This window comes from Bipolaris oryzae (assembly GCF_000523455.1).
Source record: "Bipolaris oryzae ATCC 44560 unplaced genomic scaffold scaffold_100, whole genome shotgun sequence".
NCBI classification, from domain to species: Eukaryota; Fungi; Ascomycota; class Dothideomycetes; order Pleosporales; family Pleosporaceae; genus Bipolaris; species Bipolaris oryzae.
This window is the reverse complement of record NW_006911376.1, coordinates 1-103,982: the sequence shown is the minus strand read 5'-3', so window position 1 is coordinate 103,982 and position 103,982 is coordinate 1. Positions and strand designations below refer to the sequence as shown.

The 103,982-nt window shown below is 51.2% G+C and overlaps 43 protein-coding genes across 43 annotated transcripts; 21 read left to right on the top strand and 22 right to left on the bottom strand.

Moving 5' to 3' along the window:
* Positions 1-1,265: 1,265 nt before the first annotated feature.
* On the bottom strand, positions 1,266-3,662 carry COCMIDRAFT_99850 (uncharacterized protein; the record flags this gene model as incomplete). The annotated part of the gene is made up of 1 exon (XM_007691481.1): positions 1,266-3,662. One exon carries the CDS (start codon positions 3,660-3,662, stop codon positions 1,266-1,268), a length of 2,397 nt encoding a protein of 798 aa, XP_007689671.1.
* A 906-nt stretch (positions 3,663-4,568) lies between these two features.
* On the bottom strand, positions 4,569-5,403 carry COCMIDRAFT_99739 (uncharacterized protein; the record flags this gene model as incomplete). Its single annotated transcript, XM_007691480.1, has 3 exons — positions 4,569-4,952; positions 5,061-5,207; positions 5,344-5,403. Coding segments are annotated over 3 exons (591 nt in total), but the record flags the coding sequence as incomplete, so codon positions are not given.
* A 467-nt stretch (positions 5,404-5,870) lies between these two features.
* COCMIDRAFT_99848 (uncharacterized protein) lies at positions 5,871-6,569 on the bottom strand (the record flags this gene model as incomplete). Its single annotated transcript, XM_007691479.1, has 2 exons — positions 5,871-6,372; positions 6,442-6,569. 2 exons carry the CDS (start codon positions 6,567-6,569, stop codon positions 5,871-5,873), a joined length of 630 nt encoding a protein of 209 aa, XP_007689669.1.
* A 981-nt stretch (positions 6,570-7,550) lies between these two features.
* Positions 7,551-10,355, bottom strand: COCMIDRAFT_99827 (uncharacterized protein; the record flags this gene model as incomplete). The annotated part of the gene is made up of 3 exons (XM_007691478.1): positions 7,551-8,137; positions 8,186-8,451; positions 8,500-10,355. 3 exons carry the CDS (start codon positions 10,353-10,355, stop codon positions 7,551-7,553), a joined length of 2,709 nt encoding a protein of 902 aa, XP_007689668.1.
* Positions 10,356-13,449: 3,094 nt separating this feature from the next.
* Positions 13,450-13,811, top strand: COCMIDRAFT_38281 (uncharacterized protein; the record flags this gene model as incomplete). The annotated part of the gene is made up of 2 exons (XM_007691452.1): positions 13,450-13,607; positions 13,658-13,811. 2 exons carry the CDS (start codon positions 13,450-13,452, stop codon positions 13,809-13,811), a joined length of 312 nt encoding a protein of 103 aa, XP_007689642.1.
* A 3,680-nt stretch (positions 13,812-17,491) lies between these two features.
* Positions 17,492-18,106, top strand: COCMIDRAFT_99752 (uncharacterized protein; the record flags this gene model as incomplete). The annotated part of the gene is made up of 3 exons (XM_007691477.1): positions 17,492-17,533; positions 17,589-17,852; positions 17,906-18,106. 3 exons carry the CDS (start codon positions 17,492-17,494, stop codon positions 18,104-18,106), a joined length of 507 nt encoding a protein of 168 aa, XP_007689667.1.
* Positions 18,107-19,437: 1,331 nt separating this feature from the next.
* COCMIDRAFT_6784 (uncharacterized protein) lies at positions 19,438-23,065 on the bottom strand (the record flags this gene model as incomplete). The annotated part of the gene is made up of 3 exons (XM_007691443.1): positions 19,438-22,707; positions 22,772-22,841; positions 22,893-23,065. The coding sequence occupies 3 exons, from the start codon at positions 23,063-23,065 to the stop codon at positions 19,438-19,440; spliced, it is 3,513 nt and encodes a 1,170-aa protein (XP_007689633.1).
* Positions 23,066-24,528: 1,463 nt separating this feature from the next.
* Positions 24,529-26,008, top strand: COCMIDRAFT_99784 (uncharacterized protein; the record flags this gene model as incomplete). Its single annotated transcript, XM_007691476.1, has 5 exons — positions 24,529-24,675; positions 24,728-25,043; positions 25,092-25,352; positions 25,465-25,525; positions 25,546-26,008. The coding sequence occupies 5 exons, from the start codon at positions 24,529-24,531 to the stop codon at positions 26,006-26,008; spliced, it is 1,248 nt and encodes a 415-aa protein (XP_007689666.1).
* Positions 26,009-26,388: 380 nt separating this feature from the next.
* Positions 26,389-26,976, top strand: COCMIDRAFT_99745 (uncharacterized protein; the record flags this gene model as incomplete). Its single annotated transcript, XM_007691475.1, has 1 exon — positions 26,389-26,976. The coding sequence occupies one exon, from the start codon at positions 26,389-26,391 to the stop codon at positions 26,974-26,976; it is 588 nt and encodes a 195-aa protein (XP_007689665.1).
* Positions 26,977-27,363: 387 nt separating this feature from the next.
* Positions 27,364-29,133, bottom strand: COCMIDRAFT_99755 (uncharacterized protein; the record flags this gene model as incomplete). The annotated part of the gene is made up of 1 exon (XM_007691474.1): positions 27,364-29,133. The coding sequence occupies one exon, from the start codon at positions 29,131-29,133 to the stop codon at positions 27,364-27,366; it is 1,770 nt and encodes a 589-aa protein (XP_007689664.1).
* COCMIDRAFT_99839 (uncharacterized protein) lies at positions 29,126-29,572 on the bottom strand (the record flags this gene model as incomplete). The annotated part of the gene is made up of 1 exon (XM_007691473.1): positions 29,126-29,572. One exon carries the CDS (start codon positions 29,570-29,572, stop codon positions 29,126-29,128), a length of 447 nt encoding a protein of 148 aa, XP_007689663.1.
* A 564-nt stretch (positions 29,573-30,136) lies between these two features.
* Positions 30,137-30,295, top strand: COCMIDRAFT_99737 (uncharacterized protein; the record flags this gene model as incomplete). The annotated part of the gene is made up of 1 exon (XM_007691472.1): positions 30,137-30,295. A coding segment is annotated over one exon (159 nt), but the record flags the coding sequence as incomplete, so codon positions are not given.
* Positions 30,296-31,566: 1,271 nt separating this feature from the next.
* COCMIDRAFT_38275 (uncharacterized protein) lies at positions 31,567-32,202 on the top strand (the record flags this gene model as incomplete). Its single annotated transcript, XM_007691451.1, has 1 exon — positions 31,567-32,202. One exon carries the CDS (start codon positions 31,567-31,569, stop codon positions 32,200-32,202), a length of 636 nt encoding a protein of 211 aa, XP_007689641.1.
* A 1,980-nt stretch (positions 32,203-34,182) lies between these two features.
* Positions 34,183-34,856, bottom strand: COCMIDRAFT_99820 (uncharacterized protein; the record flags this gene model as incomplete). The annotated part of the gene is made up of 2 exons (XM_007691471.1): positions 34,183-34,662; positions 34,797-34,856. The coding sequence occupies 2 exons, from the start codon at positions 34,854-34,856 to the stop codon at positions 34,183-34,185; spliced, it is 540 nt and encodes a 179-aa protein (XP_007689661.1).
* A 651-nt stretch (positions 34,857-35,507) lies between these two features.
* COCMIDRAFT_99789 (uncharacterized protein) lies at positions 35,508-36,435 on the bottom strand (the record flags this gene model as incomplete). The annotated part of the gene is made up of 4 exons (XM_007691470.1): positions 35,508-35,670; positions 35,736-35,926; positions 35,982-36,328; positions 36,387-36,435. The coding sequence occupies 4 exons, from the start codon at positions 36,433-36,435 to the stop codon at positions 35,508-35,510; spliced, it is 750 nt and encodes a 249-aa protein (XP_007689660.1).
* A 1,483-nt stretch (positions 36,436-37,918) lies between these two features.
* On the bottom strand, positions 37,919-39,175 carry COCMIDRAFT_6777 (uncharacterized protein; the record flags this gene model as incomplete). Its single annotated transcript, XM_007691442.1, has 2 exons — positions 37,919-38,482; positions 38,534-39,175. The coding sequence occupies 2 exons, from the start codon at positions 39,173-39,175 to the stop codon at positions 37,919-37,921; spliced, it is 1,206 nt and encodes a 401-aa protein (XP_007689632.1).
* Positions 39,176-39,892: 717 nt separating this feature from the next.
* Positions 39,893-45,265, top strand: COCMIDRAFT_6776 (uncharacterized protein; the record flags this gene model as incomplete). The annotated part of the gene is made up of 3 exons (XM_007691441.1): positions 39,893-40,240; positions 40,412-44,026; positions 44,075-45,265. The coding sequence occupies 3 exons, from the start codon at positions 39,893-39,895 to the stop codon at positions 45,263-45,265; spliced, it is 5,154 nt and encodes a 1,717-aa protein (XP_007689631.1).
* A 1,307-nt stretch (positions 45,266-46,572) lies between these two features.
* On the top strand, positions 46,573-48,611 carry COCMIDRAFT_99779 (uncharacterized protein; the record flags this gene model as incomplete). The annotated part of the gene is made up of 4 exons (XM_007691469.1): positions 46,573-46,659; positions 46,717-46,896; positions 46,944-47,235; positions 47,290-48,611. 4 exons carry the CDS (start codon positions 46,573-46,575, stop codon positions 48,609-48,611), a joined length of 1,881 nt encoding a protein of 626 aa, XP_007689659.1.
* Positions 48,612-48,821: 210 nt separating this feature from the next.
* On the bottom strand, positions 48,822-49,845 carry COCMIDRAFT_99801 (uncharacterized protein; the record flags this gene model as incomplete). The annotated part of the gene is made up of 2 exons (XM_007691468.1): positions 48,822-49,579; positions 49,632-49,845. The coding sequence occupies 2 exons, from the start codon at positions 49,843-49,845 to the stop codon at positions 48,822-48,824; spliced, it is 972 nt and encodes a 323-aa protein (XP_007689658.1).
* Positions 49,846-50,105: 260 nt separating this feature from the next.
* Positions 50,106-50,737, bottom strand: COCMIDRAFT_99797 (uncharacterized protein; the record flags this gene model as incomplete). The annotated part of the gene is made up of 2 exons (XM_007691467.1): positions 50,106-50,320; positions 50,392-50,737. The coding sequence occupies 2 exons, from the start codon at positions 50,735-50,737 to the stop codon at positions 50,106-50,108; spliced, it is 561 nt and encodes a 186-aa protein (XP_007689657.1).
* A 308-nt stretch (positions 50,738-51,045) lies between these two features.
* On the bottom strand, positions 51,046-51,483 carry COCMIDRAFT_6773 (uncharacterized protein; the record flags this gene model as incomplete). Its single annotated transcript, XM_007691440.1, has 3 exons — positions 51,046-51,132; positions 51,192-51,271; positions 51,348-51,483. 3 exons carry the CDS (start codon positions 51,481-51,483, stop codon positions 51,046-51,048), a joined length of 303 nt encoding a protein of 100 aa, XP_007689630.1.
* Positions 51,484-51,835: 352 nt separating this feature from the next.
* On the top strand, positions 51,836-54,602 carry COCMIDRAFT_99805 (uncharacterized protein; the record flags this gene model as incomplete). The annotated part of the gene is made up of 2 exons (XM_007691466.1): positions 51,836-52,223; positions 52,276-54,602. The coding sequence occupies 2 exons, from the start codon at positions 51,836-51,838 to the stop codon at positions 54,600-54,602; spliced, it is 2,715 nt and encodes a 904-aa protein (XP_007689656.1).
* Positions 54,603-55,607: 1,005 nt separating this feature from the next.
* Positions 55,608-57,107, bottom strand: COCMIDRAFT_99757 (uncharacterized protein; the record flags this gene model as incomplete). Its single annotated transcript, XM_007691465.1, has 2 exons — positions 55,608-56,738; positions 56,793-57,107. The coding sequence occupies 2 exons, from the start codon at positions 57,105-57,107 to the stop codon at positions 55,608-55,610; spliced, it is 1,446 nt and encodes a 481-aa protein (XP_007689655.1).
* Positions 57,108-58,025: 918 nt separating this feature from the next.
* Positions 58,026-59,650, bottom strand: COCMIDRAFT_99749 (uncharacterized protein; the record flags this gene model as incomplete). Its single annotated transcript, XM_007691464.1, has 2 exons — positions 58,026-58,143; positions 58,197-59,650. 2 exons carry the CDS (start codon positions 59,648-59,650, stop codon positions 58,026-58,028), a joined length of 1,572 nt encoding a protein of 523 aa, XP_007689654.1.
* A 605-nt stretch (positions 59,651-60,255) lies between these two features.
* Positions 60,256-61,062, top strand: COCMIDRAFT_99783 (uncharacterized protein; the record flags this gene model as incomplete). Its single annotated transcript, XM_007691463.1, has 3 exons — positions 60,256-60,385; positions 60,444-60,909; positions 60,966-61,062. The coding sequence occupies 3 exons, from the start codon at positions 60,256-60,258 to the stop codon at positions 61,060-61,062; spliced, it is 693 nt and encodes a 230-aa protein (XP_007689653.1).
* Positions 61,063-61,538: 476 nt separating this feature from the next.
* On the bottom strand, positions 61,539-64,871 carry COCMIDRAFT_27734 (uncharacterized protein; the record flags this gene model as incomplete). Its single annotated transcript, XM_007691448.1, has 1 exon — positions 61,539-64,871. The coding sequence occupies one exon, from the start codon at positions 64,869-64,871 to the stop codon at positions 61,539-61,541; it is 3,333 nt and encodes a 1,110-aa protein (XP_007689638.1).
* Positions 64,872-65,343: 472 nt separating this feature from the next.
* COCMIDRAFT_27733 (uncharacterized protein) lies at positions 65,344-67,449 on the top strand (the record flags this gene model as incomplete). The annotated part of the gene is made up of 1 exon (XM_007691447.1): positions 65,344-67,449. One exon carries the CDS (start codon positions 65,344-65,346, stop codon positions 67,447-67,449), a length of 2,106 nt encoding a protein of 701 aa, XP_007689637.1.
* Positions 67,450-69,054: 1,605 nt separating this feature from the next.
* COCMIDRAFT_53827 (uncharacterized protein) lies at positions 69,055-70,434 on the top strand (the record flags this gene model as incomplete). The annotated part of the gene is made up of 1 exon (XM_007691462.2): positions 69,055-70,434. A coding segment is annotated over one exon (1,380 nt), but the record flags the coding sequence as incomplete, so codon positions are not given.
* Positions 70,435-72,437: 2,003 nt separating this feature from the next.
* COCMIDRAFT_27731 (uncharacterized protein) lies at positions 72,438-75,112 on the bottom strand (the record flags this gene model as incomplete). The annotated part of the gene is made up of 3 exons (XM_007691446.1): positions 72,438-72,779; positions 72,831-74,878; positions 74,932-75,112. The coding sequence occupies 3 exons, from the start codon at positions 75,110-75,112 to the stop codon at positions 72,438-72,440; spliced, it is 2,571 nt and encodes an 856-aa protein (XP_007689636.1).
* A 332-nt stretch (positions 75,113-75,444) lies between these two features.
* On the top strand, positions 75,445-75,882 carry COCMIDRAFT_38260 (uncharacterized protein; the record flags this gene model as incomplete). The annotated part of the gene is made up of 1 exon (XM_007691450.1): positions 75,445-75,882. The coding sequence occupies one exon, from the start codon at positions 75,445-75,447 to the stop codon at positions 75,880-75,882; it is 438 nt and encodes a 145-aa protein (XP_007689640.1).
* A 975-nt stretch (positions 75,883-76,857) lies between these two features.
* On the top strand, positions 76,858-78,255 carry COCMIDRAFT_99836 (uncharacterized protein; the record flags this gene model as incomplete). The annotated part of the gene is made up of 1 exon (XM_007691461.1): positions 76,858-78,255. A coding segment is annotated over one exon (1,398 nt), but the record flags the coding sequence as incomplete, so codon positions are not given.
* Positions 78,256-79,957: 1,702 nt separating this feature from the next.
* Positions 79,958-80,206, bottom strand: COCMIDRAFT_99763 (uncharacterized protein; the record flags this gene model as incomplete). The annotated part of the gene is made up of 1 exon (XM_007691460.1): positions 79,958-80,206. The coding sequence occupies one exon, from the start codon at positions 80,204-80,206 to the stop codon at positions 79,958-79,960; it is 249 nt and encodes an 82-aa protein (XP_007689650.1).
* An 86-nt stretch (positions 80,207-80,292) lies between these two features.
* Positions 80,293-81,135, top strand: COCMIDRAFT_27729 (uncharacterized protein; the record flags this gene model as incomplete). The annotated part of the gene is made up of 2 exons (XM_007691445.1): positions 80,293-80,400; positions 80,776-81,135. The coding sequence occupies 2 exons, from the start codon at positions 80,293-80,295 to the stop codon at positions 81,133-81,135; spliced, it is 468 nt and encodes a 155-aa protein (XP_007689635.1).
* Positions 81,136-82,224: 1,089 nt separating this feature from the next.
* COCMIDRAFT_99829 (uncharacterized protein) lies at positions 82,225-83,301 on the top strand (the record flags this gene model as incomplete). Its single annotated transcript, XM_007691459.1, has 1 exon — positions 82,225-83,301. The coding sequence occupies one exon, from the start codon at positions 82,225-82,227 to the stop codon at positions 83,299-83,301; it is 1,077 nt and encodes a 358-aa protein (XP_007689649.1).
* Positions 83,302-85,906: 2,605 nt separating this feature from the next.
* COCMIDRAFT_6762 (uncharacterized protein) lies at positions 85,907-87,481 on the bottom strand (the record flags this gene model as incomplete). The annotated part of the gene is made up of 2 exons (XM_007691439.1): positions 85,907-87,247; positions 87,368-87,481. The coding sequence occupies 2 exons, from the start codon at positions 87,479-87,481 to the stop codon at positions 85,907-85,909; spliced, it is 1,455 nt and encodes a 484-aa protein (XP_007689629.1).
* An 892-nt stretch (positions 87,482-88,373) lies between these two features.
* On the top strand, positions 88,374-89,610 carry COCMIDRAFT_99803 (uncharacterized protein; the record flags this gene model as incomplete). The annotated part of the gene is made up of 3 exons (XM_007691458.1): positions 88,374-88,913; positions 88,962-89,047; positions 89,097-89,610. The coding sequence occupies 3 exons, from the start codon at positions 88,374-88,376 to the stop codon at positions 89,608-89,610; spliced, it is 1,140 nt and encodes a 379-aa protein (XP_007689648.1).
* Positions 89,611-91,147: 1,537 nt separating this feature from the next.
* COCMIDRAFT_99744 (uncharacterized protein) lies at positions 91,148-91,459 on the top strand (the record flags this gene model as incomplete). Its single annotated transcript, XM_007691457.1, has 1 exon — positions 91,148-91,459. A coding segment is annotated over one exon (312 nt), but the record flags the coding sequence as incomplete, so codon positions are not given.
* Positions 91,460-91,774: 315 nt separating this feature from the next.
* COCMIDRAFT_99842 (uncharacterized protein) lies at positions 91,775-92,886 on the bottom strand (the record flags this gene model as incomplete). The annotated part of the gene is made up of 2 exons (XM_007691456.1): positions 91,775-92,318; positions 92,375-92,886. 2 exons carry the CDS (start codon positions 92,884-92,886, stop codon positions 91,775-91,777), a joined length of 1,056 nt encoding a protein of 351 aa, XP_007689646.1.
* A 3,330-nt stretch (positions 92,887-96,216) lies between these two features.
* COCMIDRAFT_99819 (uncharacterized protein) lies at positions 96,217-97,252 on the top strand (the record flags this gene model as incomplete). The annotated part of the gene is made up of 6 exons (XM_007691455.1): positions 96,217-96,412; positions 96,462-96,657; positions 96,723-96,779; positions 96,838-96,868; positions 96,928-97,021; positions 97,086-97,252. 6 exons carry the CDS (start codon positions 96,217-96,219, stop codon positions 97,250-97,252), a joined length of 741 nt encoding a protein of 246 aa, XP_007689645.1.
* Positions 97,253-97,571: 319 nt separating this feature from the next.
* Positions 97,572-98,648, bottom strand: COCMIDRAFT_27723 (uncharacterized protein; the record flags this gene model as incomplete). The annotated part of the gene is made up of 5 exons (XM_007691444.1): positions 97,572-97,796; positions 97,843-97,862; positions 97,920-98,034; positions 98,090-98,316; positions 98,387-98,648. 5 exons carry the CDS (start codon positions 98,646-98,648, stop codon positions 97,572-97,574), a joined length of 849 nt encoding a protein of 282 aa, XP_007689634.1.
* A 1,347-nt stretch (positions 98,649-99,995) lies between these two features.
* COCMIDRAFT_99741 (uncharacterized protein) lies at positions 99,996-100,978 on the top strand (the record flags this gene model as incomplete). Its single annotated transcript, XM_007691454.1, has 4 exons — positions 99,996-100,230; positions 100,287-100,536; positions 100,596-100,696; positions 100,752-100,978. The coding sequence occupies 4 exons, from the start codon at positions 99,996-99,998 to the stop codon at positions 100,976-100,978; spliced, it is 813 nt and encodes a 270-aa protein (XP_007689644.1).
* A 203-nt stretch (positions 100,979-101,181) lies between these two features.
* COCMIDRAFT_38252 (uncharacterized protein) lies at positions 101,182-101,922 on the bottom strand (the record flags this gene model as incomplete). The annotated part of the gene is made up of 2 exons (XM_007691449.1): positions 101,182-101,383; positions 101,438-101,922. 2 exons carry the CDS (start codon positions 101,920-101,922, stop codon positions 101,182-101,184), a joined length of 687 nt encoding a protein of 228 aa, XP_007689639.1.
* Positions 101,923-102,179: 257 nt separating this feature from the next.
* On the top strand, positions 102,180-102,962 carry COCMIDRAFT_99764 (uncharacterized protein; the record flags this gene model as incomplete). Its single annotated transcript, XM_007691453.1, has 1 exon — positions 102,180-102,962. The coding sequence occupies one exon, from the start codon at positions 102,180-102,182 to the stop codon at positions 102,960-102,962; it is 783 nt and encodes a 260-aa protein (XP_007689643.1).
* Positions 102,963-103,982: the final 1,020 nt, after the last annotated feature.

Sequence of the window (103,982 nt, the reverse complement as noted above, 5' to 3'; positions counted from 1 at the left end):
GGACTTCTTCCTAAAACTTGGGAGCTGATTGGCCGATTGCGGCACACAGGGATTTGCGCCACGGAGGGATGGACGTTACGCCAGAAACTCATTTCTCGACTGTTTCGTCGTGGCCATCTTACGTCACGCGCCCATGGTGAACGCGCGGACGTCTCCACCGACCGGTGCATTGGCAATGGCATCATCTCTCCCTCCCTCTCTCGAGAACTTAATTTTTTTGGTAGACCAAAATGTAGTCCCAAGTACGGCAGGCCAAGCGCTGACCAAAGGCTTATTTGGATGATAAGGCAATCCAGAGGGAAGGTCGTAATAACTCGAGCCTGGAAGTGAGATCGCAAGATGTACCGTGCCAGAGTGTCCCCCGCTTGGCTGTAGGTCCCTCGGTGAAAGTCAACATCTGCAATCGTCATCTGAGGCAAGATTGCGTCGGTAGCTCATTTACCCTTGTGGACATCCGTCAATGGGATCAGCAAACTGTGTCGGTTGAAACATAAATGATCATCTGCTAAGAAAGGGGAAAATAGTGGGACCATGTTTCCCCCCACCCATCATACGCGTATAACTCTTCCCTTTCTCAGCGTTCTGCCCCCCAAGCCAGTTGTCAAACTCTGGCTGCCTGAGGTTTCGCAGCTACAACACAAGGGTGTGGCATTGAGCAAAAGTGGTGCGTGTTCTAGACACGCAACGGTTTGAGGTAAATGCAACGTCCTATCCTGGCCGCGCTAGCTCAGAAACGACTATTTCCTCCCACCACTCAAAGCCACAAATACTGTCACCGCGTTACACTTGTAAGCAGCCCTTGATCAATAGTAGTCGTAGACATATCGTGTGTTCTATCTATTCGATGTGTATACTAATTAGACATTGCTCATGCGTGCCATTCAACCATCATTTCAATCATTCCCAGCTTCAACCAGGGGGGTATTCATAATGCCGAGCCTCGAGACAAGAGAAAACGCCATCGCTACCCAAGACCATAATACTTCTTCTTTCTCAACAAAAGCGGCTGGTATTTTGAGACGCCCTTGCTATTCAAACCCTCCATGCCTCTGTCAAGTCTGGTAGGACTGCGCATCCTCATTCCCAACATCGAACCAGATATCCAACGCTGCCTGTCCATTCGCGCAGCGATATGCGTCTCATCAACAATCAACATTTCCAACCTTTCTTTTACACCTCGGACGCTGCTCTGGCGCGTATTCCTTCCATTTCTAGACATACGTCAGCACACCTGCAAACCCAAAGCAAGCGACGGCGCGCTGATCTTAAGCCTGAAGGGTTTGGTACAACTTCAAGGCCTTTGTGCGCACATCTGCGCACTGTTGCAGCGCAACAATGTGCCGTTCCTGTGCCACCTTCCATGTCTCCATGACGCTCTCGTCTTCTTCCATCTTAGCCAGGTAGCTCACAAAGCCGACCTTCTTGGTCGTCTCCCCACGGTTGCGAATGAAGTGATCGTCTAGATCCTCCATCTCCACGCTCCGTGCAGCAAAGTGCCCAGTGAGAACTTTGCAATAGTTCCGGTACGATTTGACATAAGAGCCCATGCGTTCAAAGTAGTTATCAATCGAGGCCAAATCTAACTTGGCTGGGACAGGAGGCGCCTGGGGTATTTCAGGGTACTTGAGACTCTTTGCGGCATTCGCCTTTATGGGATGCGAGTTGGATGCCTCAGAAGAAAAGGGCAGTGCGTCTCCAACAGATGCCATTCCGCCAAGTCCATTCTTCTGGGGCTCGACGAGCGGTTTAATGAAATCTGGACCGAGACCATTCAGCCCCTCAGCAGGTGGCTTCGCAGTGGTAGTAGAAGGTGATGCAGTGCTAGAGCCGTTCGGTGTGGTACCTGGCAGAGTTGTGTTCAGCTTTGGCACCGTAGGCCCGGTTGTTGCGCCCTTCTTATCTGACGACGGTGGCCCAGAGTCAATATCCATTGCGTCTGCATCACCATTCGTTGGCTCTTCAGCAAAAGCCTGGTACTTGGGCCGCGATGAATCTGACTGGCTTTGTGCCTTGGAGGCTCCGTTTTGCTGCACAGACGCCTTTCGCGGCGCCTTTGGCCGTTTTGTAGTTTCTGAAGGCCGACGTGGCGAGGTTTCCTTGGTGTCGTTGTACACCCAATGCGGATCTTTGAATGTCTCTTGCCAGTCCTGAGGACTGAATTTTGCAGCGTGAGGAGCTACTGGAGGCTGAGCAAAGTTGAGACCAGGTGGTGGCCCAGGAGGCGGAGGAGGGATTGGGTGGGTTGGTGCAAATGGGTTGGATTGAGCAGCAAATGGATTCCGATCTGTCGCGTTGCGCTGTGAAGCTCTGCCGCGCGTGGGAGAGGTTCGGCCTTTCCCGCTAGCACCTTTTGGTATGTCAGGAGCAAAGTAACTATTACTGCCTTCAAACTTGCCATGCCAGTCCGAAGGCGAGAATTTCATATTGATGCTCTCTTCACTCCTACTCTTAAAAGTGTTTGGCATATGGCTCGTAGCCCCATTACTCTGTCGTTTTGAATCAGGTGTCATGAAGCCACTCTGAGCCCAAGTTGGCGGAGGGGGTCTTGAATGTTGCGGCACAGGTGGAGCGTCGTGGTGCTTATGGTTCTTTGTGAAAACCTCCGGTTCGGAGTCTGAGTCGCTCGAGTCGGGGTAGCCGTGTGCAAATGGCTTGTTGGCAGTTCCGTTTGCAGCTTTTGCTTTTGTTTTTGCTTGTGCCTTGCGACCAGAATCTGAGTATGCGCCTGCATCTTGTGACGAGCTCGCCCTGTGGGTGTAGGTCGGTGAATTGCGCACACTAGCCGATCTACCTATACCTTCAAACACGGATGTTCGCTCTCCCCCGACGTGAGAGTAGTACGGGGTGCGAACGCGGTTAGCTTCTGAGTACGGGACGTTGTCGGCCTGGCTTTCCTTGGGAGGTGTGGTAGAGTGAGGCGGCGTTGGTGCTGGGCGAGCATAGTTCCTATACGCCGATCGCGCCTGTCCCTCGTCGACACCAGGCACCGAAGGGTCGAATCCCTGCTTGGAAGAAGGCGCTCTTGTGCTTTGACTTCGGCCAAAGGGAGTGCCGTTGGGATTGTTTGGAGGATTGGGGTATGCGCTACTGTGGGCATTATTGCTTTGTTGTCGAGCCTCCTCGCTCCGCGGTTGCTTCATCTTCTGCCATGCTGTAAATACATTTGCCCGGGCTTCTGCATCTCTGGGCCTTGGGTCTGGCTTTTGCGCGGTTGGAGGCGGACGGAAGTTCTTGTTTGTAAACCTGTCTGCGCCCGTAGTGTAAGAGTTTTGGTGTTGAGGTGGTGGGGGACGCTGTGCCTGTGGTCTCGGGGGAGGGGCGCGATAGTAGGACCCATTTGGGGTAGTCGTCGTGTACGTGTTGCGCTGGGCGGGGGGTGGCCTTGCTCTCGGCGTGTTGGGCGTGTTTGCGGAGGCAGAGGCATTCCGGTACTTCCTCCTCTCTGCATCGTACTTTGCTCGTTGGGTGGGATCACATAGTATCTCATGTGCAGCCTGGATTTCCTGAAACCGGACAACGAATTCAGCTTCGCGCCCAGGATTACGGTCCGGGTGGTACTGCAGCGCAAGCGTTCGGAAAGCCTTGCGTATCTCGTTTTCGGTGGCGGTAGCAGAGACCTTCAGGTCGGCATAGTAGTTTCGTGTGGGATCGGCTTTGACCATGGCTGCGGCAACGGTTGTCTTGCGAAGGAGAGGGAGAGGGTTTGAGGACGCTGGATATGCGTGTGTGTGTATGCCGGTGCGGTTACTGGGCAGTCTGCAGAGACTTTGCGCTTCACAGCCTCGTATAGGTGCCGGGCAGTGCTGCTCAGATGATGTTGGTTGGCCGCGCGCGTGAACGTCGGAACATTGTGTATAACCAGGTGAAGCTTTGCCGCAGCAGGAATGTTAGCACAATCACCTCGTCAGCCGTACGTGTCGTCAGTGGTGCAGAGCAGGCGCAAATGTTATCTGCGTCGATTGGAGCCTGGGCCGCTTGTTGCGTTGGCGTCGAGGTACTGCAGGCGTTGCGGGTTGGGCTGAGATGTTTTGGCTGCGAGGGGCCCACGGCAACGCTTGCTTCAGCCTACAGGCATCCCCGGTGCAATCCTGAAAGCGCCCCCAAAAACAACGGCATCAACGATGTACTATACAAACCACAGAAGCAAAATCGCAACAAACACACATGCCGCATTCCCCGTTTCTGCTCTCATCGCAACACGTCTGACGTCGTTGCTGCAGCTAGCTCATCGGCCCGTCAGCTATCCAAGAAGAAGAAGCCATGCATGTCACTCTGACCTTGCCCAGCCAAGAACCACCTGCATCTGTCAAGCAAATTTCGTCAGACGCAATCCATCTCTCTTTACGACGACTACAGCACGCACGTGACTTCACAATCATGGTATCTGGCTCTACGTTTGTCCGTCGTAAACTTCATGAATCCATGGTATTTAATTTTTGAAAGTCCTGCCAGCCTTGATGCTGTTCGGAAGCTACATAGCCCAGGACACCCTATTCCATTCACGCCAGCCCATACGCTTGAAACAATCGACCAGACGTCCCACCAAGCACACCACGCGCTCAGCACATTTAGCGGTAGCGCCAGAGAGAGAGGGTGTTGTTCCTCTTCCAGGTCTTCCTCCTGCCGGCAGTGGTGTGGTTGAACTTGTGTCCACGGCCAAGACCACGGCTCTTCTTGCCAGTGGCAGTGAGTCCACGGCTCTCGCGGTGCTTGTGGACGGGCTTGACGATCCAGTTGATGCGAGGGTCGCGGCGGATGGCCTTGTGCTGGGGGTCGACGCAGATGACCTCGTAGTACTTGTAGGTCGAGTCCTGGTTGATCCAGTAGGAGTTGAGGACGCGGAGGTTAGCGCAGCGGCGGCCGACACGCTCCTCAGCAGTCGACTTGAGAGAGCGCTGGTACTTGAGCTGGTTGATACCCTGGTTGGTGGGCTTGCCTGTTGGTTTATTAGTCTGTTGCTCTGCCTGAAAAATCTGACGCTCGAAGCATACCGTAGGTGGCACCCCTAGAAGAAAATGTTAGCTATGCACTTTTGTCCAACACATCGCTGCCAATTGCACGTACTTGGGAGCGGGCCTCTTGCGACCTCCACGGCGGACGCGGATGCGGTAGATAACGTAGCCTTGCTTGGCCTTGTATCCGAGGCGGCGGGCCTTGTCGGGACGCGAGGGGCGGCTGGCGCGGTGGATGACCTTAAGTTGGCGAAGCTATCGATGCACTCTCAGCAAAGTTCAACGAGTACACCAATTTGAGACGGGCAGTCTCGGGGAATTGTGTTCATACCTCCCAGCACTGTCAAATGTTAGCAGAGTTCATTTTCCAAGCTCAATCGTCTGTACGTACGCGGACGCGCATCAAGAAGCGCATCATATCCGACTGCTTCTTCTTCTGAAGTTCTTCGACATCTACTGCGCATTAGCTGCGAGCGTGAAATTGCCAGGTTCGGCGTGTGCTTACACTTGAGGGCACCCATCTGTCACAATGTCAGTATACAGCCTGCAAAAAAATCAACAATAGCATGCCGACGTACCTTGACTGTTGGTTAGTAGATTGTCGACGCTGTCGTGCTGGAGGTGCTGTAAAAGACGGAACACCGATATTTCGCGTAATGTGTGGGGTGGTCAGTGCGCACCCGCTAGTCCTATCGCGTCTGGCGGTGGTGAACTATTGCTGGGACAGAATGGCAGAATGCCGAGAAAATCATGGCTACATTTTATTGTGGAGCGAACTGGGTTCGCAACAAGCTATACACAGTACAAGATATACATTGTAACCTTATTCTTGGTTTAATATCAAGTTTTGCAGCCGGAGAACTCTCAAGACTTAGCAGTAGCCTCTTGCGTGACCTTGCTGTCATGTGTCAAGTGCACTCAGCGGCCTTGGTTCATCGGAAGCCCTTTGGTCATGCGCTTGGCTCCCCTTTCCGCATACCTCAGACTCTCCAGCAACTCACCAGTCAGCTGCACCTTCCCACCTACGTTCATGTCCACGTCTCCATCTTCATCAGTCAGTCCCTTCGCATCACCGATTGCTACCTTAGCTCCTAAAACCTTCCTCACATTCTTCATTGCCACTCTTGCTCCCAGTTTGAGCTGGTTTTCTCTTTCTTCGATATCCCGTTTCCATGTATCTGCAATAGGATGCGCTTGGTCTTCTCGCAGCTTCGAGATCATGTCATCTAGTCGCTTGTATTCGTTGACCAAACTCTGAGAGGCACTGAGCACATCGGTAATGCATGTGTACACAGCGTTGCTTGCGATGTTCGTACCCGCAAAGGTCGGCATATCGTGTTGTGTGCGACGGTTTGGGGTTTTAAGACCCTCGATTATCATGGAAGCCAGCTCGCCATCATGGCGTCTCTGCCCCATTTCACTGTAGACACCATCAGACTTTCTCTTTGGTTGTTCAGCTTCTTCATATCGTCTCCTGGGTGGTTCTCACATCCGTCTGCTCAACCGTACAATTTCTTCCTTGTACTTGTTCCGGTCGGCCGCTATTGTTGCACGGAGCTGATCAAGACTCTTTTTGTCACATTGTGGCTTTTTGAGGAGAATACTGATAGCAAGCATCTGTCTCTAATCATTGTCAGCTGCTGGGTGTTGAGAAAGACAGCATGATCACCAACTGGCTTCCGGTCTTATTGAATTCCTCATCTTTCCCGAGGTCTGTGGACTGCCAGTCCTCCCCAGCATTTTTAGCAAGTGGTTGAGTATGTTGTTGGTGCGCCATATTTGAGGTCGTGAGTCAGTGTACAGCTGTCGCAGTGGGGTGGAGAGAGTAGGTGAGACAATAGACTGAAGGGAAGGTGCAACTCAACACAATTTACTAGTAATACGCAAGAGTGTACGTCATAGTATTCGACACATGAAATGCAGGAACTGAGTGAATAGCTGTATGTCAAATTGCCTTGCTGACGACACACTTTGTAGGCTTCTACTTACGGTTTGTCTACCGGGAGACATGCATCTTGACAACCCTGGGTACTAGAACACAGCCATTCACAAAACAAATTGGGGGCATAGAACTGGTGCAGAAAGCTTTTTTATTTTCGCCCTATTGGCATTTGTTGACAAAGACATGCATGGGGTAATATCTGACTAGCCAGTTTTCCGTAAAGGATGTAACTTGTAAAGAGCCGCCAGTGGGGGAAAGAAGGGACATTAAGGGAGATTTTTGGAAGGAAATTTCAATGGTACGCAGAAGAGAAGAAGAAAAAAAGAAGAAGAAGAGGAAAGTCGCAAACATGATTGCCACGTTTCCTGATAGTTGGTACGGCCGTTGCCATCATTTCTGGGGCAGTGAACAGTATGAACCGATGTAATATCCATCATGAAAAAGCCGTATGCGCCTAAATGATCCCTAAAGCATGGTGCTGAAAGAAAGCACAGTCTGGAAGAATTCCTCAAACTGTGGTCGAAAATGATTTTGTCGCACATTCGATCAATCAGGAGAAGAAATGTAGCATATCGTAGAGACAGCTACAAGATCAGAGTTGATAGATTAGCTTGAACCTTGGAGAGGCCTTGGGGCTGCCACATCTGCGAGCGGACCTAGTTGCCGAGAGACATGTGCTGCATGGCATTCATCAAACCAGGGTCATAGTCGTTGTTCTGGTGAGCTGCAGTAGTCGTCGTGTGCGCACCGCTGCCCGCATAAGCGCCAGATGTGCCGTTGACTTGTGGTCCAGAAGTACCATAGTAACCACCAGTGTTTGACTGGCTGCTTCCCGAGGTGTAAGGAACACTGCCACCATAGGTTGTAGGCACGTGGGGAACAAATGACTGTCCGGAATTTGACGTGTAGTTGCGCGAGGCAGCATATCCGGCCGTAGTCGTAGTTGGGACGTAGTTTCCACCGTAAGACGAAGGGTAAGTTGTCGGCGGATAGTAGCCAGCGGCTCCATAGGTCATCTGGCTGCCACTCGCACTCACGTTGGGATAGTAGTTTCGGTACATGTGGGGCGCCATCTGCTGGCCGTGAGGTGCCATCTGCTGATTGTGAGGCGCCATCTGCTGGCCATGAGCCCATGGCTGCATGTTGTACTGAGCCTGGGCGGGATATGCAGGGATCTGGTGCGAGAAAGCGTGGAAGCCCTCATCGTAGTTACCATATGTGCCATGGTTACGAGCTTGACCTACTCACAATTAGCAAGTTGACAGGTTGACGGAAGAGGTGATAGACTTACCATACTGCTGGGCAGGACGATTGGTGTTGGAGCCGAATCCAGGACCAACAGAAAGCGGGGCATTTGTGTTAGAAGTGATGATCGCTCCAGGGCCAATGGCAGAGGGTGGCGGGATCTGAGACATGCCTGCCGGGTTGACTACAGATGCTGGGTTGACTGCTGACATCCAGATGCGGACCTTGTACTGTTTGAACAAGTCTGTGACAAGCTCGTTGAAGTTGACGTACGACTCAGCGTAGTAGAAGTAGGTGAGCTTGTGGTAATCACTAAGGTATGTTAGTAAGTGAAGCCCACATGAGCATATTAGCACTTACGCTTGGTACTCAGCGTCCAAGATTTCCATCGGCAACTTGTGGTCAGCGGCCTTCTGTGCTCCGAGGCGCTTGGCCTTGGCCTCGCCACCTTCTTTCTCACGCAAACCCATGATCTCATGCTGTTGAGCCAGACGCTTAATAAGCTTTGGCTTAATGACCTCTGGCTCTCCCTGACCTGCCAGTCCAGTGCGGCTCATAGGGTTCGGAAATCCGTTAGCACGCGCGAGGGCACCAAGCATTCCAGAATCGTTCTGGGTGCCGGCTAGAGAATACTGAGAGAACATGACAAGCCAGCGGAAGTGCTCGTCGTTCGCCTCGGCCTTCAGCTTCTTAGCTTCCTCCATAGTCACATCAGCGTGAGTGACTTGGCCCAGATCGCAGCCACGGTCGCCCTCGACAATGACCAAATCACCACGGCGAACCTCAAGACCGGTGTTGTCATATACGTAGTAGATATCGGCACGAGAACACTTGAACGTGACAACGTACAGGCGACGGTTAGAACGTCCAAGGATGTTGGGCACAGCATACGGATTGCCAGCAGACATTGCGGTGTTGGGCACAATCGGATCCGGATGAGCTGCCGAGATAGCCGAGGAGTTGATGGCACGAGACGCAGGGCCGTAGCCAGTGAAGTAGGCTGCAGCATCAAACGGTTCGTTATCTTCGTTGGGAGAAGTCTGTCGGGGGGACATATACTCCTCCTCTTCCTCCTGTGTGTTGCTCAAAGTTGAAAGTGGCATCGTCGAGTTGTAGCTTCCATAGTGCGCAAACGAGTGGCGACGACCAAGGGGGTCAGCCTCACCGGGCGAGATGTTGCCGGTCGCCCACTGCGGCTTCTGGGGACTATCAACAATCTCAACCTCGTGATCTCGCTTGAGGACTGAGACATGCTCGCTGAAACGACGAGTGAGTCCGGGAGCAGGGACATTCAGGGCCGGGTCGACGTCTTCTAGCTCCTCGATAGCATACTCAGCTGCGTTGTTGTACCCGCTGTTACGTAAGCCAGCAGTAGTCTTACGGCGCTGCTGCTGCAGTTGAAGGACTGGCGAACCGGTGGAGGTGGCTCGGTTACGAGCGCGTGCATTCTCCATGGCGGCTTGCTTCAGCAAAGCTTGCTTCTGCTCTCGCTCCCAGTATCCGACAGGCAAACGCACACCGTGCTCTGAACCGTTGGATGACTCGATGTCGTCAACGTCGTCTTCGCGCAGCTGCGAAAGACCGACGGCAGACTCACCAAGGAGACTTGGCTTGGAAGGCCGGTGACGGAGGCTTGAACTGGGGGGCTGGCGTGAGAAGCGGCCTACAGGGTGATGCTCGATATCGCCTTGGCCTATGCTATAGGATTGCGATCGGACCGCCTTACGGAATGGGTTTGGGGCCTGTTGGTTGAGGAGAAATCCAATGCCGTCGTCGGCCTCGTGCGTGGTGGTGGGAGAAGCAAGAGGCTTCTCGCCAGGCGGGTACGCAGAGGTAGGCGAGGGGGCGACCTCCTTCAGGCGACTGTTTGAACTCGAGGTGAAGCTAGGCGTATTCCAAGGGAATGCCGAAGTGCTAGGGCGCGTCTGCTGCGGCAGCTCGAGCGATGGCGTTGTCGGTAGCGATCCTGCAAATGACACTGATGGCAACGAGTATTTGCGGTTCGGCTGGATGTCTTGGAGCCAACCAGAAGAGGGGCGTCGTACTGCAGGGTACGCGCCAGGGGCCTGACGAACGACAGGAGCCACGTGCTCACGATCATCATCACTGGATGCCAAGACATCACTGTCCGGCGTTGGACGGCGCAGCTGCAACTTGGACTTGTCGAGGGCGGAACCACCAACGGCCAAGCCGCCTTTGTATGTGTTGGAACTCATGTTGATTCGTCTTTGTCTTGGATACATTAGCTACTGTCGAAAGCTTATATGACTGGCATGGACGTACCTTGAGATCTAAGGGGTGAATGAATGGGGACTAGGTGGCTGTCTAGTTGCACAATCTCTTTCAAGGAAAATGCACTTAGTAAACCGTATAAGTGCTGTGCCTTGTGGCAGGATGTGTAAGAGAATGTGCCGTCTAGGGTAGCGGGAGTGTCTAGAAGACCGTAGCTGTCTGTCAAGGCAAGTGCCTTTGGCTGTCAGTACAAGTATCCAAAAGACAAAGCAGCAATGCTAGAGCAACAAAAGGTGAGATAGATGAAGCTGGGAGTGGATAGGACATGGCATGGGGCACATACCTGGAGCGTGGATGTCAAAAATGTAAGTTCTAGATGTATACGGTGGACAAGTTGGACGACCACGCCACGTGTATAGCAGCTAGTAGGGTTCTTGACACTAGCAAAAGTGCAAACTCTTGAAGCAGAAGCTGTCAAAGCTTCGTGATAGTCTATGAGTGTATGTCAGTGTGACCCGCCGTGAGAAATGGAAGATGACTATGACAGCCAGCAGCAGTATCAGGAGCAGCTCGTGAACTAGGGCGAGGGTACAGATGTGATGCCGACTTACCTGGCGTGGTAGGCAACAACTATGTCTGTTGCAATGGAGTCTAGCGGGGTAGCTTGATGCTGCCTTGCCGCTGCTCTACAAGAGCTGAGTGGCGCGGAAGCGTGGTAGAAAGGGATGATGGTGCAAGCGTGATACACCGCAGAAGCAAGAAGAGGATGGGTTGAAGGTAGTAGAGGTAAGGTCAATGGTAAGAGAGGTGGGGTAGGAAAGTGGATAGAAGGTGAGTAAGAAGGAGGAAAAGGCAGGGGGGTCCGTGGGCCAGCGCTATTTTATTGTGCTCAGGTGGCTCGACCGTCGCCCAGAGACGTTTGTAGGGAAAGGCCGATGGAGATGCTCGCTGCAGGAGCCTCTTGCAATAATGGCTTTAGAGATTACTGTTATCAATGGTTGTCTTAGTAGTGCTCAGGGTGCCCAAAAGCTTAAACAGTGATAGGAGACAAGAAAAAGATGAGCAAATGACTGCGTTGCTCTGATTGATTCGCCTCCTAACAACAAGAGTGTGCTGCTGTCCGTGGTGACGATCCTGAAAGGAAACTTGCCCACGACACCTCGAGCGTCATCAAGACACTGGTGCAAACACCTTCTCATCTTCCAGGCGAGCATCCCAATATCTCTTTCGAGATAGAAAAGAACCCGTGGTGCATGCGAACATGTGCACAGCGGCTGATAGAGCTCGTGTTGACTTCTCATCCGCTGCCCCATCTCCGCCAACACCGCAAGGCCTTACTCCCACCCTCCCCACACCGCAGCCGCAACGGCACCACAAAAAAAAAGAACGCACACCGAGACGAGAAAGAAGAAATGATTGAAGGAATGATTGAGGAAGACGGAAGGAAGTAAAACGAGATGGAGTTTGCTTACCTAGTTAACAGGATTGTCTAGGAAAATTACGCGGTGCCGAGCTCGATGCCCAAAGCAGATCTATGAGAAGAAAGAGCGGTATATCCTGTTTGGAGGCATCAGCAACGTGAGATTCCATACGCATATAAGACGGCAGAGCGCGTGCAGAGCAGCAGCGGGGTCTGGCCAGGCCAGGCCAGGCCATTAGACAGGGCCACAGCATGCTCAGGATGGTGGGTGATGCGGCTGCTGCTACTACAGCACAAAGAAGACATACCGGGCAAGCTCTATCCCACAATAACTCTAATAAAACAAACCGATCTGGAAGTTAACTATAACCAGATGTCAGCTTTCCAACAAGACCGTGTTGCGGCAGCCCGTCGGGGCCCAGGGTGCGAGTTGTAACAACATACCTCAAAACGTACGCAAACCAAGCGCCAAATTCTTGAACCAGTCTATCCCTAGTCTTTCTTGTTGAAGATGTCGAACACGAACACGATACACTATGGCATCAATTGTTGCATGGGATCATACGTGCCTAGGATCGGCGAGAGGGCTTCGGGTCCTTAGGTGGGGAAGCGCCACGCTGCTAAACCCAGGCTATCCCGCAATTTCCAGGACCGCAGTCTGTAGAGTAAGAGGGATGTGCAACTACTAGAGCAGGCACATGTCGCCCCGTGTCCCGGACGACTGAGAAAGAGGTTATGTTATGGAAGAAGGCGGACGGCTTTGGACAAGAGGCCAGAAGTGATGGCAACAGCGTCTCGTCTTGGCGATTGTTCGAAACGTTGGGGAGAAGACACACACCCTTCCGTTCCGCGCGCGCCTGGTCAGATCAGGGGGGGGAGGGGCCACACACGGTCAGCACAGGCGCGACAGGCTTGCTGCGAGGTCAGTAGAAGGATGAGAGGACAGCTGCCAGTTGGACACGATGGACAACAGATGGAAGCAAGACCGTCATTACGGGGAAATCAGCGGAAGCGTAGAGACACGCAGACATGCAACGCCTTTGAGGCTTCTGCAGCTCACACGCCCGGCCAAGGGTCAGGGGCTTCTGTAGGGTCGTTGCGCAGGAAAATGCGGAGACGGCCAGGCCAACTAGGGCCTAGCCGTGCGTGCTTCAGGCGAACGGGTGCAAATTGTTGTGCTGTTGGGGGGGTAGCGACGCCCGCCGGACAGGGCCTGATGGATCAAATCATCTGTCCTGTCAACCCCTCTTGTTCAGCATCAACCCTTCGACAAGACGCCTGCATCGCCTCGCGTCAAGCCCAGCGAGCCTCCTCCATCGTCGCCCTAGAGCTGCTGATCCACTATGCGCCTCCAGGGGTCACGTCGACGAGCCCCTCATTTGATCCGTCTGGACTCGGTCGGGCCCGTCGGAACACATCCATCCTGATCCCATTTCCTCTCGCAGAGGCTCCATGCCTGTCGCACGCCATTCTGCTTCGCTGCAAGCGCCATTACTCACCCACGACACTATCGCCGATGGCGAGACCTTGGGTAGCACTACCGTCTCTTTCAGCCCTAGAGTCCAACTGAGTCACGCGCCCCTACGCCTTCGACGACAATCTGGACAACCAAGCTCTTTAGCTGCTTGACGCATCCGCGGCATGCCCCGCTCGATGCGATGATCCTGTGGGCGCTTCTGTGCAGCTCCTCGACGCCCTCCTATTCGCCCTCGTGTTTGATGTACGTATCACAGTCGACGGCTGCACGGCGAGCGTTCCTGGAACTAGTCGCGAACGATGCTGCCAACGCTGCTCGACAGTCTGCAAAACCGACAGGGTGCTCCAATGCCCGCGGTGCTGGCTGTTGCCGGGCACACGCAATAATAGTACGACGCCTGTCGGACGGGTTCCCTTTTGTCGGCGTTGCATATTGGCTGCTGCCAACCCCGCATTTTGCTGCATGGCATTGGCGTTTTCAAGAACAGCCAAGCTCCATGAGCTACCCCAGTCAACGATGCGCCCGCTCTTCAAATGGCCGTGATCCCACCAGAGCCCCTCTCCTGGGCCGAGTCAGAAGACATGCCTCGATCATCGTCGGTTGTGCCGCAGAAGTTTGTTCCAAAGCTTGTGACTGATGCCGTCAACTACGTAACCGCGCGTAATGAATGTCTCGTGAGGAGCCTGCAAACTCATTGGGAGCAAGTGGTTTGGTTCTGATATGTGGGCGCCCTCCTCTATACGCCGGTCAGGGCTTCCGGCCCGATTTGTAACATCCCTCCCGATGACAGTCAGACGGCCATGTATACCTGTTGCTGGCCTATAGCCGATCCTGATCAGTCCAGCCTTTTCGGCTTCCAAGGCTATGGACCTCGATGTGTCTACCCGAGACGCGTTCGCTGGGCGTTCGGTACCTTTTGCCACGCGTGGAGTGCATGTGACTGATGCAAAGAATGCTTCCAATTGCCGTCCCTGTCAAGCCTCGAACCATTCTGTACTGCCGTTTTCTTTTGGGACACGTTGACCGTTAGCTAGTCTGTCGCGGGCTGAGACTTGACACAAACCTTGTCTGCAACCGCATCGGGCCAGGTTCGAGGCTGCCGACGAGCCATGGTGGCCCAACAACCGTCGATCCACTACGACAAAGACGGTGGCCTTTTGCACCTTCAACAATGGCATTGTTGCAGAGGGGGGCTGTAGGCGGGTATCACATGCTACCTCTTGTATCCCTTGTCAAGGATTTCCGGATCTCAGTTGTCGCTATCCCTAAGCAAAATGGTCTCTTGTGTTCAAGATGGTATCTTCCACGACGGTGTCCTTGGCAGTACTAAACGGGTTTGTGTGATCCTTGCGTACTGACGGCTATCTGGAAGGCGGTGATTGCTGGTTGATGCCCCACCCATGCAGTAAGCAGTGCCAGGAGAGGACGTCGGAGCGGTGCTTGGGCTTATCTTTGTTTTTGAAGGTGAGTCTGTTTACGTGTGGATTGCTCAGTCGTGTAGCTATACGCTGTATGAGTGGCTCTGAGAAGTCTGCTAACTGCCCGTGGAGATTGCAATGGTCGAGATCAGCAAAATTGACCTCAGAGGATAAGAGAAAGAGCAAGGATCAGCAGCTTCATCTAAGGATAAGAAGGACCTTGACCTTTAGGAAAAGGTTCTGGTGGTTGTGTTGTGCGTGAAGTTTGGGAGGCGGGGTGGGTTTGCAGTCGGGGCTCGAGCTATCATCACCGGGACTGGATCGCCGTACGGGGTGTCAAAACCTCTTTGTGATTGCCACGAACTCGAGGATGTATGGGTGTGGGGTGCATGTAATGGCCTCTACCTCTTTCTGACAATGTAGAGTTGGAAGGGGTAGGGGTTGGAAGCGTGGGTGATTGAGGGTTCTCCGTTCGTCACGGCAAGCGCTTTGGTCAGTTGCTAGGCAGGTAAAGCGGGAGATTATCAAAATCATCGAAGCCATCGAGGCCACCAAGCGGGTACTGCTGCGAGCATTGGGGTGCATATGGGTAACACAGTCACTACGAGTTTGACATGCAAGACCGACGCTCTTTGAATGTCTTGGCATGTCACAGGTTCCTCTCGGGTCTGCATTGGAACTGCTGGATTCTCTACTGCCCATGCACCGACTTTGCTCAGCTGCTTCAGGCCCTTTGATTGTCTGTGCGCAGTTATTTTGACTTGAACTGCATTGACTCCTTTGTTCATTGCCTTCCCATCATCCAAGATTATACAGTAAGAGAAAGCTTGCCTCAACTAACTGCATGCATGAGAGCGCCTCTTAGGTTCGCTCCTGGTTAAAACTATCAACAATTTCAACCGTCCTGGCCACCTCGACGATCGAGTCAACCGGCAGAGTCTGTCCTCTATACGCGGATAGCAACCCGCCCGTGTGAGTGGGATGATGTCGCTCCCCGACTCAGCGGTATACAAGCTTAATGACGGTAGCAACGATTTTATGAGGGCATTTGCACGCGTTTGCCTACGTGTCGCCGAGCTTTCGGTATGTGCAGATGATAGACTGATATCAAGCTTGCCTCGAGACACCAGGGTGATGTCGGACCGCACATTCAATTATCCTCGAAGCCGGCGACGGACGAATCAAAAATCCGGGTCGTAGCACACTGTCAAGCCGGAGACCAAAATGTGGGCAACAAAGAAATTTACACACAATGTACAAAGTGTGGATTGGCAACGTTTTACAACGGGTCACATAGGCAAAGGTGGGTGGATGATGGTATCACCTTTTGGTTCTACGACAACTGGACTTGAACAGGATGGAGCATCAGGCAATACAAGACTCGAGCCGGACAATAAAAGGTAAGGCAACAAGATGGTGTATCTTGGTCAAGGAAACGACGCAAGGTTATTTTGGTCATGATTGGGGGCCAGACAAGGGCTCATGGACAAACAAGTCAGTCATGACGCACTTCCAACGGTAGTGGAAATATAGCCCGACAGGATTGCACTCTCTTGAAGCCTGTTTAGTGGCACAAGGGAGTGCGGACAGGACTGCTTTATCGCAGTCTGTCCAGACATGTCGAAGATGAACAGTTCACGCCACCCTCGGGCTCCAGAGCGGCGACGGGTGTGTGGACAAGCAGCCTTTAAAAGTCGCCTAGACCTAGACTCTTGTCTTTGCAATACAGATACGGGCTGTACATAGCTTGGTAAATGAGACAGATTTTTCTTGTTGAGGGTTGAATTGTGGGTGGTGTTTGAGGATCTGCTATAGGACGAGAGAATCATTGGGTATGTTTAGACAATGCGAATGGTGGAGGTCATGACAACAAGCGCCAGGCTCTGTGATAGGCCTGGCCGGGCTGATAGGGCGGGGCCATGAAACAATGCGCCCGGGTCTGACATGTCGACAGCGGAAATACCGGCAGTCAGCGAAAGTGTAACCGGCCAGGCATGCGTCTCTTTTTGTTTTGTTTTGTTTTTTATCATATACACAGGTCCAGTCGGCAATGGGCATTTCAAAGCGGTTTTTGATGGGCAAGATGCAGAGACAGCGCATCTGTGCGTAAGGATGACGATCATGTCGATCCGGGGAACACTGGACAGGAACTATGACAGCAAGAGAGATGGGATTGGGGCGGCCGGGGGTCTGGACACAAGCACATGTCATAGATGAAGAAGTTTACGTCGGAGAGTGCAGTAGCTCTCCCTCGGAGGAACAGGTCGGGCGGCGGTGCAGTCATGCAGTGGCTGATGGGCCAAGTCGAGCATCCCTGGCCACACGTGCATCCTCACCACTTCTGTTGCGCAGCAACGCTGACATTGCCCGCCCAACGCCTGATAAAAGATACTTGTAGGCCACAGTTCCGCCCTCTGGCCCTCTGGCATTCTGGGAATCCACTTCTCGCTTTGTTCGACAGCATCCACACCCAGACCCTCTGGTGCAGCCCTGCAGCAGCATCGTTTTGTGATCGACGGCTTTAGTGAGCGCCAACTGTGTAAGTACCGATGTTTCCGGAAAAGGCTGCGTCGGAAGGACCCTGAGGTGACGTAGGGGTCTGCCATGACGCTGCAGGGCCGCCTCCCGCTGACTGCGATACATATTTCCTCAGCCCACCACCGTCCACCGAGAAAAATAAACCACTTCTCTCAACCCAATCCTCGCTCGCCCTACTCTCTGCACCCCAGCTGCGTCCTGCATCTCCCCCACATCTGCCCTTTTTTTTACCAACACTTACCTACACATACACATATACCAGCAAAAATGGTGTCAAGGGCATTGTCCATGGGCCTCCGCGCCTGGCAGGTATGTACACGCATTGTTGCTACCAAAAAAACCCCCCCTTATTAACACCGTGTAGTTGATCTGCGCCGTCATCATCACTGCATTGATGGGTAACAACATTGCACGTGCCACGGCCGGAACCCACTCAATCATCAACTACTCCCTCTTCGTCGGCGTCTGGTGGCTGCTCACCCTCCTCTACTTCCTGCCCACGTCCTTCATCGAAAGGTTCAGTATTCCCGTTGTGGATATCGCTCTCGATGCCCTCAGTGTCATCTTTGGCTTCTGCGCCGCCGTCGCACTGCCCTCGTACATTGGTGCCCACAGCTGCTCCAACTCCGTAAGTATCCTTTGTGCCCATTTCACTCGAGAGCTCAGTCTAACCCTGCTCAGGCATACACACACTCCAACAGCGTCCTCAACAGCTCGCCAAACACTGAGCAAAACTGCCGTCAAGCCCAGGCCACCACCGCCTTCCTCTGGTTCGGATGGGCCGCCTTTGTCGCCACCCTCGCCTTCAACCTCATGAACGGCCGTGGCAGCGGTGCCAACCTCCGTAGCACCCGCCGTGGTCCCGCCATGAGCCAGGTCTAGAATGCCTGCAGAATGTATTCGGACGCCTCTTGGAACACGCCATCAGACACCATCAGCGTCTGAACTTCAACCACAGTCGCTGAGTCGCACTCTGACTCTTGTATGATATGATACGATGACGGATACAACATCGCACTGGATGCTGATGTTGGTTAGGGGATGGGTTTTATGAATTAAATGGGGGTTTTATGGATACCAGTATACACATGACTTTTTACTTACCAGCGGGCGTGTTTGACAATATTATCATTTTTCTAAGCGACCGTAGTTACACATGACTTTCCATAGCTAATATATAGTTTCACTGATACTTATCACTATTCTTCGTTTCAAATTGTTGTTTTCAATGTCTGCAAACCCATTTTAAACTGTTGATATATAAAACACTTTCCCACGTGTGATTTAATCATTACCTCAAATCTTGTGATATCCCAAAGAAAAAATCCGATGCATGGGTATGGAAGAAAAAGGAATTACTTGCATCTTACACTTGTCGAAAATCATCAAAACCACCATGATCGCCAACCCAGGTTGAAAACCAAGTAATTTCCACTTTACTCATTCTCACAATTACACACACACACATGTCGATGAATGCATTGCTTTGCTAAAAAAAAAATCTTCGAGATCGCATACATATCCCATGCACGTTCCATACTATCCAATGATATCCCCTATGCACTCCACCAAACACCAAACAAACCCAATATTCACTCTCACCATCATGCAAGATATCTACATCCACTGCTTTTTTTTAAAAAAAAAAGGAACAAGAAGAAGAAAAAAAGAACGAGAGCCAAGATGAATAAACGGCAAAAAAAAGAAGGAGAAGAAGAAGAAGAAGAAGAAGCATGTTCGTTCATTCCATGATATACTACTCGAATAAGAACGGGGTCAAAAAAGAAAAAAAGGTGTAAATAGGAACAAGTAATAAGTCGCACTCGTTCCTTCAGAAAAGAAGAAGAAGAAGTAAAAGTGAAGCCAGAGGAAACCTTTCCCAGAAAAACCCCCAAAAAAACGCCGCGAGTAGGATACTTCTTCATGCATAACGGAACCCTTTGCCCCCCCCCCCCACCCCCGCGTTTCATGGCCATATGCAAAAACAAACATGCAATGCTTTCACTCCCCCCCCCTCCCCGAATAAAAGCTTCAAATAAAAAAAAAGGGCAAGGGGGGCGGGCATGCTGATATAATAAAAAAACACAAGACAGAATGCAACAATCGGGCTCAAGAATAGTCAAAGGCAGAGAAGAAAGAGCTAGACAACCATTCATCATGCATCCTTTTCTCTCAGCCACCTTTTGGTCTTCAGTCGTAAAATAGCCTCCACATCAACGAGAAGATCCAGCTTGCTTGGGAAGCGGCGATGGGTTATACGTCCATCCACCATCCCGCACAAGCCGCTCTCTCGCCTCGCGTTCCTTGCGCTTCTCCTCGGCAGTCACCTCGTCATTGGCCCAGTACGCACTGCTCGTCCGCTCGCGGAACCGCTTGTGTCGCTCCTTGTTGGGGAATACCTTCTCCATCTCCAACGGCGCAATCGGTCCAAAAATGTGCTCGGGGTCCATGAGCTGCTGGTTGCTGAGCATCTCACGTAGATTAGGCGTGTTGACCCAGCTTGGTGGCTCGAATTCGTTGTCAGAGTCTTCGTCTTCAGAGTCCGTCATGATCTCAGGAAGCTTGATGTCTTCCCCGTTGGGATATTGTATTTGTGGTGCCTGAGACTGTGATTGGTGTGCAGGCTCTGCAAAAGGAATCTTGCCCTTGGCAAACTGTGCGTGAGCTGGTGTAATCGGGTTCAGGTTCTTTGCTTGTTGCGAAGGACGTTTGGCCGGACGGTGGAGAGTTTCATCGCCCTCACCAGGGAACTGTCGCTTAGGGGGCGGCTTAGCTGGGTTGACCGGGGGGATGTTGATGCGATTGGCATCCTGCACCGTCTGCATCCGTGATACAGGTCGTGCAGCACCAAGGTCAGACCGTGGAGGTTGAGATGCTGGAGCCTTGGGCTTCTCAACAGTCTGCGGTTGAGGTCGGGCTGCTCGAGGAGCTGGCGCTTTAGCGAGAGGCTGTACTGTTTTTGACGAAGGTCCAGACTTGGTAGATAGAGCTGAAGCTGGTCGTGTTGTTCCGGCTGGTGTTTGCCTCCCTGTAGCGGTGGACTTACCAGCAGTTTGAGGTGCTGCAGATATAGGCCTGGCAGCTGCCGTAGCTGGACGGGGAGCCGGTGGAGGTGCTTGGCCGTAGTGACTACTCTTGAGGTTGACCATGATCTTCTGTGGCGCCTTTGCCTTGGGAATAGCGTCCTTGCTTGTCGGTTTCGCCAGTTTCCTGGGTTCTCGGAGAGGCGCCTTGGCCGGCTTGGTAGTCGGTAGCAAGCTCTTTGGTGGCGGTGGCGGTGGCATATCTTCTGCCGAGTCGACGTCTTCTCTCGAAGTTGCCGTGTTGGATCGGGGGATACCAGGACGAAGAATCGGTTGTTGTGTGGCTGGTTGGGCAGATTGAGTCGCCTGTGATGGAGTCTTGATGTTAGCCGTGGCTGTTGGCAGCCTGAGACTTGATTGAGACGACATGGCGGTTGGCGTCTTCGCACCCATAGCCCGGGCTTTCTGAGCATGTGCGGCTGCCTTGCTCTGTTCCTTCTCACGCATCTGCTTGAGCTTATCCTCTGTGCGCTGCTGCTTGGCCTCTCGAACCTCCTTCTCTCTCGTCTCCTTCTCCTTCTGCTTCTCCCGTTCAGTGGAGCTGCGAGTGCGTCGGCCATCACCCTTGGAGGGACTGCTGCCACTTTTGCTAGAGTTGTCAGAGTCCTTGGAGGGCGATCGCATGTGATCGAAAATGGAAATTGGCCTCTCGGCACGCCTGGGACTACTGAATGCATCGTCTGATGAATCATGCGAGGGCAACTTGGGTCTTGCCGGGCTCTCCTTGAGCGTATCCATCTTCGCTTGAGCGCTTGTAGCAGTTGATCCAATTAGCTTATCCTTTGCTGCCCGGAACGCCGAGTATAGCTTCGACTTTGAGGCGCTCAGAGGTGCGTCCATGTATCGCCTGTTAGTGGGAGAGCCAATAGGGGTGGTTGATTCAGCATCCGCAGTGAGATCTGGATTTGAAGCCGAGATAAGGCTTGCAGGTACAGGCCGGAGGGGAGACGGGCGGGCCTCGACCGTGTGATTTTTGCCAAAGGCAGGTCTAACTGATTTAGGCGCAGGTGCCGTCGTGCGAACTGGTGATATCCAATCATCGTCATCGTCTTCTTCTTCCTGTGTGGGTTCTGGTGGTGGGAGGGTTGGGTATGATAGTTGGGAAGGTTGTGTGGATGCAGCCTCCTCGTTTGGTTGCGTCGGGAATCCCTGTGACTGTGAAGGCTGTGAAGCAATGTTCTGGCTGATCCGCGAAGGGGCTTCATTCTGTTGCTTGAGCATGTTGATGCGCTCGAACAAACGCTGAGTGGAAGTCTTGTTGTGAGCCTTGGTAGACTCGGATTCTTCTTTGGGAACTTCTGGGCGCTCCGCGTCAACGTCCATGTCATCGTCCTCGTGATCATGATGCATCTCAGCAGGGTAAGCAATTTGTGATCCTCCCAGACTCTTGCCTCCAGTAAATCTTGCCATATGGCTGTTGCGAGCTTTGTTTTGATCAATATGGCTTGTACGCGACACGCGATTGCCCATACTCTTCTTGGGAAGCAATGGCTCACGTGCAGGAAGAGATGAAAACGTAAGGCTGCTCTTCCTAACAAGCGGCTTTACGGGACTGGAGTTATCCGAAGGGGAGCGCACATCATCCTCATCATCAACGTCCATTTGATCGTCAACGTCGTGGTGAAGGACAGTGTCATCGTGAACGGTGGCTTCCAGAAGGGCCGGTGGAGGGCCGGCAGGCGTTGTGGATTGCTCTGGTGCGAGGTACTTGGGTTCTAGCATGAGTGCGCGGTTGTTGGCCGTGTCAAGCGCATCGTGGGTTTCAGCAGAGATGCTGTACTGCTCGGAAACAGCGCGTGGTGGGTCGGGAGATTCGTGCATTTCATCCATATCGGCGTCCTCTGCATCGGAAATGTCGTGATGCAGCATAGTATCCTGGGCATCAGAGCGCGAGTGCTCACCGTCAACATCCATGACACTAACATCATTTGCATGCGAGTCCTCCTTGGACGCATCCTTGCTAGAGAAGCCTTCATTTGCCGAGACAAAGGAATCACCTGTGTCGCGTCTTGTTTGTTTTGCTTCTATCGAGTGCCTGAAGGAATTAGTGGGCTGTGTGGGCTGAGTCTCCTGTGATTGCATGGGTGAAAAGACGTCGCTGGCCTGCGAAGACTCGACTGTATCTTGGGTAGACTGGATAGGGCTCCGCAGTGCTGCGATAGCATGTGCTTGTTGCTTTTCAAAGAGTGCAGCATGGTGGTTGCTGTCTACGTTTTCCTTGCCAGCGCTTTCCGGCTTGGAGAAGAGCTGTCGTGCGATTGGCGTGCGGGCCGCGGGCGAGTGTCGAACTGATTTGGCCGCGTCCTCGGCAATCTGGAATCTAGCCTTTACATTTCTCAGGCTCTGCTCTGCCGGGCTCAGGATGTGCTGTAGATTTGCGGACTGGATGCTGGCAAGCGGCTGTCTGCTGTCAGTATATGAGACCAAAAGGCACAGGGAAGGAACGTGCCTGTCGATCAGCCACCTTCTTGCGCGCTGTACGGGGCGTCTTGCCGCGCAGCTTGCCAGGTGTCTTGAAGACATCAAGGTTAGGTCTAGCAATAGGTCAGCATGGGGCGCACGCTCGCACGGGGGACGCGACGTACTGCCTGTCGCTGGCAAGTATGTCAAACATGTGCTCGTTAAGCCATTCAAGCTCATTGCGCACAGAGAAGCCGAAATCCTCGAGTTCCTGCGCGACGAGCGTGTTTGCCTGATTGCGCTCTTCCAGGATCCATCCGGCGGACCCGATCGTGGGTGCTTTGGTACGTGTAGCCATGGCGAATATGTCTTTATGTAAGTGTTAAGGTTGAATGAAGCGCGTCGCGGTGGTGGCAGTCGCGTTCCGGGTGAAGGTAATGGGCGGGCTAGGCTAGCTAGACATGTCTATACAAAGTGGTCCTAATCAATTGTAGCTGAGCCAAAGGCTAAAAAAGCTATCCTGAGGGGGGGATGTCGTCTGGGCGTGGGTGTGTTGAGCCTTCAATGTTGTGACGCGGGACGAGTCCAAACAATCGGCGTGGGCCGCACATCGCGCTGGCCCGAGCGCTGCCAAGCCCGCCTTCTCCCTTTTCAGACCATGGTGTAGCCACGTCGCGGGGTGACATGGCCGACTTGGATTCTGCATAACAACGGTTGTCTTGATGGGCTTTGAGAAGATGACTTCGATCGTGCATCCTGATCCCTCTTGCGGAAAGCGGAGATGCAGCGACTTTTTTTTTGATTTGGCTGTCCGTTCCACACTCCCACACGTCGGGAATCGCCTGCAGCTGCAGCCATTGAACACTGACCACCGGGCTATCTTTGTCACGGCTTCTGGCCTCGGCCTATCGATCAGCCTACTGCGATCCCATTCCCGGGGGAAGTACTCTCAGCGCTGCGGATTATACAATGTCAATATTACGGTATCAATAAACAGTACCGGATCATAGTATGCACACTTGCTGCATCAGGAATCACACTGTTCTCGACAATACTGAAAGCCAATGCGAACTTCCAGGACCATGCTTGTTCAAGGGGTTCGACAGCCGTTTTGTACCCTGAACCTAAAAAAGAATATCCCGTCGCATTCGCAGTAATTGGTAAGCTTGGGCCAGACTACGTCCTCGTCTTTGATTTCGTACAATCAGATTACTGTGGTATCCTTCTTTTTGAGAATCAAGACAGCTGCAGAGTTCTCTCTCGGCTTCCCAAGATAGCAACGGGACCTGGTGTGGGCCATTTGCTGGTGCCAATTTCACGGTCCATCAACATTGCCTATCGATTCAAAGAACATCGCTCATACTGCTCTCTACAGCCCCCACAATAGTTGCCAACTACTGAATACACCATAACAATGTTGCATTTTGCCCTGCCAGTGAAACGAATTAGCTTGCCTGGCTATTGATAAGCATAGTGAAAGGAAGGTTGACTGTGTACCACGTGTTGTGTTCATTTTTTTATCAGGCAGGTGCACTCCGTTTGAATTCACTTGCGTACAGTCATGTAAACACTGTTGCCTTTAGCTGCTCCTGCCATATATATTGGCCAAACAAGCTGGCCCTCTAACTCCCCTCTACCTCGGCCTCTCCTATACCCTACCCCTATATAACCAACACAATGTCTGGGGATATTCCCGATTTTCTTGGCGAATACGATGCCGCACAGCTTTCCACGGATCCTACGGTGACTAAAATTCTTTATATAATCTATTGACGCTACTGATACCTCACCCAGGCTACTCCTACAGCAAACCGGGCAGACATGATCGAACTCGAGTACCACCGACTGCTGGTCAAGTATAACACATTGAAGAGTAGTTCCGTCGGTGACGTTGCGGTGATACCGGACGCGCGTGAGTCCATGGTAGACGCATATAACCTCGTGCTGGTGGACGCACACAGTCACAACGTAAGTACAGCCAATAGCGCTGTCGAATTTCCGCTTACTGACTCGCCTGTAGCTCAAAGACAACTATCTGCACGGCGCAGAGAACGGTGGTGAGAAGGCCGCTGCAGTGCTCATACAAGCAGCTACCGAGTATCTTATGACGCAACAATCCAGCAGCAAGACACACCACATGAAGATTTGTGTATACGCCAACCTGAAGAAGCTGTCGGTCGAAGCCGCAAATCAATACGCTACCCGAAATCGATGCTTCGGAAAACCCAGCTTCCCACGCAGCCTTGGGGCGTTTGCCGCAGGCTTCTCCCGTAATCATGTTTCTGTCGACTACATCGATGTAGCTGACGATGAGGCGGTCGAGCGCAAGATTTGTGGTAAGTGATACTGCTTTTCTCTATCAGCCACAGCTGACCACAGTACAGGATTGTTCGAGATGCACATCAAGGACCCAGCTTGCAGCCAGATTCTGTTTTGCGCAAGTGGCAGCGCACAATATGTGCGCACACTCAAGAAGCATATTTCGTTCGCCAAGAAGATCACTCTTGTCCAGAGAGGCAGTGAAGATACTAGTCTCACTAATCTGGGTCTACGGGGTGTAATGCTACCGCAAATCTTTGAGTCCTTCAGCGGGAACGAGGCCGCCTCAAAAGATTTGAAAGACACGCGCAACGGCTTCGAAGTGAGTAGCTTGACTATAATTTATGGACCCCATACTATATACAGGACACTGCTGATGTATCGACAGAATGGCCAGCCTGAGAACTATGCCAGCTCGATGTCTTTCGTCACTGGAAGCTTTCAACGAGGAGCCTCTAAAGCCACAGCCAACCGGGAACGTATGCCGCCCGCCCCAACAGTCTCTCTTCCTAGACACAGCGCTTCTGAAAGCATACCCATCAACGCATCCGGCGATCGTATTGATAAACACATGGACGTACCCACTAAGGCGCAGTGGAGAGAGTATGAAGCTTGCATTGCTACGAAAAAGCTATGCACCATGTTCTACTCGGGCCATGGGTGCAGCGCCAACCCTTGTCCATACTACCATGGCCAAATTAGCGCCAATGAGCGTCACTGTCTCAGATACCTAATGAGAGCACTTCCGTGTCGCAATGCCGGAAAATGCCGCGATGCATTCTGCATGAGAGGTCACATGTGTCACTACAAAGAGTGCAAGAAAGGCACAGTTCCATATTGCAAAATGCCTTCATCACACCATGGGATCGATCCGAATGTGCAGGATTGGGTCACACCGAATGTCAATTCCGGTGGTGAACAAAACCATGAGGTACCTGATCCCAAAGGAGGTGCGACTACGGCCAATCTCATAGATTTATGAGCTGGCTCCAACATCACGGACTAGTGGGGACATGAGATTCCAGGTGCTGGAAGTAATATCAAGTTTATCCATGGTGTACTAAGGGAGGCGCTTGCAGCCTGACTTCGTACATGATTGATATACGCTATCTAGTCTTGTCTAATCGAGGAGGTTTTGTATAAAGTAGAACGATGGAAACAAAAGAAGTACTACCAAAAAAATATGAAAAAAAATATCCAAAATCATCAAGCCTCTTCTCTTCAGCGAGTGGACAGGGAACTTTTCTCCGGACTTGGCATTACCGTATTCGTGCTAGTCGGTCAAAACGCTTTCACCTTGTTGGCCAGTATTGCACTATGCCTTGACTGACATACATATACACTACTATACTAGCGACCACCATGTCCCAATCTTCAGCCACACCACCAATACCAGCACCAAAACCAACACCATGCTGGCACATCCGCCCCGTGACGCACGCAACCACACCCCAAGTGGTGCGCTTCATCAAGGAAGCACGCCGCAAAATGTTCCCGCAGCTCAGCGCCCAGCGCGACGATGAAGTCGCCCGCTGGATCCAATCAGGCTGTTTTCTCTTTGCAACCGAGCAGTCGGAATCCACCGACCAAGAGGCAACAGAAGAAGAAGATGAAATCATAGCTACAATCGGCTTCGTCCCGTATGACCACCGCTTCACACATTTCCCGCCTTACGCCGACGCCCGCCGTACCGTAGAGGTAGTGCGGCTCTTTGTGCTGCCGCCATTCCGGCGCTGCGGACTTGCATCTGCGCTAGTGGGTGCATTGAAGCGGCGCGCGGTGCAAGATGGGGTAGCGAGGTTGTATTTGCATACGCATCCTTTTTTGCCGGGCGCCATTGCTTTTTGGGAGAAGCACGGGTTTGGCGTCATGTGTGTTGAGGAGGAGGATGGGGTGTGGAGGACTACGCATATGGAGATGTTGGTTGGGAGGGAGGGTGGAAGTGCGTAGTTAATTCTTCTTTTTTCTTTCTTTCTTTCATTCTTCTTCTTGCATATCCTCATGACTGTACACTTACGTAGTCTCGTTTTCGCATTTCTGAATAAGATCCTGGACTACAAGCCGTCATTCTTTCTTTTGTTTTTTTCTTCTCTCTCTCTCTTCATGACATTACGGTATGTACTTTGTGACAAAACGAAATGTAAATGCACGCTCAAAATCGCACAAACCACATGCAACAATTCCCCTCCATTTTCCCAGCCAAAACCGATAAACGCCAGTCGCGAGACAAACATACTATGCAACAGTGATACGTCGTCTAGAATCGATCGTGTGATTTAATACCTCTTCAGCTTCCCCTTCCCTCTATGCCTTTTTCTTCCCCTTCTTCTTCTACCCTCAAGTCTCAGACCACCTTGCAATCGTGATGCTGGTAGTGTAAACCATGGCAACAAGCCCAACAATCATCATGGCAATGTCACCAAACTTCTCCCACGGACGATTTGCCACACCCTTGTAGTGTAGATAGGCCGGATAAATGTACACCAATGGCACGCAGGCGAAGCTTCCAATGAGGGCAACAAACTTGTCGAGATCGCTAGCTCCCAGAATAGAAATGAGACCGCAAACAATGACAAGTACGGTTCTGAAAGCGTTCTTCTTCCACTTGGTCATGGTGCTTTGCTTGCCGGATGCGCGACCGAAAATCTTGAGCTCAATGTTACGCATGGCAGGGAAGAGTTGAACAGGAGTGCCAACGAGAACGGCCATGGAGTAGAGAAACTGAACAGCGTTGACAAGTTTGCTGCTCTGCGGAAAGTTGGTGATGACTTCGACAGAGACGTGTTCACCAAAGGTACCGTAGCAAAGCACGCCTACCGAGGTGAAGATGACTGTGATGATGACCATGACAATGTACAGTAACTTGCTGAAGTGCTCGGGCTCCTTCATGCTCGATTGAATGGGAAGGATAAGACCGATGCCCTCAAAGGTGAAGATTGCCGAACCAATGGTCAAGGTAAAGTCGCGTGGGTTGAAAAGCTCAATGGAAGGGTGGAAGCCGCCCATCTTGGAGATCCATGAGATGTCATACCAGTAGATATAGGTCAGGCCGATAAGAATGAAAACATCGGCAAGCAGCGCCGCAGGACCTAGTTTAGATATGTTCCGAATAAATGACATGGGGATCAAAACAGCAACCTGGATGAGAATGAGTTGGTTCGTAGACAAGGGTGCTTTGTCGCGAGTGACGGCATCGAGAAAGGACGCCAGATTGTCTGCCGTAAAGATGAGACCAGCACAGACGAAGCCGATTTGGGAGAGGGTGATGGAGACCAGAATGAGGGCGCGAAACCTTGGGCCAACGACAATGCTACCCAGGTCACCATAACCGCCACCCCCATAACGCTTCCTCGTTGCCAGTAGCAGTTCAAAACATAGAGCTGTGATGGCAGATACCATGATCATGGTGATGCTTGAAAAGAGCATTCCACCGTTCTTGAAAGCCTTGGGCAGAAACATGATTCCGGTACCGATGAAGGCCTTGAGGAGGGTGAAAAAGGTCTTTGTTTGGTTGGCATCACCTTGGGCTCTCAGCTTCCTCGAGCTCTGGCGATGTCCCAACAGCGGTCTACGTTCGCCTTGGGCCTCCTCCTCGTCCGTTAGGGCAGACTCGTCGTCTGACTCTTCAAGATCTTCACCAGCGAATTGGCCATAGAGAGCGAGGAAGGAAATGAAGTTTCGCGTAACAGGTTCGGAAATGTAGCTGACGCGCTTGCTTTGCCGTTGCAGGTACTGTCGTCTTAGTCCGCCTGGCAAGAGCTGGTCCCGGACGGGAAGCTCATCATGATCAACGGTAGAGTTGGAGGGGCGGCGTTGATCGCCAAAGTAGATAGGCTCGGAAAAGGTTGCGGCTCGTTTATGCAACTTTTCGCGTCTGTTCTGCGCCGCAATCTTGTACAGATCACGGTGAATGTCACCACCTTGCAAGCGCAACGAGGATTCTGGCATCTGACGGTCTGTAGAGTTGGAAGAGCTTCCCTGGCCCTCATCCTGTGCTGGTGTTGCGGGATCGAATTCGGAAAAGTCGTAGCTGGGGTCCAGATGTTGCTCGAGCACCTTTGCCTCGTGCGGGTTGGCGCCCGCAGTCGTCTGAGGTGTGTCAGTCATGGCCAATGAATTTTGAGTGGACACGGCAGTGCTGAAGCAGGCGGAATGTAGATTTTGGGGGATTTATAAAAGATGGGCGTCGGCTGGTTAAGTCTGGCGGTGAGGTGCACTTGATGAAACAGTAGCCAATGAAAGGGTTTGCAAAGCTTAAATGGTCCGTGTGCGTGTCATCACCAAATCTTGAGGGGCTTAGCAGCTGCAGAGTTAGGCGGCAGATTGTGAGTATTTGCAGCGGCACTGGATTGATTGTAAGAAATGGCGTGGGCGTGGATTTTTTTTTGTAGCAAGACGAGAAACCAGAATCTTCGACGAGAAGGCGACGACTAGCAACATAGTATGACGACGATGTTGCTGGCGGCTTGGCAGGCCGGCACGTGCTGTGGGGAGTGGCTATCCCTGCATAAGCCACCGGGTCATTGGTACAACAAGCGACCTGCATTGTGCTTGTTTCATTCCCGAGAGAGCTGGCTGGTCATGATTCCATGTAGGTGTGTAGTCGGCAAAGCAGCAGATCCTTTCATTCTCGTCCGACACGCTTCTTTCGACTTCAACAAGGCTGGACGACGAACCACGGACATGTCAGAGCGGCTCAGCATTCTTGGACATGGTTCCACACCACGACCCCGCCCGGATACGGGACACGCGGGTACGCTGTCCCACTGCGCTAGATGCATCGCCAATCCCGGCCAAGACAACTGCCCGACTACTTGGCTTGTTGGTTATGAGCAGCTTACGGTGTACTTACAATACACATGCCGTGTAGTTGGTATACCGACACTAACATGCCAAGGTATATTTACGACGTGGCGCTAACTATACTTATGCTTAAGTGTATAAGTTGAGGCCAGTCAGCAAAGTACGTGTGAGAAGACACTGGATTTGCAGAAAATGCCTACAACTGCATGTAGGCGCTATTCTCAAGTGGTCCTGGAATAGTGCTGGGACAGACAATTGCGACAGCTTACAGCCATAGGGGCCTCGCACAGACTCAGCACGCCCTTTTGAGCACCCGGCTGTGAGCAGCGTCGGATTTGATGGTACTTTCCGCGGACTTACTTGGGTATACTTGTATCCGACACAGCCCAGATTTGCTCAGCAGGAGAATGGCCTGTGGTGGAAATACAGTAAGGTGCTTGCAGCCAGACGCCAGTACCTAGTGTGATGGACGACTCGGATTTAAGTTTGATTGTACAAAGGGTCACGTCTTGCCGTAAGAGTGAATCAAGGCGCATGTGATGATTTGACGGAAAGAAATGGAGTTGACATATGCATTGGTGACGCTTTTACACAGTACGCTGACATTTGTCGGTTGGACTACTGCATCATCCCGTACCTTGCATATGCATCTTGGTACCTTGAACGTACTTCTACTTTGTCCAGCAATGTTGCAATGCTTTTATTTGTTCTTGCTAGACAAGCGCACGGTCTTTGTAAAATCAGTGTCGGGCCAGCCGGGCGTTTCAGGGCATAGATGGATCGTCCAAACAGAAAAGCTGGAGATCGTCAAGCCTTGCCTCCACCATGCTAGATGGTGGTGTTAGTGCGGGCAGGTCACGAGACGCGCACCGAGCGTGACGAGCCGAAGTCTGGGTTAGCGCATCGGCCTGTTGATTGCGTCGGATCAGCCTAGTATACCAATCTTGTTGCGTCATTCACCATCTGGCATGGTTGCGAGGTGTCCTGGTGCTCCCTTGTACGCTCCAAATCCTCGGATACAAGCGTTGCAATCATCAGGAATGTATTGCATGAGAGTATTGAAGCATCAGCACACTGCACGCAATCGTTACATTCATCTCGTACCCGCTGAATCATCACCAAACACAGTACCTCCACCACCACCTATATCCCACCCGTCGCAAGTCGACCAACAGTCTCTCGGCGTAATTGCTTATTTTCTCCATGCAGGGCTGGTTTTGAACTATTGATTTTGTAGTGGCAGCAGATCCCATGCTGCAGACACGAACGAGGCTGCACCATCGCACTCTGCAGAGCTTACCGCGGCTGGGGGGCCTCACTCGCTAACGCGGCGGCATCATTTATGATTGTCCTGATCTGGTTGCAACGTGCCCTAGTTGTATTGGAACAACCGATGCCCAGATACAACGGCCTGGAGGGGTAATGTGGGTGTGGCACCACCGGCATCACCGGCTAACCGAACGTTAAAGGCAGTCTTGCTGACTGCTATTTCCGCCACACATATGGCCGTTATGCACCGTGGAACCTAATCTAGAAAGTGACGTTGAGACCGTCCTTAATTAGAACTCACAAAGGACGACCGCCGTCGATATAAAGTTCGTTCTCCTGCCCGGAACATTGCAGCCTCACCAACATCATCAACATCACCTACATCCCCAGTCTACTCAAAGCAAAGCTCATACAATCAATCCCGACATTAACCGATACAAACTACCACCTTACTCTGTTGACAACAACATGAAGGCTCCTTCAATCCTCTTATCTCTCGCTGTGGCTGCTATTGCCAGCGCACAAGACTGTTCACAAGCCTCGGAACCGTTCTACAACATCACCTCCAAGCCTTTTCACCTTGTTGTGCAATCCGAAGATGGAAAGGTCAACGACACACTGAGTGCCTGCCACGTCGGTGCAGCCCTGGAGTCACTGTGCCTTAGCAACGGCAACTTTGGCAGCAGCCCTACCCCTATCCCTGGTGCAGAGTTCTACTTCAACACCTCCATCTACTCTTCTGCACCAGATGAATCACTTGGCGTTCCTGGAATCCTGACGTGGATACTCCCGACTAACGCCTTGGATGTTCCGTCTTCGGCGGCGTTTCAATACGACCCCGTCTCTTCCCTGGCCGTCCCCATCATCAGCCCGGGTAGCGACAACCCCACACTGGTCACGTTCGATTCCCAAGACGATTTGACGATCCAAGCCTACGTTCGCGGCACCAATGGCACGGGCAACTACGAGCAATTCTACCGCTGGTACGCATGCGAGACTTTCTACGGCAGCTACAACTACAAGAACCTTGCCTGGAACTTGGGTTCAGGCAAGCCCGAAAACCCGAGCTGTGTTGCGGTCAATGTCACGAGGGTCTTTGTCTAAGGTGTAGGCGATGGCATTCAAAACGAATGATGGGTATAATGTCAAGATGAGAGCAGGAGCTGGAACTCTGGAACTAATAATTCATGACGAATGCGGATAGACTTGAGCGGTAATTCCATTCCTTAAAAGCATAGAACGGAAATCACATTCCTTTAAAAGCGTAGAGCGATGGTTACATTCATTGAAAGCATAGAGCTAATAGTTACATTCTCTTAATACAACCTACAACTTCTGGAGCTATTCTTTTACCTACCGTGACTGTGCGTGCATATATTCGCTTAACATATCTTATCCTTCAGCTTCCTTTTAGCAGGGAATATGTCACGGTCAATATACATTACGATTGAAATAAATATGATGCTATTTGGGTTTACAAGGAGTGGCTCGACACAGTGAGTGGCGTATCTTGATTGACAGTAAGTAGTAACGCATGCGACAGGCTAGACACCTACGATGCTAAAAGGCCACTAAATACCATAGCTAATATATTTCCACTCATAAACGATTCAGAGTCTAGTTGATCGGACTTTGAAGAGGTACCGAGCACGACTTGGCTAGTAGAAGTAGTATCGGTAAGCTGACAATCATCTTGCCAGGCTGTCCATGTGATCTTACATGAGCTTAAACCCAATCACATTATCAAACACTGTATTGACACGCTCATCCGTGCTTTCCCTCCAACACATACAAAGTAACATGTAGAGCACACACACACACACATAAACTCCAAAATTTTAGGAACCACGTAGGTCTCGAGTATATCGTTGCATGGGGCGCTGCTATTGTGTTCTTATAGCGGCGAGTACGTCCAGTAAGTACTTAGTAGGTGCGCCGACTCATGTTCAAGCATCAATTCCCCGCAACCCATCCCGCCAAAGCCCCCCCCCCCACATTCTTTCCTCAAATCTCCTCCTCAGTTACCTCGCGACGCGGAAGCTGGAATCGGTCCTCCTGTGCATATCTGACATGCGGAGGTTATACTTGACTGTGGAACCATTTGGTTCTGGATGTCTCTGATGTAATATATAGCTAGGAGTTAAACCCCAACCTTTTTTTTAAAGGGGGGTTAAAAAACTGAATGTTCAATTTGACTTCCGTAAAATGGGAATGATGCAAATTTGATACTAGCCGCCCCTATTGATTCCCCAATGTTGATGCTGGGGATTGGACGTTCGCCGTGTATCATTCTGGGCGATACGTGGGTTTCATCGGACCTGCTGGAGAAGCGATCGGTCAGATACCTTCTCAAGTCGCCCGAGATTTGTTGTCATGGGTGACGCGATAGATGCGGCCGAGACTAGCCTGACAAATTTGGAATATGGGGATAGGTGGAGATTGCGTAGGAGGCCGGTGGTAGATTTCTTTCCATGAATCATTGTTGCTTAAGTCTGGTGTAAAAGAGGGTGACATAAAATAACTTAGTATACCGCGGTCGGTACCCAAGCAACTCGAAACTATCGTGATTTTCAAGCGGTCGAACCGGCACTTCTGATCCGTGACTTTTTCCTCGATCCAAGCAATTTTGAACTGTCGATTGAACGTTACTCAGTCTCTGTAGCATCCATTATCGGTAGGGGACGATTCATCGACTGAAAGAATGGCTACGCTGCACAACTGGCACTGGCCTTCATTTTGGAAGTGAGAGTCGGTCAGTTTAGTAAACACCCGATTCTTGGCAGCTGATGTCGAGACCATGTACAGTGTACTGTTGCTGTGTCTGTATTCATGTGTTTTCATTTCGTGGGTATCTCATATACATATGAAACCGTGCCTTTTTGCCACTGCTTGCAGTCGAACAAGGCATTCAGTTGTGCCCTACATCCTCATAGTAACTTTTTCCTCCATATTCCCGGCTTTCAAATCGAATATACTCTTTTCTCAGGCGAAACGCAAACCTTAACTTTTCCCTTTTTTTTTTTCATATTCATGTCCCAGGACCACATACACTCGTCGTCTCATTACAATCCCTTCACCTCCCCTTTAAAAAACCATCTCATGCGGCCTCTCGTTGCCCCGGAGGCTGAAACTTGCGCTCAGGTAAGCCTCAAGATCCGGTGTCTTCTTGATGCTAGCCATGATACTCTTATCCACAGCCTTCTGATCCTCAATCCGCTGGGGATCAACTTCCTTCTTGGCAGGCGTCTCACTGCCCTCCTTGAAGAACTCATCCTCATCCTTCTTCTCACGCGCCCAGTACTCGTCCTTGGATACGCGCAAAACGACTTCGGTGTCTACGGCGGAGATGTCGACGACGGTCGAGGTAGCAATGACGTAGCGGTGGTTTACGCGGCGCAGAGGGACGCCGTTGGATTTGAAGGGACCGGTGATGAGGAGGACGCCCTGCTCGAGTTGGCGCAGAAGCACGACGCGCTTACCGCGGAAGCGGCCCGAGAGGAGGATCAAGACGGTTCCAGGGGCGAGCGAGTCGCGGTATTTGGTCGGGTGTGCGGTTTTGCGCGCCTGTAGTCAGATGGTGTTAGTCTATGTAGTTTTGCGCGCCTCTGTTTATAGTTCACTTGGCTGTTTTCTCCTGTCTCCTCTTCGCGCTCATCACGCCAAGTTCCGCGATTTCGCCTGCAAGAAATTCCACATACCTTCTTCATCTGCGCCTCCTCCTCGGCAGGGTAGTACTTCAATGCCTTTTGGTCGGCCATTGTGTGCGAAATTGTGGATTTTTATGAAATTCTGACGCAATTGTTAGTTCAAATCATAAATGGGAGTGCCTAATTTCAAGTAGGTACAGGGCAGTTTCTTACATTCCGTTACGCGATTATTGAGTTAGACGACGCCGTCGTTGTCGCGAATTGGAGATGTGCGACCACTTCGCTAAGGCCAGCCCTATGGTGGCGCTAAAGTAGTTCCATCCCCGCAAAATTAATATGTATGTACATATGTGCGTTCACCTCGCGCATGCATCTACTTACTCGTCAATGCTCGATTTATTAATTAAACGATACCTGCATTGTGTATTGGTGGCTTTTTTTTGGGGGGGCCGGGTTAATCATGGTCACTGGCAACCACCACTGGGAAATCAGTTGGTATTGCCTCAATTCTCGAATTCTGGGTAATTACATCAACTTCAGCCAAAAGTTACACTGCCCAACCACCAGTGGATGGCAGGGGTATCGTCGAAATCAATAACAATCCACGCCACAGAATTCCGCCATGCTGTCAAATTGACGCCAAAAGGTAAAAAAAGATGCCTCCATCCCCCAAACACCGGTTCCGACCACATTACGTATATCGCGGATCATGGTATGCGTCGCTTGTAGGTGTACCGCGGTCCTCGTGCTGCATCTGCTTGTTTATTTCCTAACATCACTTTCCCGTCTATGGCTCGCAGCAATGCTACTGGCGGCGATGCTGACAACGTCACTCATGCTATCCTGATCCCGCTGATAGCTATACTGCATTCCGGAGTCTGGGCCCTTGAAACCGTTGTCCCAAGCCGAAATGCGCGAAAGAAGCCTAGCCCACAATTAAAACAGTCCACATGCGCACATGTTATAGCCATGGGAAGCGAGAGCGCTCACCGATCGTCTGGAGGACCGTAGTAGTCTTCGGGAATAAGTTCGTAGTCGCCCTCGGCAGGCAGGTAAAAGGCGGAAGCGGCAATGCCAATGGATGTCAGGATGAGAATGGTCCAGCTGGCAGTGCACAGAGACCAGGAGAGATCGAGATGCCAGCCGTTCCAGAATCGATCGTCATGGTCAAAGAGGAAAGCCTGGCAAGTATTGTTAGATGGTGGGTTTAGCGTCTTGAGGCAAAAAGAAACATACCACTATAGCCATGCCAGCGCACTGGACGAGGGCGCTAAAGGACAAGACACCGACAGCAACTTGCCAGCCAGCGGCCCTGCGCTGGACACCACCAGAAATGATGACGACAAAAGCGACGATGGCGCAAAGCTCAACGACAACACCGAAGGAGGTCAGGAAGCCAACCGTGCGCCACATGTTGCAAAAGGAGGGATCTTTTGTGCAGTCGCTCGACTTGGGAAAGGAAACACAGGTGCCTGTGATGGCAGAGCAGCGAGTGTGGAGGCCATAGGAGTATTCGCGCTCGCCGTTGGGGCTGTAACTGACCCAGCGCGGCATCGAGATACTGGCAATGGTCATGATGGTGCCTAGCGACATGTTAGTATCTTGACAAGCGCATTTCAAGATGGGGTGTATGGTGCATACAGGCCAAGGTGAGGACGAGGCCGGCGGCGTAGACTGTCCTTCGCGTCATGGTGGGCGTGGATGTGTCGAGGAGTCGACGAGTCGAGGGAGGGTGTGGCGTTGAGGGCTCGCAGCGGGGGCCTTAAGGGCAGGCGGGAGTGGGAGTGGGAGTGGGAGTGCGCGATTTGAAGTACTGCTAGATAAAAAGCGCAGACAAGAGACCAAAGCAAAAGGGTTGCAAGCGTGGTAGTGGCGTGGGTACGGCGCGTGCAGAGGATGCGGGGGGGAAGGCGCAGAGGACGGATGAAGCCGGGGGCCTAGAGGAGGACGAGGGCGAAGCACAGCATAATGATGATGATGACGGCACCGGTCATGGAGGGTTGAAACGAGCCATGAGTGATCAGAGCAGGGCTTTTGTCGTTGTCGCGCTAGCACCACGATTGATTCTTGCCATGACGACAGGGGGACGCCATTCGGCCTGCCCTGCCTTGTCCTGTCCTGTCCTGTCCTGTCCTGCCCCGCTCCACCCCCGACGCGGCGCAACAAAAGAAAAGAAACATATGCAAAGGCCCAACTAACTCGATTGCATACACATGCACATGCACTCACACACACTATACTACTACTACTTACCATGTATGTACGCTAATATATGCAACTACACCACTTACACCACCATACATGTACATATACAGTACCACCATCGCCTGCCGCTCATGGCCCCAGTCACGCCATGGGTGCACCACCAACCAGCCAACCAGCCTGCTCTACTCTGCCCTACTCTGCTCTACTCTGCTCGCCTAGTATTCCACCACAGGCCATCTTGTCCCTCCCCCCGCCCCTGTCGCGCATACAGGAATGTCCTCCGCGGTGACATGCTGCAACCATCGCATTGTCAAATGGCGGTGTCAAACTCGATGCTGAATGCTCCGATCGCCGATGCACCCTCAGCCCTTAGCACTGCCCGTTGCCTTGCCAGCTTCACTTGCTGTGTACGGCCCTGCAAAAAACTTTGCACACCACTCCTGGTGTGGTTAATGGGTTGCACCTGGGCCCAGTTTGGCCCTCAGAGATAAGAAACTTGGTCACACGTCCAGACATGTCCACCGATGACCATGTCTGCATACACACACGCACACACACGCACACACCCAGCACCGGTAAACCGGTGGGGCGGGCGCTGTGTTGATCATGGCCTCGCGCTTGTTGAGTGCCCTCGTGAATCTCGCTGGCCAAGGCCGTTGCTGCTCAACCTCTCCGATTCCAATCATGCCTCGTCTCTTGCGCCCTCGCCAGCCCATCCATATTGCCCTGCTGCTGTAAGCGAGCCTCGCCTCGCGTATTGGGCCATGTCGCAGTCAGCGCATATCGTATGTATTGATAACCATGCATCTCGCCGACGGCCGCGCCTTCCTTACTCGTCCGCCAAGCATTCCCACACCAACGTCCCCCCTACTTGATGACCCCCGATCACAACATTAGTTGAGACCCTGATGGACAAAACATGCGTGCTACAACCCGCTGGCGTCTCAATTCATGGCTACAGAAGGCATCTAGAAGAGAGCCTCTTCTGCATCGCGCTTCGGTGGCGCCTTTGGCCTCTGCAGCATCTCGTAGCAGAGGATGGAGGCTGCAACACTAACGTTCAGACTGTCCACACCAACCTCGTTGACCCCGCGACCATGCCGAATACCCACTTTATAATGCGCCAGATTCAACAGGCTAGCCCTCAACCCCGTACCCTCAGCCCCCATCATCACTATCGTAGGATGCTCTGCTACAGGGCTGTGGCCCGAGGGCAGCCGTTTGGTGCTTCGAGCCATGGTGTATACAACCCCGCCACACTCCATATCAGTGGCTTCGGCACTTGACATACTACTAGTTAGAGTGCGCGGCACTGCATCGCTCGCGTATATTCGCCAGCCTGCTCTAGAGCTTCTACCCAGGAAATCTGTGGGTTCTCCAACCTTGAACAGCGCCATCGCTTCAGCGGCCCCTGCCGAGGCCTTGACCGCAATGTGGCTCCAGTTTGCCGTGTGGTGCGTCGGGGTCACAATGGCATCTGCGCCTAACACATAGGCCGACCGTGCAATGGCCCCGAGATTGCCTTCGTCAACCTGATCTGGTTAGTTTCCACTCTCTCTCTTCAACGACCAATGCCCACTTACTACTCCATCCACGTATAGCACTAGTGGATGTCTCCAGCCGCCCGACCTGTATGTGTATAGCTCCTGCTTGCCATTGACAAGTACATCTTCAGTGCTCTGACTGCCAAGCGCTACGCTGAAGCTTTCATCTTGAAGGGATCCCATCTTGAGTTCTGTAATGGGCAGAACAGGAAGTGGGGATGACTCTAGGATTACGCCATTGTGCGGGCGCCCACTGCTAGCCTTGTCCATTGCACGCAGATACTCGTCTCCTACTTCTTCCGTGATTGGGAAAAGCTTGTGGGCTCGGATCTGAGACATTAGCCCATCTCTGCTCGCACCCCGAGAGTGTACATAGAGCTTATAGAATTTACGCCGGTTTGCTTTGATTGCAGCGAGGACACTTGAGTGGCCATAGATGAACTCTGAAGCGGCAGTCGTGTAGGGAAGTGATTCTGGTCCCTGCACCGATTTCCTTTGAACCTCTGTCCTGCTCTTTGTCCCAGCCGCCTCACTAGATTGCCCTCCACCAAATCGATCCCCTGGTGCTGTTCTTGTGTCTTGGCGACGAGAAAACTGCGGTTCAGATGAATGGCCATCTGCTACATTTCGAGTATGCGCAAACTGGTCTCTACCAAATCGCTCCCTTAGTGCTCCTCTCATGTCGGACCGATAAGAGAACGGTGATTCAGAAAAACGTCCATTTGCTCCATCTCGAGCACGCCCTTTGTCGAGTGTCACATGATCCCTGGTGCGTGGATAAGATGTACGAGTCCTGGGTCGGTCTTCTTGAAATCTCCCGGAACCACTGTCACGTGGAGAGCTAAATCGTTCAAACCTCGCCTCATAACGAGCCTTCAGTGGCTGTTCATCCTCGTTGTCCTGGAAAGCTCGTGAGCGCGGTCTAAAGGGTCGATCCGGGCCGCCTGATCTACCCCTCTCAATAGCAGCAGTGATGGATTTGTAGCGACAAAAAGTCCGTGGCAGAATTATTTGCTGCGTCCGAAATAGCGAGCTACCATTGAAAAAAGGGTATGTCATAACAAGAAATACAGGCTTTTGCGGCCGTGGAATTGGCAATTTTGTATTGCAGTATTCCTAGATCCAATTATCGCAAAGTCAAAAAAGTTGCACCCCGCCAAGCTAGGCGTTTGCACTAACTCTTAGCGCGGACGCGTCATCACGTGCCCGCGGCTGCGCGCTTCGCGTTCGCTGAGAGTTAACCCCATCGGCTATCTGCCTACACACTCGTTTGGTTCAGCCGTCCGACGCTCTCACCCCCACTCTTCAATGCGTACATGGTGCGATCCGCGCCGGTGAATTACTCTACAATAACCGCACCGCAAAGTATTAACCCCGTGTGGCCGCTTGTACACCATCATGAGTAGTGATGAAGATAGCGCGGCGCTCATGGCCGCTTTCAAGAAAAGGACTGCCCCCAAGTCCATGCCCACTCCTACACCAATGGAGCCTGCAAGGCAGCCTTCGGGAGCTGTCCCACCCCCTCTAGCCGCTTCGTCATCTGACGATAAATCTGCTATACACGTCCAGAAAAACCCAGTGAGACGTAGACTGCAATGTGTGCGCATACCACCAGTCAGGATCAATAGAGCAGAATATACATACTTTGAACCAAGCGAGGAAGTTGAACGCGTTGTTCGGGAGATCTCAGGCAAACTGGGAGAAATAGCCTACCAAGTCAAGTTGTCTGGAAATGGCATTGAGCAGGTGAGTTTGATGTCAATTGAGAATCACCCTTTCACAGGTAAAGGCAGTAGAAATGCCTTTCACAATACATAGGAGCGGTCTGACTCCTACTGCCACTATCCTTTCTTGCTCGCCTTTCCACCTTTCCACCTTTCCACACATAACTCTCAGTATCTTACTAAGTAAACTCAGCTCTCTTTCGAAGAGCTTCTCCAACTACCTGGGGGCTCAGAAGCACTGCATGCATTTGAGTTGCACGACAATTCCGGTATGACATCGAGCGCTGACGACGACGACGACATGAAGCTCCGGGCTAGATTTTCAAAAGTCACAAACAAGGACTTTGTAGATATTTCAACGATTCCCATTTCTTCCTCGGAAGACGACGACCAAGATGGGCCCGCAACGGCCTCGCGCACACAGCGACATGGTCGCGTACGGACACTGAAGCGCAGCGCTCGCTCGCAGAGATCCTCCAGAGCTCACTCGTTGAGCAGCGGCCTGGTTGCACTATCCACAGACGACGAGGACTCTGGCGTTTCCGGTAGAAAACCGAGAGGCCGAAAGCGCAAAGGCGCACAAGAGCCCACACGCCGTTCATCGAGAAAACCACTACAAGTGCAGGGCTATGATGAAGACGACGACACTGACAACTCGAGCGCTTCTGACATTCTCCTTTCTGATTTGGGCGCTGGTCGGAAGCGCAAACGACGGTCCTTGCGCACTACTTATCCAGAAAAGGTCCCTCGTGTAGGCCAACGGCAGTCTGATCGAGCAACACGAGCAACGAACAATATGCAGGAAGCGGGCATGGATGACATATATCGATCGGATTCAGAGCCAAAAGTTGCTGCCCAGAAGGTGTCAGTCGTCCGCGAGGTGTTCGCAAAACTTCCCCGAAGTCACCCCTTTCGCGGGCGCCACGCAGAAGGCTGCGAAGTGTGCTTTGATGGACCCAACGTTGCACCTTTGATTTACTGCCAAGGGTGTTCATTTGCGTACCACAAGAACTGCCTTGGCAATCGATCTACTCGTGATCATCTTGTCACAAAGATTGGCGACGAGGACTTTGTGTTGCAGTGCAAGCGATGTATCGGCTTCTACAAGATGAAGGATGCGACTGCCCCAGACCTATCCCGGTGTCAGGACTGCGCAGTATCCGGTGCCTCATGTCATCCTTTCAGAAGTCGTAAAACAACTCAACAAGAGATGAAGGAACGCGAAGAGAATAACGGATACGATCCGGTAGTTGACGTTCGTTCTGAATTGATCAACAACGCAAACAATGTCCTCTTTCGATGCACTAAATGCTCTCGAGCATGGCATTATCATCACCTGCCACCTATATCTCCATATGCAATGGACGCCAACCGTGATGACGAAGAGCTAGCGGACGAGCGGTTTCGCGAATACTCTAGAAAGTGGCTCTGTAAAGAGTGCGACGAGACCAACGACCGTAAAGTCGGTGCAATCGTCGCCTGGCGACCGTCGGATGTCGAGTCATATAGACTGGGCATACCTTGCGAGCGAATCTGCGAAGACGACAAGCAGTATCTTATCAAATGGGAGAACAAATCTTACTTTCAAGCAGCATGGCACTCTGGAGCCTGGACCTGGGGTGTTACCGCCGGAATCCAGCGAAAAGCTTTCTTCAAACGTGAAGAAGGCCCCAAAATGCACACTGAAGACGCCATTCCTGAGGAGTACCTCCGCATCGACATCGTCCTTGACATCAGATACACTAGCTATGTGGAGATCCGTAGCGAGGAAATTGACAAGGCTCGCATTAAAGAGGTGGATCAGGCTCTTATCAAGTACAAAGGTCTCGGATACGAAGACGCCGTATGGGAGAGCGTCCCAACGCCGGAAGATGGTGATAGATGGCTGGACTTTGTCACTGCATACAACGATTGGGTCGCGGGCCGTTATGTGAAGTGCCCGAAACAAAGTGCCCTCAAGGCACGCCTCGACAAAGTGCGTAGCACACCGTTTGCCACTTTGGAGAGAGAAAAGCAGCCTGACAGTCTTGTGGGTGGAGAACTGATGAAGTACCAATTGGAGGGGCTCAACTGGCTCTACTACAAATGGTACGATCAAAAGAATGCCATTCTTGCCGACGAGATGGGTCTTGGAAAGACGATTCAAGTCATTGCTTTCATGGCAACACTCGCCCAGGAACATAGCTGCTTTCCTTTTCTGATTGTTGTACCAAACTCCACTTGTGCCAATTGGCGACGGGAAATCAAGCAATGGGCACCGTCTCTCCGCGTCGTTGCATACTTTGGCTCAGCTAAAGCTCGTGAAATGGCCTACAAGTACGAGATGTATCCCAACAATGCCAAGGACCTACGATGCCACATTGTCGTGACATCGTATGAAGCGGCCGCCGACCACAGTTGCAGGAGGTTCTTTAGGAGCGTGAATTGGGTAGGCCTCATTGTTGATGAGGGCCAGCGTTTGAAGAACGACAAGAGCCAGCTGTACTCTGCTCTCACAGCAGTACGTGTGCCTTTTCGACTGCTACTGACCGGTACACCGCTTCAAAACAATGCCAGAGAGCTCTTCAATCTGTTGCAGTTCCTGGACGATACCATTGATGCTGCTGAGCTCGAGGAGGAGTATGCAGATATGAACGCGGAGAAGATCAGGGAGCTACACAACCGCATCCGTCCCTTTATCCTTCGTCGGACCAAAGCAAAGGTGTTGACCTTCCTGCCGCCCCTGGGTCAGATCATTCTTCCAATATCCATGAGCCACCTACAAAAGCAAGTGTACAAGTCGATCTTGTCGAAGAGCCCTGAGCTTCTCAAGGCACTCTTTACTACTGACAGGCAACTTAACCCCCGAGAGCGCAGCAATCTTGGTAACATCCTCATGCAACTGCGCAAATGTCTCTGCCATCCATTTGTCTACAGCCGCGAGATTGAGGAGCGAACCGATGTTGCTGCTGTATCCCATCGCAACCTAGTCGAAGCCTCTGCCAAGCTCGGTCTTCTGGAACTACTGTTACCAAAACTCAAGGAGCGTGGCCACCGAGTACTCATTTTCAGTCAGTTTCTCGACATGCTCAACATCATTGAAGACTTCCTGGATGGCATGCAGCTTGCATACCAGCGACTGGACGGGACAATGGGTTCGCTCGAAAAGCAGAAGCGCATTGATCAGTTTAACGCCCCCAACTCACCTCTCTTTGCCTTTTTACTCTCCACTCGTGCAGGTGGTGTTGGCATCAACCTTGCAACTGCCGACACTGTTATTATCCTGGATCCAGATTGGAACCCACACCAGGATCTCCAGGCTATTGCCCGAGCTCATCGCATTGGTCAAAAGAATAAGGTCCTTTGCCTTCAGCTAGCAACCCGAGCCTCAGTTGAAGAGAAGATTATGCAAATGGGAAAGAAGAAGATGGCTTTGGATAAGGTGGTCGTTCAAGATCTCGACAGGGAAGACCCGGAAGATGAGGATGTTGAGTCGATACTCAAATACGGTGCAGCAGAACTCTTCAAAGACGATGATGCAGACCACGACATTCGTTATGACGACGCCTCAATTGAAAAGCTGCTGGATCGTAGCCAGATTGAGAAGACGCAGACGAGCGAGGATGATTCTGCCGAGTCACAATTCGGATTTGCGCGCATTTGGGTGAATGAGAAAGGCACATTGCAGGACGACTTTGATATGGCCGATGAAGAGGTGGCCCCAGATCCGGGAGTTTGGGACAGGATTCTGAAGGAGAGGCAAGCTGCAGCGGCCGCTGAAGCACTCGCGCGGGCTGAGGCCATGGGTAGGGGTCGGCGGGCTAAAACCGTATGTCATGCTTTGTTACTCGTGTTGGCAGAAACTGACTTGATACAGAATGTTGATTACACTGCTGAGATGAAAGATGCTGACAATACATCTGTCGCTGGAGAAGATCATTTCGAAGATAACCTCGCTCATCCGCCCTCCCCTATCAAGAAGTCGAAGAAGAAGCGTAAGGTCAAAAGAGATTCTGAAAGTGACACCGACTTCCAAGCCGAGTCTGAGGACGAGAGCGAGCCTGGTTCGGATAATGAAGATGCCAACGTTGCTCGAGAGCTCGGCGATGATCGTCTTCAAAGTACAAAAAATACTGCCAGCTCGTCGCTATACAAGCAGAACGGCGCAGGTGTGTCCAGTGTTTTTTCTAGTCAACCCCCAAGATTTCCCGGTGTCTCCCTTCTTCCGCCGTCTACGTCCATGGCCATCGTACCACCGCGAGGCGGCTTCAAGGTTTCTTTCGATGAGTACAGAAAGCCTGGCAGCAGTACACAACCAGGTCATTTCCCCTCTTCATCTACTGGTGCCTTGAGCTTCCAAGATCCGTCCGCCATGGCCTATACTTCCCCAGACCCATCTCGAAAGGCGCCAAAAGTATCAAAAACTAACAGGACAGCAGTCAAACCGTTCCAGCGTGTACAACTACCGATCCGGAATCCGCTTGCATTGGCATATGGTACCTACAGCCAATATTCCTGCCCAGCTTGTTTGAAAAACCATCCACAGGGTGCTTGTGAGTTCAAAGTCGCAGGTGTCGAACACTGTGGCTTGTGCGGTCTAGCGCACTATGGATACTCCCGTACATGTCCGCACATCAAATCCGAAACCCAAGTTCGTGAAATGCTGGAGGCTCTCAAGAGCTCGCCAGAAGACAAAGAGCTTGTAGATGCAGCAGTCAAGTATCTACGTGGCGTCAAGGGTACTCTTGTGCAGCAGAAGAAGAGGGATAAAGAAAAGGCAGCTCTCGCCAAGGCTAATCCCATTCCACCGCCTGGATACCCTGGCTCAGTGCATGTGCCAAACCACGCCTATCCTCAGCTACTCAACACTACTAACGGGTATGGTTCGAATGTTCCGCCTAGTCACGGCTTGCCGGAACCGCCAGGTGCACAAATGGGTCATAGGGACGGTGTTGGTCAAGGCCAGGGTACGCACGCACAGCAGCAGATGATTCAGCAGATGCATGGTCAGGGTTACAACGACCAGCAAGTCGAATCTGCCCTAAGAGGTTTCTTGGGCAGTGGTTGAGTGCATAGTCTCTGGGTATTGTGGTCATTGGGCAGGGGAGGGAACTGTAATCCGGATATTCTCTCCAGGGAATAGTGGTATTGAATTTACTACCGAGGCAGCAGGGGTAGGAGTTACTGTGTATTTTACATGTATTCAAGAGATCATTCATGCATGAGCTAGACTCGGTGATTAGCTTCGGGTCGGAGATTATGACTGCAGAAGCTGGTGGAGGAGGAGGAGGAGAGCAGTGACAATACAGTCCTTGATATCCGTGATTCTCTCTTATATGCTTGCGAGAAACGAACGCTGCATCCACGCCTTTATATGTCTAGCGCTATGCACCCACAAAAAGTATCATTTCGCTGGTACATTCTCTAGCCTTGAAAATAACTGCCTCTGAATGGTGTGCGGACTTCTGTTCCACGCGGCAGTGCCAGGCTAGGTTTATCGATAGCGTCACGTGAGCCCGCCCATGGGCACTTGACCCATGACCGCAAATACGTGCGACATGCGAACTTATTCATGTTAATTTTGATAGCAAAGTACATACGACCATTGGAAACTGAGAATTAGGCATCCCGTCCGATCTGCCCTATACAAGCAGTTTACCGGCGGATTAGTAGTTAGGTGGGTGACCACTAGCGAATCCCCGCTGTCGTATGTTTTTGTTTTGTGACTTTTTTTATTTTTTGCACACTTTGCATGTCACGTGGCCATGTCTTGACACGTCGACATGTGAGAACGGACATGACAGTGCTGTTTATTTGCTTTGTTTTGAATTTCACGCTCGTGGTTGGTTCTGGTAAGAGCGTAGAGATAATTTCTTTATACCTTTGCCCATACCGTTAATAAGCTGAGGCTGTTGTTAAAGCTCACTCTGCATTGATAAGTGAGCTTAATCCTGTTTTTATCATTTATAATATGCTGATTATATCATAATCGTGATTGAAAGATCCCAATATTACACCTAGCGCTTTGAACATTTCAACTCCTTCATGCTCTTCCTGCTCTTCTTGCTGCCTTGAGCATGGGTTGAAATGAAATGAGTGAAAGAGCGAGCTTGGTTCCTCTCTGTCACATGACGGCGATAAGGACCGCTAAATTGCTGCACAGGCCACGCAGAATGCCCACCTACGTCAGCTAACAGGTACGCCGACACACTCCGCTCCACATATAAAATATCCATAGCGTGGTTGATTATGAGGCTGTACTAGTTCCAATTGATCTGGATTTCTTATTCATCACCCCATCAACTCATCGGCCTGCTGTCTGACCGAAGTAGATCTGCAGCCGTAAGCCGATAGTAACGTTGCACCACAGCCGCCATGCTGCCAGAAAAGAAAATCGACTCGCTTGGCGCGCGTTTGGAGCAGTTCAAGGAACGTGATCAGGAAAGACGGATTGATTTAGATGTAGGAGAATATCGACATGCGCTTACTTTCCCCATACTCCACTAATCCCCCACTTAGAACCTTCTCGCCGAGTATCGTCAATTGCTCAACGAGTACAAAGTACTTAAGAAAGCCTACGAGGACATGATAACCAACACTATTTCAAAGCCATTTACATTGGGAACGCCTACTGTAAATGCAGCAAAAAAGCCGCTTGATTCCTATGTCCTTGTACTAGTCGATGGAAACGACTACATTGTGAGTTTTCCAGCTTTGCATGAAAAGACTTGTCTGACTCTGCACAGTTCAATGAAGAGCTCATCCGCGATAAGGAAGAAGGCGGCATGCGTGCTGCTCGCAAGCTCAATGATGCTATAGAAAAGTACATACAAAGCATATCACAGACTGTGCCCAGACGCGTAATTGTACACATTTACGCCGATCTCACCAACTTGTCCAAGCAGCTCGCAAGGCTAAAGCTGACTGGCATGGAGAAGCGATCTCTAGCGTCCTTCACTGCCGGTTTCACACGTGCCCTTAGTCTCTTCGACTTCATTGATACCTTGGATGAAGAGGGTACCAGGATCAAAATCAGAGGTATAGTTACTGGCTTACCAAGATACATATAAGATAATAACCAACATTCTGCAGACCAGTTCAAGTTTGCATCCGAAGATGCGGCCTGTAGTCACATTCTGTTCGCGGCCTGTAACGACCCGGCTTATCAGTCTCTACTCGTATCCTACAATGGTGCACGCGACAAAGTCACGCTCATACAAGGCAGCAAATGGCACCCGGAATTTCATCAATTCAATTTGGAGGTGACCCAGTTTCCCACCGTCTTTAGCTGGTCTGGAGTATCCTCTGCACCACCGGCCAATAAACCGGCAACGCCCACTCCGCCCAAACAAAAAGCGCCATTGCAACAACCCATACTGAAACCTGGATTAGCGGCTCTACATAAAGAGTCATGGAGACGAAACGACTCTGTGAGCGTAGCAGAGTCTGCATCCGGTCCCTTATCTCCTGCACTGACAAATGGACCACAACCTTCCCATGGGAGTTCATGGAGACGTAACGGTCCGGTGAGCGCAACAGAGTCTGCGTTTGGCGACTCATCGCCTGAAGAATCGAACGACTTTGTGGAGCCCGAGCCCGAGCCTGCCCGATGGGACAGTCCATCCCCACGCGACCAAGCACCGCAAAGCATGCCAACTGGGGCGGCTAAGAAGAAAAACGTGTGCAGACACTTCCAAAAGGGATTTTGTCGCGCTGGTGGAAAATGCAACTTCCTACACGGTCCTGGCAGTCTGACCGGTAGTGTCAATGGTGGCGATAGTGGCCAGGACTCCAGGCCACTTCTAAGCCCAACACTACACGCTCTCTCAGAATCGTCCTGGGCACAGGGTCCTGCAGAAACATCTCAAGCCTCTCCAGCACCCCAAGCGCTCTTGGGTGATCGAAGTGAAGTCTCATCCGTCCTTCCCAAAGAGTTCGTACCAGGTTTCGTTCCCGTGAACAAGAATCTCCAGCGCCTCGACCCACACTACCCCCAGCCCTCCGCACAGGACTGGAAGGTGTACAACACGCATTTCCACAAGGCCAAACCATGCAACGCGTTTCATCTCGAGGGCAGTTGCACAAGTTATGACTGCAAGTTTGACCATAGCGAGCTCGACGCACAAGTCAGGCGCGTACTCGAGTACGTTGTGAAGCGCACTCCGTGTCCCAGGAAAAGTGGGTGTAGGAGGGAGCATTGTATCTTTGGACACTTGTGTCAAAAGGAGGATTGCAAGGGCCCCAGGCCGACGGGGCAGAGAAAGTGTTGGTTCAAGCCTGATCAGCATTATTCGCTTGAGGATTGTCAGCCAGTGAGTGTAGTGCCTGTAGAGAATGAGGAGGAGCGTAGTGCGGTGGGTGAGGGGAATGTTGGTGACTATATTGGGATGGAGCAGGTTGATTTGATGTGGTAAGTGGAGGAAGAGTAGATGGGCATGATGGGTGTACTTTTGTTGCTTTTATAATAGGGATTTAGTGGATCTTTACGGTAGTACCTAGGATTCATGATCCACGAGAAAGCATCAAATGTCATATATTGTCACGAGAGCAGTAGCTTAGATTGGAAATCGTGATACTATGTACACCTCTGATTTGGAAATAGCAGAATATGATTCGGATTGTTTTCACTTCTCTCCCGTCGGCGCTTCAACAGGTCTCTGTGTCCCATCCATCTCGATAACACCCACGCCATCTCCCATGCAAATCACCCTCTCACACGCCACCACCCCATGCTGCTGATCCCAAGCCTTGTTATCATCTCCATACAAAACAGCATGATACTCTATCATTGACTGCTGTTGCTTGTAGGATTGCGCATTCCGCCCTTTCAAGTTCCTCCGCCGCCTCCACGCCAGAAAACCCACAAAAGCAAGGAAACAAACGAAGACGCAAGCACTGACTGTACCGCCTATCACTGCTCCTAGACTATTTTTTCCTTCCTCGGAAGTCGTTGTATCTTTATCTTCCGTCACAGCAGGAAGACTAGGACTGCTGGAAACAACTTCCTTCGTAGTCACAGTCGCGGTAACTGTCTCTCTTTTCCCCGTTTCCGTATTACTCGATAATAATATGCTCATACCTGTGGAGCGATATGCAGTGCTGGTAAAAGCTGTTTCGGCGCAACCATGCTGTGTCATCACCATGTTATCGTAGATGAAGTGCCACTGGTAGCATTTTTGAGCGGTGCTGGTTGTGCATTTTACGATTGCCTCGTCGGATGAGCAGGCGGTGTCTGTGCATGAGGCGGTCATGTCGGTGGATGCGATGCAGGATGTGGGGAGTGTGCAGGGGGCGTTTGACGCTGGGTCGCAGCAGCCGTGGATGCCGAAGTAGGTGTTTGTTGCGCATTTCTGGGTTGGGTTTGCGCATGTTATCGGGCTGTCTTTTTTCGAACTGAGTAAGTTGGTAGCTTCGAGTAGGCAAGGAAGACTGACCTGGCGATCCGGAGACGAAGCCGCATGTGTAGTCGCTTCCACTGGTCTGCCGTTTGAATATAGACAAGGGCAGTTGTGCTGCTGCTGTTGGCGCAGGACCCCATATATCCACTGAAGAGACGAAATGTGTAGGCTCTGGTGTTGCTTTTGATAGTGCGGCTGCATTTGCGATTGCTGGCGCCAGAAAGGCGAGGGTAAAAAGAACAGCCGTCATTGTGTTTCCATGTGCTTGGGGGGCTCTTCTCTCAAGGCGACATCGAAATGACGAGGCAAAGGCAGTAAGATAGAGGGTACATAAGTAAGCGATATGGCGGAGAGCGTGCGGCGGCTGAGCGCAATGAGAGCGAGGAAGAATATCCCAGCAACATATGCTGCGGCCAGGGTAGCTCCAGAGCTTCGCCTGCCTATAGAAATCGGTTCATGTCCCTGGCGGTCCAATCGAAAGCGGCATCGTGGTGCGATCATGAGCAAATGTCACGGTAGCATGGGGGTAAGCGTCAGTATGAGCATGCAAGGCATTCCTAACACTCTTCCCAAGCACACCTCGGCTATCTCGTCTTGGACTAGACGACAGAGTAGTTGACCACTGATGAAACGAGTAGTTTGTATATTTGTACCGGATCGGGACAAGCGTAGGATTACGCACTGGTAGAGTTGGTGGTGGTGGTGATGGTGTAGAGTGGGTGGGCCTGAGCGTGCATGTGGCGCAGATCAACAGGACGTAAATATAGCTAAAGTGGGCATGTTGAGCGAACGGAACACAGCATATTCATGCAAAATGACGAAGAGAAGCGCTGTTGCAATAATTCCCGGATGGCTGGAGGTAATTTGTAGCACGCCTTACTGGGCATCGACATGCAAGTGAGGGGCTGAGGCAGACAAAGAGGAGCTCTGTACGTGGGAGAATGTGTGGGAAGTAGTTGTATGGCCTTGACCAATACACGACGATTCGCAAGACGGGCGCTCTTGGAGGGTCTTGAGTGACGAGTCGTGGTAGAAGGTAAGCGCTGGCCCAAGACAGAACAAACAAAGCCACAAATGGTCGTGCGCAAAGGGCGGACCTTGGAGTTTAGTCGCACTGGCCTAGTTTTCGTATTATGCCACATGAGACCAAGCAACCAGCCTCATGAGGCTGGTTGCGTGAATGGCTTGGCCTCGCCTCGCCTTTCCCTTGCTTCACAGTTCCGCGCGTACTCAGCACGTGATTATGGCTCAGGGTTCCAAGTAGAGATTGGTCTCAAGACTCAACATATGCAAACGTCCGACTCTTCCTTAGCACGACCTATCTACAGCATTCGTCCCCATAACGCCAAGCGATGATCCAAAAGCGATAAAACTCCTCCATGATGCTGTTTCGTGCGACTGCCGTGGCGTGGGTATGAGTAATGTACAAAGAGAATGCGACGCTGGCCGTCTAGTTGCGCTTGTGAGGGCCAACAATCTTGGGGTACATTCTCGAGAGGTGGTAGTTGATGTTGTTCTTCTTTTGGTTGGGATCTCGCTGGAGTATCCGTTAGAAACCACATATACACCAGCATGTAGAGAGGCGAGTGCACATACTGGAGCATCCATGCACTGGCGCAATTTCTGTTCAAGCTGTGCGCATGCTTGCATGCTATAACCCGATGAAGCCCAGCATCCTAGCACAGACATGTCAGCCTGCGCCAATTCCAACACTACATTTCCGACTTATATAATCCTCCAGCGAAAACATACCCAGAACCGAGGACATTGCGCCGAGGCATGGGTTCACCTCTGGCTTGTTTGGTCGTCGGACGCGGAGCTTGGGAAGCGGTGGGAGAGGGCGATGCGTGGCCGACTGCACGGCACTTCCTTGAGGTTTTGGGACCATGATGGCTGTAGAGTCGTCCGGGACGTGGATGGATTACGATCAGATATTGTCGTCGTCGCTGTCGTCGTCGTCGTCGTTAATCATGGGCGGGTCAAAAGTTTCCCGCAGCGGGCATGGCCTTTACTTGGCGTGTGCGGAGCTGCCCCGTCGTCATCCCTGCTTTGCATGTTAGCGCCGTATCTTAGCCTTTGTTTACATACATACAGACAGCGCATACTTACACACACACATACAGCACCCACACAACACCAACCCTATGCGACGATACTAACGGCCCTCATGACTTCAGCCCTCATGTTTGCGCGTCCCTGAATCTTCTATCCGTGTAGCATTCTTTTCCCCTATCGACGTCATGGCCCCCTCACCGCGCAAACGCGCCACACCGACTGCCAAAACAACACTATTCAACACCACCTGGAACGATGCCGATGCCGCCCTTTTCGATCCCAGCACCCTTCCTGTTGCAAAAATCCCTCGTGGCTGGGAGCGCAAGCAAGAAGTCAAGCGCATTGGCCAGGGAAAGGAGAAGAAGATCTGGCGGAGGTTCAACCTAAGATCGCGTGTCGACAATACCTTCCAGGACGATGCTGATGACGAGGAGCAAGATGCGCTCTCGAGACCCGTCAAGAGGCGTCAGCACATTAGCCCCAAGGCCATGGAGAAGACCTCTACCAGGCCTAATGCAAAGAAGCGCGCCTTCAAGGCCACGCGCTGGGACCGCAGGAAGAGCGTGTTGCCGAGTAGGCTTTTCACCAGCGTATGGCTATCTACAATCTACTGACGCGCTTTCAGGAAAGCGAGCCACTCCTTTTGCTGATAACGAAGCAACCGGCGACGACGAGGGAGACGACCACAGCTACGACTTGACAGAAGGCGACAGTGTCAGCCTCAACGAGCCAGATGAGACCATGCAAGGCGAAGAAGACGCAGTCGCAAGCCCAGCAGGCGCGCATAGGACGCCTGCTTCTACATTTAACTTGGACGCAGCTACCACAGACGACCTTCTCGACCGCGAGAGCCTGGATGGGCACCAAGACATGGAACAAGACACCGATGCTCGGTCTGCTGAGGATACAACACTTGCCAATCTGTTCCGTTCTCCTGCCAAAGTTTCTTACCCCGAGCTGCCACAGATTCAAGCCATTGAGGAGGAGTCGGAAGCAGCCATGGAAGACATTGTGGAGCAGCCCGAGGAGAAGACCAATGTCGACAAGATTGAGCTACAAGGACAAGATCCACATACCATAGACCAGATGCCTGAGTCTCTCACTGAGATTCAGTACCCCGCCTTACCAACCAATGAGACCAAGTCTTCGTCACCTCCACCATCACACGAAGAAGACCAGTCTAAGACAGAGGATAATCCCGAGGCAGCATTACCAATCGAGTCAGAAACAGAGAGCCCAGAGGACGACATAGAGGAGGAAGACACACCGAGCCTCTTGGAAGAACACGATCCGGAAGAAGAATTCACTGAAGCCTCCCTACAGCTGGATATCCTAAGGGACTATCGGAAAACAATACGGGAAACCTCTTCTACGGTTACACAAGGCGATGGTTCCTTGTCCGAACAAGTACAAGCTCATCAGGTCGCTGAAGATGACTCCGAAGACGACACCATGGACGATGAGGCCAGTCCTACTGCCGATGAAGCCGCCACTGACAGCGATTCTGTAACATCCGAGGACGATGCCATGGATGAGGCGCCTACAGAAGACATTACAGATGGCTTGGCACTCTCGTTGAGTACATCGAAACCTGCCTCACCTACGCCTCGAAAACTTCATTCGCCTCCACCTCGCCTAGCATCTAATTTCGAAGATACCACTGTAACGGTTGCTTTCGACGATGACACGGCTATGCTAAAAGACTTTCTCAACCGTGCAGCCGCCAGCAAAGCCGAAAAGGCTGCCATCACCACACACCGAAGGGAGTCGTTGCAGAATCGTCGCGATTCAGATGCCGTCCGTCATGCTCTAGCCTCTCCCAGAAAGGCCCTTGAAGAGAAAGACCCCAACTCGCCAGCCAAACACAACATCGATTTGACCCTTGATTTTTCGCAAGCGCCCACACTGAGCGCACCTAGCGAGGCCCTACCATCACCTACACCAGTCCCAACAGTGCCAGAAGACGCAGACGAAACAAACGAAAAGACTACGAGACGCTCATCAAGAGCCAAGAAGTCGCGCCTACCTGCGCCAGCGTCAACCGGACCGGCCCCAGCGCCCAAGATTGCCATCCGCCGCAATGACGGAAACGAAGTGGTTGTCCTGAAGAAGGACGATGCAAAGGTCCTGGCGGACTTGACCCGCGCAAACACACGTAAGAATAAGCAAGGCGCATTCGGTGTTACTGTTCGTTTGATGAAGGCTCAAATGGATGCAATGACCCAACCACCAATTGACGATACTCCAAAGGAAATTGTCGTCGGCAAGAACGTACGTTGGGATGAGCAGCTAGCATACTACCAAGAGAACCCGGACACTATTGCCAATGCCCTAGCCGAAGCAGAATCGCTAGCTACCCCAGACGAGTTAAGCTTCTCAGACACTGGGTCGGAGCCAAAGAAGAAAAAGAAGGAAAAGACAAGCAAGACTTCTACACCAAAGATCCGGAGAGTCAGGGGCCTAGGTACCGCCAACGGCACTCCAGCAAAGGGTTTGACCGTTCCAACGTCTCTCCTTCCGGAAGCAGTTCAAGAAGAAAAGGAGGCGAGCCAGGACAAGGCGACACAGCAAAAACACCCGCAAATACCCAAGCTAAAAGTGGCCAAGGCAAAGAAGATGCCTGTCGCACCCACCTCTATCGACAGCAGCGTTTCCTCAAGCGTATCCGAAACTAAACTGCCATCTCTAGACGTAGTACCCGTTGGCGTATCATCCTCATCACTCCCCACACAGCGCAAAAGCCGCCTTGCTGCACCCAAAAAAGTCGTCTTACCACAAATGACCAGCTCGATCGAGAAAGAAAACTCGATCCGCGCCGCAGGCTTAACAGACGCCACACCAAAAAAGGGTATTCAGGCCCCGAAAGTCATGGTTGCTCATTCTGGTATTGCGACACCCACATCTACTGGTATGGAATCGGGCTTACCGCGTCGAAGGGGGCGAAAGTACTAGGGTTATTTGTTCCTGTTCCTACTCGATGACTTCTTTTCTCTGTGCATATATACATTTCGTGGGTGTTTTTGGTCGGGGTTGTGGAAAAAGAGCATCTTATTCATTATCATTTGTATATCGTTCTATACCACTTTTTCGTCTTTCACGGTAGGCTCTTCGGAACAGGGAAGGGAAAGTCATAGAGAGGAGTTATTGGGTTGGTCTTGTTTATATGGAGTTGTTTGCATAGGCGTGCATATTAATGAATCATGGTATATCATTCTTTACTACTTTTTTTATCTTTGAAACATATTCCATTGGTGCAAGGGTTGTTGTTGTTAGGGAATCAAGAACACAGCCCCGTCTTTTCTCTCTCTAATATCCAACTTTCTTGTCGCGCTCTCCATTACGAAAACGAATTATATCCATCAAGAAAAATCGCTCTCGAATCTCTCCTCTCTTCCAAACCTAGTAACGAACACTGAATTACGGTAAGATAATTTAATGTCAATATAACTTTTGTCATAATTTCAATAGCACAGAAGGAAGGATTTTAATATTAGTGTCGAAGAAGATTTTTTTTGAAATCTATCCCTTGACTAACTACCGCGAAACTATGTAATTTCCAAAAAGTTTAATCTCATCACTTCAGAAAGTCTTCCGTATCAGCCAATGAAAACAATTAAAACAGGAGTAAAGTTGTTCCATACCCTAACTTAAAATTTGACCAGATATTCCTCTTACACAACCAAAGACTTCAGAGTAGGTGGACAGTGAGGAGTTGCATCATTCACAAGAGTTGTTTTCATGATGAGTTTCATTACTTTTGCTCACTTGTTATGGAGCTGCTTTGAATAAAGCTTCCTTTCCTTTTCCACCATGCGCCTTTTCATAAAATTGAATTCCCTTTTCCCGTCATGCATTCCGCATCGTGATACCGACCAGACATTCTCGCCTTCCGAATTTGACCCGTTTCACACATTTCTCTTGACATCATGTTTCAAATGCCATCCATGCCCATGTACCTCAGACATGCAATTCACTAGTCTTGGTGTTCTCGATGTAGTTCTTGTACTTGGCCAAGTGCTTTTCGAGGTCAGCACACACCTTCTCAACAATCCGCTCGCTACGTCCGATATACAACTTGCTATCCATCATCTCATCCAGCTCGCCCCAAATGGGTTTGAAGAACTCAGTCTTGCGGATGCGCTCGACAAGATCGTTGGCCTGACCTTCATTCTTCACCTGGTAACCTGCTTCGTGCGACAGCACGCGGATCTCTTCGTGAGCATCCTGGCGGGAGGCTCCCTTGGCGACTAGGCGCATGATGATAGACTCTGTAATCATGAAGGGAAGCTCTGCTTGAATGCGTGCATCAATGCGCTTGGGGTATACGACAAGGCCAGAAGTGACATTGTCGAGCGAGAGCAGGATCGCATCAGCGAGGAGAAACATCTCGGGAATATCCATGCGACGAACCGCAGAGTCATCGAGGGTGCGCTCAAAACCTTGGTCCGCGTGAGTCTGAGCAAAGGCTGCGTGCTTTCCCAGGAGTGCACGCGACAAGCTGGCGACGCGCTCTGAACGCATGGGGTTGCGCTTGTAGGCCATGGCCGATGAGCCGATTTGGGTGGACTCGAAAGGTTCCTCGAGTTCCTTGTAACTCGCCAGGTTACGGATGTCACCGGTGATCTTCTTTGCGCTCGAACCAAGGCCGCAGACTGCGTTTGCGACGATCAAATCAACCTTCCTAGTGTACGTCTGGGAAGACACTGGGTAGCAAGACGGAAATCCAGTCTTCTTGCACAGCAGCTCGTTGAGTTGATCGCACTTGTCGCCGTCTCCCTTGAAGATTTCCAGGAAAGAGGCTTGCGTTCCCGTAGTGCCCTGAGCACCACGAAGTAGCAGACGCTCACGCACGCGCTCGAGGTCCTCGAGATCGAAGAGAAGGTCCTGGGCCCAATGAGCAGCGCGCTTGCCGACAGTGATGAGCTGGGCAGGCTGAAGGTGCGTGTAGGCAAGTGCAGGCTCGGACTTCCACTTCAGGGCAAAGGAACGGAGGTTGGAAATGACCTTGGCGAGCTTGGGAATGAGAAGATCCAGAGCATCACGCATCAGCAGAAGCTCAGCATTGTCGGTCACATAGCAGCTAGTTGCCTTGTATTGTGTCAGCTCTTGTGTTTTCAGCAGCAACAAACGCGATCAACTTACTCCGTAGTGAATGATTCCTGCAGCGGCAGGGGCGACTTGACCAAAAGCGTGAACGTGGGCCATGACATCGTGCCTTCTCAGCTTCTCCTCAGCAGCAGCGACAGCAAAGTCGTTGTCGGTGAGAGTCAAATGCTCTCGCATCTGGGTCAATGCTTCATCAGTGATGCCCTCGACGCCGAGCTCTTTCTCAGACTCTGCAAGGTATAGCCAGAGTTTGCGCCAAGTTGAATGACGATTCTCCTTGGAGAAGAGGTGCGACATCTCAGACGAGCTCCAACGGCCCGTCAGAGGCGTGGTGTAGGTGCCGGAGGCCATGGTGTGTGTATGTGTGTGGAGTAGTTGTAGGTTTTTGGCGGTTGGCAGGTGTGGGTTAGCAGTGTATCGGATCGGACTTGATATAGGTAGGGGACCAGTGTTGAAAGTGAGTGAGGATATGAGACTGAAGCAAACCTCGGCGAGGAAGTGATTGTGAGAGGTGAGGATTGAAACTGCGTAGGAGCTCACTTAAGTAGTAGTGTTTGCGTTAAGCCCAATCTAGTAATCAGGGCAGCAGGTATATCGGCAGTGGCGTTCACCATGGATATGGAAAGCAGATTCTATCTGTTGTGTACTTGCGCCAATCGCGGTGAATCTACTATCTGTATGTTGGGCAAGAGTGATGATCTCACGTGTATTCAAAAAACTTTTGGATCTCGCTAGTAAAACCCCCACATTGAGCATTGCACCATTGGGAACGCCTCTCTATCCAACCGACCGCGTCGAAATGAATCTATTGAACTCCAACGCATGCTGTTATACACGGATTTTCATCAGATTCCACAGCATCACCTGCCCAAAATAAAATCCGTCAAACCAGTACCGATGGAAGGGGTGCGGGATTTGCAAAATTCTACTGCGTAGATATACTTAGGTAGGCGGTACCTGGGTGCCAAGAAAAAATATGGAAGGCGCACCCTGCAACCAACCCAACAAGGTGGCGAGAGAAATCCCAGATTGCTTAGGCTATCCATCGGCACCAGTCCTGTTCGATGCGATTTGTGACAGGCCGGCGTTCGGATAATAATTGGTATCATAGACATGCATGTATTCGACGGTAGTACTATGTACGCAAACATAGCTTGGACCGTGCTATCTCCCCTCCCTTTTGCTTTAGGTACTCCACAAAATTCTCTTCCCCAAGCGGGCGTTCATGCGGCTCTGCCCAACTCCACAATTATTCCCGTCTCCGCGGGCTCATAGTGCTGGCCCTCGCCACACGTCGCGATTGATCTTGAAAAGGTTGCTCTGCTTGTGAGGGAGACTGATCTCGCGCTCCTTGTAGAAGCCGGCTTCTTGGAGATAATTCGCGAGCCTATAATCATTAGTATCGTGCTCCGCCTGCGACTTCCCTGGTGCAATACTCACTTTTCGTTGTCGACCCTTGGCTCCAGCATGACTCTTTCAGTCCGGTTGTCCGCAAGCCAACAGTAGTGGACTAGTGCGCTTAGCCATATCCTGATCCTATGCGGACCACGAAACTCCTGTTCGCCCACCAAACAATGAAAGCCCCTATCGTAATCACCGACCATAGGCAAATACTTGCCAAGGTTATCCTCCTTGACCCAGTAGATCTCAAAGTAGCCAAAAGGTTTTCCATCCCAGCATCCAATCACAGGGAAAGAGTTTTTTGACCGCAAGCCATTCTTGAGGAATTCTTCTTGGTGCGACTGAGGGCCTGCTTCACCCCAAAAGTGGGAGACGCGGGCATCGTTCATCCACTTGTGCAGATATTCCACATCAGACATGCCGTTGTTCGCCACAGAGGTCGGAGAGTCAGGTGCGGCAGTGCCACTCAGTCGATGCGGATTAGGTACGTGGTCAGACACAGGGCCTTGGTGACGCACTGCCTTTGCTGAAAGCGAAGCCACACGGAACGATAGGTATTGACCAACACTGGGGATGTATCTCGTGTATAGTACCTCACCCTGCCGCGGTGGCTTCGGACGTATGGGATGGCGGGTATTGTTCGTAAAGACATACTGCGCTGGGGGCGGAGGATAGTAGGTGGGTAGGTGCGAGCTCGAGTGGAAGGGACCCGGCGCGGTGGGTGACCACAGGCCTTGCGAGACCTGATCCGTCTGCTGTTCTTTTTTTGAGTCAGCTACAGCGGCGGGTGATGCCGGTCGCGAAGGATACGGTGAAGCTGTTGGAAAGGGTGTGGCCAACGGCGAAAGGGTAAAGAGGTAGATTCTGGGATCCAACTGCCAAAAGGTTCTCCGGCTAACAAACATGCGTGACCAGCCTTCGGGCGATGATTCGTCTTGGGCACAGCCCACTGTTGAATCCTCAGTAGCTATAAGACCCATGCGCTCGAGCTTGGGCAGCACGACCCTGCCCTTGAACACGCCTTCTCTGTTGATGTTGATGCGCCACTCTCCTTTGGGCTTTCCTGCATCGGCCGTGTTCTTGGACAATGTGTTTGTGACCTGCAGCGTTGGCTCGGGCTGGTGGAAATACCAGTACAGCGTCGCCCACAGCATCATGGCGATTTGGCGCGTCGGCGACGCAGCGGGCCTGAATTCATTGCTGCTCGGATTCGAGATGGACGATATATATAGATGGTCGCCAGTTAGTGTTGGTCGCTTGAACCGATGCACACGACGCGGAGGAAATAGGTCCTCTTCACCGTCCTGCGGCTGCAACTGTTGCTCCTGTTCCTCACCAGCAGCTTCATCTTCCGAATTAAGCACAACTGTCCAGCCAGGCGGGAAATGCGAATGGGTTTGGATGTCGCTGGACTTGAAGAAAAGACCGCCGAATACCGGCGTTACTGTGAGATTCTGGCCGTTGGGTAGGTGGACAACGTTGACAGGCGCCATGATGACGTTGGCGGGGTAGAAGAATGAACGAGTCGGGAGCGCAGACTACGGCCAAAGTCGAGAAAACGCAGGGAGCGGTTCAATCAGCCTACATGGCGTGAGACGGCAGAGAAGTCCCAGTGACTGGTTAGCAAACCATTCCAAATTGAGCCCACGACAATGTCTTCGCTGCAAGCACGCGACGTTCAAAAAATGTGTCGCCGCCCGTCCCCTAAGGCCCTTGACTGGTCCAATTGCCCGAGAACGGCCGCGCAAGGCTGACTGGTTGCGCAACATTGGGGGAACATGGTGGCAGCTCTTGTGACAGGCTGTTGCTGTTTGCAGTCGAGGCGCTACAATGATATGGACGTACATGGATCAGCCCATGGCGACTGATGGACACAATGCATTCGTACCATCCAAGTAGCGCGGCATCATTGGTGGGGGACCCATAGCCGTTGCAAGGGCGAGGGGAGCTCCAACGCTCGGCGGTCGGCATCTTCTGCGATGACGAAATGTCTGGCGATAAATCAGCAGCATCCCCAGAGCCCCAACAACAAGACACACCACTGTAACACCACCTGACAAGCCCAATTGACTTGCTACTCCCATCAATTGCAGCTACAATGAACACTACTCTTCTCCGCACATCCGCCCTCCGCTCGGCTGCCCGAGCTGCCGCGCCCGTCACCTCGCGGGCTGGACTGGCCGGTACCACCTTTGTTCGCGGAAAGGCTACTCTGCCCGACCTTCCTTGTATGCTCATTCACATCATCAACCAATGCATTTCTTTCTTGCTCTAACACGGCTACAGACGACTATGGCGCGCTTGAGCCCTCCATCTCGGGCAAGATCATGGAGCTACACCACAAGAACCACCACAACACCTACGTGACCTCGTTCAACAACTTCAGCGAGCAGATTGCCGAGGCCAAGCAGAAGCAGGATATCCAGGCTCAGATTGCCCTGCAGCCGCTCATCAACTTCCATGGCGGCGGCCACATCAACCATACCCTTTTCTGGGAGAATCTCGCACCTATCAACCAGGGTGGTGGCGAGCCACCATCTGGCGCTCTCGCTGCTGCCATCAACACCAACTATGGCAGCCTTGACGCTTTCAAGGAGAAGTTCAACACTGCGCTCGCAGGTATCCAGGGCAGCGGATGGGCATGGCTGGTGCAGGACACGCAGACTGGCGGCATCCAGATCAAGACATATGCCAACCAGGACCCTGTAGTTGGCCAGTTCCGCCCCATCCTCGGTGTCGACGCGTGGGAGCAGTAAGTCCTCACACGTTTTGAATGCAAAGAGAAGTACCATACTGACACCGTGCTAGCGCCTACTACCTTGACTATCAGAACCGCAAGGCTGAGTACTTCAAGGCAATCTGGAACGTTATCAACTGGAAGGCGGCCGAGAAGCGTTTCAAGTAAGCGTTTGGACCCACCGTGAAGGCAGAGCCAATAGCTTGTCAACTGGTTGGGCCCCTTGAACGCAGCGTCTAGCCTAGTAATGTGTATATACCAGCCCGAGTTGAATACCAAGAAACATCATGACAATGCCTATTTTTTTGTAACTCATCGCTCCATTAGTTGCTGTGTAACGCTTTTATCCCATATTAAGTCCCTTTTGTTCGCACATATACGGTACCGAGCCCTTCTAATCCCTAAACGCTGACATGCAGATAAAGATGGTGCTGTTAAAAAAAAACTCTGCATGCAGGATAGAAGAACAACAACAACAACAACAACGAAAAATAACAACGCTATGCTATGCTAAAATATCTCCCATTCCCTTCCATCTCAGACACTGCTAACGGAAAAAAAAGAAACACGGTACTCGACGCCTAAGAAACATCCAGACTGTGAAAAGGATAAAGGAAGAACCCGGCAAGAAAAAAACAGCGCGATCAGTGCCTAATGCCCGACATCCACCGATCAATCTGGTCTCTCTGTCTCGGATCCATGGGCGGTCCCATCATCTGTCCTGGCATCATGCCCATGGGCATTCCCATAGGCATTCCGCCGCCCATGCCTCCCATTGGCATACCACCACCCATGGGCATCTGCATCTGCATGGGCATCTGCATACCGCCCATTCCGTTCATTTGCATGGGATTCATCTGCATGGGCATTCCGGCTCCACCGCCCATCATGGTGCTTTGACGCATGCCGCCGCCCATCATACCCATGTTCATGCCCATTCCCATTCCCATGGGCATGCCCATGTTCATCCCCATCCCCATGCCTCCGCCCATCATGGGCTGTTGCATAGGCATATTCAGGTTGGGCGCGGACATCATTCCCATGCTGTTCATGCCCAGCATACCTGGTAGCTGCGGCTGCGGTTGAGGTGGCGGTGGTGATGGAGATCGCGGAGCGTTGAGTTTGGAGATGCTAGCTGCCATTTGCCCATTCGTGATTGGGTTATGGGCATCCTTGTAAGCCTGGATCTTCTTGCCCAAAGGAATGTTGTCATCGTCATCATCTTTCTCCTTGTCGCCGATGCCTGGGACCAGAGGATCCATGGGTCGATAGCCAGAGGTTCGCCGATATGCCGTTAGACGTTGCTGCTTTCTTCGCTCCTCGTCGACAATGTTTTGGTGCAGAAGACTACCCTGGGGGAGATTTGAAATCAGTGCTTCGTTTGACACCTTGCGCGCTTGGTAGTGAGGATCAAGTGGATTGGCAGAGAGAATGTCTGCGAGAGAAGAGGCGCCGCGTAACATGGGACGCTGGCCAGCGGGTGGCATCTGGTCACCACGGGCCGCCGCCTCAGCTTGGAGACGGGCGCGGCGCTGGCCAAGAGTCTCCTCTTCCTCTCCAGCATCTGGGGCAGCCGCGACTTTGTGTGCATCATGGGCTTTATCTTGGCCTTCTGAAACGCCGAATTTGCTCATCATCTCAGCCGCAAAATCACCGCTCACAGTGCTCTTGCGGATGTCATCGCCCAAGGCTGCATCAAGCTGTTGCTTCTCCTTTAGCCGGCGCATACGCTCAGCCAGCGTCTCACCCTCCTCTTCCTCTGAGACGGGATCAGCCATGACGTCTGGAACCGCAAGATTCGGTTCATGGCCAGGTTGTCCGGGCAGAGGAGCCTGGCGAGGTCTCGGGTCAGCCCCACGAAGCCTATTCCGCCGACGACTCAAGGGTTCGTTGTCCTCCATTTCGCGTTGCTCAATCAGTCCCACAATCTTGCGTGGCGCATAGTTTGGCGCAGCTTGTTTATACAAAACACCAAGCGGTACATCGTCCTCGGAATCATCATCATCTCCAGGGGCTTCCCAGGCAAGATTAACCTTCTTGCGGATCCTCCGCTGCTTCTCAGCTTCGGCTACATCGTTCATTTGAAGCAAAGTTTGGCGACCGTCGATCAGACCTTGGTCCATCAGGGTGACATAATTCATGTTTCTTAACTTTTGCTTTGCCTGTCGCAGCTGGAGTTCAGCTAGCAAGGTGGTTGGTGCACCAAACTGGGGTTCTTCCTCTTCCTCTTCCGATTCCTCGTCCTCTTTATCTTTATCTTTATCTTCATCACTCGAAGTATCCTCGTGTTCACGGTCATTGTCATTAGAGTGGCGATTTGGATTCTCCTGGGAATTTCGGGAATGGTCCAAATTATTTGCAGTATGAGGGCCTCGTTCTTCTTCATCACAATGGTCCAAGTCATCACTTAGGCTCATCCTGTTTTCACTTGCCTTGACCAGAAGTAGGTTCATATCAGCCGAACTATTGCGTTTCTTCAGTTTCTTGAGGCGTTCTCCATTTGCATTGTGATTGGTGTCAAGTATGTTGAAGGAGCTTCGCCTCCTGGTTTGCTGTAGTGTTGGCGGCACTTCTGGCAATTTAGAGCTCTTGCGCTTGTGATCTACACCATAAACCTCACGGGTTACATCGCCGCCAAAAGGATGGTCGGTGAACGCAGAGACTGGTGCACGTGCAGATGCATCCAAGATGCTTTCGAGTGTATCTTGGGCAGATTCACCCTTGACAGCAAATTCCTGTGAGGGAGCCACTTGATTGTCGAAGTAAGCACTTGCTCGCAATTGAGGCGGTAGGCCCATTAAACTCTGTCTCGTCTTTCTCTTATTTGCCTTGGAGGTTTCCACAATGTTATCTGGATTCATGGGCATCGACTTCCTGTTTTCCGCCTGCATCGATTCAAGAAGTTGTGTCCGGCGCCGGGCTCTTGTATCACTGGGGGGTAGTTGTGACAGACGTTTTGGAAGGTTGAGCATCTGTGGAACAGGGGCAGGATAGAAAACCATGCCATCTTCAGGTGGTGGAGCACCAAATGACTGATGGCCCGAGTTTGTATCCGTGAATGAGCGGCTGTAGGAAGACGGCCGGCTATGACGGCGGCGACTGCAGGGCGATGATTCCGACTCTTCCTTGACAGTGTCTGGGCAGTGAACACCATCAAAGTCTTGCCATAATGTGTGTGCTTGGTGGGTGGTATCGGTTGAGGCTGAGGTGGGCGGTCGATCAGGGAGGTTGCGGTGGTCTGGATACTGATCATGCATGTCTTCAGAATAGTGACCGTCGGGGTGCCTAGGAGGTGTGCCCGTCATGACAGTATTGCGTAAGTCATCGGGTAGTCCATTTGCGACATCATCGAATATCCTAGTAAAGGACGAGACTTTTCGCTGTGGAGGGGATGCTGAATCACGGTCCTCGGGGGGAGGAACAGATGGAGGCAGTGTGGGTGACGATGTTTGGGCAGCATAGTATCTTGGTCTGACTTTGACTTGCTCTGGATGTACAACCTGGCCCAGCCGTGACGCTTTGGACTCTGATCGCTGACGCTGGTTTGAAGTCGGAGGTTTGGGCAAGGATCCCGAGCGCAAAGAATCGGCCGGTGACGTGATGTAACCCCCTGGAGAGTAACCTCCCCATCGTGCATTGCCGTTTAGGTCGACTATAGAGTTGGCATGGGAACTGATGGAGACGCCGCGGCTCCTGTTGCTAAGACGCCTGGTAAGTTCTTCACCCGTCTGGAGAGAGCGCAGCGAGGAGCGGCGACTGTCTGTCAGCTTGAGTTCCGAGTACGTCTTGCGTATCTCCTCCTGGAGGTCGGAGCCGGCCTCGCTCATGCGCTCGGCATGTTCCTCGAGACGCTCAATATTGCCCAGGTAGGCCCCTTGCAGCGATTGCAGGTCGGGGACTGGGTGACGGATGTCGACGTTGCGCTTATCGGGAGAGCGTATGGGGACTGGCTGCGAGGGTGGAGGCGTGGAGGCCATGGCAGACAGCCGGCAGCAGGGACACTGCTGGACAATGGGAGTCGGTACTTATGCGTACCTGGTTGTCGTAAAGGGGAATCTGGCAATGTTTGTTGCACCGACACCGACATGGATGGAGGGTGATAGGGTCCCAACCAAACCCCTTCCAATAATAGCACGCGTACCGGCCAGGGCGACGCGACGCTAACCGCCTGCTTGGCGCGGTCACGTTACGAGCGTAATACTTGTACGAGTGCCTTAACTCCGCATCCCGTAATTTTATCCACTGCCAATGCCACCACTGCCTGTACACACCCGCGTCGTGGACACCGGGAGAATTGCAATCGTGTACTTTGTCTGAGACATTGCAAGCTCCTGCCGTGACCGCCTGGCGACACGGCCACTGCCCTGTGCACTGCACGCGCGACGAGCACTCGATAGTTGGTTCCGTATACGACAAGACCAATAAATCAGTCTTGCATTCACCGCCACCATGGACGCCGACGGTGGCAAGCGGAAGCACAGCTTCAGACAGCAGCCGAACAAGCGCGCAAAGGTCGAAGATGGCAGCGCGCTCAAAACGGGCTTTGGCGCGAAGATGCTCGCCAAGATGGGATACAAGGGCGAAGGTGGTCTGGGAAAGGAAGGAGCCGGTATCTCAGAGCCCATCCAGGTCGTCAATCGCGGTACCAAGGGAGGTATCGGTTCAGTGGCGGAGAAGAGTGAACAACAGAAGCGCGAGGAGCGGCGCAAGGCCGAGGAGAATGGCGAAAAGTATGTCGACACGTCTGAAGAAGAGCGCGAGGAAAGGAAGAAAAGAAAAGCAAAGGCTAGAGGCGAGGCACGCACCGCAACTCCCCGGCCCAAGAAGACTTTGTACGAGTTGGAGGCTGCTGGAATGCATGTGCCGCCCATACTGCAGTCCATCATTGATGCCACGACAGGCGCATCTACTCCTGCTTCTGGCGTATCGCTTCGCGGACCCGACATTGTTCCCTTTGAAAATTCACTACAAGCACGTGTGCGGAGAGACCTGAACAGCTTCTCAGAAGCCTTTGAGCAACTACAAATCGAATCGCAGTCCATTCCACCCCAGGAGTATGCGCTACAGAAGGAGCTTGAGGCTTTGGAAAGACAAATGGACGAGCTCGAGGATTTGCATTCACGAATTCAGTCATTGCGCACTGGTACATTTGGGGCTGTCTGCGAAGGGCTCAAGAGTCTGCGCGCTGCATATCCATCGAAACCACTGCATCGCGAGTCGATCGCTGTTATACTTCCACACTTTTCCAAGGCCACGGCTTCATGGGACCCGCTCGAGGATGCGCTTGAAGATATGGCAGCAGCCTTTGCGGAACTGGCCGATATCATACAGCCTCGAAGCAGAAGAATCGTGTCTCAAGCCTACACCCATCCTTCAGAAGCACTGGTTAATCAGAACACAGTTGAGGAGGAAGATACAATCAAGCGTGGAACTACATCGGCATACGAATCTATGATGCTGAAATTGTGGCTTCCTCCCGTCAGCTCAGCAGTGACACAATGGGATGTGAAGCATGCGCGTCCTCTGTTGCATTTGGTGGAAGTGTGGACACCGGTTCTTCCACCTTTTGTGAGCAAACGAGTGCTTGAACAGGTTACGCGGAAGCTATTGACTTCTATTCATGAGTGGAATCCTCGAAAGTTCAAGAAGAGCCCACACACATGGGTCATGGAGTGGCTTCCGTTCCTCAGGCCTGCAGATCTGGATCCCAAGGGATCTGGGCTTGTTGCTGAAATCAAGCGTAAGATTCGTCACGCACTACACTCGTCTGATCTCTCCAAGGGACCACTGCCCGGAATGGACCAGTGGCGAAGGCTTTTTGGCAAGGGCGAGTTTGATCACTTGCTTACCTCGCATCTATTACCACGCTTGGCAGCCCATGTACGAGACCACTTTGAAATCGACCCTAACGAACAGCAAGATGTCGCACCGCTGAAGGCAGTGTTTTCATGGAAAGGGCTGTTATCGAACGAGGCCATTGGGGAGGTATTACGGGCGCATTTCTTTCCCAAGTTTCTCGCAATTACGCATGAATGGGTGTCGAGCAAAGAGGTCGTGTTTGCAGAAGTCCGGGCTTGGCTTGCGTGGTGGAGGAACGACGTGCAAAAGGAACTGAGCAACGTGCCCTCTGTAGAATTGGGTTGGAAGGAAGCATACACGCTTGCTTACCAGGCAGAGAAACTTGGTGAGGCGAGGTTAACAGACCTCCCGACACCTCAGATGGAGAGTACTGGACCCTCTGTAGAAACGATACGACCGGCCAAGCCAGCCAACAAGGAGCCAGTACCATCTGCGCCGCCAGCACGAGAACAAACATTCAAGGACACGGTAGAGCGATTTTGTGAAGAGGAGAATCTGCTCTTGATTCCGCTGCGTGAGGCACACGAGCAGACGGCACTGCCGCTCTTCCGCATCACGGCAAGCGCGACGGGACGTGGAGGTGCGGTAGTCTATCTCAAAGATGATGATGTGTGGGTGCAGAACAAAAAAGATAGGAGCGTGTGGGATCCGGTAGAACTGGGCGAAATGCTCATTGCCAAGGCCGAGGGCAAGTGAAGCTGATATCGTTATCGGTGTGGTTGTGGAGAGTTTGGAGTGGAAGATGCCATTGGGTAGTGGGATTCTGGCAGGGTAAGCCTCTATAGCCTCTGATGGGCAGATATGTGTGCTAGCATTCGCTAATCCAGCATCGGTCTGATGCATGCCTAGGCAGTGATAGTGACATGTCGGCACGCAGCCGGGCGTACGTAGGTACGTGGACTGGGACTGGGACTGGGATTGGGAATGGAAGCAGCCATCATGTTGACCACGTTGAGAGCACTTGTTTCCCCTGACGACTTGCTAATTAGTGAGGCACCCGTGTGAAATCAGACGCGCGTAAGGCGTCCTCTTGAAGTGCCGGAGGCTTGCATGAGTCGCTGGCATGGAAAAGATACAGCCAATGCAGCGTGTGTGGTAGCAGAAAGACGGCGGTGATGCGGTGATGCGGTGATGGGGGGTGGTCAATGGGGGCCTTGGGAGCTTAGTACTGCAGGGCGAGTCGGTGTGGCACAGCACCTGATTGCATGGCAACGTGGGAAATGTGACGAGGATTGCGGAGAATTTGCGACCCACGAGGCCAGATGCAAGCCGTGAGAGGTAATGGTGGACTGGCTGGCGAGATGGTTGATGGTTGATGGTGGCACTAGCATAGGCGAGGCGATGTGACTGCGAGTGCCATGGGCCCATGGTGTGCTGATTGGCCGGGCCGGGCGCTTAGCAGAGCTGCAGTCGGGCCAATGGGAGCGCGGGGGAGGCGGAGGCAGAGGAGGAGCATTCTTGGACGCTGCAGGCACAGGGCACGCCCTTCATGCATGCGGACCGTCTCCTCCCGCCGACTGTGCCTCGAGTTGGCAGCAAGATCGCCCTCGGTCCTGGACCTTGGGTTACATACTTACATACTTACATACAGTAGACTGGTTTCACGCCAGCTCGAGTATTGGGGGCGAGGCGGGTAAACATGTTTCTTCGCCGAATGCTTGTCTCGACCACCACCACCACCACCCGCCGACACATGCGCACAGAGAGAGAGAGAGCCTGAGCCCATGAGCACGCCGGCACTGCACTCATGCCCACACGGAAAGCCTCATCACATCCTATTTTGGTGCAGCCACTCGGAGAGATCAAGAGCAATAGATTGGCATGGCAAGCCCATTTGCATTCATCGGCCTCGGTCCCGTCTGGGCCTAGCGCATGTCCAAGCGACCCCGCTCCAGCGGCTGATTGAGTGCATCCACTGGACGCCTGCATCCACTGGACGCCTGCATCCACCTCAACATAGCCCCCGCCCAATCACGCCCCGCCTCCTCTCGTCCAAGCCATCACACCCAGTCGTCCGCCTCTTGCGCCCGACCACTTGCAGACCGCTGGTCAGAGACTACTTACCCGCTACGAATCCCTCTTCATATCACCATGTCGCCTCCTGCTACCCTCTGCATTTCACCCGGTTCCTCACCGTCGGGAAGTGGGCAGCCAACCTGTGTGACTGCAGCCCTAGATCATCGCTTATCCTGGCTGTGCGAGAAAAGATAGACATACCCCTTCTCGTTCCTACTTCTTTGCCTATATTATTTCCTTGATTCCATCCCACCCGGAGCCATGCTCGAGAGGGCTCTTCCACCAGCCCTGCTCTCCCTCCTGCTTGTTGCAACTGGTGTTTCTGCTGCACCCTACGATTTCACAGACAACTACCGCGACCCCGCCCCGGCGCCTGAAGACGGCCCTCCTGCTTCATATCACGCTACCCGAGACAAGAGTGTTTTACCCTACGAAATCTGTGGTATCGTTGGCGGCTACCTCCTCACAGTACTTATTTGGGGGGTCCTACTCCTCACCGTTGGCAGAAGGATGAGACGAAAGGCACTCGAGCCACCCAAACAGCTGGAGCTGGAATTGGAGAACAAGCCAACAAGACCGACCATCAAGACTCCTGGCCTCACATCACCACCGCTATCCGCACGGTCGTGGTTGAGGAAATTCAAGAAGAACGACTCTGTTCCCAGCAGCCCCCAAAGCCCTGTCGTCCAATCGCCCAGTTCTTTTGATCAAAAGGTTCTCGACGCCCATCGCGACCAAGATCAAGCCGACATGGAGCGCCTCTATGCTGCCGTCATGGAGTTTGACGCAAAGAAACAATCCGCCAGAGCCAGCGTAGACGAGACAGAGCCTCTTCCACTCCCTACTGACCGGAGAAGACCGTCGGCCATTAGTGTCGCGCGCTCTCAAGACAATTACGACAGCCCTGCGTCTCCTGTTCGAGCCATTTACCCTCCAGGCCACCAGGATAGACCGACAACCGCATCAAACACACGTGACCGTCTCCGCGCAGAACAACCAGCCCCTGCAAGCCCCCGCAGCATCCTCTCCAAGCGCTCGCAGACATCAAATGCTACAGCAAGCAGCAAGAACACGCGCTTCAACCTCAAGAATCTACGCATTTCCGGCCCAATTGCCAAGTACCCTGGCGCAGATGATGACGACGAAGCTCGACGACCTCTAACCCCTCGCTTCTACGCACCCGGTGCTCCGCCCTCGCCCCCAACCCAAACAAACTCACCAACATCGCCTTATGACGTCGACGAAAGCCTGGATCAAGTTCAGCCACTACCTCACCCTGCACCCCATCGCCGTGGAAGCTCAACCACGTCCAATAACCCCGGCCTCACAATCTCCACCCCACCCCCACCGTCAAAGCAAAAATCCGCCACATCACCCAACCACTCCCTCCCGCTCCGTTCCTTTTCCTCGCCCCTCAACTCTCCTGGCATCCAAACCACGGTGCTCGACCGCCGCGTCGACAGACTGGCCCTGGGCACTCCCAAGACCGGCGTTCCTTTTACACCCTACAGTCCTTATATGCCATTTACGCCCGTCACGCCTGTGACACCGCATCTGACCACGAGGCGCGATCGCAAGATGGAGAAGAAGATGGAAGGAAGGAGGCGCCGTGGTGGAGAAGAAATGGTTCAGACGCCAAAGGAGATTTTTGGTGATGCTTATTAGTTGTTTTTCTTGCGAGAGAAACACCCCAAAGATGAAGAAAAGGATACATGTGTGTATAAGGTAAACTGGGGTTAGTATTTGTTAGCGTTTTTTCTTTTATATGATGACCATCTTGTTTCCCTATTCCACCAGTTGGAATTGGGCAAAGGATGTATACCCACCCCGCTTGATGGCCGGGTTCGATGATGAATCTTTTATCTTTATTTCTTGTACCTATGTATGTATGTACGGTCTAGCGTCTTATCCGCTCGTACGTGTGTGCAACACTTTTTTTGTTTGTATCTTTAGATTCTTTCCTATCTTCAAAGTAAAAGAGTAGACAAACTCTATGAATCATGATGAATATAAATAAATCACTTTTGGATACGGTGGACATGCCGTTACCCGCCCTTCTTTAGCTACTTTTGCCTTGTTATGGCCAACCCTGTCATGTCATTTGCTGTCCACATGTCCAATATCATCCTTGTTGTAAGTGGCTACCATGTGTTCTGTATATTCATGCTCTCTACCTTGTTAGAATTTCCATACCTCAGAAAACCCTTAATCCCGCATGCTGTTGTTGTTGTTGTTGTTTTTTTCACACGAACGGAAATACGAATATAAGCAATCATTTTGCACAATAATATAATTACCAAGCGTATCAAAGGTATCAAGATGTTGGTGGTTTACAAAAAGTTATTCTTCAAAGTACTACATATCATGTACATTCAGAACTAAACAATTTGTTCTACCTGTTGCCTCAATCTACCTGTATGTTAACTAGGAAAGAAGGAATACTACGTTAATTATATAATTGACTTCTGTGTTATATGTATTTTTATATGTATTGTTTGGTATTATTTGACTAATATGTGACTATTTCATAGCTTTTTTTATTTTAGAAAAAAAACACCCCCCTATTCTGTGTTTATTATAAATATTAGTATTAAAGCAATCCCGTAACTCAACAGAATATGTATACAAGCAATTAAACCTTTACTATAGACCTGTAAAAAGATTAAATGAAGACGCACATGTCACCACAAAAAGAGAAGGAGAAATAATGGTTTTACACCCATGCATTAATGTGTATAAACAAGCACCACCCCGCCAACAAAGACCGAATGGCAGAAAAAAAAACACCAATACCAACAGGGCTTGGTCCTATGTATAACCAGCCACGAAAAATTTGCATTACAAGTTCTCTTTTTTATTGACCTCGACCTCACCACCTCGAGCGCCAAAACATGGGTGTACATGTGCCAAACTAGCTCTCCCTTCCACTACCTCCTCACACTCCATCGCTTCTATTCCTCGCCCCGCCTCGCCCCCCCCCCTTTCTCCCTTCCTCTCGTCCTTCCCCTGAACCACGAAGCTCCAACTGCAAGGACAAAAATCCCCTTTCTCAACGCACCGACAATACATTCTTGTTTCAAAGTCTAGGGAAGGCGCGCGTCTCTCCGAGCCAACCTTACATGAAAAAGAAGAAGAAGAAAAAAAAGAAAAAGATAATAGTAGTGGAGGTAGAAGAAGGGGAAGAATGCTGCCGCCTCACTTACATCATCTGAGCGACAGCCAAAGAGAAAATCCGAGTCTTGTTGGGAAAAAAAAAGTCGAGCCGAATGTGTATGGAAAACGAAAAGTCACGGCGAAAAAAAAGCTGTAGCCGCTAAATGCAAAGATAATCCGAATCCGACTAATACCACTTGTTGGCAGATGGAACGTTGTAATGCCGTACCTGAAGAATGGGAAACAAAAGAAATTGATAATGGCGATGATCAGATGAGCTGGGATAACTGACGCTAGAAAATGGACGCCACAAACGCCGTGCGCTGTATCGAGAGATTCCCATGAGCCTGTGTTGCACTGGAGCTGAAGTCAAGTTTTTTTTACCACTTGTGGTTTACGCAGGAGTATGTTCAGATGTAGTTGCATGGCCGTTTGTGCATGGCATTGCGAAGAAAGCACCCGGAGGTGGGATATCTGCATTCCCATAAGTTTCGAGCTTTTGTCGTTTTTCGCTCTCAAAAGTTTGCCAGTCCATTCCTTGAGTGGCGTTTGCTAAAGCGCTTCCTGCCCTTTACTGAGTCAGTATCGCCTTCTTTGCGAAGATGGCCATGGCGGGAGGCGGGAATGTTCACGCCCTCGAGGGCAGAGTCAGCTCCCAACGTACTGGTGGGAGTGGTGTGGTTTGAGACGAGCTCACTCAGGCTTGCATCGGCAGAGTACGAGTTCGACATTGTCTGTGAAAAGGCATAGTCCCGAGCTTGTTCGATGCTATCCAGCCATTCTTGAGTAGAGTACTTGCTGCCCTCGGGATCACTGGTGGTGCTTTTGGTGTCTTCGAAGACGTACTGCTTATCTCGCTAGAGTTTGTCAGCTGGGGTTGCAATATTGCAGCATGTCTACAAACGTACCGTTTCTACGAGCCAAGCAGTAAGACCCTTGGAGTCCTGGAACGATCTCCATGAACAGCCTGCTGAGAGCAATGACACCTCTTCCTTGAGCTTCTTGTCGTTTGTGCCTGCCGCACACATCAGAACGCGAGCGTTGGACGTAATCATTACGAGCCGCTGTCGCTTCTTGACAGTATTACCACCGAAAAAGCGCGAGAACTTCTTGGGTGGTTCTGCTGGCTCTTCCTTTGCGCCTACGACATGACCAGGAGGATGCTGTGTGACAAACATGTTCCCAAGCTTCAATATCCGTTCGTCTCGCTTTGTAAGGACTGGAGACCAATCAATGTCGAGCTGAGAGGGAGGGGGTAGCTCTGTGATGAGCCGTGGCTTTGGCCGCGCCTGGGGTTGGTTGGGAGCTGTTGCTGCGGGTGCGGAGGGTCCTGAAAGGATGTTAGTGGCTTCGTTGCTTTGTATGAAGGGGCAGATTATACCATTGAGCTTGATTGGTTCTTGCGGAGGCGCACTGTAGGACTTGAGGCGCGGAGCCTTTTGCTTCCACAGCCCCTTGCCCCATTGGATCCCATCAAAAAAGGCATGATTCTTAATATGCTCCATAGGCAGTCGTGTCAATGGATCCAGAACTAGCAGCCGCTCAACCAGGTCTTTTGCTAGCGGAGGGAAGCCGTCTGGAAATGAGTATTCGAGTCCGACAATTTTCTGAAATGTCATGTATTCGTTTGCAGCCTTGAACGGAGGTCTTCCGGCAAGTAATTGGTAGATGATGCAGCCAAAGGCCCAGAGATCGCTCGCTTTGCACGCATTCTTGTCAGTTAGTAGTTCTGGGGACACATATTCTGCAGTTCCCACAAATGATTGCGCGCGGTCCGACTCGCTGGTATCTAGAGGATCACCACTTGACCCGACACCGTTTGATCTCTTCTGGTCCAGTATCTTTGCCGTGCCAAAATCCGTAATCTTGACATGCATTGCATCGTCGAGGAGGACATTCTCGGGCTTCAAGTCTCGGTGTATGACGCCCTTGTTGTGCATGTAGTCGATTGCGTCCAGTATTTGAGCTCCGTAGAACCGTGTGCACTCGACGTCAAATGTACCCATTTTCTTGAGGAAGCCCAGCAATTCACCCCCAGATGCCAGGTCGAGGACAAAATATAAGGAGCGTTCGTCCTGGAAGGTGTAGTAGAGTCGGACAATGCCAGGGTGCTCCGTCAGGCGGTTGAGCGTATCCTTTTCAATGTTCACGTATTTGACCTTCTTCTCCTTGATGATATGGCGCTTGTCGAGCACCTTGATTGCGTATTCGCGCAGTGTCTGGCGATCTGTTGCTGCCAAGACAGTACTGTAGGAACCCTCGCCCAATGTCCTACCAAAGTTGAAGTCCTTGACGCCCTTCTTGACCACGCGGGTGATTGGCCTGCCATTCTGATCTAGGTCCTGTCTAGTGCTCACAGCGGCACCCCGCTCTTTCCACTCCTCGCTGCTTGAGAGCGGCCCACCCTCGACGCTGTACGGAGAGCTGGATAATTGGGATGCCCCGGGATGGTGTGCTTCCATGGGCACCCGCCGTGAGCTTCTCCGTGGCGGGAGAGGCCCGTTGATGGCCGACATTTGTGCGGACTGGCGGTAGGGGTCCCGTCTGCTGTGCTCTCTCGTGGGCATGGCACCCGGGGCGACTCGGGAGCTCGCAGTGCGGCGAATGTCCGTGGCCATTGCGTCGTCGTTGTAGCGGTATGTGCCAGGGGCGGTGGTGGACGAGGTGGAGAGGTTGGGATGTTGGTACATGCTCGTGGACACGGGGCGTTCTCGCATGGGCTGCGACGTGGGCACAGCGCTGCGCTGCTGCTGCAGCAACGGGGCGGCGGCGTAGGCGGGATAGACAGCCTGGTGCTGTGCTTGCTGGGCCTGCTGGGCCAGGGGCATCGACTGGCGGTGGGACAGGCGCGGCGAATGCGATGACAGCGACGACGTCTCTGCTAAGGGGGAGGGAAATGCAGCGGGCGAGCCCGAAGGTGACGAGGCATAGGCATTGTGGTTGACCGAAAGCGAGTCTGAGGCGGCGGGCTCCTCGTCGATGGACGCGTAAGAGGAGGCGGGGTCGTACGAGGCGAGGGGCGAGTGGTGCTGGGGGTGCTGGAGGTACAGCTGCTGGTGCTGGTGCTGCTGCCTGTCGGTAACGGTAGCCGACGACGAGGCGCGCGAGGGCGGCAGTGGTGAGGGCGGTGGTGATGCTGATGCTGATGACGACGCGGGTTGCGGGAGCTGCGGCGGAGCGTCTGGGGCATCTGACGACTGGGGGAGCAGCTGGGGGTTGGGCGAGGGAGGCGAGGGAGCGTCGTCGTCCTCGTCTGGATTGGCAATGCGCAGTCCGCCGAGCGTCTGCGACAGGCTCAGGTCGCCATTCATCGTGGCGGCCGGTGGGCTGCACTGGCGGTAAACGAGCGAAGGGTTGCAGGTAGCGAAGGGACCACCCGCGGCGCGTCAAAGGAGCCTCGATTAGCGTGCGGGATACGAGGGTACAGCGGAGGCATGGCAGGGGCCCCAGAGGCCGGTCGATGGGTTGGGTTGGGTTGGGTTGGGGGGGATTGGGGACGAGATGCGGCGAGGTGAGGTTCGTATGGCGCTGCTGCTGCTGCTGCTGCTGCGGCTGCGGCTGCTGCTGGCCGTGGTGCTCCAGACGCTCGGTGATGCCATGTCTCGGCAAATGGCTGACGGCCTGACAACACCTCGACGACCCCGTCTATCCGTCTATCCATCCCTCTCTCCACCGTGCCCGCCCACCACACCCGCCACTTCTCTGCTGCGACCATGGCTGTCTGTGGGCACCACGTACGGCGAGGAAGGCACGGCATCATGCATCGCTGTTCGCGCAGCAGTGCACCGCCATGGAACTTCCCGAGACCCTGTGCAACACCAGGCAACGGCAATGCAGATGGTCACGGATAAGGCAATGGTGATGGCAATGGCAATGGCAATGGCATTGGAGATGCCAGTCGCTCATAGCCAGTGTACAACATGTCTCGAACCAGTTCTGTCCGGTTCACCACCATGCTGAGACCCTTCGCTTTTGGACCCTACAACATCCCTTTGCCAGACCCCTCAGGCAATTGCCGCTTGCTTGCCCCCGAGGTGGCTCACTATGCTACGTTTGCGCCCATCAGAGCTTGCCCTGACCCCAGACGACGTTGACGAGACATTCCGCCGCATCTCCCTCAAGCAGACATCAACAGCACGACAACACTGGGTAATGCGCCCTCACAGCCAACCCGGCCGGCCCATCCTGCGACGTGGCCCGCAGAGATCCACGCGCGATGCCATCACTGCTCTCGGTAACATTCCCGTCTTGCAGCCCCAGCAAGCTGTCTTCGATTCTGTCAATGAGGAAGAGCACGTGAACAGCCAGCAAGCAACTGAACCACCAGGCCATGATAACAAACATGCAGCCATGCCCCATCACACACCTGAGGAAAGTGATGAAGTAGTTCCAGCAGCCTCACCAGTATCACGTACCGTGCAGCTTCCACTGCGCCCTAGGCCGGACGGCCAAGTACTAGACACACACATCACTTCTGACGAACAAGGTGAGAGCGCTTCCCACCCACCCTCAGATCCACTGCCTAGACCCGCAACGTCTGGACCCACTGGGACTATCGATAGTGGTAATGGGCAATCCGCACGGTTGCCCTCAGCCGACTCTGTTGGGAACACACCAGGGCTGCGAGGCGGTGGAAGTCTAGCAGGCATTGCTTATTATGATCACAATGGTCGTCGAGACGCCATCCGTGAGCATTCGCCATTATATCAGGTACAGAAACTCGCCTCGCCTGCCCAGCAAGTGTCTCCAGGAGACCCCACCAAATCACCGACTAATCCTAGCTCTAACAATTCTATCCTTTGCTCAAATGTCTCCTTGACTCAGACTCCGAGACGGACGCACTGCCATTTCCAGAAGCGCCTGCCAAATAGTGAGCCGCGTCACAGTAGTGGTCCTCAGCCAGCTATCGCACGAAGCCTGTCATCGGGAGCCACGCCATTGTCCAGTGTCGCAAGTCCAAGCGACCCATCTGACGACGTGTTCAGAACACCAGCAGTGTCAGGAGATTTGACCAGACGCCACAGGAACTCTTACAGATTGACCAGCAATGATTTTTCAACACTTGGTCCAAGGAATTTGTCAAGTATTGTGGGAAGTGTGAAACAATCGGATCATACAAGCGTGAGACCTCGAGAGCGCGGCAGTGACGCTACCAGCGCCAGCACAAGTTACTCTTGGTATGGGTCGCTTTCTTCGGATACGCGGTTCCCAAGTAGTGAGCATTCACAAGATGAGTCATCTCCTCCTCTCCAGCTGGATGGGGTCAGGACTAGGTCACATGGACCTTCACCTCTTCCGTCTATGCCATATACACGAATGCATAATGATGCCACCTCCGCACCACCACCAACATTAGACGACTCGAGGCAGATTTCCGGAGGCTATGTCGAAGCTGCGACTGCTGCCGTTCATGATTTGCAATCACCTCTGGATCCGTATGCAGAGCACTATCAGCGGCGTGTACACACTCAGCATGCCTTGCTCAACTATCCTACGTATGCAAACCCCGCCAATCCCTCGCTCTCTACGAGGGGCAATTCGCCCACCTTTCTCAGGCCAAGTCAATCCTTCCGGATGGAACAAGGCTCGAGTGAAAACGCACCAGTTTCAGTGCCAGTCAATCACGGTGATGCAAGCCGTTATGGCCGAGTGCCGGCGCACAGAGCGGCATACCAACGCTTGCAGAGTCCACCTTACACCACGTACTCTGGTGCTATAGGAGGCAGTGAGATGTCATCATCCCGTTACAGTGCGCAGCCGGCCGCGGCCCCGCATGACACATCCAATCGATTTCGCAATTACATGGCGCATGGTTCGGCAACGACGGGTATGCCACGCGGTGGAGAAGTATCTCGTTCAGCAAGCGCACTGCCCATGCACGCGCTGCAACATGAGTTTCAGATGCAGAGCCACCACCACGTCGTCGAGGCCGAATCACCGAGGTCGTCACCACGACAGCCATGGGGCCAGTATAGGGCCGAGTTTGCAAGCCACGCGCCTGTACGGATGTATCGATCGAGGTCTAGCTTCCTCAGCCTGCAACCAAGGCGCGATGGTCCTCTGAGCGCTCTTGCTTCGTTTGAGCAAGGCAGTGGGACTACGAGCAGATACACGCAGTCGTCACTCATTCGAGCCACGGCGGCAGCAACGGGACGGACATATCGGCGGATTCGGCCAGAACAGCGTGATCAAGAGAATCATGGCGATGGCATGGCGATGGGGCGCGAGGAAGCGAATGTGGCGGCGCGGTATGGCGATGAGGAGCAGTACCGGACCATGATGAATGAGACGCCGCCGAGGATTGGGCGTGTTGAGCGCAGGATGATGGAGTAGGTAGGTGGACCGGGTTAATGTTGGAGTTGAATACAATGGGAACATGGGATGATTGGACGATTAATTGTAGTGGTGGTGACATTGAGTTAGTTCATGGCAGGGTTAAGAGACGAGCATGGTTTGCTTGTCTTGTTTACACTACTACTGCTAGTCAACAGATGTTGAGTGTAGATTTTTTTTTGAAACAGTAATTGGTACCGCTTATTAAGAAGAAGCCATAGATATGAGGCTTCTGGAAGCTAGGTGTCCTGCGGTCTATACAGGGCGAGTGTATAGTGTTGAAGCCGGGCATGGTGTAGTTGACGTTGATGAACATGTTCTTGTTCCTGCCAAGTGTAGTAGTACTACCCACTTTTTTTCTTTTTTGCATTCCAGCCATTGCCGTTGTCTTACCGAGAATTGTGACGGAGGGGTAGTTTGGTACACTAGATTTTCGATAGAGCAGAAGACAATGTAATGAGTCTAGTGTGACTGTGTACTGATTTGTGTTACTACCACATGACTTGTCTGGAACGTGCTGAGAGGGTTTGTTCTGTGTGGTTGTGAGAGCAAGTAAGTTTGGACATGTCACTGTACATGAAGAATGAAACAAGGCGCGGGAGTTATCAGGCAGCCAACTTCCTGTTTCGGGGCCATGTACGTACACGGTGGCGTGCATTGGGAAGGAAGGGCATGACGATGTATGGAGCGTGTTGGCAGTCGGCTATGACTCGAACTGGGGCGAACACGTCGATTCTGCGTGCGTGCCGGTAGTTGGATGGCCGCAAAACCAGTCCAACTGCATTTGCCATACGAGTTACCGTGACTTGGAGCATGTACTTACTCCTGCTTTGTGCATGAAAGGTTTGCCGGCCGGCGGGCAGCCAGGCCAACAAGCTACTAGATGAAATCGGGCCCTTTTTTTTGGGGGGGGGGGGTGTGTGGTCCAGAAGGTTAGAAGGTTAATGCATGGAAGGCGAATGGCAAGAAGCCAAGAAGTCATGGCTAGTATGTTTTTGGGATGCGTTGGGACGTTTACACCCAGCCGTGGCCTATCGGTTGGGTGTGGTCTGGACTGGATGAAACATGATGGGTGTGGTGGGGGCTGCGCCATGGTGCAATGGCGAATGCGGGGTCTGGTTTAGAGTCGAGCGTATAGTAGGCGCACCGTGAATAGCAGCAACCATGGGGTTGTATGTAAGCAAAGACGACGAAACTGGGAAGCGCAGTCGAAGGCGGAGGCGACGAGATCCGAAGCCCAAGATAGAGATGCCATTTTTGGGGGTTTGGGGTGGGTGACGCGAGCGCTTCGTGGGGTGGGCGGCTCGCACGAACCCGCATCCCGTTATAGCAGCCGGTGGGCGACTAGCACGCAAAGAGCCTCATCTGGCGCCCGGCCTGAGAGCGAAATGTTAATGCGTCGAGTGACAAGCGACGTGCGACCAGGACAAGTCGATGCACGTGATGCTTGGTAACACGGGTTGACAAAGAACAGCAGCATCTCCGTCAGGACCAGTAGCCAAGGCAGATGGGATGCAATTTAGACAAAGTTGCATGAGCATTGATTGGACATGGGCATTATGTACATTTATCTCGGTGGCTTTGTCGGTCGGTGATTGGCCGACCGGGGTGGCTGAGGCGGTGCAGCGGCTGTTGAGGCTCCTCGCTACCGTTGGCATTTAAGGAAAGGAAAAGAAAAAAAAAGGGTCTGGGCCTGGTGAGGTTAAGCAAGCAGAGATGGAATGTAGCAGTACAAGGAGCATCGGGCTCGATTCACTACCCACAGCCCACAGCAGGGCTGGAGTGGACTGAGTGCACGCTGGCATGTGGCGGCAGCATGGCGATTTGTGGAGAGCAATGCAAAACAGACGTGTTGAAACAAATAGAGAGGTGTTTGCAATGCGCATGAGCCAATCCCGAGGGCATGTCGGAGGCAAGCAAGTAACGCATGACAGCGATCCAAGGGATCCATGGGCCGTCGGTGGTGGAGCTGGCGGAGCAGGCGGAGCGTAGAGCACCATCTGGCCGTCGCGAGAGAGGTCGGATGGACACGCTGTCATGCGACGGGGTGACAGATGGCAGAATCTGCTGCTGATCGCCCGCGGGCCTTGGCGCACATGCAACACACATTGGGCAGAGGGCGTGGTGCCATGGGTGTGGGTGTGGGTATGGGTGTGCTTCTTTTTGTTTTGATCATTCACGGTCATTTCGTCATTTGTCATTTGGCGCGCATTGTAGTGGCCTGGCGTATGTCTGTAGATGGGTGGTGCTGGCTCGAGTTGAGGGTTGATACTTACTCCAGGGCCATAGCATACCCTTTGACTGGAGACATGCATGGTTTTGCTGGGTGAAGCCAGCCATCGACTAGATAACGAAAGGCCTTCCTAGGGTAGCTAGCATAGTGCCGGCAGGCGTAGCGAAAGCTTCTCTGCCTTTTTTTTTCTTTGGCTGCTTCTGCTCCGCCGCCCAATCCACGACGCATTGCTAAAGTACGCGTGGTAGTGAGTGTAGTGTAGTGTAGTGTAGTGTAGTGTACTCTAGAGTCGAGGCCCAGCAGCAGCCCAGCAGAGCAGCCCAGCAGCCCAGCACACAGGCACACAGGCACACCGACGATGCTTTTGCACGCAGAGGCCGCCGCCCCGTGGCCAGAGTATCCCGGGCACACGAGGCTGGGAAACGGGCGACAGGCGTGCTGGTGCTGCTCCGGCCGGGCTCGTGTGCGTCACTGTACTCTATGCTGCTACTGCTACTGCGTGGTCGCCTGCTATTCATCCACCACGCCCATCCGGCTCCACTCTAACACGCCTCACCGCCTCAAGCACCGTCTGGCAGGCTGGGAACGTGACCCAGATGCGCTGCCAGCAGGCCCGTCTAGTCCCCGCCGTGTCTGCAGATACATAATTGTCGACGACGCCGGCCGGGCTGCACAACTGCAACGTCTTGAACGCCCTGGCCTGCAGTGCAGTTGTCAGTCATCCAAACCATCAGCCATCAACCATCAACCATCCATCATCCATCGCTATCGCTATCGCTATACTACGCTATACTACGCTATACTACGTACGCTACTGCTACCTACTCACACTACACCCATTCAATCTCCCCCTCCCTGTCCTCAAACATTGTCGCCCGCCCTTCGAAACGCGACTCGCAACACGCCTTGATTGGCCGTCGCTCCCTGTCGCCTACCGCGCCCTGCCCTGCCGGCAAACCATTGGCTTGCACTTGAAACACTGTGCATTCCTGCCCTCGTGCCCTCAGCACCACTCGCAATCTTGCAACCCCCCCAAACCGGCCATACAGCCGCTGCCCACCGTCCCAGCGTCGCGCCCTACCCACTCGATTGGCTGCCACCGCCAGCCGCCGAACCACGACGCCCATAGGCCCCGTACGATTGCCTCTCAGTTTAGCATCCCACCTGTGCCTGCACCACCACCCCAGGGGCCCCCGTTGCTATTAAGTATCCCGCTCGCCAGCCCGAGGAAACACTCCTTCACACACACACTGTCAGTCACACAACCTTCCCTTCTTCTCTCCCTTTTTTTCTTTTCCCACCTCCGACCCTGCCATCCCAGCGGTGCAGGTGCCTCGTCCACTCCGGCAGTGACGCTCGCCTTCCTTCCCCCTACTACTAAACGCCACCACCACCACTACCACTACCACTACCACTACCACTACCACCCCCCCCTTCCAAATCCCTTATTGGCAGCGCCATCCACACCTTCTCTCCACAACACCAAAAAAATTTCTTGCCTCCGCCCCCCCCGTCTCGACTGCCCTTCGTCTTCCGACTGGACTCGGACTTTTCCGTCGCTCTAATATTTCTGCTGCCTTGTCAATTCAACCTTGTTGTCGTGCTGCCACCAAGCCACAGCACAATCAGCCTTGGACACCCGCTTACCCACTCTCCAGACCGGAACCACATTCACTTCTTAAGACATCACCACCACCACCACCAAACACACACACACACACACACACAACTTCACCATGCCTTACTCACCAAATCTTGCTGCCGAGAACCAGGCGGCCCTGGACCACTTCATCCAACTCCCAGTGTCAAGTGACATGATCTCATATCTTGCACAAAAGGCTACTCAAGTCATCCGCTGCGAGCCATGCGTCAACAAGACCCTCCCACCTACACCACCAGCCTCGCCCTCTCAGCACATTGCCTCGCACCCCCGGGAACCGGCCCTTCCATCCGTCGAAGAGTTCATCACTTCCATTGTCGAGAGATCACATGTCCAGACTGCCACCCTCATGTCTTCGCTCATCTACCTCAGCCGGTTACGGTCACGCCTCCCCCCTGTTGCAAAGGGCATGCGCTGCACTGTCCACCGCATCTTCCTCGCCTCGCTCATTCTTGCGGCTAAGAACCTCAACGACTCATCGCCCAAGAACAAGCACTGGGCAAAGTACTCCTCTGTTCGCGGCTACGACAACTTCGGCTTCTCCATCACAGAGGTCAACCTCATGGAGAAGCAATTGCTCTTCCTCCTCGACTGGGACCTCCGCATCAACACGGACGACCTCTACTACCACTTCGAGCCCTTCCTAGCTCCCATCCGTGTCTGGCAATCACGCCAGGCCGAGAAGGCCAGGCTTGCCGAGAAGGAGAAGGAGCTTGCTCGCAAGCAGTACCAGCTCACCACTGAGAACCTCTCGCGCTCAGTCCACACCTACCCATCAAACTCGTCCATGTCTTCACACACTTCCCGTGCTCAGAGGCATCGCATGCAATACGTCCCATCATCTCGCGCACCTTCGCGCACGCCATCACTATCACCACCTACCCGAAGCTCCTCGGCCTCAGTCTCATCGGAATCGCCTTCCAGCTTCCACGAGGAGCCTTCAGAGGCCGTTCTCCACCGCTACGACGCGGACCAGGGTGCCAACGTTGTATATATCAATGGCCCTATCCCGTACACAGCCTCCAAGCAGCAGCATGCTCTCCCGCTGTACGAGCACCAGCCTTCCAAAAAGGTCAAGACGTCAGCGGGCGGCATCTTCAGCCGGATGTTCGGCCAGACGGGCGCATACGCCGGCCGTCAGGTCACGTATTAATTTGATTTGCTATCTTGCACACACACACACACACTGTCGCTTACCACCACTTTGTCATGTTTCCTTCTTTGTGTTTTACTTTTCTTTTTCTTTTAGCTTTGCGCTTGGTTTCACCAAGGGGAGTCTCAACGGGTGTTATACGGCTGACATGATCTGACGAAAAATGCTCACTGGATGGGACATTTCTTCGCCCATCTCGTCACCAGTTGCATTGGAAGGCGTTCATTTCTCAGCATTTGCATAGCACAGCATGGAATCGGCGTTGGAAATTATCATCCTCATCACATCATCAATAGTTTGTCGGAGCACCGACACACAGCTACTAGTTCAAGGTTCGCTCCGCTGTCTGTCCTCATTTGGCAGGTGGCGCGAGTAATGAAAAAATCATTAAACATATTTTGAATCACTCCACTTGTGGCTTTTGCATCTTGTTTTGGCTTGGCGGTGCACCAAACGGCCTAGGTTTCCGAAAAATAAAACAGCATGACGCCCTTTGCTCTGCCTTTCAATCTCGGTAGATTGCATCTGACGGGGCGCGCTAGGGCTGCAACGGCTATCTATCTCACGGCACGACTACTACTAGGGCGTTTTATCCAACTAGCGGGAACGACTGTTGCATTTGGCCATGCGCGACTCATCTACATTACATGCCAACGTTCCAAAGAGGACGTGGGATCAATAAGACGCTGAGACCCCTCGTAGATCCATTATCAAACACGACTCACACACATGGCCGAGGGAGATGCGACATTTGGGCCGCGGCAAAACCAAAAAAAAAAGGGACATGGCGTGTCTGTCGTCTGTTTGTTTCCGTCTTGACTAATCACACGTATGAGAGGGTCATGATATGGAAGAATATACTCTTGCCTACAGCATCAAGACTCTTGTAAAGATGGACCGATGGCCGAGCGGGCCGCAGGCGTGTCTCAGCAGCATGTGTGGAGTGTAGTTTATTTCCATAGTAGAGGTAAGTAGCAGATGACCCGAATATTTGTCCGCAAGCACATGTACACTATGTCATCCTCTCGTATCTGCCTCGTGATGCGACTCAGGCTTTTTTTTTCTTCTCTTCTCATCATCTCCCACCACTCACTCCACCTGCCTTTTCTTGGACCGTCTCCGCTTGCGCAGCCATACTGGGCTGACAGACTAAGCATAACCCCCCCCCCCACTACATGTACCAAGTCTATCTGCCAACCGTTTGATTGAATTGATCTACGTCTGCCGCTTGTTTGTCTCCTTGGCCTTGGGTCCCAGGCCCGTTGCGGAAAAACCAATGAAGTGCGGGATGTAGGTGATACTTGAGACCGGAACTAGGCTGACACGCAGCCCGCGATGCCAACGTCGAAGATTCCCGCGGTAAGCACTAGACTAGACGACTGGCATATACACCAAGGCAGCACGGCATATGGATTGCTACTCTACATGCTTTGTGAAGAAGAGCGAAAGAAAAATAGTGTGCATGCTCATCTAACTAAATCAACCACCCTCCTCTATCGACAGCCAAAGAAAACGAATCCTCTCGCTTTCCTCCCACACTTACCCCCTTCCCCCCTGCATCTACCTGGCGTTGCATCTGCCTCACCAACCCAGCCCGTACATGTCATACCACGTAAGTACTTCGATACCCCAGAACATGGTGTCGCACAAGTCGAAACTTATTTTCATCAATAAATTTACCCTTTCTGCCTTTTCTTTTCTTTTTTTCCCTTCCATTGGGTTTGCGCACGCACAAACCCAGATGCAGATCAAACGGTGGCCCGGATTCAGATGATCTGACACTCTGCATGTTGCTTGTACATTAGTATTTTACCCTTGAGGCCTGGGGGGTTGACGCCCCCCCCGTTTGCGCGCCCCATGTTTCATCTTTCTTGCTTTTTTTCTACTCGCTTGGGTCTAGCGTGGAGATTATACCGGGGCAGGCTTAGCTGTGTGATTGGCGGGATTGCTATGGTGGGGCCGAGACGGTTGCGACTAGACTGAATTGAGAGGACAGGGTCAAAATCGCCGGTGTTTGTTTCATCGTGTGCGAAGATGAAGATGCTTACGCCTATGCCTACGTGTGTTCGGTGGCTCTGGGTTTTGGCTTGGGCGTTGGGTGCGTGGCCTGTGGAGATGCGTTGGTGGGGTGGGGATGAGAGTGATGTCATCGAGGGGTCCTCCATTCCATGCCACGTCTTTTACTGTGTTGTACATCTCAAACGATGCTGTATGCTGGATATCCTATCGTGATTGATTGTAACCACTGTTCATATATGAACGCAAAGCGTTGTCGAGACGAAAAGCCCAGCCTTGCACTGATTGGCTTGCTAGCATTACCTCCCGCAACTAGTAGTATATTGCCGATCCCCTTGACCCCTTACCTAGTCTTGGACTTGTGAATGAACCTAGTGCCTTTTCCTTTGCCAGATGAGAGCCTGTTGCATCCATTGATACAGAAACTGAAGCTTTCTAGATACATACACTACTGGTCTTCTGAAGTAAACACCAGCACCAGTTGGCATTCGTTTTGCATTCTAAGCTATACACACTACACATACCATCGCTAGTCACTACAAAACCAACCCGCCCATCGCCTTGGGAGCGCTCAGCAATCAAAGTCGTCTTAGTCGCCACAGGTGGTGTCACCAATGCTGAATTCAAGGTCCTGGTTCGACCCGGCCTTGACATTATGTTGGAGCAAAGCCTGAATAACTTCGCACTCGGATTCCGCATACAGTGCAGCACAGAGCCTCAAGATGCAGATTATAGGGCGCCCGTCAAGAGCACGCACCAACGTGGGTGGGCAGCCTTCCAAGTCCTCGTTGATCACTTCGGTATAGCTCACACCCAATGATTCAATCATAACTCTCAACATGCCTGCAGCATGGACACAGTCGATCCCAGGGATTGCTGGCTTGCAAAAGTTGTACAAACATTCCCTGCGCTCAATATTGTATCCTTGTCTAATCATCTTTATGTCGCTCACAATATCTGGACACATGTCCCGGAGTTTTCTGGTCACCTGCTCGCAAGAACAGCCTAGCAAGAGCGGCTTGTACTTAGCATCGCATATCTCAGGATAGAGAGCGCGGTCATGGGCCTTGACCACTCCCTCGTCGCAGTCTGGTATGACTCCAGGGTGGTACTTCTCGATCACCTGGCACAGCGAGGTACGCTGCTCGCGACTTTTGAGCGGGAAAGTGTACGTGGCTCGTGGTGTGGGCGATGCATGGACGGTTCGTCTTCCCGGGTATATCACCCTAGCTTCACAGTTGTGAACGACCGGTGGATTGGTGATGATGAGTACCTCGTAAACGACTACTGAAGAGTCATCTCCATAAAAGGGGTTTCCGTCTACTGACGGCTCATTATTGGTCTTCAATTTGTTACATGTCAAAGGGTTGAGCCAGTGGTTGTTGCAAAGCCAAGGAGTGGTGAATTGGGGATTCTGCAGCTGTTCCTCGCATTCGTCCGCAGCCATGTCGATTGGGAATTGCTCAAAGTATCCATGGTAATCCAGATTATTGGATGTCTCGATATCATTGTCAGTGGGGTGATGACAGGCTTGGATCTGCTCAAGAGACGCAACCTCCTTGGCGGGTATGGTGCGGGTGATCCCACATAGGACCAATTCCACCTTGTCTGTTGCATCGCACTCATGCGCCACAACGTCAGTGGAGTTGTACTGAGAGGTGCAGCTGTGAAAAGTGAGATTGCGGTGGAGATAGCCTCCACCAACCGAGGTCAAGTGGATCCAGGCCTTGAGCTTGTCTTTGTTCTCGATTGAATAGCCAAAGTCAATTCCATCCACAAGAGTGTAGATGCCGTCTGATTGCGTCAAGATCTTGATTGCGACACCAGAGACATCTATCGACCCGAGACGCCAGGGTTCTTGGTATTGGCCTCCAGGCTTGACGGGGACGTTTTCAGTGTGAATAGGACCGAGGAAGGGAAAGGACCAGATCTACACATTATGCTGACATTTGTTGGTCACAATGGCTCGAGCCTGCGCTAGGGTGAAGAGGACCATTGAAATATAGAAACACCCAATCATTTTGACCATGGAGCAGTGGAAGCCACTCACGTGGCGAGTACTTGGGCGCGGTTTGGGTAGGACAGCAGCGGCAAAGTAAGACGGTGACGGGACGGATGGACAAAGAAACGAAAAGGTATTGATGAGGTTCCAGACAAACGTCATGACCGAAAGCCACAAGAGGCAGTCTTGGTAGGAAGCCTCCTTCCCAGTTCTCTGATGGCATTGGAGTTGTCAGGCGCAGGCATGGCAGGTCATGTATCGATAGACAAGGTAAACAAGAGCAAACGTGGTCGCATGGACTGTCTCGCAACCAGCTAACACGCGCTATGAGACTCGTCCATACCTATCGCCCCATCGGCTGTGCATGCACCTGTGCAATGCCTCTCTGCTTCATCATTGGGAAAATGTTGTCAAGTATGCTGTCAACTGCTAGACAGAATCAGCAAGGATATCCGTTCCTTGTTGGCTACGAGGACCGCATCCATGTATCCCATGGACAAAGATACGTCTTTATTTGGATTTGTGGTCAGAGTTTCCAGGCCGTCTTCTTTCTTGTGCTAGTGGCGTTGTTGGATTTTGGTCGATACAATAATGTCGATGTGGGTGAAACGGAGCCGCCCGCCTTGGTGATTGCCGTCACACCAAGTACTTTGTCCAGTGCATATATCAGTTTTTTCTTGTTGCCGAAAAAACAGGTGTCGCATACGTCGCAGGTACTGGCTCATACGTGAAGAAGGCTTCGAGAAGAGAACAAGTATGCGCTTGTCGGGGCAGAATTGGAACGTACCAAGACTTGCCTGGGACTGTGAGGGCTAGCGGCTCTGCGACCTGAGGCGGGCATGAAACACTGCAACCCTCAGCATCAATGACAGGAGAATAATAAGAAGACCACGGCCCCTGGCATACCGACCGCCATTGTTTTTCCGACCGCAGTCTCATTTTTTTCTTTTCTTTCCTCGCTACTCGTTTTCACCGCAGGTCCGGTACAGAGAGGTCCGATTCGCGCCTAAGCCCCAAAGACGCGCCAGTAGTCGTACGCGCCCCGCCATTCTCGATGCGCCAACAAGCTTCCTGTATCGACATGCCCGCCATGCCGTCCGGAATAAAAGAAATCCCTGTCCAGCTCCCCAAAAGCTTCGACCGCCCTGACGAGCCATGGCACCACTACCTTACCATTGACCTGATATGGTACGTCTTCGGGTACACGATATTTCATCCCTTTGTCTCATGGGTTGTCGTTTTGTGCCTCCGGGCGCAATACACACCGTATGGCAACCTCGAGATGCGCCTCGCTACTGCCTGGGCTATGCTCATGTCCATCATTGGCCTCTTCGGCCTGCTCAGCGACCGCATCGCTTTTGGACCGCCGCGCGAGGTGGATTTGGCTGAAGAGGTCATCGTAGTCACGGGCGGCGCCGAAGGATTGGGCGCACTCTTGGCCGAGACATACGGCATGCGCAATGCCAACATTGCTGTTCTCGACACCAAGAAGGTCGACGACGAAGTGTCCGAGAACACGGGCGTGTTGTACTATGAGTGTGACGTCAGCGACGCAAAACAAGTCGAAGCCGCTGCAGTCCAGATTATCGAAGATGTGAGCATATCGACTCCGACGTATCGCATTGGATACTGACAACCGTAGCTCGGGGCCCCAACCATTCTCATCAACAATGCAGGCATCATGCAGCCAAAGTCGGTCCTCGATTCGACCGCCGAGGAAGTTGAGAGGTACGCATGGAGCGTCGCTAACATGGACATCTACTGATATACCAACCAGGACCTTCCGCGTCAACACGCTTGCCCACTTCAACACTCTCCGCACATTCGTACCACATATGCTAAAAGAAGGCCGAGGCACCATCGTTACTGTCGCGTCTGTCCTTGGACATCTCGGTGCAGCCAATCTATCCGCCTACACTGCCTCCAAAGCGGCACTCCTGGCGCTCCATCAGTCATTGCGCGCTGAGCTTGCGCAGAACCCCGACGCCAAGCATATAAAAACCATTCTTGTAACGCCTGGCCAGATGGGCACACAGATGTTTGCAGGACTCAAGACCCCAAGCAACTTCCTTGCACCCATTGTCACGCCTGCTGAAATTGGCAAGGACATCATACGTATGATTGAGAAGGGCGATAGCGGAGAGATTGCAGTACCCCTCTACTCAAGATATATCCAAATCCTTGGTGTACTTCCTTTTGGCGTTCAGCACCTCATCAGGAAATTGAGTGGCATGGACAAAGCGGTAGGCCGCATGAGAGAAGTGAGACAAGAGCTGAAAGAGAAGAAATAGCTAATGTTTTATCCAAACCCAAATATAAGATTCAGCTGCCTTGTTATCATAACACGTAGTTCCCAATCTTGTAAAGGGCTTCAAGTTGGCCAGCACACTCGATCTCTCCAATTGACTGGCCACTGCTGTGAGGCCCTACCAATATTTGCCTCATTTCGTTATGCGATGAGTCTTAGGCTCATTGATGAGTTCAACACTCGGCAGAGCCGGTGTCGCATAAGATCCTAATAAGGATCGTGTGGTTGTTTGAACTATTCCTCTGATCTCCAACATGCGGTATGGACAACTGCATAGTACTGAGACGGCAGCCTCTATTTGACGCAACCGAAGGAGTCGCTCTTGACATTTCGAGCGTGGTGTTTCGCCAGCCTAACCTGGCACCCGTTTCTTACCGAGTCAGGTCATGCTAATAGTTGTAAGTCAATAGGATTGTACTACAGAGTTGCTGTGTACAGGGGTACTTCACAATATTTTCTCAAGGAACACGTCATGTCACAATGAGGGAAGTTTACAGAGTGGGTTGAGCCTGTTATCTTGTCTCAACATGCTTTTTACCGCTGTACTGTACCCAATGAATCTTTCGGTGTCGGCAGCGTTACGTAACCACTCTTCGCTCGTTCGCTCCTCGGTGATTGTAGCGGTAGCTTCAAGGCATCCACCAACGATGTCCGTAATCGTAGCGACACTAGGGCAAAGACCTTGATGTTGCGTACTATTGCACAGTGGTTTAGCGCAACAAGAAAATATGCATATCTCAGATCATTGCTTCGCATTGTGTTATCAGTGACCAGCACCTATTGCAGCTGAAGCGTAAACAACGAAGCGTAGGAACCACGCATAATTCCGTTTGCTTAGTCAATCTTATACTTCAACCCTACACCTTGAAGTTGATGCATGTGAGTGTGTTCCGAATTTATTCGCGAAGCGAAATCCAGGAATATTATGGTTCCCTATTAGTGCAGGATGTGTCGTCTGGCATGGTTGAGAGATGTGAGAATTCATTACATATGAGCACACACCATGGTTTGTTGCTACTCGCGTCGCATTCTCTTCTCCTACTGGTGTTCAAAACCTCAAATCGCATTGCAAGAACCACATGCGCTACTCTGAGAGGACTTAAAGCCAATAATGATATCAACACACCCGCCTGAGACCTCCCGAATTTCCGAGACATCTAAACGGACTATCTCGATGACCTTGACGACTCGGCAATGCAAGCAGCATATCTCTTTCGTCTGGATATTCTCTTTCGCATTCGCAAGACCTAGGTGACATCCTCGGACTTCCTTACGTCCCACGACTCGAGACCGGGACCGGGGAAGACGGCGAAGCGCACTTCTGCCGCCTATCCCAACTCGATATTGATGTATTGGACTCATGGCTCGGCGAGCATTACCCCGCGAGGAAATTCACTAAGATTCGACTCAATATCGCGCATAAAGATCCTCTCAATCTACCAGCCTTAGTCCGTGATCCCACTCTTCCTCATCATCTTCTATCCAAGCCCGCTCCGCCTTATCATAAGGATAACAATGGAGAGGGTGTGTGCCCAATGTTTTGTTTCTTCCACGGCTCACTAGCCTCGCCGTCACGACTATCAAGGCTTTTTGCCATTCCCTCATCTCAACTTCTCCGCCTTGAACCTGCAACTTTACTAGATGGTGAGATATTGGCATGGGCAGGTAGGAATCGAGCATTGGCTAATTACCCTGGTGAAAGAGTAAATGGATGTATATATTCAGTAATGTCCATGGGCCAAGAAGATGGGTTGAGGGATGGCTATGAAGTCGTACGCGAATGTCATGATAGAGGGGAAAGAGATGGAAGTGAGGACATTTCGATTTTGTGAGTCTGAAGACGAGTTGACTAAGTGAAGAATCGATCAACTGCACCATTTCACTCATAATAGAGTTACTCAAGGCATCTAGTTTGGCCTTACCCATGAGCTCCCTGTTCTTCACTCATGCTCAGAGATCTTCGACTTTCTTGACTGGCCGCATGATATGTGCCACTCTGATCCAACCTCTACCCTAGTTTTATATGGGCGAGGGTTTTCTACCATCGTGATCAGAGAGTTTCAGAGTTTTGGATATTCGATGCATAATCCGTCTTGCTGAGATTCACAGGACACCATAGCTATATTCTGGAGTGTACATGTATACTGTTACATACGTATATTACATAAGTTTTCATCCCCAAGAGCCCAACATACATTGGTAGAGTACTCTAGTTCCTGGGACAGAAGTAATTCTAGCTCTTCATCTCTTGTCTGACTTAGGCTATTTATGGCCTCAAGTTCCTCACCAGTACACGTTGATAACTCGAAAACAGATTCTAGAGCTACGAAAGGTAGATTGGAATGTGGAGTACTCAATATTTCTTCATCCAGGCTGCAAAAGTCTTGGTTCTGCACAATCTTTGGCTTACCCATCTCTGAAGGAGTATTTCCCAAGCTTTGAGATGGTCCGCATCGTTGCGCAGATTGTACAATGTCCTCGAGATTAGCAAATTCCCTCAATCTGTTGAATAAAGAGGTCTCGGACGCTAAAATCTCCTCAGGTGACCAGCCATACGCAATGAAGCCATCGATGAGCGCTCGAGTGGCTAATTCATTGTATGATATGATGTCATTGTATAGAACGGGAGCTTCCGCCATTAGGAATTCGATGATAAGTCGAATGTCCGCAGTGCTTAATTTTCGTTCCCAGCTATAGATCGGGTTAGCAACTCTGAAATTCGAGCTGATGCAGGAAAATAGCCATACATTGTAGACACGTTAGAGCCAAGGCGGAGTATAAATCCGGGACCGCCCTCCATCAGAATTTGTAGATAGCCACGGCCTGCTTTTCTTTCTGCTTTCACGACCTCAACTGTCGTCGAGATTATCTCTGCTTGTAATTCAAATGCTGCAGTGATTCTGCCACGTCCCTGAGAAAGGATAAGGTCGCGAGATTTAGAAAGCTCGTCCAAATCGTGTTCCAGGTAGATATAGCAAAAGCGAGCTGCATACAAGTATTGTTCCCTCGCTCTCTTGATGGTGCGATGTCCATCATATAGACTTCGAAGTCGAGCTTTGGTGTTGGGCATGCTTGGTTTGTTAAAGATTGCAGATCTGGATTTCCACATGTTCTCCGCAAAGTCTTGGGCTAACCCTGGTGCCTCAACTAGCCCTTGAACTGCTCGGAATAGATAATCCAACCTTGCTCGACGATCTCCAAGGCGTTCCGCAAAGAATTGCTTTGCCCTCCAGAGCACGTTTTCAGATTGTGCCGGCATAAAACCCTTCGAAAAAAGGTCCGTATCTTCTAAAATGTCGATAGACAATTGATTGCAGATTGGCGGGGTTGTAAATGGCGAGCTCCCGTGAGCGGATGCAAGGGCATCGTCTAAATCCGAGCGTTCTGGGAAACTCGATATCGATTCCAATTCAGATTGAGAGGAGATGAGCGAGTCCAGTTGCGATGGTGACGGAGAAGGTGTATTCATACTAGATGGGCTGGGGGGCAGTGCCCCAGAAGCTAACGATGCTTTGAACTTATTAGACCCAAACGGAGAATGGGCCGTTTGGATAGTGCTAACCTTTGCATCGATGGTTTCTAGAACAGGGCCCACTATCATAGAGGAATTGCTTCCTTTTACGCTTGCGCCCTTGACCTTCAACTGGATGAATCGAAGCGGATGTGGTATTGTTGGCTGATGCTGATCTTGAGATTCCACGTGCCTCTGTGATATAGAGAAGAATTTCAGCTTCATGGATCTCAGGTAGTAGTTGTCGGAGTTGTGGCACAGTCCCGCGCTGCAGGAACTGCTGGAAACTCTCTCTTGCCTATTGAAAACATCAAAACTGCTCGTTATCGACGAGATTCGAGTGTGTAGCTCTTACTGAAGAACCTACGACATCAGCCGGTGAAACTTTCTCAAGAACCCATCGCAAGACTTCTAGGGGATCGGAGTTCACTCCATTCATATTGAATAAAATAGAATTTACTACAAAGAGGGTGCTGAGAAGTTATGAAGTGTGGCGCATGAAGAGACTATTGTAGAGAGTAAGCCTGCTTTAAGCTTTCCAATACCACTTGGCGCATTGACGGGAAAATGTACGGTGGCGCTGACAAGATCAACACTCTGCAATATTCCCGCACCAATTCAAACTGATTAACGTAAAGTTGCAAATTAACAAGCTTAATGGAGAAAAGGTTTCTCGGTGTTATCTGGTTCACGTGCTCTAGTGCAGGGAATCCGATTTTCAAAACCACGCTAGTATTAGTCTATTCCACAGTGGTACCCAGTATGCTACAAGCTGCGGCTTTGTATGACGCGTCTTGACGTTGTAGGACTATCCGCTGGGGCCCGACTTCGGTCCGCTAGGGCCTTGTTACACGAAATTTGGCTATATTTGGTTGGAGCAGAGGATAGATTTTCCTAGAGATATGATTTATTGGCCACTGGATGGCAATTCGGAGCATGCAGCTAAATGCGTGGCTTCCAAAGTGTCGTGGCACAATGCATGGCCAAAGACAGGTACAACGAGAAGACGGCCAGAACGAGTGTTCCAGATCGTTGTTTTCCCTATTGAATCTACCTTTGCTTGGGGAGACTAATTTCAGAAGTGACTTGAGTATCCTGTAGCGGGAAAGGAAGGTCCTTTCTAAGCACCCCGCACCTCTCGAGCATAGGATATGCCCGGAATGCCACTCTATATTTGAGATGCACGTCAACCTATGAGAGCCCACGCATCATATTCAGGGGTTAAAACAATGCAGTGGCCAATGCACAGTCCAAAGCTACCCCATGGTCGTAAATAGAAAAGCTTGGTGCAAAAAAGCTTTTGCCAAGCTGCAGGTGCCATGGCACAGGGACAAGGATCTCGCGTTCATAGATCCGTAAGTGAGATGTTGGCTAATTCCTCTTCGTCATTTTCAATAGCATGGACATGTTTATCCTCTGTTCAAACCGGTAGATAAAACCGGGGTATTTCGGCGCGGATAACGGGTATTTGTGACCATCTAGTCATTGAATCCGATACGTAGGTCGCCGTTCATGCTACTAGGTAAAGTTTATCTTGTTATCAGCGGCCCATGCTGTCTATGCAGCACGCGACACAATAGTAATCCTACCAACCCCAACATACAGCCCTTGGTGTAAACAAGGTATCTCAAAGGCAGAAACATTATTCAGTCTCCGCTATTAGTTGTTTTATAGGATAAATTTCTCATCGAAGAGCATATATTGCTTGATTTGGAGGTGTTGATATGATCCTCGAATGCTGATTGGTCCTGGCATTGTACTTAGGTAGCTTAGCTTGCACCCTAGGTATGACCTCGGCCCTTCTGCAATTTACCAATGCATTCTGTTCCCGGCTCAGTATGACCGAATTATGCAAAACGCGACATGAAATACCTCAATTGTTGTCACATAAATACCTCAATCCTTGCCACGTAAGGTAATGTGGAATACGACAAGAGTCCAGTTAAGCAGATCAACAAATCGAGCAGACTTGAGAAGTCAGTGGAGACGGCACATGCGAATATGTCGATCCTTTTTGATACAGTGGCTTTCGCGTCTTCATGCTCAGTTCTGCATGAATGTCCCAATAGCAGCTTTCTCTAGGGTTGCGACATCATGTTCCTCGGTTCGGTAGACCTTCACCCGTACTATAAGAATCATGACTGCCATTTCGGTACAACACTAAGACACTAGTTTGTCCGTGTAGGTCACAGGCCATCCCCAGATAACACCTGAGGAAAGTCCTGTCAAGTGATTGTATCTGATCGGACCGATTGAAAGTCGCAAGTCATCGTAGCTTTAACCTTAGCTTGTGCACCCCCCGGTAATCTGTTCCCTTGTATTTTAGCCGTGGAGAGGGGCCTTATCCCTAGTTTCGGTCGGGAAAATTGAGTCAGTTGGCAAGTGATCCGTAAGTACGTTACAGGCATAGCGAAACACCTACCAAGGATTATCTACGCACATACCTTCAACACAGATGTTTCTCATTACACCTTACTGTCTACAGCTAATTCATTATCACTGCACGAGAAGTGCCCACCGAGTGGCTACGTAAGTTAGATACTCTGGATTTTGCTACTCACAACAATTATTTTGAGATAAAGAACTCAGCGTTTTGCATAAGCCGAACACAGTTACTACTATAACCTCTCCATATTTCATGTAAGTACAAGAGAGAACCTGTCTGTGTCTAAAACGCTCTCATGTTGTCGAAATGTATAGTAATAGGCAACGACTAACGAGGTTTGCTTAGAGTAGGATAGTACCATTCGAGTTTCCCAAAAGCAAATGTTTCCCGTAGCGTGAGGTGTTTAGCGATCTAAGAATGAACTTTGTGATTCTGAGTGCCTTATCACCTAGGGTATGATTTAGATACATGGCCATTGTAAATGCAGTATTCGGATCTCTCCTCAGGCTGCATTGCAATGTCGGGCGGCATTAGTTATGGCCCAATTTTTAAACATTCGGACCGATGCACGAGGTAGCCTGGTCATATGTTATATGACGGTCACATTCTTTTCTCAGTTCTTCACGACTTCTAAATTATCATCCACATGCATTTCTTCAGCCATTTCCGAAATAGAGAGAGATGCCTCTATGATGCTCTGGAGCACAAAGAACGCGACACGGACGCGAATACGAAAAAACCTCCGAGGGCTCTGTAGTGGTACAGCTCTATATTGGGGATTAAGCGCTTTCCTTCTTGTTGCACTGGTTTTTGTTACTCTGAGAATAGAGAACATCAATAAAACGTCTGAGCTAGGGACTTATGAGTTTGGTTTTGTGACAGACATAGGTAACGAAGCTCTAGTTGCTTGGGAGAATTGCTGCTGATGGATACGTAGAACCATCGCGTACTGCAACATCATTGAACCGAAAAAAGTTTTACGGGGGAGTTAACATCGATAAGTACGGGTCATACTCGATTACCAGAGATCCTAATAGCGCAGAATTCTTTGCGCCCTCAAGTCCAGAAGTTGATGCTGCATGGATGTATGAGATGCTACCAAGTAAAACCATTTCTCTTCCAAATGACTATAAGTCCTGAAATAACTTTTACCGGATGGCACACTTGGGTTTTTGAAATTGACGCCAGATGAAATAAGGAATTATGGTATCCAAGTCTTGGATAAAGACCTCAGATATGGACACTACGAAATACAGTGTGTATTCATTCCTACTCCAGAACAGTGAAGGTAATATCTTACAGGAAAATTGAAGACCAAGTGCAATACATTCTCTTCATTGCCTTGTGCGTTTTTTACTGATCCGTCCCCTATTTCACGAACCCTGTACTAAAACGAAACCCAGAACTATATCAGAAAATCGCTTGCCCGAGATTACTACACGGATATCACGGATGACCCTGAGAGACCATATCATATGTGTCATCGAATGCATCTTGGTATGGCTTAACTTACGCATTGAATTGAACTCATTATCATGCTAATCAATGATTGATACACCAGAACACTGCTTGGAAAACACTCGACAGCATCTGACTTGTATTTTCGATTTGACTTGGACTCTCCTCGTCTGGAGACCAGAAGCCAAGGTAGCCCATGCAGCTACCGATCAATGGCATGTCTGCAGAGATTTTGATGCTATGATGGGCTGGATGGCCAACAGAATTTAGTCAAAACTTCAGGAACTGGGGAAAAGTAGAGAGGCTGTGAGAAGGCATGATTGTGCGAGTTAGAAGAGTGCTAGGGTTGAATTTTCAGAGTAAATTTCTTACTGGTATAAGATTAGTACCGGCTGTTGTGAACAATATCGTTCAAAGGCGTTGAGCAGTATTGTCCCAGAAGGGTTGCAGTGGTAAAGCTGACTCAAGTGTATTCTGTGAAAAATAGATATTGTAATTCTACGATCGATCAAAAATCAACAGTAGCTTGAGTACTATTGGATAGTAATACATGGATGGATGATTGTGTCGTGATTAGAGACCTTGCGTCTCAACAACTCAATTCAAAATTTTCCCGTGGTTCAACGGTGTTTTTCCATCTCTCAGTCGCCACAACGGCAGATAATACCAGCACAGATCCAATCAGAGATAAAGAATCCGGGCTGGTGCCCCAGACACATACATCCGCTATGAGGGCCAGGACCACTTGCAATGATATCATATATACCGCAGCGCCATCTCGCTCTGAGGTCAGTCCGGCTGTAAGGAAGTACTCCTGAGAAATTATTAATACGATACAACGGACATTCAGGAGTACCTACCATGAGAGAACCGGTAATACCTATAAGTAGAAGGATAGTCCATTGCAAAGTGCTAAGATCCCAACGATACTTCATACCTGGTATCACAGCGAAACAGACGCTGCTCACAACCAGGACGCCCGTGGCAAAGCAATTTGTCACGGCTAATGGGTGAGCTCTTTCACCAATGGCTGAGATGATGGAGTACGCTATCTGCCTCAATCCATTAGTAAGAAGATACACATGTTCCAGTACGAGCATGATTTACCATTCCACCAAGTACACCCATGATAGAGAATGCGAAGCCAGTGCCTGAGACTGCATATCGATGTTCACCATCATGGTACAGATGATCAAAAATAAAGTTCGGTTTGGTGATGAGCCCAACACCCAGTAAACTAATCAGTACAGAACTGAGACGAAGCAAATCGAGTCTTCTACATATCAGAAATCCGGCCCCCAGGGGTGCGAGAAGATTAAGAACTGTTGCGTCACCTAGAGTCAGATAGGAAAGAGAATCTTGAAGAATCAGTTTGTGTGAATTTTTCGTGATATGTAGACTTACAGTAAAATCCGAATGAACCGCAAATCCCACCAACTACTCGTAACACCAAAAGATATCTGAGGTTATAGCTGCCAAGTGGAAGCTCGCGCGAATACCAGGTCCTGAGACAAAGACTGTTCAGGCTTAGGGTAACAAACATGCGGACCTGAAGGATCTGCTGAGGGTCTATATCGCCGGTCGTTTCCAAGAATTTGGCCAAGGTATGAACAATGACAGCGAAAACTTGCGACACGAAAACCAGTAATGAGCCTTTACTAATCATATTGAATGTCCTATAGGAGTCCCGAAGAGGGAAGATGGGAAGGTGAATGGAGAAGTGCCAAAAGGAAGATGATGTAACTTTCACTTTTCCGAATCATATTGTACAGTTATAATGACGTTGGAGAACATATCTATGTCACATGATTTCGGTCCAGGATCAGTCATGGCATATTGACTGCATCCTTTGGATTTGAACAACGCAAAGATAAAAAGACCAGTGCATTGAAATTATGACCGAAAAATCAGAATCTATTCTATATACTCAAATGGTACATCACTGGTCAATCAGACGCTTGATTGTTGGACCCACGTACCCATGATTAATTAACACGTACCAAATGAAAGGGCCAGGTACCACAGCAAAACAGAGCGAGTACATGAGGTAATTGCAATTCATTCCAACAACCGGGATGTGGTAAAAATCGGAAGCCCACACGTCAAAGACAAGTCATTGTGTGTGCCATGGTGGTGCTAATCACGTGATTTGCCGATCGCTTCATGCTCATTACGTAGCCCATGTGCGCCCAAGTTCTTTACAAAGAGGCCTGTCCATCCCAAAAACATTTTAGGCAGTTTTTTCCCATTCAAAAAATTCAATCAGTCACTCCAGACACCAATGTGCAACACGATGAGATGAATGTAAGTGTGTGTTCTCGGCAATATCGTTGCCGACTCAGCTTACGCTATTCTATTTATAGTAGTCTTTAAACGGGCACATGCTACTTCAAATACTCAAGGTTCCGTATTTTAGGACTAGGAGGCTATTCGAATCCAGAATGAAGGTTTCCTCTTTGGTGGCTAGGCAATTAAGAATTTTAAAGTTATTCTCACGCTGTGGAGTTACAATCGAATTGTAATGTACTGACTTTCATTCCTATATCTGATATTCCCAGGCTGCATTTCTCTTGTCACGACGCAGAATCTGCATTATATAAAGGTTTAATTGTATATGGAGTACACGTGAATGGTGGCTTTTGAGGAACGGCCGTCGCCATGTATATTCAACCCTGCACGTAACCACAGAAACCGCACTGCATCTTGATTCGCCAAAAGCCGCCTGGATATCGCAAGACCGAAAACTTGAAATTGCCGGGAATCTCAAGCAGGATCTTTTCTATATACATAACATTGTGTAAGTTGCCGATACGAGTCAAAGATTTTTCATTTATACCAGGGACCAGCTTAATGTCACTTTGCATCCCATTATCTTCGCACTAGTTTTGCAGCATTTATGTTCATCGACATCTGTCCTCGTGCAATCTGATTCCCATTATCGAGCAGTACAGCAATGCTTGATTACGCATACTTCTGGGATCGACTATGGTCGAAACAGGTGCATCAACAGGTAATGGATGATGAACTCAGGTACAGCGAGTCACATCTGCTTTCAAAGGAAGATCATAGCGAGAGCGCTCATACGACACTACAAAGGCATGAGAAATCCAGATTTCCAATTCTGACTATATCAATTGTCTTCCTCTGGACGATCATCGTATATTCCGTGGGATTTGCATCCGCACAACCATGGCGTGCCGGTAAATGGGGTTCTTTTGAGAGAGGGTTTTCGGAAGAGCAAGTCATTAGTAGGTCACCAAGACTGCCACACCTGTAACAAGTTGCTAACGAAATTTTCTCACAGCTCCATCTCACGTTTTCGAACTCACACAAACGGTGTTTACCGGGGGTGTTGATTTCACACCCGATGGCGAAGAGATTCTAGGCCCATCTAAATACGTTGGCGAACCATCTCCGGAGATTGATGCAGCGTGGGATGCGATTATCGGGGGCGAATCTCACTACTTCTCGGTGTCTGAAGACGAAGCCATCAAACTTTGGGGTAAGGACTTTGAAAGGTATAGGGACAGAATAAGAGGGGGCTGGACAGGAACGTAAGCTCTACAAATCCAATTGCGAGAATATTTTTGTCGGAGATCTAACATGTTCGTAGATTAGACTTGTTCCATTGCTTGCATTGTCTAAACCAATTAAGAAAGGCTCTCAGGCGGGATATTTATCCCGAGGAGAAGTATCGTGGTACAGTACATCAATGTAGGTATTGGCGAGCCCCGTAATATAGATTTCAATGAACTGACCTTACATTCAGTACATTGCATCGATCACTTGAGACAAGTGATACAATGCCAAGCAACATCTGTCATTTCTCCAAGCGAATATCATGACCGGCGTGGACAGTATATCAATCCTAAGCAGCTGCACACGTGCAGAAGCTTTGAAAAGTTGCATGAGTTCTCCAAGGCACGGTATAATGGTACTATCGCAGTGCCACGAAGCAAAAGAATTCCATTACACCCCCAGGTGTTATCTCCATAGATGACAGCATAGAATTAGGATAGGGTTGGGGCTTGGAAAGACAAATAGAACTTGTCACTGAATCTTGCATACATGCATCACTTCTTAAGTGGAAAATCTACCAATGGAGAGCAGTTTTGGTGACTAAGGGTAAACCAGTTCATTGTGCTGATAAGCTTTAGCTGTTTCCAGATATCAGGTATTTTCTTTCCTTTCCACGATTACTACCCTTCCCAACAAGTTTGTCGCTTTGGCTTCACATGTATAGGTGTCCCAGTCTTTGATTGTAGCTGATACAAAGTGTGCGGCGAGAAGTCAGGTGTCAAGAGCTTTTGACAATGTGCGATATGTGCTTGACTTCTTGAGATAGAATCAAGAACCCTAACAGCTGACTTTTGTGCCTTCATTTGCAACTTCCAAAGATAGCTGTATTAATATTGTTAACCTTTTAGATCAGAAAGATGGAGCTTGTATACCTACATGCAGTGTTGATGATGATACGTCCCATGAGTGAAAAGAATATCAAATTCTCCCTTCTTAACCTCTGCTTCGGAAACTTCTTCTCCCCCTTGATTTGATGTCCAATATGTAAAGTTGTTGGCTCTCAGGAAGCCCTCGGACAGTTCTTCGTCATAGCATGGCCGCGGCATCCAAGAAGACATCATGATGTCGTAAACGCAATCATTAGCTTTAGCTTCTTCCACAGACCAGCCACAGTGCCCTCTCTCGATTAAAGCGAATGGAGAAATTCCTCTATCCTTTTGGTTCCAGAGAAACAAAGATATCCACGTCAATACTGTGATGAACAGGATTACCATCTGAAGGTACAAAGACCAACGTATTCTTGCTTGTATCCTTTCCTGGAGTCCGATTGTTCGATGTTCTAAGAGCGTGGAGGATTCGGATTGTTCGCTATCGCAAGATCTTGCCATGAGCGGCTTTTCCAAGTCATCGTTTGGGTTCATGTTGCGTATTTCATATGTTCAAAAGATTAGAGAGGTATCGCATGCAGGCTACGACAGGCCGTATTTGTACCTTGCGCCTTATCGCAATTGAGATTACCTTGTCAGTGCCCCAAAGATCCGTGCACATGCTCGTATACGGGGAAATAGATTGCGAAACAATCCTCACACTATTAAATCAGACATCTGTAGTTATAAGACTTTCTACATTAACAATCAATCTCATCACTGATTTCGCACTCTACATTTCACCTACTGCTATGTTTTTCTTACGCAGGTCGAAATATAAAGCTATTCAACAAAGCGACGACAACATTTCGGATGTATCGTTGGGCCGACCACCCTCAGCATCCAGCTTATTGTATCTAGGGTGGATTCTCGCCTGCGCCTTCGCCTTCACCACTGCATTTCTCCTAGTCCAACTGTTGAGAATAAAGTCAGCTTTCCATGAAGTCGCTTTACAACACGGTTCATTCAACGAAGGATTCTCAACAGAATTTGGTCCTGCGAAGCCGTACATCCACGAGAAACAGTCTATGTTTTGGGGAGGCCCAAGATGGTACGATAATGGCACTGGTTATCATGTCAATAATCCCGCCGAACCCACCTACGTCGGTCCACCAAACGAAGAGATTGATGCGGCATGGGAGGATCTGCTTCGAGGTCGATACTTTACAATCACTGAGGAAGAGGCAGTGCAGACTTTTGGCAAACCCCACGGACTGTACTTACACCCCGATGGCGTAGGATACCTAACTGGCCTTGACGTCTTCCATTCTCTCCACTGCGTAGAACAGCTTAGGAGAGCTCTTGATCGAAACCACTACTTCAACAATCAAACAAAACTAGCATATCCTGATAGAGGCCATCGAGATCATTGTATTGATCACATTAGGCAACAGCTAATGTGTCATGCTGACCTCACCCCTATACCGGTCATTTGGTACAAAGGCCATAAGAGAAGCTTTGTGCAGTCAGACGTGGCACATACCTGCCGAGACTGGAACGCCGTCAGGCGATTTATCGCCAGTAGACCCTCATAACCGATGGACTAATAGGAAGAAGAATACCAACGGTCAATACAATTGACTCGGAAAAGTCATTTCAGGTGCCATGTTCAAGTAATCTCTACATGAAGTCTATGGAGATGTTCATATCCTACGTTCAACCAATATATCACCTCACAAATCTCCATTCCTGTGATGTGCCACCTCTAGATCGGATCAACTACTCTGCAATGCTGGGTTCTAAAACTCATCATCGATTTCACTACACTCAGAGCTAAAGAACCCGAAGCATACCAAGAAATCTTTATCATCCAAATGCTGAGATGAAAAGAGGTAGCCTATAGAGTTTCATTGAACAGGCGTTTGGGATATGGTGGCCTGGAAACGAAGCTCGCGAAAGTGGTAGATAAAGAATCATGGAAAATTGTTTTACAATCATATAGAACATAGGTATATGAATTGAATCTAGTAAGGCTTCTCAGTGCTTTTCAAAGATACCAGTATTGACCGACAAGGTGTTACAGCAAATGTTAGCACCTCCCGACAACTACAAGAAGAGCACGGCAGAAAAGGCCAGCGTTTTGGCACAAAGATAGCCACCAGTGAGACAGCAATAGTATTTACAGAGATGGAGTAGCGCCTTCAATCTCAGCTACCAAATGATCAAACTAGTAATGCTCAACAGCATCGCGCCTGGCTAACCAACTTCTCGATCTTGACTTAGTAAACCACCCTTTCTTTTTAAACAAGAATCCAGCTGGGAAAGAGTCAGCTAGCAATTTGAAATTTGCATACCAAAAGGTCACTCACCGGGTACTCGGTTTGTCGATTTTCGTTCCATGGTCGGAAACACATTACCGTCCGTGCTCACCCAATGCAACAGTTCAGCCAATGCAACACCAGCCGCCCTATCAAAATAACTACCCATCATTTTCAACACGTAATATCTCTACTACTATAATAGCTATTAAAGAAGCGATTATAGTAATTAATTTATAAGATATAGAAGGTTAACTTTTATATCGCGTAGCTACGAAAAAGTTTAGTATTAAGCTT